General features: G+C 43.4%; 1 protein-coding gene and 1 pseudogene across 6 annotated transcripts; both read left to right on the forward strand.

Moving 5' to 3' along the window:
* The first annotated feature begins 253 nt into the window (after positions 1-253).
* Positions 254-121,357, forward strand: Depdc5 (DEP domain containing 5, GATOR1 subcomplex subunit). Of its 6 annotated transcripts, none has more exons than XM_059275664.1 (43): positions 254-346; positions 1,181-1,297; positions 4,939-5,026; positions 6,228-6,274; positions 11,710-11,795; positions 13,086-13,169; positions 14,466-14,515; positions 15,177-15,246; positions 21,826-21,904; positions 23,836-23,897; positions 28,841-28,910; positions 29,791-29,863; positions 32,050-32,153; positions 32,610-32,684; positions 34,366-34,500; positions 34,871-34,932; positions 35,056-35,129; positions 38,978-39,047; positions 39,509-39,545; positions 40,406-40,526; positions 44,382-44,602; positions 50,333-50,536; positions 53,158-53,293; positions 54,209-54,303; positions 63,702-63,767; positions 67,015-67,198; positions 67,795-67,955; positions 73,611-73,728; positions 74,134-74,301; positions 75,163-75,382; positions 77,149-77,282; positions 85,005-85,110; positions 88,291-88,356; positions 94,898-95,049; positions 98,447-98,524; positions 99,172-99,304; positions 101,992-102,100; positions 104,071-104,298; positions 107,935-108,104; positions 113,339-113,510; positions 116,785-116,845; positions 120,375-120,457; positions 120,616-121,357. In XM_059275664.1, exons 2-43 carry the CDS (start codon positions 1,240-1,242, stop codon positions 120,906-120,908), a joined length of 4,803 nt encoding a protein of 1,600 aa, XP_059131647.1. In that variant the 5' UTR covers positions 254-346; positions 1,181-1,239; the 3' UTR covers positions 120,909-121,357. The 6 variants fall into 6 exon arrangements, with proteins under 6 accessions (XP_059131647.1, XP_059131649.1, XP_059131650.1 ...); XM_059275666.1 differs by having other exon boundaries at positions 67,042-67,198; XM_059275667.1 differs by lacking the exon at positions 88,291-88,356.
* Positions 40,699-40,794, forward strand: LOC131921295 (U6 spliceosomal RNA; annotated as a pseudogene).
* Positions 121,358-129,482: the final 8,125 nt, after the last annotated feature.

Consider the following 129,482-nt stretch of genomic DNA (forward strand, 5'->3'; position numbering starts at 1 on the left):
AACACAAGGAAAAAAAAAAAAAACAGCTCAGCGAGATAGGAGTCGACTCTCCTGAGTTTCCCCTATTATGAGAGCACTGTCGGAAACGAAGGTCCTGGCTCTGTTTTCAAATTTCCTTTGCAAAGCAGGCAGCACTGTAGCCGGAGGCGGGAAACTCCAGCAGGAACTCAGAAGGTGAAGTCAGACTCGACGCCACGCCCCCCTCTCCCCCAAAGCCCCGGAGGAGGAAGTGGCGAGGCCACCGAGACGAAGGCGGAGGCTAGGCTAGAGCGGCCAGGGCCGGCTGAGCGGGGACCGGCAAGGGGCGGGGACTCGGGGCGGAGCCTCCGGAGCGGCGCGGGCTCAGGTGAGCGCTCCTCGGCGGTGCTGGCTGGCTGGCGCCTAGAGCTCTGGTGCGGAAGCTGCGCGAGCTGCGGGGGCCCGGGTGGGCTACCCTGAGGAGGTCCGGGATATCTAGCCAGGATCTGGCCTCGGGCCCGGCCTGAGGAGGGGAGGGGCTCTGGAACTGGGGGCGAGTCGAGCGCCCGCCTCGGGCTGAGACTTGAGGGGTTTGAAGGAGGGGGTTCTGAGCCAGGTTCGAGGACCGACTCTTCCCTCAGCCTTCGTGTGACCTTGGATAAGTCTTTCTCTCCCCGAGCTTCTGCTACCACAACGATGAAATGGAGGCAGGACGGTCCGCTGAGAGTTGGTACACACAAGAGGTTCGGCAAAAAAAACCCAAAAAAACAAAACCCAGCCTTCCTCTCTGCTCTCTTCCTCAGGACCTTGGTAGGGAAACGTGAATCGTGGGAGCACCTAAGAGTCTGAGTGACCTTGGGCGAGTCCCTTGTTTTGACGTTTCTCTACAGATGTGATGGACTAAGCAAATAGCCCTGTGCTATTTTGGTGTTACCAATGCAGACAGAAACAAGGCAATGTCCCTCTCGCTACAAGTCTCTTTTAGGTATGCGGTGGAGAGGCTGTCTTTTCAGAGGGTTGACTAGATCTCAGACCCAATTCCCATTAATTCCTACAGCAGACTTCTGTTTGTTTTCCTCCCTTGGTAATTGGAGGAGTGATTCAATGCAAGGGTTGGCACGCCACTCAGCTGAACAACAACCGGTATCTTCAAGGCCTAAAATTAAAAACCAATTTTAGGAAGCCTGACTTTCTGGTTGTTTTGTTTGTGTTTCAATGGCAGGAAGGCAAGATGACTTCCCTGCTCCAAGATTGGAACAGCTGAAGAAACCACAAGACAAAATGAGAACTACAAAGGTCTACAAACTTGTCATCCACAAGAAGGGCTTTGGGGGCAGTGGTCAGTATTGATTGGTCTTTGGGGGTGTGTAAATTGGCTGACGTGATGTGCCCAATACAATACCTTGCAAATTACGAATATCACTATTGAGGCTAGACAGATGAGTGAGTGAAGTCATAACAGCATCAGCAGAATGGTTGGATCTCAGTGCACAAGATCTCTCTGAAAAGCATTCACATTCGGATTTTGTTTGGTTGTATTTTGAATCTGGGTCTTGCTGGTTATCCCAGGCTCATCTGGAACTCACCTTGTCGCGCAAACTGGCCTTGAACCCATTGTCCTCCAGTCTGTGTATCTGGAAATGCTCTACCACATCTGACTTGATTTCCCTTTCTGTTTCCCCAGCTTCTGTGCCAGGAATTTAACCTAAGGCCTCATAGGTACTAGGAAAGCTCTACCACAGGACTGCGTCCAAGCCCTCCCTAATGTTTACTTCAGATACTAATTTACTTCAGAGATCAGAACTACTGACACAATGAGATAGTTTTGCTTTTGAGACAGAGTCTTATAGCCCATACTGGCTTTGAAATCAGTATGTACTAGAAGATGATCTTGAATTCCTAACCTTCCTTCCTAAATAACCAAGTGCTGGGATCTCAGGCTTGTGCTCCTACCTGGTTCTATGCCATTCTGGGCAAAGAACCCATACTTTGTGCATGCTAGCAAGCACTCTACCAAGGAGCAACACCCCCAGCCCTCAGTGAGTCTCTTTTACTTTACATTTCATTTAAGATTTGTTTATTTATGCACTTGTATCCGTGCACCTGTGTGTATGTGGATGCTTTTGCACGTGTGTGCATCTATGAATGATAGGTGCCGACTTTAGTATTTTGGTATTCTTCCTAAGGAGCCATTAGCTTTTTTTTTTTTTTTAATACGGGTCTCACTCTGTAGGCCTGACTAGACTAGTTTATTGTGCTGATCCTGCTGCCCTTGAAGTTACCGAGATACTTGATATCTCTGCCTACTAGCAGCTGGGATTAAAGGCATTTGCCATCATGCCTGGCCACCTTGTATTTTTATTCACTTACTTACTTTTCTTCACCTTGTATTTTGAGACAGTTTTCTCTTTGGGACCTGGGGCTTGCCAATTAGGCTAGACTAGCTGGCCTGTGAAACTGAGTGATGACATGTGGACGCTCTGCCAGATACCTTGGATTCATTATGTGTTGATTTGGATTTAATTCAGTTCTTGCATGTTTAGAAACCTTTAGTTGTCAAATTATTGCAATCCTCACATTTAGTTGTATCAATCCCATATGAGGTTGCAACATACTTTATGAAACTGGCCTAAACATTTATAAAGAATAGATAGCTATAAGTAAGAGATGCCTTCAGCAGAGGAAATAACAAGAATACAATGTATATGGTATATATAATGTTTATAGATCTGTTTTTTTTTGTTGTTTTTTACTTTTGGTTTGTATATTTGTATGTGTGTACAAGACAGGTGTAGCTTGGTGATATACCTAGGAATACAAATAAAATTCTAACCAGTTTGCCTATCAAGCATAAAGATTATAAATATGGCAAAATCTCTTGTCCCCCAAGTAGTTCTTAACTGTATGAAATAATTAGCTGTAGTGGCTCATGCCTGTGACACAGAACTTTCTGAGGTTGAGACAGGAGGATTGCTAAAAGTGTGAAGTCAACCTGCTGTGGAGTGAAACTGACTGTTTCAAAGGAAATAAAGAGGAGCTAGATGTGGTGGCGTACGCTTTTAATCCCAGCACACAGGAGGCAAGGGCAGTCAGATCTCTCTGTGAGTTTGAGTTCTATGTGGTGTGCTCTAGGCCAGCTCGAGCTACACAGTGAGACTGTCTCAAAACAAACAAAAACAAACAAACAAACAGCAAAAAAGAAAGAAAAAAGGAGAGATGGAGAGAAGGAAGGAAGAGAGAAAAATGAAACAAACAAAAATGTGCTCAAGGAGCTTAATTTAGACAGTGGAAGTTCATTCATCATAAGGACTACACAGAGATTGAATCTAAAATTGTTAATGGAACATTCTAAATAAAAACTGAGATCAATCCAATAAGACCTTTACTAGGCTGAACTTTTGAAGTATGTTGAAAAGTCTACCTTTATTTTGGGGTGGATGGATTATTTATTTATTTATTTATTGGTTCTGGGGATTGGGATATGCTAAGCATTTACTCTATTGAGCTATGCCATTACCCCAACCCCTATAGTTTAAAGATTGTTTTGAACCCCAATTGTACTAACATTTGAAGTCTAGACTATTTGACTCAAGTTTTATAACACGTAAGAGGTGTTGAGCCTAATTTAGACAGAAGGAACTCTGTGCTAGTAATGAACTCTGGCTGTACTTTTACTGGCTGTCTACCTTTAGACAAGTCAGTTTGTCTCCCAGGTTTTTTCCTGCTCTTGTTAGCTCTAAAGATTTATTGTGAGAGTTTAATTAAGACAGTGTTTTTAAGGGAATTCTTTGAATATTATATAAATATAAGGGTGCTGTATTTGGGACCTAGGCTGTTTCCATCACGTGTATGCCACATTCACAAGTATTTTAGAGAGTAAAATGATATTCGAGAGGTGTAATTCACTGAACCATGGGCTACTTTTTCCATGGGAGCAGTAAGATAGTAGACATGTCCTTGGAGATAGGTCCCTGAGCCCTGTCCAACTCAGCCATTTACCATGGTGGCCCTAGATAACTTTGCAAAAAATTTTTTAACTTATTGTTTTCTTCTGAGCTGAGGATGGAAACCAGGCTTTCAAGGATGCTAGGAAAGTACTTTGCTTCTGAGTTACATCCCCAGACCTGTGCAAATCCTTTGGTTGTTTTAAAATTAGATTCAGGGGCTCGAGAGATGGCTCAGAGGTTAAGAGCACCGACTGCTCTTGCAGAGGTCCTGAGTTCAATTCCCAGCACCCACATGGTGGCTTACAACCATCTGTAATGAGATCTGGCACTTGCTTCTATATACATAATAAATAAATACATCTTAAAAAAATAAAAATAAAATAAAATTAGATTCAAAATGGACGCTCAGGGAAAAGGCAGAACATTTGCTTACCTATTCGTTAGCCTTAGGTTAAGTAACATCCTTAGCACCTTATAAAATAGGCAAACAAATGGGGGCTGGTGAGATGGCTCAATGGGTAAGGACACTTGCTGCCAAATCCATTGACCTGAGTTCGGTCCCTGGGCCCCATATGGTAAAGGGAAAGAACCGATATCTGCAGGTTGTCCTCTGACCTACATGAACACACACTTAAAAAAACAAACAAAAAACCCAGAAAGTAAAAACCCAAATGGAACCTCAATATAACAACAAAAATAAAAATAAACGTTGAGCATGGTACAGCCTGCCCTGTGGTCCCAGCAGTCTGGAGATGGAGACAGGAAGGTGAAACAGTTCAAAACCACCTTATATAGTGAGTTTGATGCCATCCTGAGACACCTGTCAGTCAAAAGAGTAAAATTAGTGCCAGAGTTGTTCTTCCAGATCCAGTAGTAATACCAACATGATGGGGGTGCCCTGTGTTTTCTCTCTGGTGCTTTTATTTTTCAGAGGGTATGTGCTAGAGATTCAACCCAGCACCTTAAGACATGCTAAGCCTATGGTCAACTACTAAGCCCATTTGCTTTTTAAAGTCACTGAATTGTTTTTCAGATGATGAGCTAGTCGTGAACCCTAAAGTGTTTCCTCACATCAAACTTGGAGACATTGTGGAGATTGCTCACCCCAATGATGAATACAGGTGAGCAATTCAAGGATTAAGGGAACTAGACACCCAGGTGTTTTCAAGTACTATTTCAGACTAGTCGGGGCTAAATTGTAAGATCCTATCTCAAAACAAAATAAAAAATGCTCTTGTTGCTTGATGATGGTGGCATACACTTTTAATCCCAGCATTTGGAGGCAGAGGCAGGCAGATCTCTGTGAGTTCAAGGACAGGAAGGGCTGTTACCCAGAGAAACCCTGTCTTGAAAAAACAAAACCAAAATGATCATGTCTGGGGCTGAAGAAATGGCTCAGCAGTTAAGAACACTGGCTGCTTTTCTAGAGGACCTGAGTTTGATTCCAGTATGTGGCATGTCACACCCATCTGTAATTCCAGGCCCAGGGCATCTGATACCCTCTTCTGGCCTCCTAGGGCACCAGGCATTCATGTGGTGCACAGACATATATGCAGGGTAAAACACTCATATACATACAAATTTTTTTTAAGATTTTTTAAAAATTATGTTCAGGTGTGGTGGTACACGCTTTTAATTCCAGCACTCAGGAGGTAGAGGCAGGTGGATCTCTTGAGTTCATGGCCAGCCTGGTCTACAAAGTGAGTTCCAGGACAGCCAGGGCTACACAGACAAACCCTGTCTTGAAAAAATTTAAAAAAATTTTTTTTTTTAAATTTTAAATTACGTGTATGTCTGTGAGTATGAGTGCTAGTGCCCTCAGAGGGAGATTCCCTGGATCTGGGGTTATGGACAGTTGTGAGCCACTTGAGGTGGGAGCTGGGAATCAAACTTGGATCCTCTGGAAGAGCAGCTAGTGCTCTCAACTGCAGAGCCATGTCTTCAGCCTTACCAACAGGTTTTTTTTAAGTGGCCCTTTTTTTTTTTTTTTTTTTTTGGTTTTTCAAGACAGGGTTTCTCTGTGTAGCTTTGCGCCTTTCCTGGAACTCACTTGGTAGCCCAGGCTGGCCTCGAACTCACAGAGATCCGCCTGGCTCTGCCTCCCGAGTGCTGGGATTAAAGGCGTGCGCCACCAACTGGAAATTTTTGTTGCTTTTGTTCATTTCCTCTCAGGGCAAGTGTAGTGTCTTTGTTTCTAAGAAAGATTTATCTGGTTGTGGCAGAAGTTACAATGTGTACTACATTATTTGTTTGCGTTTTGATGGGAGGTGGAGAAAGCTTACCTCCTGCAGTCTTGCTCATCTTTGTTGCTTTCTTTTCCAGTCCTCTGCTTTTGCAAGTCAAGTCTCTTAAGGAAGATTTACAGAAAGGTAAATATTACCTCTCTCTTTGGGATTTTTATCTGAGAAACCAAAGAAACCTCTCTTGGGAATCTCAGGAAATAAGTACCTATCAGATTGAGTTTCCTCTAGCAAAAAAGAAGACAGATAAAGCTTTTGGGGGTCAGTGACTACATTTGCAGACCCTGCCCCAGGAGCAATAGTTGGTATGTTTACTGTCTTCTTTTACCTTTATAGCTAATTAAGCTGTAACCTCCCCCAGACGCCAAGTCAGTTATGAAAATTGCCAAAGAATCTCGTTTTGTAGCATGTTTCAGGCATTGAAGAAACTAAATTTAGAGACAGAGGAAAAGGTAATTTGAACATGGGGAGGTTTTTTTTTTTCAAGACAGGGTTTCTCTGTGTAGTTTTGGTGCCTGTCCTGGATTTCACTCTGTAGACCAGGTTGGCCTCGAACTCACAGAGATCCGCCTGGCTCTGCCTCCCGATTGCTGAGATTAAAGGCGAGCGCCACCACCAATGCCCGGTGGGTGGGAAGTTTTGTATTTAACTCCCCCCAAAATTGCTGAATTTTCTTAAGTTTTTCAGAAAATATTTAAGTGATGATTGTGTTGCTAGTGTTCTCTGTTTAGACTAGGTGTTTCTAAATTCTTCCTGTCGTATTTCAAAGAATCAAAGAGTTACATGCAAATTAAAAAGTAGCAAGGGCTTTTATTCAAAGAGAAAGTGAAGGTAGAGAGTAGATAAAGTTGCAAAAGCCTGAGCAAGCATGGGACTCCCAAGTACCTGGTTACTTCCCAGGGCTTGCTTTTGTGGATCTAGAAGAATCTGGGTAGTTTTCTGTCTTAAGTGTTAGGCTTAGGTTATGTAACTGCTCCTGTTTTTTGTATGATGCATCTGATTTTAATCATGTGTGTCTGCTCGTACATAGGCCATAGGGTGATAAATAGGGTATTTTCCCTAAAAGTTTACTCATAGAACAGTTTGCCCACTGTGCCTGCACTTTAGGGTACCAGACCCTGCCTCAAAAAAGGGGAGGGACTGAGGGATGTCGCTCATCTGTCAGCGTGCTCAATATACACTGAGCCCTGGGTTCCATCCATTCTCTGGGACTGTATAAAACAGGTGCGATGGTGCAAGCCTTGAATCTCTATCTCAAAAGAAAAAAAAAAGCCATGTGTGGTGTCAAAGGCCTTTAATTCCAATACTCTAGAGGCAGAGAGGCAGTTTGATCTCTGTGAGTTTAAGACCAGCCTGGTCTACAAAATGGTTTCCAGGACAACTAGGGTTGTTACACAGAGAAACCCTGTCTCAAAAAACAAAACGAAACAAAAAAACAAAACAAAACAAAAACAAACCAAACAAAAAACATTTGCAAATAAATAAGAATATCGCACACTAAAATTAAACAGATCCAAAATCTGTATAACTCAATGTACTTCTATACAGTTAGAATAGGCATTTGGAAGGGAAGCTGGGAAATGTCACATTAAATTTTGCATGTTTATTACCAAGTATAATTTATGTACTTAGCCATCACTAAAACAAAATTTGGCCAAACTAAACCTAGAAAAACAAGTAGCTTCCTATCCTCTTTCATAACCGTGTCTACTACCTGCATCCAGTCCTTCCTCAGCCCCTGGTATTCAGCCTTTCTTTCTTACTTCCTGGTTTATATACATACATACGCATTCCTAAATACTAATACAACCTGCTGTGTCTTTATAATGTTACCTGTGTGTACATGATCTCAGGATGAACACTTGGTATGGATAAGCAAATGGGACCCTGTGGAAGACCATTTCTCCTCCTCTTAGCATTCCACAGTTGCCTGTTGTTTTTTGTCTATGGTTGAGATCCCACAAACTTTCCCCTTCCATATTAGCATGTTCATTGGTGTGTCATTGTTCAGGTCTTGTTTAGGCATCCATGTTGATGAAACTTCATAGGGGAGCCTTTCTGACATTCCTAGGACACACAATCTGATAGCTAACTTGCTGTTCTCCTGGCTCTTACAATCTTTCTGATCACTTCTCCACAATGATGCCAGAGCCTTAGGTGCAGGAATTGTGATGTAGATGTATAAGTTGGGACTGGGCACCACACAGCCTCTTGTTCTCTGCATTTTGATCAATTGTGGGTTTCTGTAATGGTCTCTTTATCTGAAGGCATAGTAAGACCCTGTCTTAAAGAAAAAGTTTCTTTCTACATTTACTTATGTAAGTATGTGTGTGGACACACATATCGGGCAGGATGAATGTGTAGAAGTCAGAAGACAACTTCAGGGAATCAATTTTCTTATTCCACCATGTGGGTCCCAAGGATTGAACTCAGGTTGTCAGGTTTGGTAGCAAATGACTTTACCACCAAACCACTTTGCCAGCTCAAATAATGGGTCTAAGGACATATATATACATATATACACACACACATATATGAGTATATGTACACATATATATGTATACACACACACACATATAATGTATCTCTATCAGATATATTCCTTATTACCCTCTCTTGTCTCTCACATCTGATAATCTAGTCCTCTTCCAGAGTAGTTCCCCTGCTTTCAGGGCTTTGTGTGTGACCCAATGAGTTTTATTGGGATTTGTTTACAGGAGCATGGGGAGGATTTGTGTCCAGGAACATAGGTACCTTACCGTGGCTACACCCCTGGGGAAAATGTGTTTTCTTCCCTCATCAACCATTAACTGTGTATAAATCTGCAGAGATGGCTGGGGCCTCATGAGCTCCTCCTTTCATGACGGTGTTGACAGGCCTGATCTTGTGTAGGTAATCACAGCTACCGTGAGTTATATGGTGAAATTGTCACGTCATATCATATCCTGAAGTTAGCATCCCACACTGTTCTTCCCACTGCTCTGGCTCTTAAATTCTTTCTGCTTCTTCTTTTGTGTGGCATGTTCCCCTAGCCTTGTGGCTGGGCAGGCAGCAATCATTTATTCTCAGTACTTTGACCAGTTATGAACCTCTGTTGTCATTGTTGACCAATGCAGAAGGAAGCTTCTCTGGTCAAAGCTAATAGCAACACTACTCTATGGACATACACATAGTTATTCAGCCAGTTTCAATGCTGTGTGCCTTTAATTCCAACAGAGGCAGGTAGAGCCTTGTGAGTTAAGACCAGCCTGTGCTACAGAGTAAAGTTCTAAGGCAGTTTAGGACTACACAGTGAGACTGTGCCCTCAAAATCAAAATAATAATAACTAAAATAAAATGAAATAAAAACATAGTAATTTAGAAAGCAGTTTGAGTCTGTGGCCTTACTACAAATGTACTCTCTCATCAGATCTTAGCAGCTAAGCAGGATTAGGCCCCGGGTTAGTACTTGGATGAAAGAAGTCAGTTTGAAAGACACATTGTATTCATTTAGTAAAACTACAGCAATAGCTTCCACACTGCTGCCTATGAGCTCCTTAACCACAGGCTTTTGCCCAGGTTTACAGTAGCAGAAATGAATTCCCTCCTACTGTATTGTGTCAGATTGGCTCCCTAACTGACTTCTACTGTTGCACCATTAGACTCACCCTACCTGGCTGGTTCGTGTTGTTGCATATAGGATCCATAGCTGAGTGTGACAGTTGATGATACTTTCCACCACCTTGAGGGCTAGTTAGCAAGGAGAAAGCTTCCAGCTCAGTTCTAGCTGGATTTCTCTCTGTTCCTTGACCAAGGCCAGAGGTACCTTCAAAAATAAGGTCTTATTATCATCTAGTTTTGGGGAACAACCAACAGCAATTGTTGTGTTGTTTTGAGAATCTGTAGAGTCTTCCATGACTTTATAGTCTTTATAGGGAGGTAGCTCCTTCTGCCACTGGGATTTGAACTTTTCTTATGTTGTTCCTCCCACGCCCACCCAGGGCTCTAAACAAGTTCTGTGCACTGAGTTACATTCCCAGCCTCTAGATACAACTACTTTTTTTTCTCTCTTTCTTTTCCTTTTTCGAGATAGGGTCTCTCTAAGTAACCCTGGCTGTTCTTGAGTTTGCTGTGTAGACTAGGCTGAGATCTACCTGTCTGCCTCCCCAGGTGCTGGGATTAAAGGCATGTACCACCACACCTGGCTCAGTTTTTTTTTTTTAAATGCTTTTCATTTTTAAAATTTTTTTGTTTTTAGTGATAAGGTCTCATGATCCAGGCTGAACTTGCTGTGTGGTTAGGATGAGTTTGAATTTCTGGTCCCCCATCTTCCCCCTCCAGAGTGCTGGAGTCAAGGGCACTTACTACTCCTCATTTCTCCTCCTGTACCCCAGGCTGGCCTCAAACTCACTGTGTAATCCAGGCTGGTTTTCAGCTCCAAACAATCCTCATGTCTCAGTGTCCCAAGCACTAAATCTCTCTGTGTGTATGTGTGTTATATGTGTTGGTGGTGTGTGTACATGTACGTGTGCTTACCATGCTTGCACATACACAGGCTAGAGGTTGATGTTAGGTATCTTCTCTCTCCACCTTAATTTTATTTTTTTTTGACAGTATTTTTTGTTTGGTTTGTTTTTGAGACAGGATCTCACTGTGTGACATTTGCTATTCTGGAACTCACTATGTAAAACAGGCTAGCCTTGAACACAGAGATCCACCTGCCTCTGCCTCCTGAGTTCTGGGATTGCAGGCATACACCACCATGTCTGGCAAGACAGAGTCTTTTGATGAGCCCAGAGCTCTTTGTTTTGACTAGGCCAACTGGCCACAAGTCCAGGGATCACTTGTTTATGAACTCGGTTGCTAACATGCAGGTGTGTGCTGCCATACTTGGATTTTACACTGGTGCTGGAGATCAGGATTCGGGGTCTGATGCTCTTGGAGCAAGCACATTACTGACAATCACCTCTCTAGTCCCCAAGCGCAGGGTCTTAAATGTTTGCCTCTTTCTCCCTTATCTCTTCTCATTTCTGCACTCTGCTCTCCATTGTTCTCGTCCTTCTTCCCTCCACTAGCAACCTCAGGGACTCATACGTGCTGAGCATATTTGCAGCCATTCATCTTTCTCTTCTAACTTTGAGATTGATTTATGTTACTTTGTGTATGGATATTCTGCCTGTATGCATGGATGTGTACCATGTGTGCCTGTTGGATGCCGGAAACTGGGGCTACCAATGGTTGTGAGCTACCATAGCATGCTGGGAACCCAACCCAGGTCCACTGCAAGAATAACAGTTTCTCTTAACCGCAGAGCCATCTCTCCAGCTCCAGCTCTCTCTTTTGAGGCAAGGGCTGGTTCAGTAGCCTAAGTCAGGCTTTTCAGTCCTCCTGCATCAGTCTCCAGATGCTAGAATTATAGGGGGAAGCCATGACACCAGGTGCTGTTCATCCTGTAAGTGTTAGTTCTTCCGCTTATTTGACTCGTAAAGTAGAGAACTATTTAAGATTTCATCTCCTGGAAGGCAGAGGCCATAGCAAACGATCAAAATGTGTTAACTGAACTGATTTTTTTTTTTTAAATTCAGAAACTATCAGTGTGGACCAGACTGTGACTCAAGTATTCCGGCTAAGACCTTATCAAGATGTCTATGTGAATGTTGTAGACCCCAAGGCAAGTCTTTGTTGTGGGTTAGCACCTATCCTCAAAGGTTAGGTCACTATGGAAATGAGGTTCTTAAGTGTAGTGCTATATTGTTAAGTGGTCATATCTAGGTCATTTAAATATAAATGGTATGTAGGCTGCATTTAAGTCCTCACTTTTTAAAGCTTGTCTTAGTTCATATAAAAGGATGTATTTATAATTTGCTATTTAATTACTAATATTTTTATATATTCTATCCATTCTTTTTCTTTTTTAAATTGTTTTATTATTTTAAAAAATATTTTTTATCTTTATTTTATCTATTTGAGTGGTTGCCTGCATATATGTCTGTGTTCCATGTGTGTGCCTGGTGCCCAGAGAGGCCAGAAGAGGATGTTGGATTCTCCTGAAAATGGAGTTACAGATGTGAGCCACCATGTGGGTGCTGGCAGTTGAACCCGGGTCTTCTGGAAAAGCAGTCAGTGCTCTTACCACTGAGCCATCTCTCCAGCCCCTCATATTTATTTTCTTTAAATGATTTATTATTTTTTAGGCAGAGTCTGCTGTTTAGCTCAGCTGGCATGGGACTTATATAGCCCAGGCTAGCCTAGAACTGGCAGCAGTCCTCCCTCAGCTTCCTGGGATTAGAAGGTACATCACTGTACCTGGCTTTGCATTTCTTTCTCTCTTTTTGAGACTGGATCTCACAACGTAGCCCTGGCTGTCCTGGAATTCACAATGTAGACCAGGCTGGCCTTGAACTCACAGAGATCTGTCTGCCTCTGCCTCCATAGTGCTGGGATTAAAGGCATTCACCACCACATCCAAATTAGAATTTTTCTTTGTTAGTTGATGATTAATAGGCAAAAATAATTGTCCATAGGGCATTATGTGCATTCTATTGTGATATAAAGCTGATAGCTCAATGGTATCTTTCAAGACTAAAATAGAAGGGCATGGTTGCATGTATCTGTAGTTTCAGCTACCTATGCCAGGGCAGAGAGGATTGCTGGAGCTCCGAATGTGAGGGCAGCCTGGACAACAAAGCAGTAATACCCTTTGTCAGACATCCAAAGGACTGAAGCACAGCAGAGGGCCCTCTGGGGCTCCTTTGTCCTGGGATAGCTGCCATAGCATGTGCTGTAGAATTGCCGAGGGCACCGTAGAGTTGCCTTTGCTGTGGAGAATTCTGTCAGGTTCTGCTGTTGAGTGGTCTTCCAAAGGTTTTCTTTTTTTCACTCATTTTCATGGTGTGTGGACATCGTATCTTGACTATAAAGAGTGGTAAAACAATACAGAAGTGTGATTCTCCTCTTTCAGGATGTGACTCTTGACCTTGTGGAATTGACTTTTAAGGATCAGTACATTGGCCGTGGGGATATGTGGCGACTAAAGAAAAGTTTGGTAAGATATGATTATTTTAATGACACAGTATATTGTCTGTGACACGAATTGTCCTTGTTCATCATATAAATTCAGAGCCATCCAAATAACTTCTGATTCTAGCATCCACAAGTAGTTACTGTAAATATTTGGCTATATCCTTTTCTATTTTTTGTTTATTTATTTTATTTATTTTTATGTGTATGACTATGGCATGTTTACATTTATACTATGTGCCTGCTTAGTACTGTCACCATCCAGAAGAGGATATTGGATCCTCTAGAATAGGAGTTACAGACTGCGAAGCCATGTGAGTGCTGGGAACCAAACCTGGGTCCTCTGTAAGAGCAACAAGTGCTGAGCCATCTGGCAACCCCATCCCCACTCCTCATCCCATTTTTGACAAAGGTCTCAGTATGTGGATTTGGCTGGCCTGGAGCATGCCGTGTCAACCAGGCAGGCCTGAACTCCCAGAGATACACATCTGCCTCTGCCCCCTGAGTGTTGGGATTAAAGGCATGTACCATCAGACCCACCTATTTATTTATTTTTAATGAATCTTTTCCATGTAAAATGCCCACTTCATCAGAATTATGATCCTGTTCTGAAAACTCTTTGGTTTTGCATATTATGAAGGAACAAGTTATATGAAGAATTTCTACACAAAATATATTTTCTGGGGAGAAAAAAAATCAAACAACCAAAACCTTAATGGGCTGGAAACATAGTTCAGTGGTAGAACCTTTGCCCGGTATATGTGAGGTACTAGGTTCAATTCCCAGCACCAAAATAAGAATAAATAAATGAATGAAAATTAAGTTTTTGTTTTTTGTTTTTTGTTTTTTTTTTAATTGGGTGAAAGAGGTTTCTGTTTCTTTGAGCTCTCTCAGTGGTAGAGCACTCACCTTGAAGCCCTAGGTTTGACCTCTGGCACTGAAAAAAAACTTAGAAGTGGAAAGATAATTTGTACTACATTTAGTATATGAATGTAGAGACCTGTGTAAACATTTGTGAAGATCAATGTATTCCTCAGGCTGCACTTACCGTCTGCCTGTCTTCACTAATTGTACTTGCTCAAGTCTCAAGCTCCAACTGTACAGCCCTGGACTTCGATGTTGGAGGAGATTGACCAGGCTGGCCTGGAACTCACAGAGATCCACCTGCCTCTGCCTCCCATGTGCTAGGATTAAAGGTGTGAGCACCATGTCCAGCCTTTCGTTGTTGTTGTTGGGGGAGGAGATTTTAAAGCCAGGAGCTCTTGTGTGTGACTGTCCAGGGCCTGATGGGTTGAGTCCTTTTGTTTTCTCCTTCCCTTAGGTAAGCACTTGTGCCTATATCACTCAGAAAGTGGAATTTGCTGGCATCAGGTAGGTATCGTGGCATTCTGGACTTACTGGATGGGACATGGAAGTAGAGTTTAATGCAGGAAGTCAGCTGAATAAGATACTTGAGGCATGTGGATCTCCATACAGTAAAGTGCTCAGGAGTTTCAAATGCTAGACTGATGTGATATGAGTGAAAAGGTACCAAAGTACCTGACGGCAGTTTTAGGATTGTTTTATGAGTTTGCTTTTTGTAATTTTGGGATCTAGTCTCAAGTAGCCAGGCTGGCCTCAGTTTTACTGTGTTGCCCTGACTTTTCCAATGCTGCATGCCCCCATTCCTGGCTGCTTTCAGAATTACCGTAGGAGGTGGCAGAAGCTACTGTAGCAAGAGGTGCGAGTTACATATTTTAGAAGTGGAACTGTTTTATATGAACATGTCATCACACATTCTGAGGGTCTCCATTCTCTAAAGGCCCCAGTTTTCTAGACCTGTATGTTTTCTGTGGACTTCTGATGTGCGTATTCCGGACACCAGAAGCTGTTTATAGTAGATAACCTGCTCATGGAGTACAAATGAACTAGATGACAGATACAGGAGGCTAGCTTGGACCCCATAACAAGACTAGCGCAGAAGACAGACAGCAAGTGAGCGAGCCACCTGAAGAGAGCAATAATAGTAATTTGTATGTGTATCTCCTTTCAGGGCACAAGCTGGTGAGCTGTGGGTCAAGAATGAGAAGGTCATGTGTGGTTATATCAGTGAAGAGACCAGGGTAAGATTTACAAAGTGACTTTTTGGTTTTGTTTCCTTATACTGTATGTATGTCTGAGTACTGAATTCAAAGCAAAGAAATAAGCAAAAATCTTATGATTGGTGCCATCTGCCCAGCTAGAACTGGTCCTCTATTGCTCCTGTATTTTATAGTTGGATCTTGACAGGTTGGAATTGATCTTCATTTTCTTCTTCCATATGAGTCTATTTAATATATTAAATACAGGACTGGTTGCAGTGGCTCTTGCTTATAATCCCAGCACTGAGAAGGCTGAGGCAGGAGGATTACTGTGAGTTACAAGCCATTATGGGCTATATAATCAGTTCCAGTCTGGGCTACAGAATAAGACATGCTGAAGTTCTCTGGCACTGTTCCTACTCAAGTGTTTGTTCATTCAAATTCAATGAAAATTTTCCAATTGTAAGAATTTATAATCTGGTATAATAGGCATATTCCTGTATTCCAAACTACTTAAATTGAGGAGAAGCTGGACGTGGTGGCACATGCCTTTAATTCCACACAGACAGACAGATCTCTGAGTCCAGTCAGTCCAGCCGGATCTAGAGAGCTAGTTCTAGGACAGCCAGGGCTACACAGGGAGACTCTGATCTTGAAAAACCAGAAGGAAGAAGAGGAAGCTGAGGAGAGAGAGGACACCTTGGTCAAAAATAGGATAATCTGATTATAAGAACAACAACATAATTTTTTGTTAAGTCAGGGGCTATTGATTTGTAGTCCAGATTTGTCTTGAACTCTCAATCCTGTATCCATCTTGGGAGTGTTGAAATTATAGCTGTTACTACCATCCTAGCTTGGAGAACAAGATATCTGTGTATGAAAAGGAATTAGCACTATTGAGTTGGGATGAACCTTAGTGGTAGAGTGTTGCCTAGTGTGACAAGATCCTGGATTCAATCCCTAGTACCAAAAGGGAAAGAAAAGAAATTAGTATTATGAAATTTACTAGCTGGGGAATTGGCTCATTGGGTAGAAGCATTTGCTGTGTGTGCCTGATGATAGGAGTTCAGGTCCTGAAAACCCATGTGAAAGCCATATGCATCAGTATCCTTGTGTGCTCCTACAGGGGAGGTGGGAGGTGGAGAGGAGAATCTTCAGAAGCTCCTGGGCCAGTTCACCTGGCTTATGCATCACTGAAGAGACCCTACCTCAGCATGGAACAATGAGGACTGTATTCAAAGATTGACCTCTGACCTCCTCCTGAGTGCCAGTGTGTGTGCCTGTACCCATTTAAACTTGACTACACTCATACTCTCCTCCTTACCCACCTCTCTCTCTCTTTCTCTGTCTCTGTCTCTGTCTCTATCTCTCTCTCATACACACACACACACACACACACACACACACACACACACACACACAATTTAAGTTTAAGGCTTTCTTACCTTACATACTTGATATATGTATGTATTTTGTTCATTTCATTCTTTCAGTGCTGGAATCAAACCCATGGTAGCTTATTAGTCACACCACCAACCAGTCCTCTTACTTTAGGTAACTTCATAACTAGATCATTTGCCTGTTTTTCCATCTCATAAAATGTTGTAAGTGGTAAATTTGTTTTTTAATTTAATTTAAAAATGTTTTTTGTTGTGTTTTATTTTTTGTTTTTTCAAGACAGGGTTTCTCTGTGTAGTCCTGGCTGTCCTGGAACTTGCTATGTAGACTAGGCTGGCTTCAAACCCTGAGATCTGCCTGCCTGTACCTCCCAAGTGCTGGGATTAAAGGTATGTGCCACCATGAGTGGCACGTAAGTGGTAAAGTTTTAAAGGGAAACCTGACATAGTGATGCACTTTTGTTGTCGTATTTTGAGACAGGGTCCCACTACGTAGCTCTGGCTGGCCTGTGACTTACTAGGTAGGCCAGGTTGGCCTTGAGCTCACAGAGACATGCCTGCCTCTGCTTCCTGAGTGTTGGGATTAAAGGTGAGCACCTGGCTAGTGCACAATTTTAGTCTGAAAATTTGGGAGATGAAGGCAGAAGAATCAGTAGTTGAAGAACTGACCTACTTCTATCTTTAGAAGGAATCTTTTATTTTTATCTTTTATTTGCTATGCTGGTGAAAGCTTAGGGACTTGCACATGCTAAGAAAATGTTCACCACTCTGTGAGTTCGAGGCCAGCCTGGGCTACAGGAGCGAGATCCAGGACAGGCACCAAAACTACACAGAGAAACCCTGTCTTGAAAAAAACCAAAAAAAAAAAAAAAAAAAAAAAAAAAAAGTCACCACTGAACTATATCTCTAACCCCAAAAGGTGTCTTTTTTAAAAGTTTCCGTATAAAAACTATGAATGTTTTTTCTTCCTTTCCATAAAATATGTCATGATTTTAAAAATGGAAGCCAGGTATAATGGCACACACCTGTAATCTGAGCACTGGTGAAGAATTGAGCAGGATTACAGATTTAAGGCTGGGCTTGAATTACCGAGGCAACGTAGTGAGTTCATATCTGCAGAAAAGTTACCAAGTCTGACTGTGTAGCTCAGAGGTCTCACACTTGTTTGGCATACCTGAAGTCCTAGGTTGGATTCCCAATGCTGCTAAAAAGAAGCTGGACTTGGTGGTACCTGCAAGTTGAGCACTCAGGAGACTGAGAAAGGAAGATAGCAGTATCCAGATTAGTCTGGGCCTATTAGATTAGCTCAGATTAGTCTGAGACCCTGTCTCATTAACAAAGCAGAACAAACAGGGCTGTGGCACTGACCCAGTGGGTAACAGCATTTCCTGTGCCAACCTCAGAATCAGTTCAAATCCCTAGCACCCATGTTTTTTTTGGTTGTTTTTTTTTTTTTTTTTTTTTTTTTTTTTTAAAGCTGTGCATGATCACACATGCTTTTAACTGGAGCAGTATTGGGAGGGGAGAGCTAAAATGTAGTGGAGCTTGCTGGCCGACAACTAGGCTCCAAGTTTAACGATAGACCCTGTCTTAAGGGACTGAGGTAGACAGTGACAGAGCAGGACACTGACTTCCTCCTTTGGCCTCTCTGTATATTTATGACACACACACACACACACACTTAACATTCACACTCATTCTTACAGTCACACACACACCAGACTTACCATGTATAAAATCCTTCATACTGGTACCTAGAAATCACCAGATGAGCAAAGCTAACACTTTCAAAAGCATATTTTTTTCTAGACTTTATATTTCTGTATATTAGAAAAGGAGAATGGCTGGGCAGTGGTAGTGCATGCCTTTAATGCCAGCACTTGGGAGGCAGAGGCAGGCAGAGCTTTGTGAGTTTGAGGCCAGCCTGGTGTACAGAATGAGTTCCAGGACAGCCAAGGCTACACAGAGAAGCCCTGTCTCGAAAAACAAAACAAAACAAAAACAACAAAACAAAGGACAAAAAAACAAAACAAAACAAAAAAAGAAAGGAGAATGAATTTATCAGTACTTGCTATGTCTCAACAGCTATAGGAAGCCTCCAGAGTGAATAGTCTTTAAGAAGTAAGTCTAATGGACTAAATATGAATACTAAAAATGATAAGAGATGCGCATTCTGCTTTTTCACCAAACTTCTTCAGCAATAGAAGAGAATGACTGAATAGCATTAGTAATAAAGTACATATAGCCAAAAAAACCACTTTTGCTTAGAGCAATCTAGCAAATGAGATATAGGATACCAGTTATAATTTATTAACCTCTGCTGGGCAGTGGTGGTGGTACACACCTTTAATCCCAGCACTCAGGGAGGCAGAGGCAGGTAGATCTCAGAGTTCAAGGCCAACCTGGACTACAGAGTGAGTTCCAAGACAGCCAGGACTACACAGAGAAACCCTGTCTTGAAAAACCAAAAAAAAAAAAAAAAAAAGAAGAAGAAGAAAAAGAAAAGAAAAAAATGTATTAGACTCATTTGGCAAGTCTTGGTTAAAGTTCTGTCAGGTTTCTGTGACTTTCATGGGTACAGATGCTGCCCTTTCTACTATAATTCTTACGTGAATCTTCATACAACATTTGTAGGTATTACAGTACCTTGCAGGTCTTTCTCCAAGTGCTATAAAACTCCAAGAGGTCAGGAACCAGATCTTGCTACCTATGATACAAAGCCCAGAGTAAGATTTCAGAAACGTCTTTGTTTTTATAGATTATTTTTTATTTATTGTGTATGAGTGGTTTGCTTGCCACATAGATATGTGTGTACCATGTATATGCCCGGTGCCTATGGAGTCCAGAAGAGGTTGCTTCCCCTAGAACCGGAGTTAAAGATAGTTATGAGCCTTGATGTGGGTGCTGAGAACTTGATCTAGGTCATCTACATGAGCATCAAATGCTCTTAACTACTGAGCCATTTCTCCAGCCCCCACTTTTGGTTTTTTGAAGTAGAGTTTCATGTAGCTCATGCTGGCTATGTACCCAGGGGTCACCTTTGATTCCCAACCCTCCTGTCTCCACATTCCAAGTGTTGGGATTGTAAGCACATGCCACCACACTCAATCTTACCTAGTATTGGATAGTGGAACTTCATGAATGCTAGCCAGGCATTTTAACAACTGGGCTTTCTAGAAAGTAAGTGAAAGAACACATGGGTATAGCTTGCTTTTAGAAGTACCACGTCATAGTTAAGAGAATTCCTTCATCATTTAAAAAATTATTTTAGCTAAAATTACAGAATTTACTCTGAGTAAATGTTTTATTTGATTTTTGACACAGGATTTGCCATTTATAAGCCCATGTTGGCTTTGAACTGACTGTATTCTTGCCTCACTTTCCTGAGTTACAGAATTACAGGCATGAACCACCACATCAGAGTCTGCTCTATTATTATTTTTGTTAAAATTTTTTTTTTTTTTTTTTTTTTTTGGTTTTTTGAGACAAGGTTTCTCTATGTAGCTTTGCGCCTTTCCTGGGACTCACTTGGTAGTCCAGGCTGGCCTCGAACTCGCAGAGATCCACCTGGCTCTGCTTCCTGAGTGCTGGGATTAAAGGCGTGCGCCACCACCGCCCGGCTTATTTTTGTTAAAATTTTATATAATGTATTTTGTTGTGTTTCAAGATAGGGTTTCTCTGTGTAGCCCTGGCTGTCCTGGAACTCACTCTGTAGACCAGGCCGGCCTCCAATTCACAGAGATCCGCCTGCCTCTGCCCCCTAAGTGCTGGGATTAAAGGTGTGTGCCACCACTGCCGCGTTATATAATATATTTTGATCAATGAAAAAAATCAATAAGACAAAAAACGCCAAAGTAAAACTAAACAAAAAGCATCCACAAAAAACATGGAATTTGTTTTGTGTTGGTTAGCTACTACTGGGCATAGGGCCTGTCCTGTGTGGTTGATCTATCCAGTGATATTCCAGTGGAGAAAATTGATTTTCCCTTTGCCAGCAGCTATCAGTTTCAAGGAGCTTGTTGGTTAGGGGCAGGACCCTGTGTCCACTTTCACCTTTCAGTGCTGGGATTCTGTCTTGCTTGAGCCTGTGTAGACCTTTTACAGGTCGTATGTGTCCTGCCACAATCTCTGTGAATTCATATGTTCATTGGTCATGTTATATCTTTTTTTTTTCCAGAGCTGAGGACCACACCCAGGGCCTTGTGCTTGCTAGGCAAGCGCCCTACCACTGAGCTAAATCCCCAACCCCATGTTATATCTTAAAGACACTATTTCCTTGGAGTCATCCACCACCTCTGGCTCTTACAATCTTTCCACTTCTTACAAATAGATCCTGAGCTCTAAGGGGAGGGGGTTGATGAAGACATCCCATTTAAGACTGCTTCAAAGTCTCTCACTCTGCACATTGTCTAGTTGTAGGTCTCTGTTAATTCCTATCTACTGCAAGAAGAAGCATCTCTGATGAGGGTTGGTGAAGCTATTAACTGTGGATATAGCAGTGTGTCATCAAAAGTCATTTTATTCCCATGTTCTGTTAGTAGAATAATAATAGGTTTTGCCATAGGCCCATGACACATCTAGTCGCAGGTTCTTGGCCACTTTAGCAGTGTCAGGTATGGGTTCTGTCTCATAGAGTGGGCCTTAAATAAAAAACAAACAAAAAAGCCCCCCCCCAACAGTAGTTGGTTATTCCTGTAATATTGTGCCACTGTTGCACTAGTGTATTTTGTATACAGGTTGCTCTTACAGGTTACAGGGCTTGTGGATGTTAGCTCTTAAGCTTTCAATATGTGCGCATTTTGTTTGTTTGTTTTTCAGGACGAGGTTTCTCTGTGTAACAGCTCTGACTGTCCTGGAACTCACTCTGTAGACCAGGCTGATCTCGAACTCAGAGATCCACTTGCCTCTGCCTCCCAAGTGCTGGGATTAAAGGTGTGCACCACCACCTCCTGGCATGTGCACTATTCTTAAGTGTATAATTAAGTATGTTGGGCTGGTGAGATGGCTTAGTAAGTAAAGGTGCTTATCACCAAGCCTGATAACCTGAGTTTGAGTCCCTGGGACCCACATAGTGGATTTACATGTATTACTATTACTATTACTAATACATGTAATTACATGTATTACTATTGTGACAGACTTTGAGACCCTATTCATCCTGTAGAACTGAAATTGTATACAAATCATTTGCTTTTTAATGCAACTGTGTTTTTATTTGTTACAGGTGGTGTTCCGTTCTACGTCGGCTATGGTTTACATATTTATTCAGATGAGCTGTGAAATGTGGGATTTTGATATTTATGGTACTGTCCCCTAAGTACTGATTGTAACTGCCACTGGAGAGAATTTTCTGGTTTTCCCCAAGTTTGTATCATTTTATAGTAAGCGCTTGATACTCTCTAAAGATGTGTCCTGCTTTCTTGCCAAGCCTCTTCAGTTCTCTGTCTTTTACTATTAGTTTTTCATTCTTCTTTTTGTGACTGTTTTTTGAGATAAGATTTCATACAGGTGAGGATGGCCTTGAACTTCCCATTCTCCTACTTCTGTCTCCTAAGTGATGTGATTAAAGGCATTCATCTCTCTGCCCAGTTTACACTGTGCTGGAGATGGAACGCTGGGCTCTGTGCATGCTAAGCAAGCACTGTACCAAACAGAGATACAGGTCAGGGGTGGTGCACACCTTTAATCCCAGCACTCAGGAGGCATGTTGATTTCTGTGAGTTCAAGGCCAGCCTGGTCTACATAGCATGTTCCTGTCAGAGCTACATAGTGAGACTCTGTGTATAGCCAAGGGTGATCTTGAACTGATTCTCCTGCCTCTACCTCCCCAGTATTTTTAGACATTTTCGTTTATTAGTATTTTGTGAGTGTGTTCATGCATGCCCATGTGCCCATATGAAGGTCAGAGGACAACTTTACAGAGAGTCTGTTTTTTCTTGATTTTATGGATTCCAGGGTTCAAACTGCTGTCAGGCTTGAGCAGCAAATGCTTTTACCCATGAGCCCACCTTGCTAGTTCCTCTATTCTATTTATATAGACTGCATAGATACATGGAGAGACAGATGCAGAAGCAGAACATGAATTCCAGGAAATGCAGTAGATTATTAATGAAAAACCTGAATTCTCAGATCTTAAATTCTCTGCTTTCTGTCCTTTCACAGGCTCTTGCTCTATAACCCAGATTATTCTCAAATTCATAATCTTCCTGCCCAGCCTCCTGTGTGCAGGCATGTACTGTTACCCTCAACCTGATGTCTTTCCTTTAGTTTCCTCTCAATCACAGAAAAAACAAGTTTGCTTCAGCTTTATTGTATTTTATTATGATATAATGAGCAGAGGGCCTACTGAATCATTTTTTTTGAACTTCCATTGCTGAGAGAGAGAGAGAGAGAGAGAGAGAGAGAGAGAGAGAGAGAGAGAGAGAGAATGTGTGTGTGTTTGTAGAACTCAGGAGTCAGTTTTCTTCCTCCTGTGGTGGTTCTGGGGAATCAAACACTGGTCACTAGGTTTGTCAGCAAGCACCCTTACCCATTGAGCCACCCCCCATTATCTCCTAATACACTTTAAACATGACTATAAAAGTAATCATATTTGGAGTTTAGCTTGCTCTCTTACGTTGAATAGATACCACATTAACCAATCATCTACCTTTTTAAAAATTTGGGTTTTACCCTGAAGCTGAGACTTTGTAATTATGAGATTGGACTGTACTGTCTGTGCTAAGGAAGCACTGAACCTCCATAATTAAATTTGACTTGATAAAGTTGAGGATGTAGCCCAGTGGTGGAGTTTTGTCTCGTTTGTCTAGGCTATGCAAGTAGCCTCTCATTTTTTTTTTTCACTTTGTACTTTCTTTTCTTCCTTCCTTCCTTTTCCTTCCTCCTTTCCCTCCCTCCTTCCCTTCCCTCCCTCTCTCTTTCTTTCTTTTCTTTCTTTCAAGACAGGGTCTCAGTATGTAGCCCTGGGGCTGAAATTTGCTTTGTAGACCAGATTGGATTTGAACTCATAGAGATCCACCTGCCTCTGCCTCCAGTGCTGAAACTAAAGGTGTGCGCCACCACATCTAGTGACTTTGTACTCTATGTTTACTGTCTCTTACAAAAATTATAGCAGATTCCATTGTTTTCTATTTGGTCCAATTCCTTGAATGTATTTAGAAGAGACATTTCAAGCAAAAAAAGAAAAGAAAAGAAAAAAGGTGGTTCTTACTCTCTTCTCACCGTTTCTTTTCAGGGGATCTGTATTTTGAGAAAGCTGTGAATGGTTTCCTTGCTGATCTGTTTACTAAGTGGAAGGTATGTTTCTATATTCTAATCTTCTAAGTAAATATCACTCAGTAGATTTTTTAATTTTTCAGGGTGTTTTGTTTTATTTTATTTCTCCAGACAGGATTTCTCTGTGTCGCCCTGGCTGTTCTGGAACTCACTTTCTAGACGAGGCTGGCCTCGAAATCACAGAGATCCACCTGCCTCTGCCTCTTGAGTGCTAGGATTAAAGGTGTGCACCACCACTGCCCGACAATTTTTCAGTTATTAATAATTTTAATTATTTTAGTTTTTGAGACAGAGTTCTCATGTAGCCAAGGCTGACTCCCTGTGTAGCCAGTGGTAACCCTGAGCTTTCTGATCCTCCTGTCTTTATTTAACAAGTACTGGGATTATAGGCATGCTCTTCTTTTTTTTTTTTTTAAACATTTTGTGTCTCAACCTTGGGTGGTGTTCCTCAGGTGTTATCTACCTTGTTTTTGGATCTTATGTTTGTTTTTGTTTTTTGAGACAGAATTTCTTTTTGTAGCCCTGTCTGTCCTGAAACTCACTCTGTAGACCAGGCTGGCCTTGAACTTGCAGAGATGCACCTACCTCTGCCTCCTGAGTGGTGCTGGGATTAAAGGCATGTGCCACCACTGTCCAGTGTTTTTGGGATCTTCTTAAGAATGCTAGGTTGGCTGACCAGGGAGCGCCTGTCTCAGCTGCCCCAGCATTGAGGCTACGAACATGTGCTGCTACACCTGTTTTTTTTTTTTTTTTTTCTTAGAAAGGGCCTTATTATGTAGCTCTGGCTAGCCTGAAATCCACTATGTAGACCAGGCTGGTTTTGAACTCACAGAGATCTGCCTTCTACCTACTGAGTTCTGGGATTAAATTTGTGTGCCACTGTGACCTTTTAATGTAGATTGAATTCATGTCCTCATGCTTATGTGGCAAGCACTTTACAAATTGAGTTTTCTTCTAGCCCCTGAATGTGGGTTTCTAAATGCAATTTTTCTATTAATTTGCCTTCTCTTGAGCTACTTTAGCTGAAATGTGGACTTGAGATTTAAATTATGTTAATCACCTCAACATGATGAACAGCATTCATGAAAACACAGGGCTAGCTTCACAGATCATACTCAGTGGGGAAAGACTGAAAACTGTCCTGAGATCAGCACTAGGAATGCTTCCTTTGCCGCTGTAGACACCCACACATAAGTAAAAGTACAACAATTTAAGAAAATAGAGTAGAAGGCTAGAGACATGGCTAAGTGGTTAAAAGTACTGGCTGCTCTTCCAGAAGCCCTGAATTTGGGTCTCAGCACCTATGGGGGCTTACAAGTGAGTTCCAGGAGAGGCGCAAAGCTACACAGAGAAACCCTGTCTCGAAAAACCAAAAAAAAAGAAAAAAGAAAAAAAAAGAGCGAGTGGTGGTGGCACACGCCTTTAATCGCAGGACTTGGAAGGCAGGGACAGGTGCATCTCAGTGAGTAATTCCAGTTCCAGGGAAGCTGGGTCGGGGGCATGTGAAGTCCAGTAACTAGTCTGTAGTCTGCTTTTCTCCACCAGTGTTCTTTCTGTATTTTGACTTGTACTCAGAAATTTCTTTCTTCTTCTTCTTCTTTTTTTTCCCCCCAAGACAGGGTTTCTCTGTGTAACAGTCCTGGCTGTCCTGGAACTCACATTGTAGATCAGGCTGGTCTTGAACTCACTGAGATGCACCTGTCCCTGCCTTCCAAGTCCTGCGATTAAAGGCGTGTGCCACCACCACTCGCTCTTTTTTTTTCTTTTTTCTTTTTTTTTGGTTTTTCGAGACAGGGTTTCTCTGTGTAGCTTTGCGCCTCTCCTGGAACTCACTTGGTAGCCCAGGCTGGCCTCGAACTCACAGAAATCCGCCTGGCTCTGCCTCCCGAGTGCTGGGATTAAAGGCGTGCGCCACCACCGCCCGGCGCTCTTTTTTTTTTTTTAAGATTTATTTATTCATGTATTTTACATATACACCAAAAAAGGAATATGATCACATTACAGATGGTTGTGGCCTACCATGTGGTTGCTGGGAATTGAACTCAGAACCTCTGGAAGAGCAGTCAAATGCTCTTTACCACTGAGCCATCTCTCCAGCCCTGTACTCAGAAATTTTTATCCACTTGCAATATAACTATGGAAGAATGTAAGGTGACATGTGGTACATTAAGTTGTATTCTTTTATGTCAAATGCTGAATTATGTTAGTATGGTTAGGAGAGAGATGAGGTTGAGTCTGGCAGGAACTGAAACAAGCTTGTCGGCTCAGTAAACAAGCTACATTTCATGTCCACCAGTAAGCACCCTGTTCCCAGAATTTTTTTTTTTGTTTTTGAGGCAGGGTTTCTCTGTGTGGCTTTGGAGCCTTTCCTGGAACTCACTCTGTAGCCCAGGCTGGCCTCGAACTCACAGAGATCCTCCTGCCTCTGCCTCCCGAGTGCTGGGATTAAAGGCGTGCGCCACCACTGCCCAGCGTGTTCCCAGAATTTTGATCTCAAGACTTCATGGAAATGTTTGTTTTTATTAGCTCCCATCTGCATTTAAAAGGTAATTCATGATTTTGGCTTATATCCCTTCCTTTCCCAAAAGCTTCTGGGCCTCATCTTGTGTTATATAAGAATATCTTTGGTTCTTAAACCACCACTGTGGGCACTGTTCTTTTTCCTTAAACTGCAGTTCTAACACATTAAGATTGGATAGAGATATAATCAAGTTCTAACACTCAGTTGGTAATGTTTATGTCAGATCAAGAATTGGGTGGCAGGGACCCTTTCTTAGTTGTAGCTTTTCAAGGATTTTTGCACATCCTTGGAACTTTAAGTAACCTACCTAAGAAATCACACAGTGGTAAGCTTAAGAGCCAGAATTGAAAACAAATCTTTTGACAGGAAGTGTTCTGTCCCCTTCATAGTGCTCCCTACTGTTATGAATTACTGTGTGGGGGAGCCCCGAGGGTATCCCCGCATGCAGGGAAACATGTTGGGCAGATGCAGCGGCAGGCTGGGCAGACACATTCCATGCTGGCCTGGTGGTAGCAGTGACCAATAATTCACAACTCAGACACTGCTTCCATGTGGGGAGTTTATTATAATAGAGAGATGAAGAGAAAGATAGGAAAGAGAGAGACAGAGAGAACGAGAGAGAAGAAGAAGAAGAAGAAGAAGAAGAGAGAGAGAGAGAGAGAGAGAACGAGAGAGAGCACACTTAGTGGGAGGAAAAATCAGAAGAGAGAGAGAGAGGAAGGGGAGGAATTTTTCCTTAGAATGAGGCTTTTACCTCAGGACACAGGGCGGTGCCGAGGGGTGGGATTTCAAGGGGCGGATCAGAGTATTAACATTCCTCCATTTTGATTATTATAAAAGAGGTGAGTTATGGGAGCAAGTGGGGGAACAAGCTTGCTGAATTCTCAAGGCTATTTCAGGCTGACAAGGGGCGAAGTGGGGAGAGGGGAACTGGGAGTCATGCACAGTGGAAGATCTCAGGACGGTTCCTTGAGGGAGCTGAGGAGGCAGATTGCAGCAGTGATGTTCCAGGAGCTTGGGGGGAAATGGAATGCCAAATCAGGAGTACAGAAGCCATGGCATCTGCTATTTCTCTGGAGGTCAGGCGGGAACAATGAATCTTGACTTTGCAGTATGGGGTGGGGGACCATAGGCACATTTTTCCATAATGAGGTATAAGGCCTAGCGGGCTGGCCTCTGGAGTCCCAGAGGGTCAGTGAGGGCCAGTGATAATGGCGCAAGGTCATCACAAAGGCTATTGGCCGTGGAATTGAGAGGGCACAGGCCATCTCCATATGCCATTGCATAGGAACGGATGCTGAAGGGCTATGAGCTCAAAAGACACGTGGTACTAGCAAGTGAAATGAGATGAATCTGACCTCCAGTGTTCCCGAGAGTCAGCAAGGACTAATGAACAGCGCAAGATAGCCAATGGACTGTTGTAACAAAGGTTATGGTCCGTGGAATTGAATGGGCACAAGCCGTCTCCATATGCTGTCACATAGGCTGGGGGCCCAAAAGACACATGGTACTAGTGAGCGAAACAAGACAAATCCTCACTTGTGGGAAAATGGCCAGAAGGGAAGAGAGGAATCTTACTGATACTGTAGGATGAATAGTCCCCAGTGGTGCTCCAGCTTGAAAAATGGCGGGTGGTACAGGATCCCAGAGCTCCTCAGACTGCCAGCGGGCAGGAGAAAGCAGTGGGATTGCCTGACGACATTGGGCACCAATGTTATGAATTAGTGTGTGTGTGTGTGTGTGTGTGTGTGTGTGTGTGTGTGTGTCTCGGGGGACCCGAAGGTATACTGCACATGCAGAGAAACATGCTGGGCAGATGCAGTGGTGAGCTGGGCAGATGCACGCCATGCGGGCATGGCAGAGGCGGCCAGTAATTCACAACCCAGACACTGCATTCATGTGTGTGTGTGTGTGTGTGTGTGTGTGTGTGTGTGTTTGTTTGTTTGTTTGTTTTTGGTTTTTCGAGACAGTTTCTCTGTGCAGTTTTGTTGCCTGTCCTGGATCTTGCTCTATAGACCAGGCTGGCCTTGAACTCACAGAGATCAGCCTGGCTCTGCCTCCTGAGTGCTGGGATTAAAGGTGTGTGCCACCACTGCCCAGCTTGGAGAGTTTATTATAATAGAGAGATGAAGAGAAAGATAGGAGAGAGAGAGAGAGAGAGAGAGAGAGAGAGAGAGAGAGAGAGAGAGAGAGAGAGAGGTCAAGGGTGTGCACCTTGTGGGAGGAAAAGCAGAAGAGAGAGGAAGGGGAGGAGTTTTTCCTTAGAATGAGGTTTTTATGGCGCTGAGGGGTGGGATTTCAAGGGGTGGGTGGATCACAGTATTAACACATGAAGCTCTGTGTACAGCCTCTGAGCCTCTTAAGATTGCATATATCCATGGGTTGCTTCATAGTGAAGTAAATGAAATAAACTTGTACCTACTTTTTCTATGTTCATGCCTAGGAGAAGAACTGTAGTCATGAAGTGACTGTGGTCCTATTTTCCAGAACTTTTTATGATGCAAAATCTATTGGTGAGTAAATTTTTCTCATATATATATATTTTTGAGAATTTAAAAAATTTTGATATTTTTTTCATACAGTATATTCTGATTACACTTTAAAATTTTTACTTGTAGTTATTTATTTAGTTAGTTTTTGTTTTGTTGTTCCCTTCAAGACAGGGTCCCGCTATATTCCAACTGTTCTGGGACTCACTGTGTAACCAGGCTAGCCTCGAACTCACAGAGACCTTCCTGCATCTGCCTCCCAAGTGCTGGGAGGTGTGCACCGTTAAGCCCAGCTAAATTTTTAATTTTTGATAGACAGGGTCTTTTTTGACATTTTTTCAGGCTGGCCCTGAACTCCTGGCTCCTGGCTTCAAGCAAACTCTTGAAGTTCAAGCCGGAGTGTCAGCACACACCACCATACCCAACTTCTTTTGGTTTTCTCTGTTGGGTCCCTTACCTTCATCTCCAGCAGTTCATTTTCATCTTCTTTGCTTTTGCACTGTTTGTCTTTGCCCTTTGCTAGGGGCCCAAGTAAAATGGAAAATACTGCATCTTAATGTGTGTACGATGGCTGGGCTGGGACACCACTTAGAACCCACATAACAGATATACAATTAGCTTTACTTATTTATTTATTTACTTACTGGTTTTTGTTTTTTTTTTTTTGAGACAAAGTCTCATTATGTAGCTCTGGCTGTCCTGGAACTCACTGTTTAGTCAGGCTGTCCTCGAACTCAGATCTGCCTGCCTCTGCCTCCTGAGTGCTGAGATTAAAGGTATGTGCCACCACGCCTGGCTTCTTTTTGTGTGATACAGGTGGATCTTCAACTCAAAAGAGAAATTCAACAACACTGTAAAAATCTCTTTCCAATATGCTCTGTATACTGAATTTTCTGTATTTCAGATGAATTTCCTGAAATAAACCGAGCTTCAATTCAACAAGATCACAAAGGGAGATTCTATGAGGACTTTTACAAGTATGTTTTGGTGCTTTGCTGTGTCATTATTTATTGGTTGTTTCTTCCTAACTTAAAAAACTTTTTTTTTGATTTCACCAATTTTCCATTCTTGTACTTTTTAAATTATAGGATATAGGGTACTACATTGTGTTCAGAATTTTTGTTTTTGCTGTTTTGAACAGTCTCACTATTCAGCTTTGGTTAGTTGGAACTCACTGTATAGACCAGGCTAGATTTGAACTTATAGCATTCCTTGTTTCTGCCTACAAGGTGCTGGGGTTATTGGTGTGAACCATCACAGCTTCCAGATTTTTTTTTTTACTGTAAAGTATGTTAGCCTTCAAATGTAATACTAAGTGAGTGGTAATATAAGAACCCTGATGTCCAGTGTCTGAATTTGTAGCTAATATCTTGCCATATTTGCTTTCTCTACTTTTGGCTGGATTTTACTTTAAATTATAACTCTTATAATATTTTATTCCTATGCAAAATAAGATCATTTTATATAAAACCATGATGTCATTTAACAAAATTAGCAGTGACTGATATTATCCAGTTATCTGGTGCATTTCAGAGTTCCTTAATTAAGTGCTAAAATAACTATCTGTGGCCGAGGTGGTGGTGGCACACCTTTAATCCTAGCACTTAAGAGGTAGAGGGAGGTGGATCTCTCTGAGTTTGAGGCCAGCTTGGCCTACAGAGTGAGTTCTAGGACAGCCCAGATTACATATAAACTCAGTTGGGAAAAAAAATAGTGATGATGATGATGATGATGATGATGATGTAAAAAATAAAAATAAGGGGGAAGATGCTTGAGAAACATACCTGACCTTGATTTTTAGCCTCTTCAGGAGCATGTTCAGAAACTGCATGCACAGATGTGAACACAACACACACACATCACACACAGAATGATACTACAGAACAGAATAGGATAATAAAGCCTCTGTGTACCCACCATTCAACCCAACAGACAAAAGCCACCAACTAAGCATGAGAACCTGAGTCTGGGTTCCCAGCACTGATGGAAAAGCCAGACAATGGCTGTGTCTATCTGTAACCCCAGTGTTGAGGAACAACAGACAGGTGAATCCCTGAACTCATTGGCCAGCCACTCTAGCTCATTCAGCAAGCTCCAAGTTCAATGAAAGACCCTGTCTCAAAGAATAAGGTGGAAAGAAATCAAGGAAGACACCCTGTGTCAACTTCTGGACTCCACATGCACAGGAACACACACTCACACATATATATATAAACTCCCACATACATAGTTTGTTGCTGTTGTTTGTTTTTTTCGAGACAGGGTTTCTCTGTGTATCCCTGACTGTCCTGGAACTCACACTGTAGATCAGGTTGGACTAGAACTCACAGAAATCCACCTGCCTCTACCTCTTAAGTGCTAGGATTAAAGGCATGTGCCAATCATGGCTGGCTTTATTTTTATTTTTAAGATTATAAATATTATTTTATGTGCATTGGTGTTTTGCTTGCATGTCTGTCTGTGTGAGAGTGTCAGATCCCCTGGAACTGGAGTTGCAGACAGTTATGAGCTGCTATATAGGTGCTGGGAATTGAACCTGGGTCCTCTGGAAGATTAACCAGTGCTCTTAACCACTGAGCCATCTCTCCAGCCCTAATTTACTGATTTATTTATGGTATGTATGCATGTACTCAAGGGAACACTGCTTGTCAGAGGACAGCTTGTGAGTGTCTGTTCTCTCTTTCTACCTTGTGGTTCCCTGAGATGAACTCTCATATCAGGATCTGTGGCATGTGCCTTTAACCTGATGAGCCATCTTTGTTTATTTGTTTTTTGTTTTGAGACAGGGTCTTTCTCTGTAGCCCTGGCTGGCCTGGAATTCCCTATATAGACCAGCCTAGCCCAGAACTCACAGAGCTGCTTCTGCCTCTGCCTCCAGAGTGCTAAGATCAAAAGCTTGTGACACCACATCTAGCTTGTTGTTTTATTTTTGATCAAATAACCCTGGCTTGTCTGAAACTCACTATGTTCACCAGCCTAGTCTTGAACTTGTGGGTCTACCTTAGTCCTCAGTCCTTGAATTGTAGACATGTTTATCCCTTCATCCCCTGCTTATTACTTCTTATTAACCACATTTTCCTCCTTCCTTGAAACTTTGTAATGAACCTGATAACATGTATGTAGTAGGTGCTTGATTTCTCTTTCATGACAATATTCCTTTCAGAGTGGTGGCTCAGAATGAGAGAAGGGAAGAGTGGACGTCGCTCCTTGTGACCATTAAAAAACTCTTCATTCAATATCCAGTGTTGGTGCGACTGGAACAGGCAGGTACTGCATCCGTGTGTCACAGGTGGAGTGGGGAAGTGACGTGTGGAATGGAGGTTCCATTCCTTTGTATTGCTGTAGATAGTTCCTGCTTCCGGTCAGGTCTTTATTTTCTGTTGGATCCGGTTGTTCCTTGCATATGCTGCCAGTTCCTACAATGTCCCTAACACAGTGTGAGGGGATAGAATGGAGCCAGATGTCTTCCTGGTTTTTCTTTTTTGCATTTTTTTTGGGGGTGGAGGTCTATAGACATGGTTTTTCTGTGTAGCTCTGGCTGTCCTAGAATTTGCTCTGTAGACCAGGAGGCCTGGAACTCAGACATCCACTCACCTCTGCCTCCTGAGTCCTGGGATTAAAGGCATGCCCCACACCCACTCCCCAACCTGGCTCCTTCCTGTTAGTTTTTAAGAGTTCATTTTTCATGAAATGTTTTTCCTTGCCTTGTATCTTTTGCCTCAGGGGGCTTTCCTCAAGGAGACAATTCTACCTCAGCACAAGGAAACTACCTAGAGGCCATCAACTTGTCTTTCAATGGTGAGTGAGAACATGGTAAGCCGACATCTTGCTTCCCATGTGGCCATAGGCAGCTCATTGCTGATGTCCACAGCCCCAGACCTGGAAGTCTTCTTCCCATCTATACTTCAGATTAACTCAAAGTAGTGCATTCTAATTGGACGGTCATATTGACTGCTCTTTGGCTCATCGGCCTTCTGTTGGGGAATCAGCTTAGTTTTCTTGTTTGCCTCTTGTGGTAAGGAGCTGGCAGGACTCCTGCCTGGCTGCTTGTTTTACTACAAACTATGTTTTTATTTCTCACATTGCCCCTCAGCTGATTTTAGGTACATTTTTTTATTTTAGGTTCTGCTTTTTAAAAGAAAACACATATATTCTTGAGTGTGGTGCCTGAGGTAGAAGAATCATAAGCATGAGGGATATAGAGAAAGTGAGCTATTGGAGAGACCCTGTCTATCAGAAACAAAAAACAGGGTCAATGAAATGGTTTAGCGGGTAAAGGTGCCTGACACCAAGTTGAGGACCTGGTTTGGTCCCTGAGATCTTAGAACAAGACAAACAGCCCTGTCCTCTGATCTCTGCAGGCAGACAGTGGCACACACACACACATACACACACACACACACACACACACACACACACACTAAATAAAAAATTAAAAACAAAACCACAAAAAGTACTGTATTCTTAGAATTCAAGTGGAGAAGGGTATGCTAAGTAAAAACAAGGTACCTACCATCAGGCCTGTAGTAAGAAGAGCCAGTTACTGTGGTGTGATTTTTTTCCTAAGGCTTGTAGACATTTGATGGAAAGATTCAGGCAGCCCTTTTCAGGGAAGGTGGAGACCTTGGTGTCTCTGAGAAACACAGCGGTAGGAATTCCTGGAGCCATATTCCATCCCCAGTGACCCTGTCTCTGCTCTTTGTGGAATTCTACTTTGCAGTGGTAAAACTATGATCGGCCCAGCTCCAGGTAGCCATTGGCTGGCAGCGGAAGTGCTGGTGTTTGCACTTCACCCTATCGCTGTCCCGTCAGTCTGTATCCAGGTTCTAGGGAATTCTAGAATACAGAATTACTGCTCTTTTTATCATATTTGATTTTCAAGGATTTTTCATAGCAATGATTAGTTCAGGCATAACAATTAGTTAAATTTATAAGTCTTGAAAGGCTCTTGATCTATTTTCGTAAATGTTGTCTTAAATTGTTATTTGAGGGCTGGTGGACAAAGGTGCTTGTCTCTCACCCTGATGACCTCAGTTCAGTCCCTTGGACTCCACATGGTGGAAAGAGAGCAAACTCCCACAAGCTGCCCTCTGACGTCTACATGTGCACCGTGGCACTTGAGTGTACACACAATAATAAATAGGAAGTACCATACTTGATTCTTGGAGCTTCCAGTATAGACTCTTTGATGGATGATGTAAGTTTTTGACATAAAAATTGAGCACTTAAGGCTGTATGTGCAGCAATTGGGTACCAGTGAGGGTGATTTATAAAGAGTGAAGTGAATGTCTTGTTTCAAGACATTGCTAAAGCAGAAGGGAAAGACAAATGTGTATGACTTGGTAAAATTCAGTCAGAATGAGCCAGTTGGTATAATTGGAATGTGTTTGGAGTGCTCTGAAAGCAGAGATGCTTGCCTGTGGCTGGTTTCTGAAAAGCTGTGACATCATCACAGTGAGGATTTTTGCTTTCTTTAAAGTGTTTGACAAGCACTACATCAACCGCAACTTTGACCGAACTGGGCAGATGTCTGTGGTGATCACGCCTGGGGTGGGTGTCTTTGAAGTGGATCGTCTACTCATGATCTTGACCAAGCAGCGTATGATTGATAACGGTAACAGTCCTTGGTTTCCAACGTCTCCCTGTGTTAATACTCTCCCTTGTTCTAGAACTATGGAGTTTTCATTGCCGTCTTAGGTTATGAAGGGCTTTGCAAGGTGATCAGGGATGTCACTAGAATTGAGTAGTGGAGGCCTTGCTTCTGTTTTTATAGATCTCCTGGGTAATCAGTGTCCAACCTAAAGCACATTAGAGGAAACAGAAAATGCATGTGTTTCTTTCCTGTGTAGGTAGCAATGATTTTATAAACTGCGGCATAGCAAGTCAGCTTTGCCTCATCCCACGCTCAGTAATATTAACAGACTGGAGTACCTACCTCTGCTGTTGTCCTCCTGACCTGCCTTTCTCTGTCCTTCCCTTTTTAGGAATTGGTGTGGACTTAGTGTGCATGGGAGAGCAGCCTTTACATGCTGTGCCATTATTCAAGGTAATAGAATTTAGATTTCCTTCTGAAAGACCAGGTGAAGAATAATTAAAAGTAGAAAAATTGGAGCAGTTCATAGCCGGTTTGTTTTCTAGCTTATTTGTGCTCTGGCTTTTTTCCTTGCAGCTGCACAACCGGAGTGTTCCAAGGGATTCTCGGCTGGGCGATGATTATAATATTCCTCACTGGATAAACCACAGGTGAGTGTCATCGAAAGTGGAAGATGAATGTTTTGAATGGTTTCCTTGGTATTGGCTCTTTACATTGGTTGTTTTGTTTGTTTTGAGATGGTCTCTCTGTGTGGCCTGGCCTCAAACTCATGGCAGACCTGCCTCAGCCTCCTGAATGCTAGGATCATATTGTGAGCCACCCAAACCTGCCTTATTTACTTATTTATTTATTTCTTGGCTAGTTGGTTGTACTGGGAGTTGTGTACCAAGGGCTTGTTTTGTTTTGTTTTTTATTGTTGTTGTTGTTGCTTTAATACTTACTTTTATTTCTATTTATGCAATATGCCATTTGTATATGGGCGCACACAAAGGCCAGACAAAAGTGTTGGATCATCTGGAGCTAGAGTTACAGATAGTTGAGACCTGCCTGGTGTGGGTGCTGGGAACCAAACTAAGTCCTCTTAACCATTGAACTATCTCTTTAGCCTGCACCTAGGGCTTTGTGTATAGTAGGCAATTGTTCTGCATATCTCTGTCCTAGGCCTGAGAATCACATCTTTAAACCATTATTTTCTTCTTTCTTTTTATTTTTCATTTTATTCCTGAGTAACAAGATAGTTTTTATATTCTTAATTTGAGTCTCAAGTAAAGAAGGTATTAGTGTTCTTCTCTGCCATCACAGGGAAGGCGTGATATGCCAGAGTTCTTGGGATATGGAGACATGGTCTTTAACCCACTGCCCTATACGTGTTTGATCCGATTCTTCAAGAGAGCTTGACAAGGCCTAGTGTAGTTGGCTCCTGCAGCCTCCTCTCCTGCCGCTGTTTCCCTTTCTTGCTGTGGGTGGCAGACACTCTCAACTTACCTCAGGTTGGGCCTTTTTTTTTTTTTTTTTTTTAAGATAGAGGGCCTCTGCCTGTTTGCTTTTCCTTCAAGGCCCAGCTCCAGTCCCTCTCCTCTACTCCTTCTCAAAGGCCAGTAGATAATTTTTCTTTGGTGCTTTCTATTCTTTGTGTTGTTTGTCATGGGCTGGGCTCCGTGAGGGGCAGACTGCTTGGCTTATGGCTGTAGCTCAATAGACCCTTCTATAGCATATTTTTTAAAAAATGTATTATTATACTGATTTGTTTATTTTTCTGTGTGCATGTGTATATGTCTGCTCATTCGATGGCACACTTGTGGAGGTCAGAGAATTTGTAAGGTTTGGTTTTCTCCTTCCTCCCACCATGTAGTTCCTGGGGATCCAACCCAGATCATCAGGCTTGTTGCCAAGCACCTTTACCTAACACTGAGCAATCTTGCTGGTCCTGGCCTCTGCAGTATTCAAGCTGCAAATATACACCAGAGCTCAGCTTGGAAACTCATTACAAATACAGATGTTAGCCTTGTGTATGTCTCTTTATCTTTGTCATAAGCTGTGTTCCTACTGGTACAGGGATTGTTCCTGGTCACCTATATTCATAAGTGAAGAACTAGAAATCAGCAAGGATTGCTTGTTTAGCCATCTCTGTAAGGATAATGTGGTTCCATTGCAATTATCCTGTTCAATGAATGTCCCTTACTTCTCTCAGAACCCATGGTTTTTATGAAAATTATTAGCCATGCAGTGGTGGTACACGCCTTTAGTCCCAGTATAGGAGGCAGAGACAGGCAGATCTCTGTGAGTTCAAGGCCAGCCTGGTCTACAGAGTGAGTTCCAGGACTGTTACACAGAGAAACCCTGTCTCAAAAAAAAAAAAAAAAAAAAAGAAAAGAAAAAGAAAAATTGTGCTGGGTTTTTTTTTGTTGTTTTTTTTTGTTTTTGGTTTTTTTTGAGACAGAGTCTTGCTGTGTAGCCAAGCTAGTCTCAAACTGTTGGTAGTTCTGCCTCAGCAATGTTAATATTAAAGCTCTGAGCCATCACGTCCAGCACAGATATCATACTTCAAAACAAAACAAAACAAAAAAACTTTATTTATCTGGGTCTTTTGCCTGTGTGTATGTGCTTTACATGCTTGCCTTGTGTCCCCAGAAGTCAGAAAAGGGCATTGGGTCCCCTGAAACTGGAGTTACAGATTGTGAGCCATCATGGGGGAACTGGGAATCAAACCTGGGTTCTTTGGAAAAATAGCCAATACTGTTAATCCCTGAGCCATTTGCCCAGCCCCTGTTTTTGGCTCGGAGAGGAAAAGAAAAATAGAAAGCAGAAAAAGGTTGATTCAGTGTAGTAGCATTGGGAAAATGGACAAAGAGATTCAGCAGATCCCTGAACTGTGTTTTCAAGGTCTTGAAGTGAGATCAGAAGTTAAATAGAGGACCAAGGATATACACATCTAAGCAGTGCTAGTCAAGGTGTGGTTCTGCCCACCACTGACCCGCCATCATCTGGGCTTTCGTCTCATCCTGGAAGCTGGTTTGACAGATTGTCACAACTGTTTGAAATTTCTTTCCAGGGGACCAGTCCCACACTGGTTGGCAGCCTTTCCTTCTCCATCATGAAATTTTTGGAGAATTCTCATTTCTTTAAGGTCCATTGTTTCCAGAGTCTCATAGACTGAGAGACGCAAGTGTCTCTTTAGAATATCTTCATTTCTGCCAGTCCAGTTACAACAGCAACTTACAACCTTTAGCTGTTGAGCCGTCTCGCTGACCCCTGTGTTTGTAACTCTTCAGTACACATTTAAATACACTCATCAGTTAAAAATCACCACTAATTTACCATATCTCATGGTTTTGAGTTTAGTTCAGGAAATGTAAAAAGTAACTATAGAATATATAGAAATACATGAATTCCAGTTAAAGTTCTGCATTTTTCTCAAATTTTACTTTATAGTAACTTAGAAGATTCCCAAATTACCACTTTATTTTTTCATGCTACATTGGTTTTCTGGTGTCATTATGATGCAAGATGTGAAGGACTTTTAAATCTGAGAATTTGGAGGGACTGAGACCTGTTTTTCACATTTCATTGTGAACCTTGCTAATAAAAACCTGAAACCCCAATGAAGATTGTGATATAAGATTGCTTATGACCCTGAAAAATAGCAATTTCATGATTCAACTTCATAGAAATCCATTTTTTCTGTCTCACATTACTTTATAACTCATCTCTGTGGTGTGTTTGCATGTGTGTGTGTTTATATTAGTGCACATGTGTCAGTTTGAACACAATAATAGTCTCAGAATACCCAAAATGTGTCACTCTTGCATTAAAAAAGAAATTAAAAAGCACTTCCACTTGGCGTAATTTGACCAAGATTGAGCCCAGATTTGAATTCTCTACTTCTCTCCCTCCATCTGTTGTATGAGCCTGAATCTGTGCCTGCCTGAATGCTGTCTTGTGAATCTCATTGTGTATGTGATTCTTTGTGTCCCTAACAAAGGCCTTTTCTTTCCCTTTTATTGAACAGCACAGAACACATCACATGGAGAAGGAATGAGGGATTACTTTATAGAAATCTTAGCAGAATTTTATAAGGGAAGATTTGTGAACCTACAACAAAGCCAGGCATAGGCGAGCTGATCTTACTTGGGATTGCAGTTTGTCTTAAGGTTTAGAGTAAAGAAGCCAGGCGTAGTCGAGCACACCCTTAATTCCTGCACTTAGGAGGCAGAGGTAGGCAGATCTGAGTTTGAGGACAGCCAGAGCTACACAGAGAAACTGTGTCTTGAAACCCCCGCCCCCCAAATGTGTTACTATAGAGATGCCTCAGCAGTTAAGAATATTGGTTGCTCTTCCGGAGGACCTGGGTTCGGTTCTCAGCACCCACACAGCAACTCAACAACTGTATATAACTCCAGTTTCAGTGGATCCAACACCCTCTCACAGACATACATATAGGCCCAAATGCACATAAAAATAAATAAATTATAGATTAATGACTTTTTTTTTTTTACAGTTTCTACACGTCCAAAAGCCAGCTCTTTTGTAACAGTTTCACTCCCCGGATAAAACTGGCAGGAAAGAAGGTATGTTTCCCCAGTTTGAACAACTTTCAGGGGCTACTACACACAACTGTGCATTTATTCTGGTCTTGAAGTACTGTTATCTTCCTTTGCCCGTGTCTGGGGTCGTAAATAGAATTTAAACATTTTTGTGTTGAGACTTCATGGAGAAGCTGGGGCTGGCGCCTAGTGTAGGACACTTTCCTAAGCATGCACAAGATCCCCGATTCAGTCCCCAGCAGGAAGGAAGTGGTGTCCATGCCCCACCTGGATAAGGTTGTGAGAATAAGATACAAGGTGGAAATGAAAGACTTAGCAGGACTTGACACTGTGGTAGGCAGGTGTCGAGTGTTAGCACCCAGTTTTCATAAGTTACTAGATAACTAGGACATGGTCTTTGCCCTGGGGAGCAGTACATAACATACTGTGTTGTGTTAAGTTTGGTTCTGTCAGAGGAATGATAAAATATCTATTTAATTTTTCAGCCTGCTTCTGAGAAAACCAAAAATGGCCGCGATACATGTGAGTATTTTTGAGATGCTTTTTCATCACTTTTAGAAACAGCTAATTCATGGCAGGAAAATAATGGGAAGTATCATAAGAAGGTTCATATAAAGGTCAATACACCCACACGCCTGTGTCACCTTTGGAAGGGTCCTTAGCCACTTTGTAGTTGTACCTTGTCGGCTGCAGCGAATGGGTCAGGTGGAAAGTAGTAAAGCACTGAGGATGCTCAGATAGTATTTCAAGCAGGACTGCATGAGACTAAAGTGCTGAGCACTGCCTTTCTAAACGGCTATACTTGTTTGTCTTTGTATTTGTTTTTGCTTGGTTGGTTTTTTCAAAACAGGGTTTCTCTGTATAAGAACTCTGGCTGTCCTAGAATTCATTTTGTAGTCCAGGCTACCTTGAACTCAGAGATTTGCCTGTCTGTACTTCCCGAGTGCTGGATTAAAGGCATGTGCCTCCAAGCCCAGCTACTACTATACTATTTTAATGTCACTTTGACATACATGTCATTCAGTCTTAACCTATCTTTGTCTTGGTAGATGATCACCTGTGCCTTGCAGATTTTGATGACCCTCTATAAGTCATCTGTATAGGTATCTATTGGATACCTATAGGTATTTTTTTTTTAAAGATTTATTTATTTATTATGTATACAGTGCTCTGTTTGTGTGTATCCCTGCAGGCCCAAAGAGGGAACCAGATTTCATTACAGATGGTTTTCAGCCACCATGTGGTTGCTGGGAATTGAACTCAGGACCTTTGGAAGAACAGCCAGTGCTCTTAACCTCTGAGCCATTTCTCCAGCCCCTATAGGTATTTCTTATAGGCATCTGTTAGAAATGTGTTTTAATTGTATTATTTGTGTTTTACAGCTCTTGGGACTCCAAAGGAATCTGAGAACACCCTTCCCATCCAAGTAGATTATGATGCCTACGATGCTCAAGTGTTCAGGCTGCCTGGTCCATCCCGGGCTCAGCGCCTCGCCACCTGCAGGTTTTCTATCAGATTGCCCTGGGGGTGCATATGAAATTATTTAGGGGCTAGACATGTGGCACAGGTCTATAGCTTAGCACTCAGGAGGCAAAGGTAGAGGGAGTTCAAATTCAAAGTCAGCCTCAATTACGTAGTGAGATTATATATCAGGAAGACAAGATTGGTTAAGAAACCCTGAGAGGGGCTTGCTTCATCAGCACGTATACAGAGATTAGCATAGCCTCTGTGCAAGGATAACACACAGATTCATGAAGTGTTCCATATTGTTTTTAATTCCAACATTTGTTTGTATTAAAACAGACTATTATTATAAAATAAAAAGAAAACCTGAGGGACCTTTATGAGAGCAACCTTAAAAATGTTTAAATTGGGGTTGAAGGGATGACTTCAGTGGTTAAGAGCTATTGTTATTCTTTCAGAGGACCCAGGTTCAGTTTCTAGCATTTATACCATCTAGAACTCCAGGTTTTAGGAGCTCGAAAGCTTTCTTTGGACCTCCATGGGCACAAGGCAAACATGTGCACCTACACACATGCAGGTAGACTATTTACATACATAAAAAAATCTTATAAAAAATTAAATTAAAATTGGCCTCGTGAATGCTATGTTGTAGAGATCATTGGGGATTCCATTTGCAGGCTCTTGGGTCTACCTGTTTTGTTTCTAGTGAAGTATTGTCTCACAACACTAGAAGATTCTCAGATGTATTTTAAAAGCCAAGAACTGCACTTCACAAAGCACAGGCTATTATTCCAAGGACAGAGTTTTTCTTTTTTCTTTTTGTTTGTTTTTCGAGACAGGGTTTCTCCATGTAGTTTTGGTGCCTATCCTGGATCTCACTCTGTAGACCAGGCTGGCCTCAAACTCACAGAGATCTGCCTGGCTCTGCCTCCTGAGTGCTGGGATTAAAGGTGTGTACCACCATTGCCTGGCTGAGTTTTTCTTTCTTTAACTCCCACTCTGTAATTTTCTCTGTGTTGTTTTGACCAAATAATAGTTTCTAATTGTGATAGATTTAACAACCTGTTTGTTTTTGGGTCTTGTGTGGTTTTCTTGAAATGTATTTGGAGCTGGAGCGATGGCTGTGCAATTAAGAGTGCTTTCGGGTACCCAGGTTCAGTTTCCAGCACCCATGCCAGGAGACTCACAACCACTTTAACCTCAGCACTTGGGAGGCAGATCTTCTGAGCTTGAGGCCAGCCTGGTCTACATAGTGAGTTCCAGGATGGCCAAGGGTACATATTAGAGTGAGCCTGTTTCAAAAAAAAAAAATAAAAAAAATAAAATAATAAATATTTTTTAAAAATGAGCTACTCAAAGTTATATGGTCTTAAAACATTTATTTTTTATTTTTATGTGTATGAATGTTTTGCTTGCATGCAGGCCTGTGTACCAGATATGAGCCAGGTACTCAGGAACCCAGGCAACATCAGATCTCCTAGGATGGCATTATAGACAATTAATTATGAGCCACCAAATGGGTGCTGGGAATTGAACCCAGGTCCTCTAGAAAAACAGCTGGTGGTCTTAACCACTGAACCATTTTTCCAACCTCTATGTTTTATTTTATTATTAGTCTTGGATTGTTTTCCCCATATTAGGAATTGAACTTAGGGCTTCAAGCATGCTAAGCAAATATATTAGATCCCTTTTGTTTTGAGATGGAGTCTCAATGAGTTAGTTGCCCAGGCTTACTCTGAACTTACTATAGCTCAGTTTAGCCTTGAACTTGTAATTTTTGAGCCTCAGCCTTTGGAGTAGGTGGGATTATAAGCCTGTACCAACAAACTTGACGTATTTTGTATTTCTGAGACAGGCTCTTGCTCCATAGCTCACACTGCCCTAGACTGACACCTGGAACTACTTAGGGGACTCAGTCATAGCTATGCAGGGGCTTTTCTTACAGCTTTTTATTTGTTTCTGTTTCTTTTTTCAGATTTAATTTCTTATTTATGTATATTGTGTCAATATGTATATTTGTTTGCCACAATGTGAGCAGGTACCCACAGTGACCAGAAGACTGGATTGGATCTCCAGGATCTGGAGTTACGTTAGGTGGTTTTAAGCAGCCTGATGGATGCTGAGAAGCAAATCTAGGTCCTCTGGAAGAATAGCAAGTGCTCTTAACTCCTGAGCCATCTCTGACTTTTCTTTGGAGTTTTTATTTTATTTTTGAGATTGAATTTTGCTGTATTACTCAGGCTGATCTCAAATTACTGGACTCAGGTGGTACACCTTCCTTAGATGCCTAAATTGTGGGTCTGCAAATGCTCCCCACTATGCCTGGCTATACAGACTATGCATTTTAATAGGTCCTCCTGCCCTTGTACATGACTAAGCGTACTCTGATGCTCAGATAGTTACTGTTGAAGTAATGGATATGTGATCAGGCCTTGAGATCTATTTTCAGGCTACCTTGAAGCTCTTGACTTAACACGAAAGTCTTTTAGGAGGTTGGAAACAGCCCTGATGCTAGAAGGGCACCCTGTTGTTGGGCTAATTCTTCTATTCCGAGGTTGTCTCTTCACTGAGCTTTCTCCTTTTGATCTTTCTTCCTAGTGCTCCTTGAGATTTTCCCCTTAGAGAGTTTCATGTTTTGGTTTAACTTTATTTTTGTGTGTGGATGTTCGAGTATGTGTCTGTACACTATCTGCATGAAGTGCTTTTGAATACCAGAAGAGAGTGTTGGATCCTCTGTGACTGAAATTATAGTTTTGAGCCATCATGAAGATGCTGAAAATTGAACTTGGGTTCCTTAAAGAGCAGCCCTAACCATTGAAACATCTTTCTAGTCCAAAGTTTCATGTTTTTAGTTTTGTTTTTGTTTTTGTTGTTGTTGTTGTTTATTTATTTTTGTTTACAGTATTCTGTCTGCATGCATACCCGCATGCCAAAAGAGGGCATCAGATCTCATTATAGATGGTTGTGAGCCACTGTGTGGTTGCTGGGAATTGAACTCAGGACCTCTGGAAAAATAGCCCATGCTCTTAACCTCTGAGTCATCTTTCCAGCTCAAGTTTCATGTTTTAATGAGTATATTATTACAAAAAATTCTCTTAAGGAAACAGTAGAACTTGATCAGAGAGTAAATATACTAGTTATTTTCTCACTTTTAAATATGTTTTAAATATTGGCTGGAATGTTTCAAAGCAAAAGTTAGGTATCCTTTTCTTTTCATTTGTACATATTTCAGAATACATTTAAAGAATCAATTTATTTTAATTTTTATGTATGGGTGTTTTGCCTTCATCTGTGTCTGCACATGCAGTACCTGATGAGGTCAGAAGAGGTCATTGGATGTCCTGAAACTTTAGTTACAGACTGTTGTGAGCCAGCTAATATGGCTGATAGGAACAGAACTTTGGTCCTCTGCAAGAGAAGCCAGTGTTCTTAACCATTGGTTCATCTCTTCAGCCCAACTTGAGTATACATTTTTAACAAATAATTTTTTGGAGAGCCTTAAGAGATGGTTTATCAGTTGAGAGCACATACTGTTCTCCCAGAGGACCTGAGTTCAGTTCCCAGCCACAACATTGGCCCTCTCACAATTTCCTGTAACTTCAGCTCTAGGGGGATCTGATTGGGGCACCTACAGTCACATGCACATACCCTGTTGAACTCATGGTGATCCTCCTGCCTCAGCCTTTCAGTAGCCAGGATTACGTATAAACCACCATGCCTTTTTTTTCCCTCTTGAGATGAAATCTTACTTTGTTGTTCAGACTGGCATTATTTCCCACATTGAAAGTTTTAATATTGGTTTCCTGAATATATATAGTTAATGGTCATCGTTGATATTTTAACTTAAAGTTGAAATGTTCTTTTCATGGTGGTAATTTGTCTCTTGCATGTCAGGTCTGTGAGAGAACAGGAGAATCATAATCGCAAAAGTGCCAGCTCCTGTGATGTCTCGTCCAGCCCTTCCCTACCAAGCCGTGCACTGCCCACTGAGGAAGTGAGGAGCCAAGCTTCTGATGATAGCTCCTTGGGCAAGAGTACCAACATCCTGATGATCCCTCACCCCCACCTGCACCAGTATGAAGTCAGCAGCTCGCTGGGCTACACCAGCACCCGAGGTCAGAGTGCTGAAGCGCAGACAGAGCTGGGAAGGGCTAGGGACAGTTCCTTTGCAGTGTGGGGCATGGACGTGACAGGGATTGATTGGAGTGGGGTAGAAGTCTTATATTGTAGTTATTTCCATGCCAGTGAGTGGGTACATTCATATTAGGTGTTGCATGTGTATTAGACTATTTTTGTCTCTAACCTTTTGTACATCATCTACAGGGTCTTTTTAGGCCTAAGGTTAAAGGGGTTTGTTCTTTTCTCATCTCAATTTGTGCCATATTTAAAATAATGTGTCCTCTTTAGTTGGCTTTGCATATTTATGCCTTTTTCTTTGCAGTAATGGAGGTTAAACTCAAGCCAAGTACCATACCACTGAGTTATATCCCAGCTCTTTTTGCATTTTTTAAATTTTGAGACAGGGTCTCACTAAGTTGCCCAGGCTGGATTTGAACTTTCCCTATAGCCTAGATAGTCCTTGATCCTGCCATCCTCCTGCCTCAGCCTTCAGAGTTAGTTGCAGTTATAGACCTTGTCACCAGGTCCAGTTTATATTAAATCCACAGATTTGTGTATCCATACATTAAATGAACGGTGGATTAAAAGAAATACATATTTTTAAAAAATATTTGTACTGGGAGCTGGAGAGTTGGCTCATCAGTTAAGAGCATTTGCTGCTCTTGGAAAGGACCTAGATTTGATATCCAGCACCCTCATGATGGCTCACAACCTCATCTATAACCCCAGTTCCAGGGGGATTCAGTGCCCTCTTCTGATCTCTGAAGGCACTCATCATGTATGTGGTACCTAGACATACATGCAGGCAAAACACCTATGTATACACACAGAAAGTTTATACTGAACATAATCATACTTTTTATTCTTATTATTTCTTAAATAATATAGTATAGCAAATACTTACATGGTATTTACATTGTATTAGTTGTTATAAGTATTCAAGAATTATTTGAAGTATATGTGTAGGTTATATGCAAATACTATCCTTCTCTATAAAGGATTTAATATCCACAGTGGGACAGATGGAAAGACTCTTAGAATCAGTCTCTCACAAACACCCAAACATAAGATATATTCTCTCTCCCTCTCTGATTTTATTATGCTTAATTTTTATTCTATTTTTTTTTTTTTAGCCTTTTAAATGAATTGGTTTAGCTAGGAGTGATAGTACACACCTTTAGTCCCATCACTGGGGTTGTGGATTTCTGTGAGTTCAAGGCCAGCATGGTCTACTTAGTGAGTTCCAGGTCACTTGAAGCTACACAGTGATACACTGTGAGAACCTATTTAAAAAAAAAAGAAAGAAAGAAAAAAGAAGGTTGGCTTATTTCAGGGTCATAGGGACTTCAGAGTACAACAGAGAAGAAACAGCAGGCTCTGGCTGGACTCAGACTGGGTTCACTTTACATTCACAGTTCAGCCAGGCAGTGGTGGTGGTGGTGGTGGTGGTGGTAGTGGCAGTGTACTCCACCCGGCAATCAGGAGGCAGAGGCAAGGCAGAGGCAGGTGGATCTCTAAGTTCAAGGCCAACCTGATCTACAGACCGAGTTCCAGGACAGCCAGGGCCACACAGAAAAACCAAACCAAAAAGACACAGGATGGTTCTGTAACCAGGCCTGGTGACACAGGTCCATAATCCCAGCTACTGGGAAGGGTAAGGCAGGAGGTTCACAAGTTCAGTGCCTGCCTGGCTGCGTGGTGGTTCAAGGCCAGCCTGAGTAATGATATAGCACTCTCTCAAAATTAAAAGTAAAAACCAAAATGTTTGTGTTTGGGAATACCGTTCAGTAGTAGAGCATTTGCCCAGCATGCAGAGATCTGAGTTCTATCCCCAGTACAGCAACAGAATACAGAGAGCCTCCCTCGGGCCACCCTTTAAAGCCATGTCCTCCTCTAATCATTGTCCTCCATAATTTCATTACTTAAGAATATGTAGATGGGGGCAGGAGCCATGGCTCAGTGATTAAGAGCACGGGCTGCTCTTCCAGAGGACCTGAGTTCAATTCAACCACATGGTGGTACACAACCATCTGTAATGAGATCTTGCAGGCATACATGCAGGCAAAACACTGTATACATAATAAATAAATCTTAAAAAAAAAAAAAAAGAATGTGTAGATGGGAAGCATACCCAACCTGATTTGTGTTTATAGCCTTAGGAATGTGGATATACACAGTTGTCCTCTCTTGGCCTAGAAGGAGCCCTTATAGGAAGGGCAGTTTTTCCAGGACCCAGTATGCTAATGGGCAGCTTTCAGCTCCTGGGACCCAAGCACTTGGCAACAGGACAAATTCGTCAATTAGGAACTATGATGCTATGCTTAGGGCCTATGAATATTGTTGATGGTTAGATTTCTTTTTCTTTTCTTTTTTCTTTTTTTTTTTTTAAACTGGCTGAATGCTTGAAATTTCCAAGGAGAAAGAAGCAGGTATTTATTTATGTGACTAGAGAGTATAACCTATGCCACCTACATTAACTTAAAGTTACATTTTCTTTACAAAGAATGCTGTTTTAAAATGTTCTTTCTTGCTTTTTTGAGACAAGGTCTCATATAGCCCAGGCTGGCTTCAAATTCACTTGTAGTCCTTCTACCAGATGTGCCTTCGAGATCAGACTCAGACTTAGTGGCAAGTACCTTCACCTGCTGAGCCATCTTTCCGGCTCCTTTTTGAGACCGTCATGTTTCACTATTCCCTGGGTTAGCCTTGAACTTAACAGCAATCTCCTGCCTTAACCGCCTCAGTGCTGGGGTTATAGATGTGCACCATCTTACCCAGCTGAGTTTCTTCTTTCACTTCCATAGTAATTAATTAGGCCATATTCTTTCTTACTTGATAAATCAAAGCACCAGTTCATTAGTTTACAGTGTATTCTCTGTGGTTCAGAGAATGATCTGTAACAACTGTACTTTCAGTTTTGAATGAATGAGTTTATTAGATGAGCAACAAAAGTAAAGGAGTAAATAAATAATGAGTAGATAGAAGCACCAGACAACAGGAAATATTTTCAAATCAGTTTACAACATTCAGCAAACCACTGGAGTAACCTGATTTTTTTAAATCTATTTATGTATATGAGTGCTTTGTTTGCATGTTCCTCTGCTGGCCAGAAGAGGGCACGGGATCCCATTAGAGATGGTTGTGAGCCACCACGTGGGTGCTGGGAATTGAACTCAGGACCTCTGGAAGAGCAGCCAGTGCTTTCAACTGCTGAGCCATCTCTCCAGCCCCCTGGAGTAACCTGATTAAGAGAGCAAACAAAGGTATCATCATTAAAGGTTTACATACATCTAGCAGAAATCCACTGGGGGTAAAGTGAATAGAAAATTTCTTAATTAAAAAAAAAAGAAAGAAAGAAATCCACTGGGGAAGTTGAGGCAGTCAGTTGGAATTCCCAATTCTGTCCATAGATGAGCCTTTGGTTTCATGTTCCCACCACAGTTTTTTTTTTTTTTTTTTTAATTTTTTTGAGACAGAGTTCTCTGTGTAGCCCTGGCTGTCCTGGAACTCACTCTGTAGACCAGGTTTGCCTCAAACTCAGAAGAGATCTGCCTGCCTCTGCCTCCCGAGTGCTGGGATTAAAGGTGTGCGCCACCACCACCTGGCTCAGACTGGTGTTTTAATTGGCTGTTTTCCTGCCTACTACACCTTCTGATGTTGGAATTACAGGCATACATCACTATGTCTAGTTACAGGATTTTTGTGGTGATTTGACTACTCTATAATTGTATACAAAATACAAATCAGATTCAAAGGTGAAATATTACAATGATGTAGGAGATTTCATGCTAGATATTAGATGATGATTGAAACATTTATTTAAAAATTATATGTGAATGAGTGTATATGTTTAGTGGACAACTTTGTGGGTACATGCAAGTTCACATGTGGAGGTCAGAAGACAACCTTGGATTTTGTTCTTCAGGTACCTTCCACTTTTTGTTTGAAACTTGTGTTTGGGGTCTGGCAAGATGGCTCAGCTAGTAAAGGAATTTCCTGTATAAGCCTGATGTCCTGAGTTCTGTTTCTAGAACTCAAAGATGAAAGGAGAGAACCAACTCCACAGAATTTGTCTTTGGGTCTCCATGTGTGTACTTTGACACTCATGCCCCCACACACTGTAATAATAAATAAAATTTAAAAGCAGCATGGCTTTTGATTAGCCTGAACTTTGCCAAGTAAGCTAGGCTAGTTGGCCAGTAGCTCCAGGTATCTGTCTCCACTTCCCATTTCTCCATTGCTAGGATTACAGGCATGTACCACTGAATCTGTTGGTCATAGAGATCCAAACTCAAATCTGATACTTAAAGGGCAAGCACTGAGCCATCTTCCTAGGAATCTTTTGTTATTGTTCTCATCCTTTTAAAGACAGGGTCATACTGTAGCCTAGGCTGGCCTCAAACTCATGATGATCCTTTTGCTTCAGCCTACCAAGTGCTGAGATTACAAATGGAAGTCACCATGTCTGGTTAAAACATTCCTTGATGCCACTTTTTTTAAAAAAATGTTTATCCTATGCACATTGGTGTTTTTCCTGCATGCATGTCTATGTGAGTGTGTCAGATCCCCTGGAACTGGAGTTACAGACAGTTGTGAGCTGCTATTTGGGTGCTGGGAATTGAACCCTGGTCCCATGGAAGAATAGACAGTGCTCTTAATTGCCAAGCCATCTCTCCAGCCCCACTTAATGACACTCTTTAATCAGCCTAGTTGTTTCCTGGACATGGGATGCACAAAAAAGGACTTGGTTCCCCTGGGTTTCTGTTCTTAGATCTTTAGATCAGGCTATATAGCTTGCTGCTTCCATCTCTGTTATAGGCCATTGCACAGGACAGGTTGAATCTAAATATAACATTTCCTTGCCTGGCCAGGCGTGAACACATTCTTTATCCTTTTTCCTTAAGAACATTAATTTAACACAATGACATGTGATTGCTTACACCTCTCTCATTACAATCATTGAGGAACTCAGGATTCCTTTTATCCTATGATGCCATCATCTTGATCGTTGATTTCCAAAGTTGCCATGGAAGAGAAAAAGATATGGAGATGATGCTTGTACATAGCTGTGCATGAATGGACTAGATGTGTTCTTTTGGCTGGAACTTATGTCATTTGGTTTCAATGCAAATGGACAGGGATTCCAACCTTGTGTGCTCAAAATTAAATGGGTTTAGTGAGCTAGTCTGTTCACCAAACATAGCTTTCATTTAGTTTGTTTGTTTATTGAGGCAGTGTCTTACTATGCAGTCTTGGCCAGCCTCTAACTTACTATATAGATCAGTCTGGCCTTGAACTCAGATCTTCCTGTCTCTGCCTCCCAAGTGCTGTGACTAAAGGTGTGTACTGTCAGAGCTGGCTCAACATCAATTTTTTATTGTTTTGTCCACATACAGAATATAATGACCCCATTCCCAAGGGAGATAACTCAAGTCCTATCATTACTCATTGCATCCAGCTTAGTGTTCCCGGTCACCCCCGCAAAATATAGGAATCCATTAATTAGATTTGTGTGTCTTCACTGGGTCAGGTCTTCAAAATATTTGAAAAATAAATCTAAGCATGTTTTATTTCTTTATAGTTTCACAATTTTACTTATTTCTCTTACTTCTTGGTATTTATGATGTCCTAGATTTTTGCTGATCTTGACTCATCGATCGACTTAATTCTGATTTCATTGTGGATTTGGGTTTTGTCTTTGTGTTCTACCCTATTATTGAGAGCAGATGTCCTGGAGAACATGATAGAACCACCACAGCGGGACTCTAGTGCACCAGGAAGGTTCCATGTGGGCAGTGCAGAGTCCATGCTCCATGTTCGACCTGGTGGATACACACCTCAGAGAGCACTGATTAACCCCTTTGCCCCCTCAAGAATGCCCATGAAGCTCACATCCAACAGAAGGCGCTGGATGCACACTTTTCCTGTAGGTAAGTTGGCTGCTCAGGAAAGAGCCTTGGACTGTGAGTTCCTAGCTCTGGTCCATGCGTCAAGTGCCTTGATGTCTGTGAACCTCTTGGTTCCGCCAGTGAGGTGGACATGCCTCCTGGGCTTTTCACAGGGTCCTTGGGAGGATCTTGAAGACACACTTGAGAACAAGTTCTGTAACTGCCCAGCTGTGTTAACCTCTTTGAGTGTGTGTTTGCTTGAAAGGGACGGTGCTTCACATCAGCTTTCCGTCCCTCGTTTTCACACACTGCTCCTCTAAGCTGCATTTATGCTACTTTGTCACTTCTCAGGGATCTCTGAGGGGTGAAGAGGAAACAATTCTTTTTACTTCACTATTTTTCTAGCCCATCCTTTTACTCTGTTTTGGCCTTAAGAAGATGACAGTAAGAATTTATAAAGCTGTACTTTAAATTAAACTTCAACTTAATGGGTTCTTGCTGGGCCAGGGAGGAATAGATGTATTAGGCTCCATTATGTGTTGTTTGTTTGTTTGTTTGTTTTATTTTGTTTTTAAATAGGAATGATCCTGCTGAATGATTAGAAATATCTGGTTATTTTCTTTTACATTTGATTTTACTGTTTAAAGGTAAATACAAAATGTGGAGTAAATCTGGTTTATTTATTTGGCTGTAGTTGGAGGCCATTCCAAACCTCTCTTGTCCCTTGTCTCTGCTAGAATCACACAAGTTGTTTCTTTCTGGTTTTGCTCCCCTCCCCCTTTTTTTGTTATTCCTACCAGATTTATTTTGAGGTGTCTCTGTTTCTCACTTTTGTATTTGCTCTTGCTTTTTATTTATTTTTGAAACAGGGTCTCATATAGCTCAGACTAGCATTGAACCAGCCATGTAAGGAGGATGACCTTGAACTTATGATCACCACAACCATGGCCTGTTCATGCGATGGTGGGGATCAAACCCAGAGCTTCCTGCTTCGTACATACTAGGCGAGAACTGTCTCAGTTTGAGTTACATCTCCAGCCCCAGGCTGAAATCTCTCTCTCCTCCCTCTCTCTCTCTCTCTCTCTCTCTCTCTCTCTGCATGTGTGTTTGTGTGTGTGTGTGTGTGTCTGTGTTTGTGTGTGTGTGTGTATGCATGTGCACATGCTTTCACACACTCATGCTCTTGCATGTGGAGGCCAAAGTGTCTTCTGTTCCTCCTAGTTTTGGAGACAGGCTCAGTTACTGAACCTAGAGCTCACTGATAGGCTAGACTGCTTCCCAACAAGTGCCAAGAATTCTCCTGCTCTATCTCCTCAGCACTGGGGTTATAGGTACATAATGTCATGACTACTTCATGGATGCTGGGGATCTGAACTCAGGTCCTCATGCTTGCTTGGCAAGCATGTTACTGATTGAGCCATCTCCCCAGCCCCTAGGCTAAAAACTCTTTTTTCTAAAAAAAATATTTTATTATTATTTATTTATGTGTATGTCTGTATATGTGCGTGTATCTGAAGTTAGGGCCATCCCCTGGAGCTAGAGTTACAAGCAGTTGTAAGCTGCCTGATGTGGGTACTGGGAATTGAACTTGGGTCCTCTGCAAGAACAATATATGCTCTTAACCTCTGAGCTATCTCTCCAGCCCGGCTAAAAACTCTTAAGAGAACTTTCTGCTACGACCTTCAGCTCTTTGTGATTTTCCTACCCCACCCTTCATGTCCACATCGCTAAAAACAACAGCTAGTCTCCAGACACTGTTTACTTTGCTTATTCTCTTGAACACCTGACCTTCTAATAACTAAGACCCTTCTTCACCCGGCAGCCTGGCCTTCTGGCTCCTCATTCCCACCCTCAGAGGCTCTTTCCCTTCTTACCCAGTCTCTACACACTTTTACCTCTTTCACATTTGAGATTCATAGGTATTTCTTCTACCCAGATAAATTTTTCCTTTAACCCTTGGTAACCTTGGTTAGCCCTCTAATTTGTATGTTTCCAGGAACTGCCTTTTAGTAGACATGACCAACTCCAACCTCTCCTCTTCTGTCTTTTTAGTGCTTAAGCATCCTAGATTCCTACTGCTATTTTCTGATTTTTTTTTTTTTTGAGACACGGTTTCTCTGGGTAGTCCTGACTGTCCTGGAGCTCACTCTGTAGCCTTTAGCTCAGAGATCGCCTGCCTCTGCCTCCCAAGTGCTGGGACTAAAGGTGTGCACCACCATGCCTAGCTTGTTATTCTTTTTTTTTTTTTTTTTTTCTTTGTGCAACCTTGGCTGTCCTCGAACTAGCTCTGTAGACCAGGCTGGCCTCGAACCCACAGAGATCCACCTGCCTCTGCCTCCTGGGTGCTGGGATTAAAGGCGTGTACCACCACTATCTGGCTTATTATTTCATTGTTATTTTCCTTCCCTTTGCATCTTTTTATCCTCTTATACTTGTCTGTTTCTGTATGGCATCTCAATAGTATTCATGAAACCGAGAGTCCCAGCATATAGTACCAGTATAGTGTGGGCAGAATCCTCTGTGGGAGCCTGCAAGTCCCTTGCTATGCTCTTTGTCAGATCTCTCCAGTGACCTAGCAGTTGGAGAGAAGGAAGAGTTATGTTTTCGTGTGCAGCGTGAGCGGTCAGGTGGGAATGACATTCAGTGATTCTTTGTCTGGGTAGGACCATCCGGAGAGGCCATCCAGATCCATCATCAAACCCGGCAGAACATGGCAGAGCTGCAGGGCAGCAGGCAGAGGGACCCCACCCACTCCTCTGCAGAGCTGTTGGAGTTGGCATATCATGAAGCTGCCGGAAGGTGAGGATTTGCACAGTACTCTGGAAGGTAGCCCAGGACAGTGCTGAGCAGACTGCTGATGAAATGACACATTTGTGACTTAGAACACATTGGTCAGGTCCTCCTTTGTCACCCAGCATCATTACCATCCCTGGGCAAAGGGTAAAGGCAAACAGCCTGATATTTTCCCTGTAATATTACCAAGGCCCTGCTTTAGGGTTGTTTTGAGCTTACATTTTGTAAATTTAATTTTCTTCCAAACCTTGGTCCAGGATGAAAATGAGATATCTCTTTTATCTTAGGGTTTGCCTATGGCATGCTGGGGCAGGTGATCCATGCTGTTCTCTTAGACAGCTTCCCTGTGACTTGGCATATTGGTTTTTGAACAAAAGCTCTGAGTATCTTACAAAGTATCTGAAGAGTCAGTATAGGAAGAAAGTCATTTAAGCCTTGATGAGCAGGACCCTAGTTTAAACCTGGTCCTAAATTGCTTTAGGAAGCACTTGATGAAAAGCAGCCTTGGCCCCTTCTTTGGACACTGGACATCCTCTCTGCTGGGGGATGTTCATGTGGAGGTCTGGACTGTACATTGCCCTTTTTACTAGGTTAACTCTGGTACATCCGTTCAAGCATTTTATATCCTTCCTTTGTTATTAAGGGGGAGGCATAGGACAGAAAGGGGAAGTGGTACAGCATGGTGGTAGGTGAGCAGCCAGGGTTGCAGGGCTGACACACAAATAATACTAACACATGATGGTTTGAGGTCTGGATCCTAAGGATTGCCAGCCTATGCAACTGAATGTTCAGGCCTGTTTTTCATGGGTCCTCCTCTCTCCACTTACCCTCTCCCCTACACACTAGGGTACAGGGTACGCAGGGAAAAAACATGATGATCTACATTAATTAAGCCAGGTGGCCTGGCTTTGTTCTCTGCAGGCACAGCACTTCCCGCCAGCCTGGTGACAGCATGTCCTTGAACTTCAGTGGAACAGAAGAGCTTTCTGTCAGCCTGCTTAGCAACAGTGGAGCAGGTAACTCATCCAAGAAATAATAGAGTTGGGATGCTCAGAGCAGGCTCACATCTAGAAGTGACATAAAGGCCAGAAAAGCAGACCAGGTCTATTTTTGGGATCATTTCAGCCACAATCTGGGGTGACCTATTTAGAAGCAATACTGTATAATGCATGGAATTATAAATGGGCTGCACATTACATTTTTAGCTGAGAACATGTTGGTCAAGACATATTTATCATCATTTCATCAGAGAGTCCTGACTGAGAGCTGTGAGGTGTTGAGGGTAGCACCACAGACCAACTAGGAGTAGTCTGTTTTACAGGCACTTCGGACTGCTAGGCCTGGGGAACAAATGCACCTTCATATAGAAACAATCCGTAGGGAAGTGTTGTGATTTCTGTCACAGCATCACAAAAGAGAAAGATGCCTGTAGGTAGTGGCATATACCTTTAACCCCAGCACTCTAGAGGCAGAGCCACGCAGAGCCCTCTGAGTTTGAGGCCAGCCTGGTCTACATAGTGGGTTCTAGGCCAGCCAAAGCTATATAATAAGATACTGTCCAAAAAAGAGAGAGGGTAGAGAGAGGTTATGTAGTTATGTTGAAGAGTGTCTCAGGCTTAAAGGGATAGAAATTTGTTGGACGGAAAGTTAGAAGCTACAGATTCCAAGTGCAGGTGATGGGTGGAGTACCATCTTGGTTTTTACTCTTTCTAGAAACACTTGTATAATTTAGTAATCCCGGGAAGGCATATATTACTAGACACAGATTACATGGTCAATTGAAAGCCTAGAGATACAGAGATACCAGTTTCTCACAGCAGTGCAGACATCCTCATTTGAGCACTCTACTCAGGGTGCCTTTTAAGGATGTTAAGGGAACGTGCGTTTAGATAGGTACTTTTTCTGCAAAGCAAGTATTTTACAAGATGAGTGTGGAAAGATTGAAACAACAAAATAGTACTACTTCATCATGTCTATGTCCTATAAATTGACTTGCATTTCTAGAACTCGGCTTAAGATTTTTGAAAGTAAAGCTGTGTAAAGGGGTTTAATAAGGGCTGGAGAGATGGCTCAGCAGTACTCAGAGTACTGACTGCCCTTCCAGAGGACCTGGGTTCAATTTCTAGCACCCACATGGTGGCTCACAACTGTCTGTAACTCTGGTTCCAGGGGACCCAAAACCCTTGACAAAACACCGATGCACATAACAAAAGAAAAAAAGGGGGGTGGTTAATGATACTGTTCCTTGGTTACTGGTAGAGTGATCTGACTGAATTCCTAGAGCCCATGGAGAAGTGATTAAACTTGAGGAGTGAGTTGGCAATAGAATCCCCAAATCATTTCAGTCTCATTCGATTCATTCATTTTAAATGAGAAACAAGTAAAAGTTTGGGGCTCTGGAGGTATTTTTATGTCATATAGTCAGGGTGCTTAAATGTTACATGGCTGCAAGATTTCCTAAAGTGCCTGCGGAATATTACAAAGGCAACATTTCTATCACTTTGCTAAACTAGGAAGCTTGTTTTTGGAACCAAAATTTGAGTTTTCCTGGCCTTGGGGTGTAGAAGGTTACTGAGGAAGGCTGTTCTGGTTTTCCATGGACTGTTCCTTGAGCTAGCTTGACCAGTGACCAGAAGCAGGAAGATTTAATTGAACCCAGATCCTGCAGCCAGCACCAGGATCTACCTAGAAGAGTCTTGATTTGAGGATGTGTGTGGAAGATCTTTAGGTGACATTGTCATATCCTCTTAGCTGAGAGTTTCCTGGCACACATGTGCACACAGACAGGCAGGCATTGGGAAAGCATTTGCTTGCAGCCTGGCTCTCTGGCTCACCTTTTCCTCTTGGGCTCCTAAGTTGTCAGTCTGCCTAACGGATGGACTACTCTGCTTGGGTGGCAGATGCCTCATCGTGGATGTGGTATCGTCTGCCTACCCTTCCTTCTCTTCTGCCCTTTTGTTCTGAGGCTGGCTCCTCAACACTCTACTTGAGGCTTTTGTACAGGCCTTTGTTGTCTCTGTTCAGGATCATCACAGTAGCTCTTCCTGCCCTGTTCCTTTCTCCTTCAGGGAACTACCATGCTGTCACCAATGAGGTATTTCAATTTGCAGATCTGACCAGCTTTTTCTTCTCACATGCACAGCCATCAGTGGCTCTTTATGGCTCTTAACACCAATCATCACCTCTCTCCTGTGTCCCATCGTGTCTTCACTTGACTCCACTTTAACGAGGTGTTGAGTATAGAAAGATTACAAGTTCTAGAATCTTAAGACATGAGACTTGTTCCACCTCTAATGAGTAGTGAGTCCTTTGGGCCAGTTACTAACTTCTTACAACTCAGTTTCTTCATTGTGAAGGGAATTTTATGAAAATGTTAACAAAAACTAAAAATAAATGTGACAACTGTATGAATGCTTAGAACAGTGCCTAGCAGACATGAGTGGTCAACAGATAGGGGGTGTTGTTAATAATACATGGGTTTTTCTTATATCCCAGCTATGGTCTTCATATTTCTCTGTGTCATCTCATCATCCCAATGTAGAATAAGCTCCTTTCCTGTCTGCAAGCCCTTTCTACCTGAAAACATCCCTTTTCCGTGATGGTTCAGCTCCAAATGTGCCTCCTTGTTTGAAGCTTTTCCTTGAGGTTTCCTTTCCATCTCATGCTTTCCTGAGAGATGTTAGACATGCTTCCACACAGATCCTGACCTGATCCCAGTTACACAACTTGGTACATGGTGACCCCATTGCTTTCATATCTATCTCTCCACAGACTTAAGGTGTTTACTGTTATTTGTCTCTTTATAGTGTTTGGCATGTTTATTGACAAATGAAGTTTTATTTCAAAGACTACGCTGTCATGTAAGAAGCTTTAGAATGACTTACAAAATTATTGTTTAATTTGTACTTCATAATTTTTATTCCCATAATACAATAATAACAGTTAGTATCCAGTTTCTCTTAGGGTTATATCTAGAAACTTTTCTTTGTTGTTCTAGCCTAGCCTAAGGTGTTGTCTTTCACTTGGGTGTAGTAGTCTGTTAGCTTTCTTTTTTGCTCTTTCCTTCTGCTTATTTTCTTTCTTAAAGATGTGTTTATTTATTTGTGTTTGTGTGTATGTGTCTGTGCAGTATATAAGCATATATTGGGGGAGATGTACACAATTGTGTACATGCAGAGGCAGGTAAGGGCATCAGATGTCCTCTTCTATTACTCTTCATCCATATATTTGTGGCTGGATCCATAAACAGAAGTTTCTGTCCCGCCAGCAACTCCCAAATACCCAGCAGCTGCTTCCCAAATAATTGACTCTGAGACTTAATATTACTTATAAATGTTTGGCTGGTAGCTCAGGCTTATTATTAACTAGCTCTTAAACTTAAATTAACCCATAGTTCTTATCTATGTTTAGCCACATGGTTGGTGGTTGTTACTTCAGTTTTTACATGTCTTGCTTCCTTGGCATCTGGCTGGCATCTGCCCAACTCTGCCCTTCTCCCTATATCTCTGTTTTGCTTTCCCACCCAGCCTTATTTTAATTGCCTGGCTATTGGCCCAAACAGCTTTATTTATTAACCAATGAGAGTAACACACATTCACAGTGTACAGAAAGACCATCCCACAGCATGGATTTGTCCTTGAACCTAGGACTCATACCTTCTCAGCTAGTTTAGAAGCCAGGGGTCCTTTTTCTTCACCCCTCTTGGAGCTGGGGTTACAGGACTAGGAAGTGAGTGTGATCAGCGTACATGGTGTGAAATTCCCAAAGAATCAATAAATTATATTGGGGGTGGGGGGAAGCTAACTGGTACAACACTGGCTTAGCATGTAACATACACAAAGCTCTGGCTCTGATCCTCAGCACTGCAGATGAAAACAAAATACACCCATCTAACATATATTTTTCAAGTATGTACTCTGTGCCAGAACTACCTTAAGCTCTGGAGATACAGCATGAGCAAAACAAAAATGTTTGTTCTAACAGAGCTTATAACAAACATAAGAAGTAAAAAAGACTTAGATGTCAGGTGGTGCTATAGAGAATTTTCAGGTAGAAGTGTGTGCAGAGCCAGGGTACAGCGCAACTCAGTGAGGGCCTGAAAGAGAGCTGGGTACAGCTTAGTGGCAGAGTACCTACCTGGCTAGAAAATGCAAAGTTCTGAATAATGACAAACCAACCATGAAAGAAGTGAGAGAGCAAGCTGTGGGTAGGGTAGAAGGGTGATCACAAAATTGATCATCCAATTCAGGGCACTTTTGAGAGTGAAAGAGGACAGCACATTAATTATACAGGTTAACAAGTTCAAACAAGACTTTCTGGCAAATTAAGACATATAGATTTTAGCTCTAAGGCTCACTGGGGCAAGAACACAGCAGAGGGGAGAGCAAGAGAAATGACTGAGATTCTGAATGTGCCTGAGCCATCAAGGGAACCACTAGAGAGAAACATGAGGGTAAGCAGATGAGATCTGAAGCTAACCAGGGAAACATGCAATGCCATAGCTATTAAATGTTAGTTGAGAAGCCCTTAGAGGGCTTTGTATAAATAAGTTTCATGATCTGACTTCTACTTTAGGATATTTACTCTGAATCAATCTGTTTTTGTTATATAAACAATAGAATGGGCTGGAGAGATGGCTCAGCCCTTAAGAACACTGTTCTGCAATCATGAGTGCTGGAGTTCAGATTCCAGCACCCAAATCAAGACAGGCACTCTTCCCTGATGCATCAGGGATATGGGTGTAGCTCAACAATAGACCACTTGCATAGCATGCACAAAGTCTTGGTGTTGATCCCTAACAGTGCAAAAACAAAATAAAAAACAACCCAAAACCTTAAAGTAGACAAAAACAAGAACAAACAAACAACCCTTAAAAATAAAGCAACCTGGGTCTGTGGTTGCATAGTTCAGTGAACATTTCTGAAAGGGATAACAGCTTCATGAATTAAGAAAGCAAACCAGGCCGGGCAGTGGTGGCACACGCCTTTAATCCCAGCATGCGGGAGGCAGAGCCAGGCGGATCTCTGTGAGTTCGAGGCCAGCCTGGGCTACCAAGTGAGTTCCAGGAAAAGGCACAAAGCTACACAGAGAAACCCTGTCTCAAAAAACCAAAAAAAAAAAAAAAAAAAAAAAAAGAAGGAAAAAAGAAAGCAAACCAGGCCTGGGGGAAGGCACATCTGAGTCAGCAGATGCCAAGGAGAAGAGTATCAGGTGTGGACCGTGACATGAAGATGTACCACCAGCTAGCTAGGGCCAGGTGCAGCTCTCTACCTCCTGCAGTTCCTTACCTCCTGGGGGCGCCCACAGCCACCACTACTGCAGTGGTTGTCAAAGATCATGCCAGTCAAGAACACCATTAGCATGGGGAGAAAGAAGATGCCTTAGCCAGTGCCATGTGCCACAGCTCTCTCTCTGCATTGCCATAATCATTGAACATTTCATAACATTTCTTCCTGCCTGGCAGAAATCTAGCAAGATAGTCATACCTCAGGAGTTGCAAAGTATTACCAGAAAACTAGAAGATGCTGCATCAGAGTTTGTATCTGAGTTTTGCAGAACTTCTGCCTTAGGTTCTACTAACAGGCTAAATTAAAATAGACTTTTGCAAACAGCAAGAATATATGGAGCTTCTAAAGAAATTATATGATCACAGGCACTTCATCAATTTGATGTAATATGACATTTTGTTTCCTGTTAAAATATGACATGAAACAAAACAAAACCTACCAACCTGGATTAGTGTCCCCACAGCATCAGGGTCAACAGTAGTTTGGTCTTGTTAAGAATAAAACTTAGAATCCTTGTTTTGGAGCTGGGCATCATTTTGCACACCTTTAGTCCCAGCAATCGGGCAGAGACAGGCAGATCTCTGAGTTCGAGGCCAGCCTGGTTTACAAATCAAGTTCTAGGACAGCCAAGACTGTTACACAGAGAAGCCCTGTCTCAAAAACAAAAACAAAAACAAAAAAAAAACCCAAAAATTATCCTTGTTTTGGTACAAGATAGAGTTGAAATACATAGCTAAGAAACATTTCACTTACTAAAAACAACAGAAAAGGCAAGAAAACCACTTCTGTGGCCCTCCTCTACCTCCCTTGGCTTGGAGTTTCTGCCATCTGCAGGTACCCAAGTGTGACTCAGACTTCCTGTGATTGGGCCTGATTCACACATGAGTCATGCTTCTCAGGAATAATGTCTCTGTGGGCTTCCCTCCGGCTCGGCAGGATTTTGTTTGAAGCACAGTTGTAATACCTTGTCGCTGCATTGTTCACTTCTCTCTGTGCTGTCTAGCAGTGTCACAGCAGTTAGGGGACCTTGGCAGATCACCTTTTCATCCTTCTGCCTTTTTACTTTTTGTACTGGAGACTGAAGCTAGCACTTTGTGTCTACTAAGCACATATCTACCTGAATTGTGTATCGATAACCTATTTAAACAGTAAATGGGATTGCAGTGTAGCTCAGTTGGTAAGAGTGCTGGGTCCTGGGTCCCATCCCTAGCACTGCTTGAAAAACTGGGCTTAGCAGTAGTAGATAGCCAACAGTCAGATAGAAAACTAACTCAGTGGCGTCTTTGGAGGCTCTGTATCTTAAAATGTCATGTCAGGGCTTTTTAAAAAAATTATCTTATTTTTATATTATTTTATTATATATAATAAATATATTTATTTCTATATGAATAATTCTATATAAATATCTAAATAAATATATGTATATCCCTCTTTTTACCCTATAGGTCCTTTGCATATATATTGTTACTTCCAGTTTAGTGTTTTCATTGAGATTCCTGATGGTGAATGAGTGGGTCTCAGCATCTATGTCTGTTTATTATGCCTTTTCTTGGGCTCTCTTCTGTTTGTTTTATCCTGTTCTGATGTGTTAGTTTTTATTTTATCTTATCATATTATATTTTAATATTATTCCTTAGAAGCATGTTTGCTTTCTAATGAGAGACAAAAAGGGGATGGATCCAGATGGTAGGGAGGTGGGAAGGAACTGGGAGGACTAGAGGGAGGGGAAACCATAATCAAGGTTTAGTATGTGAGGGAGGAAAAAAAAAAATCTGTTTTTTTTCCCCCTTGGTGGGGGGTGGGGGTGGGGGAGGTGTTCTCTTTTTGTCTTTGTAGACCAGGTTAGCCTTGAACTCAGAGATCCACCTGCCTCTGTTACCCAAGTGCTAAGATTGAAAACATGCACCACCATGCCTGGCTTTTATTTTCAATAAAAGGAAAAAAAAAAAAAACAAGCGGGAGAAAAAAAAAAGAAAGAAGAAAACCTGGGCTTGGTGACTAGAGTTGGCTTAGCAGTTAGGAGCACTTGTTACTTTTCTAGAGGACTTGGGTACTCACATGGTGGCTCGTAACCATCTGTAACTCAAGTTGCAGGGGATCTTATGCCTTCTTCTGACTTCTGTGGGCACCAGGCACAGACATACATGTAGGCAAAACATTTATAAAATTGAGTAAGTAAACAAGCAAACAAACAAATTGGCTTTGGTGGTACAGGCCTTTAATTTCGTTCGGCACTGGGGTAGAGGAAGGAGGAACAGAAGTCCAAGATCATCCTCCCCTACAGAGCAAGTTTGAGACCAGCATGGGATACGAGAGACCGTGTCTTGAAATGGTAAACAAACAAAAACCAGTGTAGAGGCATTTCACTCTTTAATTCACTGTTTCCTGAATGAATACTGGTGTGGAATCTATTTTTATGTCCTCACTTGCCTTCTGTGTATGGTGTTTAAAGTGTCCATTCACATAATTTTGTTCACTTATTTATTGGATTGTTAATTTTCTTCCTCTTGATTTTTGAGAGAACTCTCCATATTCCAGATTATCTGATTTTCAAGTGTTTAGTCAGTCATTGCTTTTTTTTTTCCCAAAGATTTCACAAGGAATTTATAAATATTTGTTATCCTTAAAAGAGATTCAAGTGACACAGAATATATATGGAACAAAAGGTACAATTTCTGGGGCTAGAGAGATACCTCAGCAGTTAGGAGCATGTGCTGCTCTTGCGGAGGACCTGGGTTCCATTCCCTGGATCCACATGACAGCTCACAGATGTCTGTGAGGATCTGATGTCCTCTTCTGTCCTCTTCTGTCCTCCATGTGCGTCAGGCACAACCAAGATACACATATGTATGAGTAGGCACTCATACACATAAAATAAAGAAAGCTTTAAAAAAGACGCCAGGCGGTGGTGGCGCACACCTTTAATCCCAGCACTCGGGAGGTAGAGGCAGGCGGATCTCTGTGAGTTCGAGGCCAGCCTGGGCTACAGAGTGAGTTCGAGGAAAGGTGCAAAGCTACACAGAGAAACCCTGTCTCGAAAAACAAAAAACAAAACAAAACAAAACAAAAAACAGAATTCTGTTCTTCACCTATCTCCTCCCTTAGCTTTCCATTTAGAGAGAGTTAATGTTGGTTGGTTTTGAGACTCTTTTCAATCCTTTTTTATAGTATGATTTTCTAATAAATAGGTATGTTTTCTAAGTGATGTTTAGTTATGTATGTTTTTCAGTTAGCTCTGTCATTTCATATTAAAGTATCATTTTAAATCCTTTTCAGACTGATTATATCTAAAGTAGATTCTTTGTTATTCTGTTAAACATAGGAAATTTTGATGTCTTATGTTATATTCCTTTTTTTTTTTTTTTTTTTTTTTTTTTTTTTTTTTTTTTAACCCAAGACAGGTTTTCTCTGTTACACAGCTCTGGCTGTCTGGGAACTCGCTTTGTAGACCAAGCTGGCTGCTGCCTCCCGAGTGTGGGATCAAAGGCGTGCACCACTACCCCCCCTCCCCAACTTTATATTCTTGTTTTTAAAAAAATTTATGTGCATTGTTTTGCCTGCATGTATGTCTGTGTGAGGGTGTCAGATCATGGAATTACAGACAGTTGTGAGCTGCCATGTGGGTGCTGGGAATTGAACCTGGGTGCTCTTAGCCACTGAGCCATCTCTCCAGCCCTTTATGTTAAATTCCTAAAAACTATGATTTGGGAAAGAATTCTAGAAGGTAAGGTTAAACAATAACTGTACAAAATGTAATTAGGTTATTTTATGTTTGCTAAAAATTAACTAGTTGAAATGATTTTAAAATGTGTCAGTTTTCTTAAAATAAGTAGCAATTTTGTTTGAAAAAAAACTTAGCAGACAAAAAGGATGGTATTGATAACATTGACGTTCTGATTCTTTCCCAAATTTTAGGTTGTTCATATTTTTCTTTGGTTTTTTTCTTTTGTGCTGTTTGAAATACCCAGTTCAGAATTGGCCCTTGGTGTGTGTGTGTGTGTGTGTGTGTGTGTGTGTGTGTGTGTGTGTTCTTTTTAGCTTTATTTTTGAGCTTTTTCAACCATAACTGTCAAAACATTTTTGTAGGGTAACTTTTGATTCAGACAATCTGCTTTTTTTTTCTCTAGGTATGAATCCTAGGACCCAGAATAAGGATTCTCCAGAGGATGGTGTTTCTACCTCTCCAGACCCAAGTAAGAGGGCACAATTGACTAGTAGGAAGCAGGCTATAGGGATTATGGCATAGAGAGAGCACTAGGAAGCCCTGTGGGAAGAGAATAGTCCAGAAATCCACGTGTGTTGTGGTATAGAAATGTGATGTGAGGGACTCTTGAGTCTGTCTGATGCCAGTTGAGAGAAGTATGGTTGGATGACCTGCTCCATAATGTGTGATTCAGGACATATGGGAAAGGGTCGACTTCTCCCAAAAACCCTTGTGCCAGGCAGAAGCCAGTCTTAGCTCTTAGGCCTAATACTGGCTCTGGAAAAAAAGCGGAAAGAAATAATGGGCTGTTACTAGAACCCATAGTGAAAATATTTGACTAGTTAAGGTTTGTTTTCATCACCTTTGTCTGTTTAAATAGCTAAACAGTTAAAGAGCACCTATACCAGCACAGTAGCAGGGGAACAATCCTACCACTGCACACACTTTATGTGGCTGTGGATGTGTAATGCTGATGATTAACTTAATCCTTTTACTGGTTTTCATGTCCCTATTGCTCTTTTTTTTTTTTTAAATAATTTATTTTAATTTTATATGCATTGGTGTGAGAGTATCAGATCCCCTGGAACTGGGAGTTACAGACAGTTGTGAGCTGTTGTGTGGGTGCCGGGAATTGAACCCGGATCCTCTGGAAGAGCAACCAGTGCTCTTAACTGCTGAGCCATCTCTCCAGCCCCTCCATTATTAAAAGTTTAAAAAAAAAAAAAGCTAGAAAAATAAATAAATTAATTAATTTTAAAAAATAAAAACAAACAAAAAACGTGTTTGTGTGATGGCATACATATGCCGTAGCACATGTACGTGGATGCCAAAGGACAACCCATAGGAGCTGACTCTGTCCTTCTACTGGGTGGATCCAGGGCTCAAATGCAAGTTACCAGGCTTGGTGGCAAGTGCCTTTTCCTACTGAGGCATCGTGCCAGCCCAAAAAGTTTGTTTTTCTTTTCTTTTCTCTCTTTTTTAAAGTTTTATTAAGCTGAGTATGGTAGCACACAGCTTTAATCCCAACACTTGGGAAGCCTGGTATAAGTAGAAGTTCCAGGCCAGCCAGAGCTACATAGTGAGACACTGTCTCAAACAAACAAACAAACAAACAAACACAACAGAAAATGTCTGAAGTTATTTTTAATCATATCATCAAACATATGACTATATCTGGGGTTTTAGTAATCATTTTTACTAATGACCATTTGGATAGTTTCCAGATTTTTCGGGGCTTGGGGGTGGAGGGGGGAAGAGGGTTGTTTTGTTTGTTTGTTTTTAAGACAGGGTTTCTCTATGTAACCTGGCTAGTTGTGAACTTGTAGCAATCCTCCTGTCTCTGCTTCCCCAGTGCTGGGACTACAGACATATGCTATTATGTGCAGCAGAAATCACTGATGTAAGAGTCAGAGAGGTAGTGAGGTCTGGCATGATCTAAGACAATATAGAGAGGTGGCTGGCTTCCATTTCTGACTTCCTCATAGTGGCTTTGATTAGGTCTCTTCTACTTCTGGTTTTATCCAGGAAGTAGGGGCAAGCACAGCTTCTTATCTCCCATATAGGAAGTTGGGGTGCAACTTCAGCTGTTTGGGGATATGTTTTGAATTCCTGAGGTATTGATGACTGTGTAAGACCTGCATAGAGATGGCGTTAGGCCTCTGTCCAGTTATGGTTTTCCCCAAGTCAGTGGTGCTGCGGGAAGCACTCTGTCCCCATATTTAGCACATAAGACTTTTTCACCCACGTGAGGGTGATATAAGGCTGACAAAGCCACAGGGGATACATTGTGTTGTAACCTTGTTACTGCTCACACACATGCATTTACAATATATAGTGTGTAAGTATCCCACTCAGTACTCAAAGGCCAAGGTATGGAGTGGTTTTTGTTGTTATTTTCTCTTACAGAGATTTAAAAAAGATAGTCTTCACTTCAAAGATCTTATAGATTAGAGTAAGTTTTACTTAAGAGAGCTAGCTATCTGTTTACATGGAATACCTGAGGGGGATAGGTTATAAAGAAAATTAGTTTAGAGCTCAGTGTATAGTGCACATTGTAATCCTAGCCTTCTGGAAGCTAAGGGAGAAGGATTACAAACTCAAGGCTAACCTGGGATTCATAGCAAGACTAAGAGAGAAGAGGAGGGAGGAGGGAGAGAAGGAGGAGGAGAGAGAGGGAGAGAGAGAGAGGGAGAGGGAGAGAGAGAGGGAAATATTGTGGTGCTGGCTCTGCATCACATGGTGGTGAATGGCATCGTGATTAGAAAGAGTGAATCAGAGAGATCACATGCAGAAAAATGGAAGGAAGCTAGGGCGCAGGCTGGGGAAGAGCTACCAAGAACTGCCTCAAGTTCCAGAACAACGCTGACGTTCCTGAGGACACACCTCCAGGGACCTCCCTCTAGGCTCCATATTTCTCGTATTTGCACACTCGGGAATGAGTCTAGTGAAACAAACAGCATCCCGACCATAGTGCTGCCTTAGCACTTTTAGGTTAGTGGGAAGGACACGCACCCAAGTGGACACTGCAATGTCTGTTTTCACAGTAGAGTGCACCCTTGGCATCTTGTGAGGAGAGTCCAGTGTTGCTCCTCAGAATCTCTGTGTGCCCAGCACAGCCCTCTATAATGTCTTGCCTAATCCAAAATGTCAGGCGTTAGTGACCAGTATTGAAAGTCTGCTTTACCCAAGGAGCAGACGTCAAACTCAAGTCTCCAAACTCCCAGCCTTGTAACTGTCCCAGACATCCTCCTTTGGTTTTCCCTCCTGTGCTTTTGAATCTATTACTTGTGATTCTGAAGTGTTCCTGTTTCTGCTGCTATATGCTATTTTGCTCCCAGTTAGGCTGAGCTTTCTTCCTTTCCTACCCAGACACTCTGCGGTCCTTGAAAGGAGAAGCTCTGGCCTGAGCCTCTCTTCCGCCCTCAGAATATTAATTTGCTTTGATATGTAACCCTGCCTGCCCTGCAGTAACCTCACTGGCATTTCAGCTGTAGCTCATGATCAGCAGAAAATGAAAAATAGCAGCTGTGAATCCCATTTGCATGATGGGATTGGATAAGCATGTGTTGCATTATCTAACAAACTCTGTTTCTCTCTCTTTCTCCCTCCCCCACCCCCTTCCCTCTGCTCCTCTATTCTGGCAATTTCTATCACCTTTTACCATGAACTCCTCCCCACTCCATATCCCAAACCTGCCATGGTGACCACATATACCTTTTCCCCGTTATGCGAGGCAGTTCTGACACTGTCTGCTCCCCCTGTAGTGCCAGGCTTCTGTTGCACAGTTGGAGTGGATTGGAAGTCTCTTACTACTCCTGCATGCCTTCCCCTCACCACTGACTACTTCCCGGACCGTCAGGGCCTGCAGAATGACTACACAGAGGGCTGCTATGATCTCCTCCCAGAAGCAGACATGGACAGGTCAGTGCCTGAGAGAAAAGCAGTCAGTTTTGTTTGTGAGGGTTATGGGTATATTAGAACACATGTGTAGAAGCACATTGAACTTTTAAACCTTTCATGTCCTCCTTAAGTATTTGGGAAATTTGATGACCCAAGAACTGTTACTTGGGCTGGAGAGATGGCTCAGCGGTTAAAAGCACTGACTGCTCTTCCAGAGATCCTGAGTTCAATTCCCAGCAACCACATGGTGGCTCACAACCACCTGTAATGAGATCTAGTGTCCTCTTCTGGTCTGCAGGGACACATGTAGGCAGAATACTGTATACATAATAAACCTTTTTTTTTTTTAAAGAAGAAATGTTACTTTTAAGTTTTGTTGACATTAACGTTTGTCTCCATTGATAACATATTTGCTAATGCAAGTATTTTCTAAGGTTATTTTTTTTCTGCCTTGTTAAACTGATCATTTCTTCTGAAGCTGGCATACAGATTATGGATTTTATGAGCTGCTGTAGAATGATAATCTGGGATGAACCAAAGGAGAAGAGACACAATGACTGTTAAGTGTCACTGCCCAAGGTCAAGCATATCCACATGCTCAGTCATTTCTCTTCCAGGAGGGATGAGGAGGGGGTTCAAATGACAGCCCAGCAAGTTTTTGAAGAGTTCATTTGCCAGCGTCTCATGCAGGGCTACCAGATCATAGTGCAGCCAAAGGTTCAGAAACCCAACACCACAGTTCCACCCCCACTGAGCAGCAGCCCACTCTATAGCAGAGGTAAGTGATTCTTCTTAAAATTATGTTTCTTCTTTGAGACAAGGTTTCTCTGTGTAACAGCCCCAGCTGTCCTGGAACTTGTTTTGTAGACCAGACTGGCCTAAAACTCCTAGAGATCCTACTGCCTCTGCCTTCCAAGTGTGGGGATTAAAGGCCCGGCCTATGTTTCTTCTTTTCTAATAAATCTGTGAGAGTAGATTTTCTTCTGTTATGTTGTTGTTTAGTTAGAGTTAACTATTGCTGTAATGAAACACTATGATAAAGCAACTCGGGGGGTGGGGGGAAAGGGTTTATTTGGCTAACACTTCCACATCATTGTTCATAACTGAAGGAAGTCAGAACAGGAATTGACAGAAGGCAGGATCCTGGAGACAGGAGCTGGCTGATGCAGAGGCCATGGAAGAGTGCTGCTTACTGGCTTGCTTGCTCTTCATGGCTCGTTCAGCCTGCTTTCTTTAGAACCCAGGACCACCAGCCCAAAGGTAGCACACTCACATTGTGCTGGGCCCTCCCATATTAATCACTAATTAAGAAAATGCTTGTGGCTGGAGAGAGGCTCAGCATTTAAGAGCACTGACTGCTCTTCCGGAGGACCTGAGTTCAAATACCTGCACCCACATGGCAGCTCACAACTATCTGTAACTCTATTTCCAGGTGACCTAACACCCATGGCCAAAGGAAAAAGAAAGTGCTTAATAGGCTTGCTTACAGCCAGGTCTTATGGAGGCATTTTCTCACTTGAGGTTCTTCCTCTCTGCCAAGGGCACTGGTTAAGGACACTGGTTAAGGGCACTGGCTGGTCTTGCAGAGGACCCTGGTCTGGTTCTTAGCACTCAGATGGTGGCTCACTCCCAGTGGTTAATCTCACTGAACGAGAGTAACTATTACCCAGATTCTTTGATCAAATTAAGCAAGCTTTATTTTCTGTCAGACAGGGCTGTCTCCCTAAATCGGAGTTTGAAAAAATAGCATCACAGGAGGAGGTAGGGTTTATATAGTCTAAAAAACTGCAAGACTCGTGGGGGCTCAAGGGTTGGGGGATTGCCAGAGGAATTTTGGTTACATAGGAACTTGGCTGCACATTTCAAAAATGATTTGGCAGAACATCTTCTGGGGTATATTCAAGGTATGAGTCAACTCCATAGGGTAGGAGCGTGTCACATTCCAGAAACAGGTTAAAGCACTTTGGTCAACTGGAATTTTGCAGCCAACAGAAATGAACTTGTTCTGACCTTATAACAAAATAGCTTCCATCCTTAACATGGAGTCAGGCTGGTCCATCAATACATTCAAGCAAACACTCATACAATAAAAATAAAATAATTTTTAAAACCTTAGTCTTCTTTTTGTTGTTGTTGTTGTTGTTGTTTGTTTTGTTTTTCAAGACAGGGTTTGTCTGTATAGCCTTGGCTGTTCTAGAATTCACTCTGTAGACCAGGCTATTTTTGAACTCACAGGGCTCTGCCTTTCTCTTCCTCCTGAGTGCTGGGATTAAAGTGGTAAGCCACCACTGCCTGGCCAAAACATTGCTCTTCTTAACCAGTCAACCTCCCCCAACCCCTCTCTCCTTTTTAAGACAGGGTCTTACTATGTACCTCCGGCTGGCCTGTAATTCACTCTACAGACCATGCTAATCTCAGACTCAAAGATCCACTTGCCTCTCCTTCTGAAGTGCTGGGGTTTAAGGTATGCACCCAAATGCCTGGTTGTACAAGAGTAGTACCCGGGCAGTGGTGATGCACACCTTTGATCCCAGTACTTGGGAGGCAGAGACAGGAGGATCTCTGTGAGTATGAGAGGACAACTAGGAATACACAGAGAAACTGTCTCAAAAAAGGGAAGAGAGTGTGATTAATTTTAGGGATGATGTCGTTTGGTTTAGACAACTAGGAGCAACAGGCAGCCAATACTGAGTTGTCAAGTGTATAGTGAATGCTCTAAACCTAGAAGTGGGTATTTAGTTGTTTCTAGTGTTATACCTCCCTGTTATACAGCAGGTTCTCAGGTGGTGCATCTAAGTTTACAGTTCGTTTGTTTTTGAATGTGTATGGGGAGTGACAGAGTCCACAACTGCCAGAGAGGGGTGTAAAAAATCTCCCAGAGCCAGAGTTAGAAGCAGTTGTGAAAAGCCCAGCTTGAGTGCTGGGAACCAAATCTGGGTCTTCTAGAAGAGCAATATGTGGTTGTTTGTTTGTTTGTTTTTGAGACAGGGTTTCTCTGTATAGCCCTGGCCATCCTGGAACTCACTCTGTAGACCAGGCTAGCCTCAAACTCAGGTATCTACCTGCCTCTGCCTCTCGAGTGCTGGGATTAAAGACCTGTGTGTGCCACCACAACCCAGCCAAGTTTACATTTTTTTTATGTGTGTCTTTTTGTCTTTTTTCTTTTTTGGCACTGGGAATCAAACCCAGCACCACATTCCTGGTAGACAAGCGCTTTACTACTGAGCTACACCTCAGTTCATACATTTGTTCTTTTTCCCTTGGTCTGTGTTCATCTTTCTCCTTAATCACTGAAGTTTAGTGACCTAATTCAAGAATGAGTCACCCATTAGTGGCAGAGACTAATAAGTGACACTAATTGAGGAAGAGCCAAGTTGTAGAGAACTCTTCTAAAATAAGTGTGACAGAGGGAATTAAGTGTGGGTGCCTGGAACTGGAAAGCAATAATCATTCCCTGAAGTAATCCGTGAGCTGTCTTGGTCTCTTTGCTTCTTCACTGTTGCTAACGAAGCCTCCACTTCCCTCTTCGGCTGCTGTAAAACTTCAGATCGTTGTTGGTTCTGGTAAAGCTCCTCTGGCCAGAGAATTTAAAGAAGTGTGGATCTGCTGTGTGGCTTAGTTGTCAGCCGGTCCAGACCTCGTAGATGAAGCTGTGGGTCTCTTGTGTGTTTTCTTAGGAAGCTCCTCCTGACGTTTGTTGCCTTCTCTTCATATTTTACGTTCTTTTCGTTTTGTTTTTTTTTTTTTTTTTTTTTTGAGACAGGGTCTCGAACTGTCAGGTTGGCCTTGAACTCTTGATCTTCCTGCTTCACCTCCTAACCCCTGGGGTTCCAGATCTGTACTGTCATACCTTCCTTAGTCTGTATTTGCCTTTTGGGGTGCCAAGACCTTTTGGAAGATTGCTATGGTCACCACTGTACCACCAATTCACTTTAACCAGGACTATTTTGGATTCATCTTTTTTACCTCCACAGTGGAAACTATAGTGCCTGGGAATATAACAGATATTAAATAAATATATGTGCTCTTTCACTCATTCATTCAACATTTTTGACACTTCTAGTCTAAAGAAGGAATTTATAGCTCAATAAAGAGAAAATAGCATTTGTCAGACTATGAAAAATGGATCTGCTGAGATAAAGACTGGGAGGGAAAAGTTAGTTAAAGGCCCATGACACTTCTTTAATTTGGAGCTTGATCTGGTTTGGAGGATCAGGTGTGGCTTCCTGAGGCGGTGATGTTTGACCTTAGACCTGAAATAAGTAGAAGTCATTAGGAAAAGGAGGGGGCAGGTTAAAGGGAAGAGCATGCAGGCAGAGGGATTGGTGTGAGCAAAAGCCTTTAGCAGGAGACACTATGATAACTTTTGCATACCAAAAAGAAAGCTAGTGGTATGGAGCACAGAATGAGATGTGGCCAGAGACGTTAGGTCTCACAAGGCTGCAGGAAGGCTGCAGGAAGAATTTAGTTCTTTAATCCAGGGAGCAGTAATGAATTTGCCTTTAGATGGCACTGGCCACATCTCGCCTGCCCAGTCTCTGCTCTTGAATGGGGTGAATGTCCCTTGTGAGTCTGTAATTCTAGTGTCGAGTGCTGGTCCTGACTGATTCATGAGCCTTATTCTTCATGGTTAGTTGTCAGAGGGACACTCATGTCCCTGGTAATAAAAACTTTTACTATCGTTATTGGGAAAGTTGCTTTCATAGCCAAGCTCATGCTGCTCCCTTGTTTCAGGTTTATTGATTGCAAAGGTAAGGTAGGACTTGTTCCAACAAACTCTTGGAGTTTACTGTCCACTGGGAGAGGCACACATTAACTTAACCACAGATACATGTTTGATCCCTGGGGTACAACTAGTTTAGAATGATATGCTAGGGAACTGAGTTGTTCCTGCCCCCTGACCCTCTTCCTGAAAGCAGGCAGGGTGCTTATAGCAAAATGAAGGAGTGCCTCATGGGGCATGCCCCTGTCTATTTGCAGAAAGCAAGACCTGAAGAGACTTGCTGCTAGAGACCATACCCTGGCAGGTAAAGAGGTTTAGGTTGAATGCGGGGTCCCAAGCTGAAACCTCTTGTATATGCTGCAGTCCTGCCTTGGGAGATTGTCACATTCACACTGAAGATTCTCTCAGACTCTACTTGTCCTCTCTTCTGAGCACTTCCAGGCCACCTGCCACCGTGTGACCGTCTCTCTGACCTGAGCACTTGGTTTGCCGGTCATGAGGATCTTGCCTAGTCTTTGTTATTTTTTATGGCACAATTTTTACTCTTTAGAGAATCTTCCTGATTCTCGTTATTTTCATTTTTGCTGTGTTTAATTTAGTTAAATTAAGTTTTTGAACACCTACTCTGGGTATGGCACTTTTATCAGAAGCTAATTGAAAATATAAAGATAAACAATATTTAGCTCTGGCCTCTTGGAATTTTATTTTAAATTTTAATTTAATTTGGTTTTGAGGCAAGGATTCACTATGTTTCCCAGTCTGGCATCAGACTTAAAGACTCCATCAATCTGCCTGTCTTAGTGTCTTGTGTGGCTGGAGCCATAGATATGCACTGCTGTGCCTGAATCCTTGAAACTTTTTTATAAGAGTTTATATTTGGAGAGACACATACCTAAGGAGCTACATATAAGATGTTCATACGACTAATGGTGTCTGACAGCTTTCCTGAGGAAGTTACTTTGGTGGTGATATTAAGTAATCTAAAAATGGGCTGGAGAGGTTGCTCACCTGGTAAGTGCACTTACTGCCATGGCTGGTGACCTGAATTTGACCCCTAGAGTCCACGTATAGAAGGAGAAGACCTGATCCTGCATATTGTCCTCCGACCTCCACACATGTGTGCTCTAATGTGCATGTTACTTGTGCTTGTGCACATACACAAAGTAAATAAGTGTAAACATTTTTTAATCTGCAAGATTTCAATTAGTGGCTCAGGAAGAGAAGGCAGAAGCAGTGTCACAAGCAGGGGTGTAGGGCAAAACCCACATAGAACAGACCAGTGGTCCTTTCAGACTGAAGCTCGAAGAAGCTGTGGGGAGGAGTTGGAGCACAGGCCAGGAGGCGGTGTTGGCTGCCAGCCCGGGGCGAGGACCTAGATGGGCTTGGGTAGAGTGGAGTTTCATTTTAATCACACACATACTCCCAGACCTGTTAACATTTACTCCAGAGGACTGGGCATCAGGGTTGGAGTGTAGCATCCAGGTGCTGCCAACACCTGCTCTCATTTCCTATTAGTTGGTTTAATAAGAAAAAATTAAGACAGTTTCTGGGATTTTATTTTTTAACCAAGAATAATGCTTCTGTGAGCAGCCTCTCAAAACACTGTTTCTTCTTCTTTCCCTCCTTATCTGTATCTTTGTGGATAAGCAAGACTGTGGTGAAAATGAGCCTTTACGAAATAAATGAAATCACTGGTTTTTTCTCTACTAGGCCTTGTGTCCAGAAACCGCCCTGAGGAGGAAGGCCAGTATTGGCTGAGTATGGGCAGAACCTTCCATAAGGTGACACTCAAGGACAAGATGATCACAGTAACACGATACCTTCCCAAGTGAGTCCTTGGATGTTTATAGTCTTTGGTGGCCATCTTGAATTTTGTCTATACACTAAATTATCTGTATAATACAATGTGTATATAAGAAGTTGAATGATTCCCTTTAGACTTTGCTTTAAAGTAACTTTAGGTTTATAGCTTACTACTTCCCAAAGGGAATTGATTCAGTTTATAAAGCTTGGCATGATTCACATCAAGCATATTAAAAATCAAAGGATAAATGTAGAAAAGAATGAAAAGTTTAAGAAGATCTGAGAAATTTCCATTATAGTCTCCTAGGAAGAGCTAATTACTGTAGCTGGGGACTGAGCCCAGGATAGTGCCAAATATTCTGAAGCAGAAAAAGGGTGGTGGTGGGTACAGATTGCTTTTAAATATCCAGGCGTCTCCTTTGTTTTTTAGGTACCCTTATGAATCTGCCCAGATCCGTTATACCTACAGCCTCTGCCCCTCCCACTCGGACTCAGAATTTGTCTCCTGTTGGGTGGAATTCTGCCATGAACGGCTAGAGGAGTACAAGTGGAATTACCTAGATCAGTATATTTGTTCTGCTGGCTCTGAAGATTTCAGGTTAGAGAGAGGCTTTAACTTCCCATCCGTGCTACCTTGGATGTATGCATCATCTTTTAACACATCTGTCCTCTTGTCTGGTGTTTGTTTTATTTTCTCTAAAATTGGAAGAACAGAGCACGCCTGCATGACTTAAAACTCTGGCTAGAGGTGGTGGTTATGTAACAGTGTGAGTGTACTCAGTACCATTGACACACACACACACACACACACACACACACACACACACACTTAAAATGGGTTAGAGTGATTGTGTATTTTATGGAAGTTGGAAAGACAAAGCAGAGCACGGGCACAGTGTGCCTTTTGGTGCAAGTGTCAGCACTGAGCATGAGCTCGGTGGAGGAACTTAGGCTCGTAGAAGTTGCATAGAGTTCCCGTTGTGCCTGAGACTACCAGCTAATATGGAGCACATCTGTGATTCAGTATTGTTTTATTTAAATTAATAAGTAGTAGAATTTCCTTTCTTTGTGTGTGTGTGTTCACATGTGTGATTGTATACAGGTCTATATGTTTTAACAAATAGAGGATTCGTGTTAACATGTGCTTCCAGCATTCTATTCTTGCTGTTTAGTAGCCTTGTGGTCGTGGTGTCTCATTTATGTTTTAGCCTTTCTGTCTGCTTTGTAATTGGTGGTGGACAGCTGCCTTACTGGGTCTGGGTTCACAGAGGTATTGTCATGGTGCTGGGATTAAAGCAGAAGCCACCTGTGGTCTTTGAGTTTTGTGTCCTGTCTTAAGCAAAGCCATTCGGGGCAGCAGAACAGGACGTCTCACGTCCGCTTCAGAGAGAGCTCTCCAGGAAGGCTTTTATTATCTACTTTTTCTCACCGCCGCTCTGATATCCTTGGCTCTCTACAGTTTAATTGAGTCTCTGAAGTTCTGGAGAACCCGGTTCCTCCTACTGCCAGCCTGTGTCACTGCCACCAAGCGCATCACAGAAGGGGAGGTGCACTGTGACATCTATGGGGACAGACCCCGTGCAGATGAAGATGAGTGGCAGCTCTTAGATGGCTTTATTCGCTTTGTAGAGGGCTTAAACCGCATCCGCAGGCGCCATCGCTCAGACCGCATGATTCGGGTAAGGCATCAGTTCTCAAGCTGTGGGTCGGGACCGCTGGAAAAATGTTTTCCAATGGTCTTAGGAACTGAGACACTGCTGCTCTATAAAATTACAGTTATGAAGTAGCAACAAAAATAATCTTGTGGTTGGGTCACCACCACCTGAGGAACTGTATTAAAGGGTTGCAGCATTCGGAGGGTTGAGAACCAGTAGGGTAAGGGTTCTTAGAACTCCTGGGGACTGTACCTAGCCTGGGAGGCAGGCTCTACCTCCTGCTCTCTCAGGCTTCTCATCAACCAGATGGTTTATCCCATGACTACTCAACATGTGTCTGAAGTTCTAGTCAGTGTGTTCTTGCCTGTTGTAGGATGAGGGAGAGGGCATTGGTGCCAGCAGTGACTGGACTTGGCCTCATGGCTTGAGCTGCTCCTTCTAGCTGAGGACATAGCACCTGTTGTGTACTCTCCAAGTGGCACCCGGTACCATCGGGCACAGCTGCTGTGTTTTGTGGCACCGAATTTTAAGTAAAAGCTCTAAGAGGTTGACAGCAGCAGGCCTTCCTTTTAGAGTTTTCACCACTTTAATTTTGGTCATACACTGCCACTCGGTGAAGAAACTGAGGCTTCTATAGCAGGTTATAGGATATAGCTGAAGCTACCCAGGCAATAAGGGGCAGATGTGTGACTCAGCATTGTTTTGCTTAAATTAACGTTAAGTGTAATTGACTCTCTAAATCTCTGTGTGCTTGTATACAGGTATATACAGAATACAGGGATTTCTTACCAGCCACCACCATCAAATGGTTCCTCAGTGGTAGATCACCTGCATAGCATTCGAGAGACTTTGAGTTTGATCCCCAGAACTAAAAGGAAAAACACAAAAGCATCGTGCTCCCCTTGGCAGTCACACTCTTCCCTTCTCTATATTCTAGCAGCCACTAGTCTTTTCCAGGTGTTTTATTTATTTATTTATTTTTTATTTTTTTTTTTTTTCCCCGAGACAGGGTTTCTCTGTGTAGCTTTGTGCCTTTCCTGGATCTCGCTCTGTAGACCAGGCTGGCCTCGAACTCACAAAGATCCTCCTGGCTCTGCCTCCCGAGTGCTGGGATTAAAGGCGTGCACCACCACCGCCTGGCTTTTTTTTTTTTTTTTAAAGATTTATTTATTATGTACACGGAAGAGGGTGCCAGATCTCATTACAAATGGTTGTGAGCCACCATATGGGTGCTGGGAATTGAACTCAGGACCTCTGGAAGAGCAGTCAGTGCTCTTAACCTCTGAGCCATCTCTCCAGCACCCGGGTGTTTTAAAATGCTATCATATGATAGAAAACCACTTGAGACTTGCTTCTTCCACATAGCTTGAATGATTAGGACTCATTCAAGCTTTTGTATTAGTAGTTCATTATTTTTAATCTCCTGATAGTGTTCCTTCATCAGCCCTGTTGTTAACCTTAGGTTCCTTTTCTCACACCAGCTGCCTTCTATGTTCAAGATCACTTGTGATTAGAACATTTAGAATGCTTGTGTGAAAGGAGCTTTAAGCTTTGAAAAGAGCTAACGTTAGTTTGAATTCCAGCTCCAGGGGATTTGGAGTTCCTTGGTTAACCAACTTCTCTGAGTCTTAGTTTCTTCTATTGTTTGCTAAACACAGAGAACCTGTGTTCCTCTGCTCAATTGATTGGGTTCCCAGGGCCCAAAGATGCAGCAGTGTGAGCTGAGATGTGAGTGACATCTCAGAGCCTACCTGGACTAACGACCAAACTGTCTCCTCTCCATGCTTTAGAAAGGGACTGCCATGAAAGGCTTGCAGATGACTGGGCCCATCGCTGCACACTCCCTCGAGTCAACAGGCCCCCCAGTTGGGAAGAAAGGAACCTCAGCTCTGTCTGCACTGCTGGAGATGGAGGCTAGTCAGAAGTAAGTGCCTGGCTGCAAAGGCCTCTCCCCACCCAGTAGGCTTTGAGGAGTTTCAGTGCCTCATTCACCTGAACAAGGTGAAATATAATTTCTGAATGTAATTAAGAAGCTATTACGGGGCTGGAGAGATGGCTCAGAGGTTAAGAGCACTGACTGCTCTTCCAGAGGTCCTGAGTTCAATTCTCACCCAGCAACCACATGGTGGCTCACAACCTTCTATAATGAGGTCTGATGCCCTCTTCTGGTCATACATGCTGTATACATAATAAATAAAATAAATCTTAAAAAAAAAAAGAAAAGAAAACTAAGTCAACCTTTAAAAAATAAAAAGAAGCCGGGCGGTGGTGGCGCACGCCTTTAATCCCAGCACTCGGGAGGCAGAGCCAGGCGGATCTCTGTGAGTTCGAGGCCAGCCTGGGCTACCAAGTGAGTTCCAGGAAAGGCGCAAAGCTACACAGAGAAACCCTGTCTCGAAAAACCAAAAAAAAAAAAAAAATAAAATAAATAAATAAAAATAAAAAGAAGCTATTACAGGGCTGGAGACAACTCAGTAGTTAAGAGCAGTGCTCATGGTGTCACCCAGCTGTCTGTAATTCCAGTTCCAAGGGTTCCAGCTGCTTCTTGTTACCTCTGTGGACACTGCACACACGGTGTACAGACTTACATGCAGGCAAACAGGTATACACATTAAATAAAACTAAACCTTTTTTTTTTAAGAAGACGTTTACATGACAAGTATGTGAAGCTAACACCTGGTGACTGTCACATAACAAAATAGTCCTGCAATTAGAAATTTGTAGTCTGGCTGGGCCTTTAATCCCAGCAATAAGGAGAGAGAGGCAGGCAGATTGAATTCAAGGCCGGCCTGGTCTACAGAGCTAGTTCTAGGACAGCCAGGGACACACAGAAAAATCCTGTCTCAAAAAAGAAAAAAAAAAGTAAAGTTGAGTGGGCAAGAAAGCATGAGGTATGTGGGTAAATACATTTGGAGACAGTGTGGAGCGCTGGAAGCCAGGCCACCCTTACATGGTCTCCTAGGGGAGGAATCGCCTGGTAGTCATTTGGTTTGGTTTTATTATAATGAAAAGTTTCGAACAGAAGACAAAGCATGGACTGACTAGACTACAGTCATCTAGTTTTCAGTGATCATCTGTTCTTGGCCACTCGTGTCTGATTTATATTCCACGGGTATTTATCTTTTATTTCTCAAACCCCAGACATTATACTCTTTTTATCTGTAATACTTCATAATGTGTCTCTGAAAATTTAGTCTTCTTTTTAAAATATACATACCAAACCAGGCTGGCAAAGTGGCTCCGTGTGTGAAAGTATTTGCCACCAAGACTGACAACCTGAGTTTGATCCCTGGGATCCACGTTGTGGCAGAAGAGAATTGACCCATGCAAGTTGTCCTCTGACTTCTACACTTGCGCTATGGCATGTGTGCTCCCCGATAAAAAGTGTAATTTAAAAAAAATTTAATCATAATACTGTAGTTTACCATAAAAATTACAATTTCTTAATATCATGAAATATATTTTTAGTGTCTTTGGTGAAAATGTGTATCTTAGGGTTACTATTGCTGTGATAAAACACCACGATAGAAAGCAACTTGGGGAGATTTATTTGGCTTATTCTTCCACATCACTGTTGATCATTAAAAGAAGTCAGGACAGAAACTCAAGCAGTGCAAGAGCTGATGCAGAGGCTATGGAGGGGTCCTGCTTACTGGCTTGCTCATCATGGCTTGCTCAGCCTGCTTTCTTACAGAACTCAAGACCACCAGCCCATGGATGGTACTACTCATAATGGGTTAGGCCCTCCTTCATCAGTCACTAATTAGGAAAATGCCCTACAGACTTGCCTACAGCCCTGTCTTATGGAGGCATTTTCTCAGTTGAGGTTCCTTCCTCTCAGATGACTCCAGTGTGTGTCAAGTTGGCATAAAACTATGCAGCACGATGTATTTTCAGAGATGAGTCCCATGCCTAGAATGGCTTGGTAGGTGAGTGCCAGGAGGTGGAGTCTGGGTGGGAAGGAAGGACTATGACAGAGCTGCAAACAAACAGCAGGTACCTGGGGTCTGCAGCTGGGAAGAGGAAAGGGGGCCAGTTGAGCTCTCCTGAGAGGGCGGGGTTCTTGTAGAGAAGTCCTCCCTGACTGCAGAAAAGAACGAGCAACATATGTTTCTGGGAGTGGTGTGAAGATGGGGGTAAAAAGATCTTATTTTAATTTGTCAGTGAGTCACTGTTTAGTATGCACCAATGAGCCTCTTTCTGCTCAGACTGGGAAAAGCAAGCCCTCTTGTGCTTGTAGCCTTCCCCAGTATGAACGATGAGACTTTCAGCTAACCCTGTGACAAGAGCCATGTCAGGGACCCAAGGCCTGTCTTTGCCCCAGATGACTGTTCCTGGCTGATGTGCTAGGTTTTTGGGAGGCAGAAGGTAGGTTGTAAGAGGTTACAGGAGCTAGACTTTTATATAATGTATATAAATATTACACAGAGCTTTTCGTTTGCTTTCCTTTTTTTCTTTGTTTGTTTTTCGAGACAGGGTTTCTTTGTATAGTCTTAGCTGTCCTGGAATTAGCTCTGTAAACTAGGCTGGCCTCAAACTCACAGAGATCCACCTGCCTCTGCCTTCCAAGTGCTGAGATTATAGGTGTGTGTAGATGAATTTCAATTGTAGACGAATTTCTAAATGGCCTTAGTAAATAAAAAAAAAAAAACCACGGAGCCAAATATAGGGGTGAGAAAGCCTTACAGAGATCAGGGAAATAGGGAAAGCTACCAGCCAACCTTACCTTACCAACTCTGCAGCTTCTAAAGAGAGTGATTTCCTGTCTATCCACATCTAATTGCCTTGCTGTTCTGCCATCTGATTTGCTCTCTGTCTAGCTACATCACTTCCACTTCCTGGCCAGCTCTGTCATTTCAGGTCTGTACAGGCCTCCAGACCACTATGGTTGGTACTGGGATTAAAGGCGTGTGTCAGCACACTTGGCTCTGTTCCCTAGTGTGGTCTTGAACACACAGAGCTCCTGCCTGCTAAGTGATAGGATTAAGGGTGTGTACTACCGCTGCCTGACTTCTTTGTTTACTTAAAATGGCTTGCTATTTCCTCTGCTCTCCAGGCAAACTTTATTTATTAAAGCACAAATAAAATATCACCACAGTTCAGCACAAATATCACCATAGGCGTGCACCACGACTGCCCAGCTTGTTTGCTTTATTTTTTCTTTCTACAGTACTAAGCAGATGCAGTTGTGTTTGTTGTGAAAACCAATGTTACAACAAGATGAGAAAGGGCTTTAGGGTTTTTGTCTTGCCATCTTCCTGTACTATTTCCTCCAGTTCCCTGCTAGTCTTTATCTATAGGCACATACCCTTGATCAGGCTCTTGTGCTGACGAACAGCTGTGGATTAGCCTGGGCAGCAGACGTTGATCTGCAGGCTTTTCTGCTTTTATTAGATTAGGATAACCCAATGTATCCAAATTGGAGTAAAAGCAGACAGACAGATGTTCTCATGTCCTTTGCAGGATGGCTCCATGCTAAAAGCAGGCTAACAGTGTGATAGTGCCCCATCCTACAAATATGTGAAAAGATGTTTGCCTACTTGTGTCTTGCTGTTAATGTAAGCTGACTTCTTCCTCCTGCCCTCCCTTTAAGGCCCACCAATCACCTATGGCGCAGCTTTTGTGTAGGATTGGCTGCTTCCCTCCTTTCTCAGGATACAGTGTGCCCTGAATATGTTCTCACATCTACATGTATTTGTTGTAGAAGGTTCTGAGCTATTAGACAGGAGCAGTCTCACCCAGATGCGAATACCTGTTCTTGATGTGGGATCTAGTGTCCACCTAGAAGGCAGTTCAGTAAATGTGGATGGTTATGTGCATATGAGGTAACTGACTCTTTCTTTCACCCACTGCCAGGGCCCTTTGCTGCAGCCATCAAGACATACATGCCAAAGAAAGTCCTATTGTATGTTTGTGGCTGTAACTCAGAAGAGAACTGAATGTAGAATGTATTGTAGTGTGGTAAGAGAAAGACGGTTTGATATTGGTGGACAAAGAAGAAAAGCTTTTCCTCTATAAATTATACCTTAGAATGTCCAAGTAGTTGGAGATTTTTTTCTTTCTAAAATATTCTTGCTAATAAATAACGGAAGGAGTGATAGTATATCTCTGTGTAGTCACTAAAGAATTAAAGGAGCTAGGAGTCATCAGCTGCAGCTAATAATATCAGCATGGACCCCCCAGATAGCAGTACACAGCACCACAGAAGAAGAATCCTTACCCCCAGTTGAACTTAAATCCAACTAAACTTTTAAGTGGTATTGCTTACAGTTCTTAGGAAGTACAGAACACGGAGAAGAAAACATGGAATAGTAAAGGAGTGGACTCAGCACATCTAGATTATGTACATTTGCGGGACAGATGAGCTACAAGGATAGGGAGAGAGAAGGAGTTTAGACCTTAAGAGGCACTTAAGAGATTACTTAGAACAAAACAGAGGCCTTCGTAGAATCTTGTTTTGGACACACAAATATTTTTTAAACAGTTGTAGAAATATTTGGTTGTGCTTATGTTTCTTTAAAAGTTATTTTCAGCCAAGCAGTAGTGGCACACGCCTTTAATCCTGCACTTGGGAGACAGAGGCAGGCAGATTTCTGAGTTCGAGGCCAGCCTGGTCTGCAGAGCGAGTTCCAGGACAGCCAGGGCTACACAGAAAAACTGTCTCGGGGAAGAAAAAAAAAAGTTATTTTCTTTTAGAGATACTGCTGTTACAGATAAAATGATACGTGAGTTTTGTTTCAAAGTAATTGGTGTGTGTGGACAGGGAGCTAGAGGAAACAAAATTGTCTCTGAGTGTGTCTTTTTGTTTTGTTTTTCAAGACAGGGTTTCTCTGTTTAGTCCTTTCTGTCCTGGAACTCATTTTGTAGACCAGGCTGGCCTTGAACTCTGCCTGCCTCTGCCTCCTGACTGCTAGGATTAAAGGCATGCATCACCACTGCCCGGCCTGAGTATGTAATTTTAGTGGCTGAATATGCAGGGGTCTCTGCATATTAATATAAATTGAACTCTTTGTTTTTGTGTATCTTTTATTTATATTTGATTATCTCACAGTCGGGTGACAAAAGTGGTAGAGCACTTGCTATAGTGGACGTGAGAGCATGGGTTTGATCTCTGCACACACACACACACACACACACACACACACACCACACACACACACACACACACACATACACACACACACACCACATACACACACACACACACACCACACACACACACACACATACACACACACACACACACACACACACACACACCACACAGTCAGAATATGAGAAATGTTACAGATTAGGTTACCAGGGAAACAGAACAAGATAGAATTTCATATATAAACTGTTTAAGGAGAGTTCTTGGGCTCAACATCTGTGGGAGGAAGTACTGTCACCTACCCAGTGACAGTCTCGGGCCCCACATGAGCACCGGAGCTAGATGGGACAGACCATTCACTGACTGTGGCTGTTCATCTTAGTCCAACCTGCTCTGCAGTTGGAGCTGTTCTCCCTGTAAATAGTGCTCCCAGCTGCTGAAGAAAATAGGCCAGAGCTAAGGATCTAGCTTTGAAGTATCCAGCAGCATCAATATAATTGGTCCTCCTTGTCTGTGGGTGATGTATTTGTGGATTCACCACCCACTGATCTAAAATTGAATCTAAGGCTGGCAAGATGGCTCAGTGGGTAAAGGCTCTTGCTGCCAAGCCTGATGACCTGCATTCCCCAGAGAACCAACTCTTGTAAGTTGTCCTCTAACTTTGATTTCTGTGGATGTTGAGCATAACACACCCAGCCCCAATAAATAAATGTAAAAAATTTTCTTTTAAATAAAGTCTGTACTAAATATATAGACTTTTCCTCATACCCCAAACAGTGCTGTGTAGTATTGTATCTCTGTTATAATAGAAGGATGGTTTGTTACAACAGTGATGAAGCACTTAAGACTGTAAGGGTCTTTTGAAACTTACCAAGTAATCCAGTGAGATCTGAAAGCAGTGCACAAGAGTTTACAGTGTATTTTTAGGGGAAAGAGGTATTGGAGAGTGACCACATGGCCTCGCACGTGCTCAGCAGGAATTTCACTACTGAACTTATTTCTAGCCCTTGCTTTTTGCTTTGGATATATATCTTAGGCTGGACTTGAACTCATGATCCTCCTGGCTTCCCTCATCTCTGGGATTATAGGTGTGTGCTACTATGACCCAATTTTTTTATCTTCCATATACTTTAAACCATCTTTATATTACTTATGATACACTAATTTTAGTTGGGGAAAAATTAGAAAATGAACACATAGCTGTGCATTAATATACATCGGAACTGAGATAAGATGACATAAGAAAATCTTGTCTTACTTTATGACTTGGGAAAGGAGGAAGTATAATTATGTTAGAAAAACTAACATAAATCTCTTTAAAGTATGTAGAACTAATACATATCCTTTTAGTTGATACTGCATGTTACTGCAGTGCTGATTTTCAGAATGTATTTTTGTGAGGTCTCACCCTGTTACCTAGACTGTCCTGAAGCTTCCTTGGCTCAAATGATCGTCTTGGTCAGTTTTTAAAAGAGCTAGGGCTGCAGGCACATGCCAGCCCACAATAATTTTTTTTGAATGTGTATGGGTGTTTTGCCTGCATGTATGTCTGTGTACCTCACGCATGCCTGGTACTCAAGGAGGCCAGAAGAGGGCTCTGGATCCCCTGGAACTGAAGTTAAGTCACCATGTGAGTGCTAGGAATCAAACCCACATCCTCTGGAAGAGCAGCCAGTACTCTTAATCACTGAGTCACCTCTCCAGCTGCTTAAACTAAGTTTTGGGTTTTTTCCATTTTAAGTTTTAGGGATTCAACCAAGGCCTTTTGCATGCTAAGCAAGTTAAAAAAAAATGGTTTAAAAAAGTCATGGGTTTTGTTATGAAATATTCATACATGTATCATCATATTCCCACCCCCTGCCCTGCACTCCTCCTTCCTCCCTCCCTCTTCCTCCCTAATTGTGGTCTTTATGCTTCTATGCCATGTACATATATGTATTTAAATCTGGATTCTACATATGCGTGGAAACATGGGATTTTGTTTTTCTTGAATGCTTGTTTTTTTATTTTTTGGTCTTTTTGAGGCAGGATGTCTAATATGCAGCTCTGGCTGTCCTGGATCTCTCTGTGTAGACCAGGCTGTCCTCAAACTCACAGAGATCCTCCTGGGATTAAAGGTGTGTGACACTACACCCTGCTTCTTGGAATGCTTTTTATTTTCTGTCACATTTATTTTGTAGAGGGGATGCACACATGGTACAGTGTGTGGGGAAGTCAGAGGTCAACTTACACAAGTTGGTTCTTTTCTTCCACTGTGTGTGTTCAGTGATCAAACTCAGGTTGTAGGTGTGGTGGCCAGCACCTTTACCCAGTGAGCCATCTCACCAGCCCTAGGATGTTCTTTGATTGGGCTGTTTTCTGATATACTATGGGAGACAAATGGCTGTTTAGGATGATTTAATAGTGTTAAGGGGGCCATGTAGGGCCTGAAGGAAAAGCAAGGCAGAAGCATATGTTTTGAAGGTGGAAACAGCTGTGCTGTCTTCATGTAGACTAACTTGGCTCTTCTCTAGACATCTTCCAGCAAGCTGCAGTCATGTATTTTCCTTCCTTCAGGTGCCTAGGCGAGCAGCAGGCAGCTGTGCATGGAAAAAGTTCCTCTCAGGCAGCTGAGAACAGCAGTGTTGCTATGACGCCCACCTATGTGGACAGCCCACGAAAGGTAAAGGTGGTTCACCAGCAGGGGACTGTTGCTGTGTGCTCTCAGGAGCCCAAATGAAGGCATGACATAGAGCCATGAATATAGAATCAATTGTGCCGAAGCTGCAGATAAATTCTATCACAAACCCTCGTAAAGTTCTCTCATCCCCTTCTTCCCCCCATGAAGGAGCCTTCCCCTTGATGGTAGTGGGTGGATTTCTCCTCAGGCGCAGCATGTCAATCACCCCCACACAACTCTCTTGGTCCAGGCTGAGATCTGAGCTGAGCTGTGGCATTTGCCATCTAGCTTCCCTTCTAGGTCACCACCACTCTGCCAGAGGGGAGTTGGAGTTCCTGAAGCACCACCCACACAAGCCTCCTGTTTGGGTTTGGTTTTGTTTTGTTTTTAAGACTCCTGAGAAATATTGGGAAAGAAAAATGCAAACAAAACTTTGAGACTTTAGGCCTCTCTACAGCATAACAAGTGTGACAGAATGGAAAAAAAAAATCCAAGTTAGGCTTTTTTGTCTCCTGGGAAGTTCAGACTCATCATTTTGTGTGGCAGGAGAAAGAGTCGGAGCACTTACTTTTCGTAGTTTTGGCATATTTTATATCTAACTTAGTATTTGTTAATTTTACTCGTAAAGTTTTCCATGTCATGTTTTAAAAATTTGTGGGGTTTTGTTTTTGTTTTGTTTTGTTTTTTTCCATTTTAAGTTTTAGGGATTCAACCAAGGCCTTTTGCATGCTAAGCAAGTACTCTACAACTGAACTAAACTCTCAATCCCTAAAACACGATGTTTAATGTAGCTGTGGGGGGCTGGAGAGATGGCTTAGTGGTTAGGAGCACTGACTACTCTTCCAGAGACCTGGGTTCAATTCCCAGCCCCAACATGGCAGCTCACAACTGTGTAACTCCAAGATCTGACACCCTCACATAGACATACATGCAGGCAAAACACCAATGTACATAAAATAAGAATAAATATAATGGGGGGTGGGAGGAGGGAGGACAGGGGAATCCGTGGTTGATATGTAAAACGAATAGAAAAATCTCTTAATTAAAAAAAAAAAGAGAAAAAAGAAAGTAGCTACGGGCTGGGGTTCTGGCTCAGAAGTGGAGTGTTCAGTTTACATACTCAAGGCCTTGGGTTTGATTCCCAATACTACATCGACACAGAAAGCTTGCTTAAAATGTAAATGGTTTCTCATTTTTAAGATAAATTTTAGCTGAGTGTTATAGGGCACGCCTTTAATGCCAGCACTCAGGAAACAGAGGCAAGCAGATCTCTGTGAGTTAGAGACCAGCCTGGAACAGAGTGAGTTCCAGGACAGCCAGGGCTACATAGAGACAGCTGTCTTGGGAGGAAAAAAATTTGCCAATTATATAGAATTTAATCTATAGCATGTAAAATTATAAATTATGCTAATGAGTTTCCTTATGGCAGTATTTGACTACAGGTCTGATTAATTACCTTGGTATAAATTACTAGAATTACATGCTAGGGATTAAAATATGAGAAAGGTACCAACCAAAGCTGTAGGAGACTGTGGACCAGAGATCAGCAACCCTGTGTGTGGATTTCAGGCTTCATGGACAAAATAAAGGTCCTGCATAAGTACTTCTATAACCATTTAAAATTATAAATTATAAAGCTATGGTTTGCTCATAGCCTGTGAGGATCAGGTGAGTGGCCAGATGTATTCTACAAGCTGTAGTTTGCTGACCTATGCTCAAAGGAATAGCTTTAGGTCCCAAGGAGAGTCTGTGTACAAAGGCTATATACAAAAAAAAAGTTCTTTTGCAGGGTTGATCTTGTTTCTGTGACATAGATCTCTCAGTATCATCAGTGCCTCAGCAGTCATATTCTGGGATGGACTAATGCCTTCCAGCCTTTTCCAACCTTTATACATTGTCATTTCTCAGGATTAGAGACGGTGCCAGCGACAAGGTGGACAGGTAGAGGACCGTAGAAGGTCGAGATGCACTAGAGGCCACACACTAGACTGCTGTCGGGATGCTCACTGTACTCTGACTTCTGAAAGCCATCGTGCTGGGTGTGCACTCCAGGGTTAGAGAGTTGGAAGCCAAAAGCCACGAGTTGTCCTGCTGGCACATCTGGAGGCAGTGCCTCTTAAGGAGTATGTGATGCATCTACACCTTCAGTCATGCCTCTCCAGGGTGTGCTCCTTGAGTTTACAGTGGCTGCTGGGAGGTACTGGCAATGGTGATACAATGAACACCCAAATATTTCCACTGTTGTACTTGTGGAACTGAAGGAGAGCAGAGACCTTGATCTGTTGCCACTCCTGCATTTCAGGGACAGCTGAAATTGAATTTGCTCTGAGATGTCTTGGTGTTCAGAGCAGCAGAGGGGAATGGGGGAGATTCATGTAAGAGCACGCTCCTGCATTGCAGCAATAATCATTCATGCACAGTAAAAAGGCTCTGAAGGATCAGAAGCTCTTTGAAATGTCCTATTGGTCATTTTTGCTTCAAATATATGGGCATTTATATCCAGCCATAAGTAGAGCGGGGTGATGGCTTCAGGAAGCCCACTGCATTAGTACTTATGGACCTGACTTTATATGTGTCTTAGTTTCTTGATTGTGTTCCCAAGCAGTAGAGGAGCAAGCACTGCTGCCTCTGCACCCTCCCCCCCATGCACATAGGATTAAGCAAGACTTTCTTTTCATTGATTCTTTGCTGCCACATTTAGTAACTAACAAACAGAAGAAATCTTAGGCTTCAGTGTCTCTCTCCCAGAGAGCTGTTGGTTACCCAGCCAAACTGAAGGACAAGATGTCACTGCTGCCTTTACCCTGCTGTTCCCAGCACTGCTCTGGGGCTGTTCCCTCTTCCTTGCCATAGGTCTGAAGGAAGTTAAAAGCATCCAAGCCATAGGTACACACAAGGAGCTTGGTGGTACCTTTCACCCACATAGATAGTATTCTGCTAATGGAGGTGTGATTTCTTGCTCGTGCTTTGCATTTGGATATTGTCTTTCTGGGATCCCTGTTCCACCCCCACCCCATTCCCTCATGTCCTGATTTTCTCCTTGCCTCTTTGTTTTCATTTATTTATTTACTTCTTTTTCGTCCCCCTCTCATCATTTTCTCATACACAATCCATTTCTTGGCTACCTTCACCTGCTGCTGCTGCTGCTGCTGCTGCTGCTGCTTCCTCCTCTTCTGACTTCAGGATGGGGCCTTCTTTATGGAGTTTGTCCGCAGCCCACGCACAGCATCATCTGCCTTCTACCCTCAGGTTAGTCCAAACCCCAGCCTCTGCATGCCCATCCCATTGGCACAAGCTGGCCTTCTGTTTACCTCTGAGCAGACGAAATTGGACTGAATCTGAGTTTGAGGGACAGCTGAAATTGAATTTGGCTCTGAGATGTCTTGGTGTTCAGAGCAGCAGAGGGGAATGGGGGAGATTCGTGTAAGAGCACAGCCTACCACACCAGTGCTGAGCCAGATGCTTTCCATTGCTACTTGTGTGGTTCACCTGATTGCTGTGAATCTCATTGTCACCAGCATTTGCCCTTTTAAATTTTATAAGCGTCATGAAATGTGTATATTTAAGGACTGAACACTTATTTTTCTCCTCCTGGTACAGCCAAGATAAATTTATAATAGTATGGCAGGAAGTGGTGGGGGAAAAAAAACAGCCAGCATTTATAAATAGGCCTGAGTTATGTCGTAGGCTAATGGTGTGTGGCCCTGGGCAGCTCACTTGCTTTCTGGACTTCACTTATTTGTCAAATGAAAGGTTTGGATGAGGTCATTGAGGGCCTTCCAGGCCATAAAATTCTTTACTTACCACATGCCTAACACATCATGTATTATCTCATTTCACCTTACAGCATAACCTATCAGTTAAATAAAAGTTTTATTCCAGTTTTGTAAGTGGAGAAATAAAGGACAAAGAAGTTGCTTTCTACAGCACAGAGTAGAACTGGGATTTACATTCATGACCCACAAGGCTTGACTCAAAACCCACTCTGTAATTAGCATTAGTAATTACTGTTTTGACTGGTCTTTGAAGGCAAATAGGGCTCCCTGCTGTTTATGGAGGTGTCTAAGTATTATATGAAATTGACTGTAGAGAACTAGTTACAGAGATCTGAGTGAACAAGGGTTATACAGAGTGGGTCTAGCTAAGGAGGATGGGCCTTGTGAGGTGGGAGAAGTTAAGAGTCCTTATTTAGTGGAAGTCAGAAAAGCAGCTCATCAAGCTCCCACTTTGCCAGTGTTCCATAAACATCATCTTTATAACAACCTATGAAGTATTATACCCATCTTCCAGATGAGAAAAATGAGACTTAAAGACACATTGGTGGCAAAAGGACACTATACTAATGAGTGGCTGACCCCCTATAATGTCTTCTGAACAGTACTGGGAGACTTAAGGTTTAGTTTACATTGGAGCCTTGGTTTTCTAAGAATGGACATTGCTACAACTGTCTGCAAACCTTACCTGTGAATCAAATAGCCATATGCAATCCCTTTTGGGACCTGAGTTCTCGACCAGGCATCTCTCATCTGAGTGTAGGAGGCATACTATATTTTGAATTAAAGCAGACTCAGGCTAATTTCTTTAGCCTTTTACTTTCTTTTTTCTTTTAAATATTTTTTTAGATTTATGTATTTTATTATTTTATGTGTATGAGTGTTTTGACTGAGTGTATATCTGTTCACCACATGCATGCCTGGAAGGAGGGCATTGGGCCCCCTGGAACTGGAGTTGTAGATGGTTGTAAGCCACCATGTGAATGCTGGCTTTAACCACTGAGCCAAATCTCCAGCCCGTGTGTTTTGTTTTTTTTTTTTTTTTTAACTTTTAATTTTATTTTATGTCTATGGGTGTTTTGCTTGTGTGTATGTCTGTGTACTACATGTGTGCCTGGTAGTCTTGAAGGCCAGAATCCCTCCCCTAGAACTAGAGTTACAGACAGTTGCGAACTGCATGTAGGAGATGGGAATAGAACCCAGATCCTTAGGAAGGACAGCAGGTGCTCTTAACCACTGAGCCATCTCTCCAGTCCCAAAGTCTTTTACCTGGGAATAAGAGACTCTTTATTGATGTTTTAGACTTATAATTTAATATAAGAAAAGTCAGCAGAGTTGAAATAGAGATCAATGGTCTATTTTGTGTGGTGGAATTTACCTATAAAACAAAGGTGGACAAGTTCCTACAACTGGAAACAGTAAACAGGGCAGTTCCATCGAGAGTTGCATATGAATGAATGTTTGTCTCTCCTGGTGTTGTAAAATTTTTGTATTAAGCCAGGTATGGCGTCTTACACGTGAAGCAGAGGCAGATGGATCTCCTGTGAGTTTGAGGCAGCCTGGTCTATAGAGCGAGTTCTAGAGTAGCCAGAGTTATATAGTGAGACCCTGTCTCAAAAAACAAGCAACAACAAAAAAGACATATAAGTTAAAAATTCAACTCTTGGGCTGGAAAGATGGCTCAGTGGTTAAGAGCACTAACTGCTCTTCCAGAAGACCCAGGTTCAATTCCCAGCACCCACATGGCAACTCACACCTGTCTGTAACTCTAGTTTCAGAGGATCCAGCACCTCTCACACATACACCAATGAATATAAAATAAAAATAAATTATATATTTTTTAAAAATTCAACTCTTACTGGAGGCACTAAGGGATCTTTCTGTATGTATACACAATTAAATTGCATACCCTTGTTATAAAATTAATGTAAAACACATTTTACGTTAATTTTCTAACGTACAGTGGAGAGAGGTCTACTTTCAGATCTTGGCTTCAGTGCTATACCAAGGAGGTGTTTTAGTACTGACTATGCTTTAGAACCTAGTTCTTCGTTATATGAGGAACTAGCAATTTAATTTAATAGTTATTTAAAATGGTGTTATTTTGAATATATTATTTAAATAATAAATGTTTTCAACAAATTATAAGGGAAAGAAATAATGAACACATTTCTGATTATAGTGCAAGCAGGTTTTTTGTCAGTCATTAAAAACAATAGAAATTACCTATACGTTTAGAAATTAACACACTTCTAATCTTGCATATGTAAACGAACAGCATGATGCTGGGTAAGTGGTCAGTATATGGTCAGCATCAGCCATTATTAGAATTAGTATAATTGACCCTCTACGTCCACCCACAATCAATCAACTATGGATCAAAAATATTGGGGATAAAAAATTATGTCTATCCTGAACGTATACAGACCTTTTTCCTTCAGCTAATTCTTTACAGAGTAGTGTAACAGTTGCTCTCATAGCTGTTCTGTGTATTAGGTATTATAAGTCATTTGGAGGTTATTTAAACTCATGCACTTGTGTCCAGCCTGCAGCCTGTGGGCTGCATGTGCTGCAGGACAGCTGTGAATACAAAACCAATACAAAATCATAAACCTGAAACACTAGGAGATTTTTAAATTTTTTAAATTCTGTGCTTTGTTTTGTAGCTAGACTATGTGATTCTAGAGTGTGACTTTGAGAATGACAGTGTTGTGTTGAAAGTCAGAAAGTTCAGAATGTGAACTATGGAGGATGATGTGCATAGGCTATATGCAAATACTGTGCCATTTAAAAGACTTGATCATCCATGGGATTTGTTTGGTTTAGTTTTGGTTTTGGTTTTTCAAAACAAGGTTTCTCTGTGTAGCCCTGGCTGACTTTGAACTCACTCTGTAGACCAGGCTGGCTTCAAACTCAGAGATCCTCCTGTCTCTGCCTTCCAAGTGTTGGGATTAAAGGTATGTGCCACCACTGCCCAGCTATTCATGAGATTTTATTTTTTGGGGGTAATGGTATCTTGGCACCAAAGAGTAACTGTTAGTATTGAAGCTGAATTATATCAATTTAGTGCATATTTGTTTAATACTCTTTGGTAATTTCATATATGAATATAGTATATTTAGATCATAGCCATTTGCCCTCCCCTTCCTCCTAAATCTCCCTTACAACATGTCAAAGTCTTTTTTTTTAAATAAACCACCAACCCCAATTAGTGCTTCCTCCCTGCCCACATAAAATGTGCCTAGATGAGGGAAATTAAAGAAAAGAAAAGGCAACATAGGGTAAGACCCTGTAAAGCAGGTAAAACTTTGTACTAAATTCAGCTTTAAGCTTCCGGTAGCCAAAGAAGTATGGGAAACATTTTTCTAAGACTCAGAGTGGTTGAACAAAAATGGCAGATAAAGTTTTCAGGAAAACATGCTTTTTCTGGTATTACAATCTGAGCAAAATGTGCATCTGTGAAAGATAGACTATATGTAATACAGAACAAGAGTCAGGCAACCATGTGGCAAACCTGGCCCACCATTTTGCTTTTGTAAATAAAGTTTTATTGGGAAAGAGCTATGCCTCCTCCTACCCTTCCCTCTTCCTTTTTCTTTTCTTTTTTTAAACTTTCTTTTATTTTTTATTTTTTAAGACATGGTCTGACATAGCCTACCTAGTCTGGTCTGGAACTTACCATGTAGCTGATGATGGTATTGACCCGCTGTCTCTTCCTCCTGAGTGATGGGATTATATGTGTTCACCACCATGCCCAGCTCTTTTTGTTTCTTTGTTTTCTAAGGTTGGTTGGTTGGTTTTAGTTTTTTGTTCACATATGTCTGCTTCAGTATTCTTGTGAAGGGTTGAATAGTTGAAACAGAGATGTAGCTCACAAAACCCAATGTGCTTAATATCTGGAAGATGTTTGTGAACTCCTGATTTAGGGATGACTCTTTAGCCACACCTCTGCTCCCCAAATCATATAAATTTGTAGCAGCATCCCTCAGGCTGGGGAGTGATTTTCAGGGTACTTACGTGAGAAACAACCCTACTAAAGGGACCTAGAAAGCAGGCCCTGTGAGCTACTCTTGTGTGTTAAGTGCTGAGCCCAATTTCCCTTAATTAACTTGCTCTGATTTAATGTTAGAGCATGGTACCTATTCCTAAGCCTTAGTGGTTGTGCACAGATTATTGCAGGCTACCTCTTGCTGTACTTCCTCTGGGTGTTTATGTTGCCCATGGAAGCCTATATGGTTGGCTTTTTCTTGTGTTGTTTTTGTTTTGCCTTGCTTTTTAAATCATTGAGCCTTGCAGTGGGAAAGCACAGTGGTTCTTCTAGAGCCAGGGCATATTTTTTTTTTTTTATCTCCTGGGACAGCTGGTAATATCTAGAAACATTTTGACACATCTGTGGCTAGTATTACCGGCATCTAACATGGGAGTGGGGCTGCTGCTCACCATCCTACAGTGCACAGGCCACACTATGACAAAGACTCATTTGATCCCAAGTGACAGTAGTGCTGAGATGACAAGCCCTATTTTAGAAATAGCAATATTTACATCATCTAACATTATCTGATAAGAGAAGCCTCTGTCTGGAGGAAGTATTCAAGAACTGTAAGTTAAGGCTTTTATTCTTTTTTAGAAGTACTCTGAAAGGTGCAGTCATTCTCTGTAAACATTTGGTCTGGGATGTAACCTTTACTGGCTGCTGCAGGGATTTTAGGTGAGCGGGCATAGTCCTGCACTTGAGGACCCTTAGAGGAAATGAGACAGGTAAACTACTTTCGTGAGCAGTTTCCTTAGCAGGCTCAGTGAAGTCTGCCACTTGGGGGCTGGTGTGGGGCTAATCGGGAAACAGTGAGGAATCAGCATTTCAAGGTGAAGTAACCATTGAGGTGGTGGATTTTAGCCAGTGAGGTAAGGAACCACGGGACAACAGAACTCAGTACTATGCAAATAAGATTGTTTGATTGGAAGGGTAGACTTGGTGAATGGTTGGTGTTGTCACATATGTCTGTCACAAGTCAGACATATGTTCTGTAGCGTTCACAGTGTAGTGGCACACAGAGCGATAGGGTAGCAAGGTTGGAGCTTTTCTTTAGAAAGATGCAAATGGGAATGGCTCACAGGTGGTTTTCAGGAGAAGGGCTGCATTTGCAGGGCCACTCTGGACCCTGTCCGGCCTCCTCAGATGGAGGGGAACATGACCTAATGCATGTGAATTTCCCGAGGGAGGCCAGAGGACTAGGCCTCTCAGGATGAAGCTAGAGGAGAGAACTTGCAGGTGCCTCTGAGGTTTGAACCTGGGCTGTCAGAAAGCTGAATGTGCCACTGACAGATATAGGAACGGAGGACTGGGGTGGGAAGGCTGAGTCGTGGTAGATGGGACGTCCCTCCTGGGATGCCAACCCATTTGTGTTTCCCAGATGTCTTTCTTCCTTCTCTCAGTCTCCTCGGGGATGATTTTGACTTCAGTGTTTGGCTTTTCTTTTCTTTTTTTTTTTTTTTTTTTTTTTTTAGACAGGATCTCACTGTATAGTTTTGGCTGACCAGGAACTATCTTATGTAGACTAGGCAGGCCTCAAACTCACAGAGATCCACCTGCCTCCAAATGCTGGGATTAAAGGGGTACACTACTTTGCCCAGCCTTCTGTGCTCTTTTTATGGGAATTTCCTCTGATGTCAGCCCTGTGGTTTGAGTCTAGTACTGAAGTGATTGCTTTGGTTTTAGGATTATTGTGATTGCCTGGCCTCTGTCTGCCTTGGTTTAGAGGATGTAAGTCCTTAATTTCTGTGACAAGGTAGTGCACCCAGGACTGAGTGTGGTCTCTAGACTCCTTTGGCTCTTCCAGCAGGGACCAATGGGGACTAAGAATGGGAGGAATGGAACGAACCATATGTGTAAGTAGCTTTAATGTATGTGCATGAATATCTATATAATGCCTGTTGACTTAATAAACCAGGATAGTTTATTTACTCTTTCCTTTTGGTTCATTTTGGATCCATGTACTAATTTTTTTACCCTTTTGCAGGCATCTATGGACCAAACAGCTGCTCTGGTGCTGGATGGTGCCAGTTTGGGGATCAGCACATGCCAGTCCATGGATAGAGGTAGCAACCAGACCTTTGGGAACTCCCAGAACATAGGAGAACAGGCCTTTCCCGCTGCAAACTCTGACTGCAGGTGAGCTTCAGAATGACTAAGCTGATGCTCCTGTTGGGTGGGGAAAGTTCAACCAAGGGCATAGTACTTGGGAGTCCAAAGCTCTGGGTCACGTTCTAACTACTACACATCACATGTGGGACCCTGAGGGAGTCAGTCCTCATAGCCAAGTGACAAGGTGGAGGATCTATGTTCTCTCAGAGATGTATCACACGTGATGTCAGTCCTGGTCATGGTGGTGCCCATGGCATTATGCTTTGCACAAGGTGATATGCAGTCAGTAAGGAAATGCAGTAACAGTGGATGAGTCACACACTGCGGGTAAATGAGGCCTTTCTTTTCCTATTCCTAAGAATCCAAAGGAGAAGGGTACTGCCTATGCCTCAGTTGCTTAGTAAGTGTCCCAGCTTTTTTGTTTGTTTTAAGTCAGGGTCTCTTTATTATAACTTAAAACAGTTCTAGGACAGCCAGAGCTGTTCTAGAACTCACTATGTAGACCAGGCTGGCCTAAAACTCACAAAAGATCTACCTGCCTCTGTCTCCAAAGAGCCGCTGGAACTAAAGGCATATGCCACAGTGCCTAGCTGTGTCCCAGCTTTTTTTTTTTTTTTTTGGTTTTTCAAGACAGGGTTTCTCTGTATAGTTTTGGTGCCTGTCCTGGATCTCGCTCTGTAGACCACACTGGCTTCGAACTCACAGAGATCCGCCTGGCTCTGCCTCCCGAGTGCTGGGATTAAAGGCGTGCGACATGACCGCGCAGCTTTGTATCCCAGCTTTTTAAAAGCATAAGGTAGAGTTGATGAGATGGCCAGTGTATAAAGAGACTTGCCATGCAAGCCTGACGACTTAAACTTGATCCTGGAACCCATGCCAGGAAAGTACTCCACAAAATTGCCCCCTGACCTACACACACACACACTGATAGTTTTTAAAGGTAAAAGTATTTTTTTAATTTTTAATCAGGATCCAGGCATGGTGTGCACACCTTCAGTCTCAGCACTTAAAAGGCAGAGGCATGTGGATCTCTGAGTTCAAAGGCCACCTAGTCTACAGAGTGAGTTTCAGGACAGCCTGGGCTACACAGAGAAACTCTTATCTCGAAACGCTCTCCCACCCCCCAAATTTTTTCTTCAGTCAGGGTTTAGGGATGTACCTCATTTGGTAGAGTACTTGCCTAGCACACAGGAAGCTCTGAGTTCCAGCCCTTATGCTTTCTTATACACGTAGCTGTAACCCCTGTGCTTGTCAGATAAAAACAGGAGGAGCAGAGGTTCAAGATCATTCTTGGCTACATAGTGCATTTGAGGTCAGCATGGGATGTATGAGACTTGTCTCAAGAGAAAAAACGACCCCCATAATTGTACGTGTTTATGGGGTATGTGCCCTGGGTTTTGATGCCATTGTCAGTTTTGAGAATCTTTCTTTCTTGGCTATGGATGGCAGTTCTACTTAACCTGTTCTTCCTGCCTCACTGTATTGACTGAGCAGACTTAGCTATGTGCTCTGAGAAACATGACATGTACACCCCTTTCCCTGGGAGCAGCTGGTGCTCTTGGCTCCTCACTAGCTGGTCCCTGTCGGCAGTCCCTGACGTTCCTTATGCCATAAGCTCTGTACTGGTTTTGCCTCCACTGCATCCACCACTGAGTGTTCATTTGGACTAGTAGAGGCGATGCTTGTTCAGTGCTAACTTTTCTGCTCTGACTTCTCTCAGGCCCAAGTCCTCACCATACCTGGCTGGCTTTTGGTCCTAGCCGTGGAGGAGAGTGGGGGGCTGCTCAGTGTTTAAGAGGAAAGTACATCCATGTGCTTCCTCATTGCTCAGGAGGGTAGAGAGGCAGGGTTTTTTTGTTGTTGTTGTTGTTTTTTGTTTTTCTGCTTTTGGAAGAAAGAGGAACTGGAATGTAGGCTAGAGGTAAGAAGACCAAAAATGCTGTAGTAAGCCAAAGCAGGACGCCTGACTGACAGTGACGCAATGTGCATCCCATTTCACGATAGGGAACTTAGTAGCTAGCAGTGGGTACAGCTGCACTGGGAAAAGCCGAGTCCTCTGCCTTTGAAGGTGTTAGCTTAGGCCTTCTCTTGACTACACACTTGAGCTCAGATTCAGGATTAGAAAGAAATTCTCTCCAAAGGTTTTGAAGGCTCTTTCCTACCCTGAGATTCTGGTTTTAGGTTTTTGTGCTAGGGATTAACACAGGGCTTGAGATTCTGAAATGATGCATTGAGACCTGAAACCCCTCCCAAAATAGGCACTCAGAGGACTGTGGGATAGAAGAAAGGGAAAAGTTTGAGGAGTTTCTGATTGAGACCCAGAACTAAGTAGTTTGGTGTTGGGGAAGAGGGGCCCTCAGCTGCTGAGCAGACTCTTTTTCTTCTAGATCTCCCCACCCCCATCTATGAAATAGGTCTTTCCATGTAGCCTAAGTTGATCTCAAACTCATGATCCTCCCAACTCAGCCTCTGGAGTGCTGGGATTATAGCCAAGTGCCACCACAGCTGACTTAAGCCTGTTTTAAGCACTGTCACACCTTCAAGGCAGAACTTGGGCAGCAGATGGTAGGAAGAGCGGGACTTTGGAATGTGACTCCCTTGATTGAAATCTGGATTCCGATGCTTCCCAGCTCTTGCACCTTCACCAGTTCATTTAGCTTTAGTGTTGGCTGCCATTGTAGGCACCACGTGTATCAGTCTCGTGCCTTGGTTAACCCCCAACTATCCTGAAAGACATGAACAACACTGTTCCTGTTTTCAGATAAAGAAATAAAGACCAAGAAAATCTAGGTGTCCTACAGCTGGTTAGTGATGATTCCAGGGTTCTTTCCTGTAAGCTCTCACCTAAATTATCACACAGCACTCTTTGATTGGCCAAGGTTAAGTAACGTGTGAGAGGCCATCAGGCAAAATCAGAGCAGCTAAGTCTTCTAGGAAACATAATTATTAATGGTGCTAGAGATGTGTCTCTGTCATGCTCTTCAGAGAACGTTAGCTGAGTCCCAGCACCCACATTGTGTGCCTCACAACTGCCAGTTTCAGGGAATCCAAAGCCTTCCTCTGACTGTCACAGGAAGAATATAAATAAAAGAATAAAAATGAAAGAGAAATGTGATTGAGAAGGAGATGCTTTTTAAGGGTGCTGTGTTTAGATACAAAATCACTTTGCCTTTAAAAATGTGTATACATACTTTGGAAATAGGAATACATTGTGAACTAGCCTCAGGATGTAACTGTCCAGAATTTTCCTGACTATCTTCAGTTTCAATATTGTCCTGGTGTCTGGCTCCAGAAGAAGCAGAGATTATGTGGTCTGGTGTCGCTTAGAGGAGGAACACTTGTTCACCACGCATGAGGTCTTGGTTTCAGCCCACAGCACTGAAACAAAAACCTACTCTTGGCTGTGTTATACTTTGTATTACAGCTCTCAGCAGCATGTAGCAAGCTCTCTGACATCATCCTCTACCCTGGTGGAGATTCTGGAAGCCATGAAGCATCCCTCGTAAGTGACTAGGCACATTTATGAAGCAAAAGCAGACTATCCCTGAGGGAAGGCTTGCCATGGTGGTGTGGGTGGGTAGATTTATACCTTACTCTGCTGCTTACCAGCTGTGAGATGTGGGCAAGTTACCTGACCTCCCTGAGCCTCTGCCACCTCGTTTATACAATGAGATTTTTAAATTATGTTTTATGTACTGACTCGTGGGGAGCTAGAGAGCATGCATGTGTCTGGGCTGTTGTACACAGTTATAGATGGAAGTCAGAGGACAGCTTGCAGGAGTTGATCCTCTCCTTCCAAATGAATTTAATCCTCTAGAAATTGAATTTAAGTCGTCAGGTTTGGTGGCAGGCACCTTTATGTACTGAGCATCTTTCGAGTCCTTACCATGTGTTTCTACACACATGGTAATGAAATGATTAAATTCTTTTGTGAAGTATCTGGTATAATGCCTGACAGATAATGTATTTTCTAAATGTCCCTTCTTCTCTCAGTTCTTTTTTTCCTGTCATCGGGATTTCCCTCAGGAGTTATGTGGAGAATCCTCCCTTCAGACAGTACATGCTCTGGTGGAGAACCCTCACTTCTCATCTTTTCTTTTTCCTTATTGCCACTGGACACATGTTTCCTGCTCGCTCATTGGAATTCAGGACAGGAGTCCAGCTGCTCTCTGAACAGAAGGGCCTGTCACCGTGCTGCTTCATCAGTGCTGAGGTGGTACACTGGCTGATGAACAATGTGGAGGGGGTCCAGACACAGGCGATGGCCATTGACATCATGCAGGTGAGACAGCAAGGAGGGCTCGTCTGCTCAGGTCGTTGTGATCAGGGTCTGTCACAGAAGTAGTCACCCGTGACAGTAAAGAGATTTGCAAGTTGGGGTGAGGACCTGTTTTTAACTGATGGGAGGTCTATCGGGAACTGATGAAAGGACAGGTCTTCCTTTGAAAGATACTTTGAAGACCTTAGGGTTAGAAGTGGTCACACAAGCCCCCAACAGCACTGAGGAAGTGGCGGCAGGAGGATGATAAGTTAGAAGCCATCCTATTCTACATAGAGAGACCTTGTCTTAGAAATGCATAAAGAGGCTGTGCGTGCGTGCGTGCGTGCGGTGTGGTGTGTGCCACAAGTATGCAGATGCCAGAAGAGGGCATCACGTCACCTGGAATTAGGATTGCAGGTGGTTGTGAACTGCCATGTGGGTTCTGGAATTCAAACCCAGGTCTTCTGCAAGAGCAGCCTTTACCGCTGAGCCATCTCTCCAGAACCATTATCTGTTTTTCTTTATACTTGTTTTTTTTTTCCTGAAGATTTATTTTGTATTTGTGTGTGTGTGTCTGTCTGTCTGTCTTTCTGCCTGTCTGTAGGCAGATGTATGCAGGTACTCACAGAGGCCTGAAGAAGGTATCAGATCACCTGGAGCTAGAGTTGTAACACATGGTTGTAAGCAACCTGACATGGGTGCTGAGGCGGAATGTGGGTCTCTGCGAGGGCTCTTAAGCACCGAGCCTTCTCTTCAGCCCATTGCCTCCACCTCCCCAAACACTGGATTGCAGGGGTGTGCACCACACCTAGTCATAAAGACTGCCTTCTGAATGGGGCAAGGTAGTCTCTATATATAGTTTTTGGTTTTTTTTTTTTTTTTTTGGTTTTTCGAGACAGGGTTTCTCTGTGTAGCTTTGCGCCTTTCCTGGAACTCACTTGGTAGCCCAGGCTGGCCTCGAACTCACAGAGATCCACCTGGCTCTGCCTCCCGAGTGCTGGGATTAAAGGCATGCGCCACCACCGCCCGGCTTTTGTTTTTTTAATATAAAATATTTTATATGTATGTTTGTGTACTACATGTGCACCTAGTGTCTACAGACCAGAAGAGGAAGTCAGATCTCCTGCAACTGGACCAGGCTGGCCTCAGACTCACAGAGATCCACCTGCCTCTGCCTCTTGAGTGCTGGGATTAAAGTTGTGTGCCACCACCGCCCGGCTCACTTAACCATTCTTAACCACTGAGCCATCTGTCTCTCCAGCCCCTCCCTTTGTAGATTTAATTCATATTTCTCTAAATATTTTTTTACCTTTATTGCCCATTTGCATTTCATTTTTTGAGAATTCTCTGTTTTATTAGTCCATTTATTGATGGGGTTGTTTATTATTTGTTGTGGTCTATTTTTATTTTTTGTCTTTTGTTCTTTTCAAAGTGTAGACATTAATTCTCAGTCAGATGTGTAACTAGCAAAGGTTTTCTTCCATCTGTGCAGGCTGTCTCTTCACTAACTGCCCCTCTGCTGTGCAGAAGCTTTCTTGTTTACTTTGTCGTTTCAGGAAATCCTCACCTATACCTAGATCTTAGGTATTTTCCCTGCCCTTTCCTCTAGAGGTTCAGAATTCCAAGTCTTATATTAAAGTTCTTGATCCATTAGGAGTTGAGTTTTGTGCAGTGTGAGATAGGAATCTAGTTTCATTCTTCTACATGAGGAGATACAATTTTCCTAGCACTATTGTTGAAGACTGTCTTCAGTGAGGGTTTTTGTTTTTGTTTTTCCATCTTTGCAAAAATCAGGGGGGCTATAACTGCTTGCGTTTATATCTGGCCCCTTTATTGTATTCTACTGATATGTTTGGGGTTTTGTTTCTTTGTTTTTGTTTTTGATTTTTGTGCCAGCGAGGTATTGTAGTATAACTTGAAGGTATGGTGATCTCTCCAGCATTATTCTTTTTTGTTTGTTTGTTTTGTTTTGTTTGTTTTGTTTTGCTTTGCTTTGTTTTCCGAGACAAGGTTTCCCTGTGTAGCTTTGCGCCTTTCCTGGAACTCACTCTGTAGCCCAGGCTGGCCTCGAACTCACAGAGATCCGCCTGGCTCTGCCTCCCAAGTGCTGGAATTAAAGGCGTGTGCCACCACCGCCCCGCCATATTAATTCTTATAATCCATAAGCATAGGATTAAAATCCATAAAAAGAATTTGGTTACACCTTTCCTTTTCTGTTTCATGGAATAGTTTAAGAAGCACTGGTGGGGGGTGAAAAGCAGCAGCAGCATTGGTATTAATTCTTCAAAGGTCTGGTAGATCATCAGTGAACCAAGATGACCTTGAAGCCCTCATTCTCCTGTCTCCACCTTCCCAGTGGGATTACAGGGCTGTGTGCCACAACTAGTTTACCTTACGGGATTTTGGGAGACATTACCTCAAATGAAGAGAATTATACTGCCTAACCGATTGTTATATTTATTGAAGTTAGATGGTTTTCTACTTGGGAGTTTTTCTTTACTTTCTATATGTTTGAAATGTTAGATGAACTACATATACTTTATAACTTAGAACAGGTTCATTTTCACATAGCACATTCTAATGGGGGCCAAAGGTATGATCTCAGTTCTTACTGAGATCACTAACTACCTTGACTGCTACGCACAAGTAAGAGATGCCTCTTTGAGATGTCACCTGCAGTAATTTCAAGTTTTCGTTGTCTCTCCTAGAAAATGCTGGAAGAGCAGCTCATAACACATGCATCTGGTGAAGCCTGGCGGACCTTCATCTATGGCTTCTATTTCTACAAGATAGTAATGGACAAAGAGCCCGATCGAGGTCAGAGCCAAAGCACATGCAGTCACCACAGGGGCGAGTACTTTTCCTAATCTTTCACATCACAGTGCATCTTGAGCTCCATGTTTGGCTTTGTTTTCTAAGTTGACACTCTGTTAACTTTTTTTTGCATTTGTACATTTTTAAGTATAACTGAATGACAATGTTGTTTTTTTAAAAGATTTATTTAGCTATTTTTAAGAGAGAGAGAGAGTGAGTGCACGCGCATGTGACCAGAGGTGTTGGATCTTCCTGGAGCTGGAGTTATAGACAGTTATAAGGCATCTGATTTGGGTGCTGGAAAGCAAACTGGAGTCTTCTGCGAGAGCAGCATAGCATGCACTCTTAACCACACAACCACCTCTCTAGTCCAGACAATGTCCTTTTCAGCTACTGTGTTTTTATTGAGGACAGTGTTGGTGGAAGATAAACCAGAACAAGGCCAAGGTACCTGGTTCAGAATTTTCTATGGGTCATATTTTGGTGCCTTAACTCCCACTCTGCCTCCATCCTGCTTAGTTGGTTCTGATGATAATGTGATGGGCTCCAATAGTACTTTATACTTACTGGGTTTTCAGGTCCCACATACTCCTTCAAGACGACTACCAAGTTTTCCAAGACATGTTTTAAATAAAGTCACTCTTTGGTATCAGAGGAGGATTAGCTCAAGGAACCCATCTCCTCTGAGATACAAAAACAAAAACAAAAACAAACAAACAAAACCCACAATATTTAAGGCCTATACATAAAATGGCATGGTTTCACATATAACCTGTTTACACTCTCTTGTATTATTTTTAATGATTTATTTTTCTCTGTGTGTGTGTGTGTGTGTGTGTGTGTGTGTGTGTGTGTTTATGTGTGTACCCCATGTGTGTGTAGGTGCCAGCAGAGACCAAAAGATGGTGTTGGATCTCCTGGAGCTAGAGTTATAGACAGTTGTGAGCCACCATGTGGTTGCTAGGAACTGAACCCAGGTCCTCTGCAAGAACAGCCAGTGCTCTTAACCACTAAGCCATCTCTCTAGCCCCTTCCCTTACATTCTTTAAGTCATCCCTAAATTATTTATAATAACTGATAATAAAGTACTGCTGTATTGTACTATATTGTTCAAGAAACAAGAAAATTTTTGATCATATTCAGTATAAATACTCTCCTGCCCCCCTGACCCAAATATTTTCATCTATGTGATCAAATCTGTAGATGTATATATAGCTCATGAATTCAGGGAGCTAACTGCCTGTGTTTGTCTGTTTATTGTGGTTCTGAAATGGAACAACCCAAGGCTTGTGCACATTAGACAAACACTCTGCTACTTAGCAACACTTTAAGCCCACCCCTTTTTTATGAAAAAAGGGAATTCATTGGGAAACAATTTATAACATAATTTCTGGCTTGTGTAGCTCTGGAGGCACCAGGTAGTCAGACCAGCTTCCATAGTGTATGAATTTCAGATGTGTGGGGACTGGTTGGAAGTGACTCCCACATTGTGTAAATCACTTCTTCACCTCTGGGTCCATATGTGATATGGTATAGTTGGTGCCATTCACTGTGTGCTGTTGTTAATATAGTATCTATTTTACCTTCTAATAGAAAACAGGAAAAACGCGTAACATTTTATGTCCTGTAATTATTATAAAACTGATAAGATTTTTAAAATTGAATTAAAGCTTATATAACATAAAATTAGCCTACATAACAAAAGCCATTCACAGTATTGTGCAACCACCACCTCTTTCTTTCTTGTTAGCTTTACTGCCCAACTCCTCCCTTTCTAAACACTCCCTATACAAGCACTTGTAGGCTTTGTGTTTCTAAAACTGTCTTGTGTGGAGATATGTAATCCATAGGCTTTTACACTGGGCTCCTTTCACTTAGCATAATGTTTATGGTCTATCTGTATTGTACCATTCATCAGTCAGAAAAGCAACATTGTGACAAGGGATCCTTTACTTCCCCCTGCTTTTTACCAGTGCCTATGCAGCAGCCCACTGCCCCCTGGCACACAGCAGGAGTGGATGACTTTGCCAGCTTCCAGCGCAAGTGGTTTGAGGTGGCCTTTGTGGCAGAAGAGCTTGTGCACTCTGAGATTCCTGCCTTCCTCCTGCCCTGGCTACCCAGCCGGCCAGCCTCTTATGCAAGCAGGCACAGCTCCTTCAGCCGAAGTTTTGGAGGACGGAGCCAGGCAGCTGCACTGTTAGGTAAGCTCTTGACCTAGTTGGAGTCTCGGAATAGCAGGTGGCTGGGGAAGGGTGGTCACTAGCCTTCTAGCGTGTATAAGGCCCTACTTAGAACCACAAGAAAATTGTTTGTTTGTTTGAGAGAGGGTCTTACTGTGTGGTCCTGGCTGGCCTGCAGTAAACAAAGTCCACTTGTCTCTGCTTGATTTAAAACAGAGGCTCTTAACCTGTGGGCCTTGACCCCTTTCACGGGGGTCACCTAAGACCACTGGAAAATGCAGATATTTACATTACGATTCATAACAGTAGCAGCATCACGGTTATGAAGTAAGAACAAAAATAATTTATGGGGGGGGGGAGGTCACCACAACATGAAAGACTATATTAAAGGCTCTCGGCATTAGGAAGGTTGAGGACCACTGGTTTAAAGCCATGCACCACCATGCCTAGCAAGAAAAAAATGTTTCTAAGTAAAAACGAGTAAGATACCTTATGACTGGGTGTAGTGGGCTCCATTTTAATCCTAGGACTTGGGAAGCAGAGGCAGGAGGATCTCTGTGAGTTCAAGGATAGCCAGGATTACATAGAGAGACCCTATCTCAAAACACCAAAAAGAGAAAAAAAGATAATCTCTTTCTGGCCAGATGTGGTTGGTGGTACAGATCAGTAATTCTAGCACTTGAGAGGCAGAAGCAGAGCAGGGATTGTGTGTTTGAGGCCAATCCAGGCTGCATTGTAAGGCCCTGTCTCAAAAAACTAACCAATTTATTTCCTAAATAAATAAACAGGAAAAAAGACCTAAGATGACTTACAGAAGAGAAAGACCTGAGTTTCACTACTGCCTGTGATTCAGTTGGGTGTTTGTTTGTTTGTTTTACTGTTGTTTGGGGTGGCTTTTTGTTCGCTTGTTCCTTTTTTAAAACCCGTGAGTCTCATTTGGAAGTAGTGGCAGAAAGCTGTTTTGAATGCCTAATGTTGATATATGGACCTTTGGCTTGGCCTGTGGTGGCTCCCACTTCCCCACCCTTATCCTATGTCACTGAGCTGGGATGCTACAGAGGCATCTTAGAGTCTTGCAGAAACAGTACCACATGCCTTCCACGCATGCTTATGCACATTCTTCTGAGGCTTACCCTGACAGTCTGTTAGATCTTGGAGTCAGGAGAGACTGTTGCATTCTTCTATCCAAACCGACCCCTAAACTTTTTCCAAAGCATTCCTGATGAATATGGAGCCAGCTTCTTTTTAAAAACTTCCTTCAATGTGGCACTCACTGTTGAGACTTGCTCCATTGTGAGGCAGCTCTAGTTGTGAGGGCTGGGCTTCAGTGTTCTTTCTTCTCTTGTGATTCTGACCTGCCCCCTAAAGTGCTGACTTTGTTTCTCTTCTGGGCTGTGCACATTGATTAGACTTCCCATGTAGTGGGCTGTACCTTTGTCCATACTGAAAGCCTGCTAGAAGCATCTGATTTGTCAAATCTTACCCTGGAAGCACAAATCCAGTGATATAGTAATTACCACTTGGGTGCCCCCTAGACTCACCTATTCTGCGCTTAACAGACCTGATAATAGAAGAGAGATGTTCAGAGTCACTGCTGATGTTTATCACTTGCCTTTGGTTTTATGACTGAGGCTCTTTTACCTGGAGGAATAAATACATGGTGTGCAAGCCCAGAGAACACAGCCTTCTTTGATGTGGACTGTTGAATAAAGGGCTCCTGAGAGTGTCATAAATCAGGAACATGAAGCCCAGACAGAATCTAGCTTCAGTGAACATTTTAGTATCAGAGTGACCAAGTAACGGTACCAAATGTGCCTCGAGTGTTCATCAAGCTTTGAACATTAGTGAGTCTCATGTCATGGAAGGAAGGCTTAATGGGAACAGAGAAAATAGGAGACACAAAGTAGCCAGAGGAGAAGGCAAGTGAGAGAGTCTATAAACATTTCTCAGCCATGTATTTCTTAGCTGGGCTGCCCTATCAGTTTGCAGACAAGGAAGCAAGGTTTTCAGAGCCATGTGTGTGGCTGGAATCTCAGGAGCTTGGCTCTTCCAGCTCCAGATTAAGAACTTTTCCCATTCTGCATGTTCTAGTATTGGGAGAGAGTCATTCAGGGCCTGAGCTAATGCTCTCCTGCCTTCCAACAGAAGCTCACTAAATTTGTTGACTTAGGAGCCACTCAGAGCTTCTACGTGGAGAATCCAGAACCTGACTGACTCTTTCAGAGAAAGAAAAACTGTGAGGAGTAGGGAAATGAGAGCAGATCCTGATTTATGGAAAACCTAGGTGTGCTGAGTGTGGTAAGTGTCCATGGAGGTCAAAGCCCTGTGATAGGATAGGGTTCATTAGAACTTCCATTTCCTGGGAAAATATTGTAGAACTAATACCTTTCTGGGATGAAACCAGAAAAGTAATACTTCCTCCTCACTATGGTCTAGGCTGTTTTTCCTTTTATCTGTTGGTGGGTCATTGAATCCTGAAGATCTTGGGTACAACCTGGTTGAGTTTCTGACTCTATGATTCTGGTTAAGAGAACATCTCTCCCTCATAAAAGAAGGGAATGGATTGACTAAGGAGTCAAACTGCAGCATAATTGGCTAAATCTAGCTTATGATTAGCTTATAACTGACCCTCCTACACTTTTTTAGATTTGCCTGTATTTGTGTGTGTGCATACATGGAGGCCACAAGAGGACATTGGGTATCCTTCTGTATCATTCTGTGACTCTTCAGTCTTTGAGGCAGGATCTTTCCCTGGGGCTTTGTGTTTTCTCAGCTAATCTGGAAGCCAGCAAGCCTCAGTGATCCTCCTGTCTCTGTCTCCTTTGGAGCTGGTTGCAAGTGTGTAGGGGATACTTGGCTTGTTATGTAGGTACTGGGGTCTGAACTCTGGACTCCATTGATTATGCAACAAGTACTCTTAAGTGATAAGCCATTTCTCCAGCCCCCAGATTTCGTTTTTTTGAGACGGGGTCTGACTATATAGCAAAGATGTCCTCTAACTTATATTTCGCCTTCCTTCCGAATGCTAGTATTATAGGTTTAAGCTACCATGTGTGGCTATAATCACTAATTTTCTTAAAAGGAATTTTAATTCTTCAGCCCAGTTGAGCAAAGACTTCCCATAGATCCCCTGCTCCTCTCACACCCAGCCTCCTTCACTGTCAACTCTCACCAGAATGACATTTGTTCTGATCCACAAACCAACATGGATGCACTATCATCACCCAAAATCCACAATTTATATTAGGGCTTTCCTCTTGGTATTGAACATTCTGTGGGTTTGTATAAATTTACAGTGGTGTAACATACAGAGTAGCTTATTACCCAAAAATTTCATCTGTTTTTATAAAGTTTTATTGAAACATAGCTGAACCCATTTTTTTTTTTTTTACATAATGTCTGTGGAGCTTTTGCCCTACAGTAGCACAGCTGCTTACAGACAGCTCATAAAGCATACAATATTTATACCTAATGGCAAGCAGAACAAGTATTTTGTAGACCCCTGAACTGTTGACTGGTGATTTTCAGAGATAGGAACCTCTGTTGGGCATTTCTGCAATTTCACATTTATGGTGCTTAGCTGTTCATTCTTCTGCATTATCCCACTCCTGTGCCTCTCTCTCTCTCTGTCCCCACCCCTGCTGTGTGCTGACACAGCTGCCACTGTCCCAGAGCAGAGGACTGTGACCCTGGATGTTGATGTGAACAACCGAACGGACCGCCTGGAGTGGTGCAGCTGTTACTACCATGGAAACTTCTCTCTCAATGCAGCCTTTGAGATCAAGCTACACTGGATGGCGGTGACTGCCACAGTACTCTTTGAGATGGTGAGACCATCACCTCACTTTATGGCAAGGGGGTGCTTTGTGGTTCCTGTCACTTCCACATAATCTTTGACCTGTTAGGATAGCCTTAGAACATTAAACATAGAGGGAGTTCAGAGTGTCAGTGTTTCTTCGCCTCGGCATTACTGAATTGGGGCCAGATGATTATCTGTTGTGAGTGACTGTCGTGCCCGTTTGTAGGTTGTTGAACAACATTCTGGCCTCTACCTATTGAATACCGGTAGCACACCACTAGCTATGCTAATTCAACATTTTCCAAAACTTGGAGCCACTGGTCCAGAGTGAAAAGCAAATGTCCATCTCTCCCTTGTGTCCTGGGACTTCCATCTAAAAGCAGCCATCACTATCGCCATGTTTAGAACACAGGGTTCTGTGTATATATACAAAACGGGGATGGTAGGCTGGCCGTGGTGGCTCACACCTAAAAACAAAAAGTCTCAGCACTTGGAATGCTAGGTAAAAGATCACCACAAGTTCAAGGCCACTTAGCTACATACACACATTCCAGATCAGCCTAGAATTCAGAGTGAGAATGCACTTAAGCATACATGCTAGATACGTATTATTTACATTGTGTCTTTCTGTTTCCTGTGTATTTTCCATACCAACATGAATAAGTCTGCTTTGTGTTTTACTTGTTGGATTTCTTTTTTTTTTTTTTTTTGCCTCATTGTTTCCAATGGCTACAGAATATTTTAGTATTTGTTTATTCCATAGTTTACCTCACCAATTCCCAGTTGGTGAATTGGTTTGTCCAGTTGACAAAACCAGTTGTCACTGGTTTTAACTTGCGGTTCCTCAAACAAGGGTGAGTTTATCTTCTGGGGGCCTTTGGCAGTATCTACAGGTATCTTTGTCAACCCCACAACAGGAGGAGGGTTGGATGTATTATTAGCATTTAGTGGACAGCAACCAGAGTTCTCAGTGTTAATGATCAGGTCTCTCAAAGAAGTAACTGGCCCTCAGTTTCACACGTGTTAACTGGCCTTGCCTGTCTTTCTTTCTGCTAGTCTGTCTGGCCTCCCTGTGTGTCCTGTGCTGTGAAGCCAACCCCCAAACCACTGCCCATCCCCGCCAAGGCACTAAAGCACTCCTTAGCTGCCCGTGTCTTCTCAGAGCCCTCCTTAGCCATTACTACAGTCATCTTCTCCTCCTTTTATGCTCACAAGTTCAGCCCCCCAAAATATTTTCATGTATCACTTGAGTCCCACTCCCCTCTAACACCAGCCCAAACACTTCATCACATAGCTGAGAACAGCTGGAAAGTGAAAACAATTATTTAGCGAATGGTGGGAGAGCTCTTGAGAGAAATAAGTGCAGCACAGGATAGCAAGGTAGTTTTCAAGATTTGTAAGCCTGATTTGGTCTTACAAAACATGAAATATTGGGGCTATTTCTCTTGGTCTGTTTCTGTTTGGCATTAGTATCTTCAAGGACTCCTCCCTTGGGAAGGTACTTATCCAAGGAGCATCTGTAAGATCCGAGTTAAGGGAAGACGGCGGTATCCAGGGAGATGGCTCGCTGGGTAAAGTCCTTAATTGTGCAAGATTGAGGACCTATGTTCAGATCCCAGCACTCCCATAAAAGCCAAATACAACAGCAAGTGTCTCTAACACTAGGGCTGGGGGGGGGGGGCGGGAACGGCACAAACAGGTGGAACTCAGGGGCTTAGTGGCCAAGCCAGCTTAGCCAAAATGACAGACTTCAAATTCAGTGAGAGACCCTATCTCAGAATATTTGCTTGCTGCCAAGCCTGGCAACCTGGGCCCTACATGGTGAAGAGAGAATCGACTGACTCTCATAAGTCCTACACACACTCTACCTCTCTTTCTTTCTCAAGTAAATAAGGTGGAGGAACTGGGGAGATAGCTCAGTGGATAAGGCACAACCATGAGGACCTGAGTTTGAATCCCCAGAACCCATGTAAAGTCAGGCATGGAAGCACCTGTCTGTATCCCTACCTTCTAGGGAGAAGGTAGCCTGGCATACACAGCTGTGAAAAGAGACCCTGTCTCAAGCACGGTGGAAGGTGAAGAGCAACATCCAGTGTTGCGCCCTGACCTCCACACATGCATTGTGGTGTGTGTGCACACATGCAAACACACTTGTATCATGTACACACAAAATAAGGTGGAGAGTGGTAGAGGAAAACACCCAACCTTGACTTGTCTCACATGCACACACCAAAGACCCAAGTCAAAAAGGATACCAGCCACTAGACATGGAGGCATGCATCTGTAATCCCAGATGTGAGGTGAAAGTGAAAGGTTCCAAGTTCTAGACCAGCATAGGCTACAAAGCAAGACTGTGGCTCAAAAACACAAAACAAAGCAGGAAAGAAAGACTGTTTCAGGTGCTCAGCTAGCTCAGTTCACCTTGTGGAGGACATCAGCCCTTCTCCAACAGACTGACAGTGGGATGACTGTGTCTCAGAACAACATGCAGCATGTCTGCAACACTCACATACACCTATGGAGTTACAAGCAGGCAGGTAGAGAAGTGTCATTTCTGCCAAGGAATTTAACAACTCTCTTTAAAAAGTTCAGTTTCCACACCTATTCATTTAAGCCCCACTGAAATCAGCTAATACATTTATCATAGTGGTTTTTTTGGTGTGGGATTTGTGTGTGTGTGTGTGTGTGTGTGTGTGTGTGTGTGTGTGTGTGTGTGTTTTGGTTTGTTTTTGGTTTTTCGAGACAGGGTTTCTCTCTGCACTCTGTAGCCCTGGCTGTCTTTGAACTTCTGGCTGTCTGTAGACCAGGCTGGCTTGGAACTCACAGAGATCCACCTGCCTCTGCCTCCCTAGTACTAGGATCAAAGGTGTGCGCCACACTACTGCCCAGCAAGTTTTATGTTTATTGAGCTGTAATGTAGATGACTTCTTTTAAGGTAGTGCCCATGTTTGCTACAAGCAGATCTCCCCCTCCCCCTGCCCCCCACTTCACCCCGAGACAGGGTCTCTTTGTATAGCCTTTGCTGTCTTGGAACTCTGTAGACCAGGTTAGCCTCAAACTTACAGAGATCCACCTGCCTCTGTGTCCTGAGGGTTGGGATTAAAGGAGTGTACTGCCACCACCTGGCTTACAAACCAGATTTTATGAGGATAAATATTACCTCAAATAAAAAAATTATTAACAAAGCTCTAGAAATTACATCAGTCAAACTAGAGATCTGGCTTTACGTTTGTGTTTTGTTTTGTCTTTTAATTTTTTGAATTTCACTTTGTTATTTTGTGTGTGTGAGTGTATTGCCTGCATGTCTGTCTCTGCACCATGTAGTGCTCCCAGAGGCCAGAAGAGGATGTTGGATCCCTGAAACTGCAGTGCAGGTCCTCTGCAAGAGCAGCTAGTGCTTTTACCCGCTGAGCATCTCTCCAGCTCCCACTCTTGTGTTTGTATTTGTGTCTCTGAAGGAACTAAGAGTAGTTGTCCTCTGTTTTTGTTTTTGTATGTATGTAGCATTTGTGTACGATGTATGTCTGGGTGTTTTCAGGTGCACGCATGCCTGTGCAACAACCTCATGCAGGAGCACAGGGTTACAGACCATGCTTCCATGCCAGCCTTTGTAAAAGTGGGTTCCAGGGCCTGCAGAGATGGCTCAGAGGTCAGCACTGGCTGCTCTTCCAGAGGTCCGGGCTTCATTCCTAGCACCCACGTGGCAGATCAGAACTGCCTGTAACTCCAGTTCCACACATACACATACACAGAAAAAGAAATAATCTTTGATGTGTGCTCAGGGCATTTGAAATCAGATCCTCATGCTTCTATATCAAATACTTTACTACTGACCCATCAACACAGCACCTTCAAGTTTTTAAAGAATCGTACTTAAACAAGTCAAGCTATGGCTGAACTATAAGGATGGGAGTCTTGATACACTACCCAGCCCTGTTTAGAAACCCTGGCACAAGTGGTCGTCCTGCCTTAGCCACCCACGTCAAGTAATTGGGACTATGAATATGTGCCACCATCCTCAGCCTGTATCTTTTAATGCTTGACTGAAGCAGAGGAGCCCAGAGTTCAGACAAGCCTGGGCAACATTCTGACACCCTATCTGGGAAAAAAAATGGATGTGATTCTCATCAGATCTCACCTCTATGACAGAGCCCCATCCATGAGCTTCTTATTTCTTTTGTTTATGGGGTGGGGTGAGTGTTCTCCAAATGGAAATCAGGACCTCACCCTGGACAAGCTGTCCATCACTAGCATATAACTTTAGCCTGGGGTTTTTGTCTTCAGACTTGGGGTAGGGGGAGTTTTTTGGGTTTGTTTTTGGTTTTGGTTTGTTTGTTTGTTTGTTTGTTTGTTTGAGACAGGGTTTCTCTGTAGCTTTTGGAACTCACTTTGTAGACCAGGCTAACCTCGAATGCTGGGATTAAAGGCGTGCACCACCACGGCACGGCCTGTTTTGTTTGTTTGTTTTTACTTTACCTGTATGTATGTGGACCAAGGTCTGGATGTGGAGGTCAGGGGATAAGTCAAGGGAGTTGGTTCTCGCCTTCCACTATGTGGGCCCCAAGGAGATAAAACTTAGGTCACCAGCATTGATGGCTAGTGCCTTTACCAAACACTGAGCCATCTCAGCCAGCCCACCAGTTTGGTTGTTTGTTTGTTTTGAATATCTATTTCATGTTTTTTAAAATGTATTTCAAAAAATCTTACATAGTCCCCCTGAGGGAGCTTCGATTGTTGGAGTTACTTATAGGAACTCTGGCTTTCAGGAAGGTAGCTTTGGAGTTTCCCCAGAGTGTACCGTCTTGTGTGCAAGAGCTGGTCACTTTGGCAAGAAGCCGCTGCAGTCATCTCCCACCCTACATCAGATAACAGTGGGTTGTTTTCTTATTTGATACACTGGACTTGCTACACAACAAAGCTAGAAAGATTCAGCCTTTGTCCTGTGGCCTTGCTTCTGACATTCCACAGAATAAGAAGGGTCTCAGCTCTCACCAGTTAGTTCCTTGCAAAAGAAACTGAAGGTCAGAAGCTTGGGCTATAAAGAGGAGCTGTGTGCTCAAATCACAGTTTTTCTAGCATTCATCAGGAAGCAAAATTGCTTTTGTTCCTGAGCAGGACTGGTTAGAGCCAGAGAACGTGGATAATTGAACTTGCCTATCGATATGTATGCTGCCACTCTGGTAGGTCTGCTTTTTGGAAGCAGAGCTATTTTCTCTGATCTAAAAGACCTGGAGATGATGTGGTTTCTGTGTTTTCTTCCAGGTCCAAGGTTGGCATCGAAAAGCTACCTCCTGCGGCTTCTTATTAGTCCCGGTTTTGGAGGGTCCTTTTGCACTGCCCAGTTACCTGTATGGCGATCCTCTGCGGGCCCAGCTCTTCATCCCACTCAACCTCAGCTGCCTGCTCAAGGATGGCAGCGAGCACCTGTTCGACAGTAAGAGCTGCTCCCTCCTAAGGGTCTGTCTCACCGAGTCAGACACCGTTCCTAGACCAGCCCCATGCTCTCTCATAAGTAGACTCTTGGTGGAAGATGAAGCCATCAGTAAAACAGAAAGCAGGAGGAGGCTGACCATTCAGAGAGAGAAAAGGGGCAAGTGGGAAGTGGGATGGAGAGGGGAATGAGGACACTTGGATGAAATGTCATAATGAAACCCATCGCTATCCAGTGAACATATGCCTAAAAAACCAAACCACTACAACTACAGGCTAGTTAAGAGAGCCGGTCTACAAGGAGCAAAATAATCTGGTTTTTTGCCCTGGATTTTTTTTTTTAATTTTTCAATTTTATTTTATTTCATGTGTATGAATGTTTTGCCTGTATTTATGTCTGTGCCCCGCATGTGCCCACAGAGGCCAGAAGAGGGAGTCGAATCTCCTAGAACTGGAGTTCTGGATAGTTGTGAGCTACCCCGAGGGTTCTGGGAACCAAACTTAAGTCTTGTGCAAGAGCAGCCAAGACTCTTAACCACTGAGCTGTCTCTCCAGATCAGTGACTGGGTCATCTGGGACAAGTCACTTAGTGCTCCTGAGCTTCGAGTTCTCCTCGGGTGGGATGGCTAGAGCCGATTTGCCAGCTCTGGAAGGCCAGAGTGAAGCAAGCAATGGGAGAGCGCTTCGTGCAGTGTCCATGTCTACACCATGTTCTGCCATGTCCTGTGTGCTCTCAGCCACCCCATCACCTGTCATGGTTGTCTGAATTTGAGGAGAGCCTTTTGCATGATAGTCCATGCAAAAAGGCCCCACAGAGGCCATCAAAAGCAAATCAGAGCTGGGCGGCGGTGGTGGTAGCGGTGGTGGTGGTGGTGGTGGTGGTGGCGGTGGCGGCGGCGGCGGCGGCGGCGGCGGCGGCGGCGGACGCCTTTAATCCCAGCACTCGGGAGGCAGCGGCAGGCGAATCTCTGTGAGTTCCAGGCCAGCCTGGTCTACAAAGCGAGTTCCAGGAAAGGCGCAAAGCCACACAGAGAAACCCTGTCTCGGGGAAAAAAAAAAAAAAAAAAAAGCAAAACAAAGTATTGTCCTGCTGTGCAAAGCTGGGAGAAGCTTTGTAAGTCCCAGGCTCCCTGAGTGTTCTCCAGTGCTGCATCTTGAAGACCCTTCCTTCTGCAGAAAGGGAGCACAGGAGACCACCCTGACATGCCCTTTACCCACTCGGATGTTGAGCTCTATCCCTATCCACACCTCCCATTGCTGTCACAGAGCACTCACTGCAGATGAACGGATAAATAGCTCCTAAAAAGGCGTGAGTTCAAGATGACATTTTCAAAAGCAAAAGGCTGGAGTTGATGCTAATGTGTCAGGAGCTATTTGATAGAAAGATTATGAATGTGAAAGACACGGCTTTGGTGTAAGAGAAATGTTTTCTTCCCACTCCTGTGTAAGTTTGTGTTACGCTCAATGGCAGAAGCTGAGGGGGGCCTGTCAGGTAGGGCAGGCTAAAAGTAGTGATCCTGTGGTTTTATGACAGGCTGCCCTGCTAGTTCCAATAGTCTGTACTCTCCGCTTACAACGGAGAAGGCATTTTTGTACCTGAGCCCTGCAGAGTCCTGCATCAGCGGCCAAAGATTCTGAGCTGCACAGAGCTTACGAAGTCCCTTTGCACACATACACATTCCTGTTTACCTCACAACATGGCCGAAGGAGGACCGTTTATGCAGTCCCGAAATGTGAATGATTATGCTCCTTCCCGAGTTTTAAGCCAGCAGCTCACTGTAGTATTGTCAATATCTTTAGGGGTACAGTTACCTTAAAAGGTCTAGAGATGCTCTGCTCATTGTGAGAGGATTGCTTGCAGGGCTGGCATAGAGCTGATGGTTTCCCTGCCAGTTCTGACCTGCTCTTCTAAACCATCTTCAGTTGGTCGCCATGGTTACAGAGAAAAGTCCTAGTTTAAAGGAATAAGGACACAAATCTAAAATTCAATTTTCTAGATTCTGTGTCTCTTTTCTTCTTACCTCCACATCTTCTAACAGTGAATCTGAATCTTAAAACTGGCACAGATGTGGGGTGTGTGTGTGTGTGTCTATGGATATGTTTCTGTGTTTGTATGTGTAGGTGTGGGTGTATCTGGGTGTGTGTATGTGTGTGTGTGTGTGTGTCTGTCTGTCTGTCTGTCTGTATGTGGGTGGGTGTGTATGCCTGTGTGTGTCTGTAGTTGTGTGTGTCTATATGTTTCCAACTTATTTTAAAGAAAGTTCTAATTATGGACAGAGTAACAAAGCCACTGCATCCCTAGTCTTTGGGTTGTCTATCCTGTTGTTGGGACCCTCAAAACCTCCATCCAGAGAGCATTCCAGCTCTGCTTCTTATTGCTATGTGACAGTTCCTGACCTTCCCACCTCCTTTCTGCTGTTGGTCCTCAGCAGCTGCCTTGTGGAAGAGGGAGGCTGGAGCCATTCAGTCGGTGATGGAGGATCAAATTCTGCTCTGTTCTCCTCCCTCTGCAGCTAATGACTTCTCAAGAATTCCTTTTTTATTTCCTTGCTTCAATTTCCTTACCCCTAAAATGGAGCTTGTAATATTGTCTTTCTGTACAGGGAAATGGAAGATTAGTGATAATAGAAACATGGGTGGGTGTTGTTTTCAGAAGTAGCTAATGTACACTTCAGGTTTATGTTTTAATATACTTTCACAACCGGGTCTAGTGGTGCTATGTGTAAGTAGAGGTAGGAGGATCGAGAGTTCAGAGTCATCTCTGGCTCCCTAGAGTTTGAGACCAGCCTGGGCTATGTGAGACTCTGTCTCAGAAACAAGTAAAAATTAATGGACGCTTTTCAGTTTTAGTTTTGTTTGTTTGTTTGTTTGTTTTTTGAGACGAGGGTTTTTTGTGTTACAGCTCTAGCTGTCCTTGAACTCGCTTTGTAGACTAGGCTGGCCTTAAACTCACAGAGATCCACCTGCCTCTGCCTCCCGAGTGCTGGGATTAAAGGCATGCGCCACCACCGCCCAGCTTCTTTTCAGCTTTAGAATAAGACATTATATAAGCCTCGTTCTGATGCTCACACTAGCTCCTGAGGACTACACCTTTCTTGACTGTGGTGGAACTTGGGGAGGGATTATGGGATACACAGCTGTCCTTCCTTCTAACTTTGGGTGGGAATTAAAAGTTCAGATACAAGAGACAAGAATTGTCAAGAGCAATGAGGAGAACAGTGTGAGTTTATTACAGACCTTGTGATCACAGCTCAGTATTTATTCCTTATTCCTTTCAGGCTTTGAACCAGAAACATACTGGGATCGAATGCACCTTTTCCAGGAAGCCATTGCACACAGGTTTGTCCATTAGCAAGAAGGAACAGTGACCAAATCAGTATCTTTTTTCCAATAGCAGTTACCAAAATGAAACCCAGTTCATTCTGTTCCTGAGGAAAAGGATCTGTCCTTCTAGTGACAGACTCACTGCCTACCTCCACTCAGACTCAGAGATAAATGCTGTCCTGCCAGTCCTTTGACTATTGCCTTACAGACCTCATTACTTTGTTACCCTGTGAAGGGAGAGTGTAGAGCTTTGTAAGTAGCCTACAAGAGCCCAGTTATGTTCTGGAGGAGACAGGTGAAGTGAAAATTGTAAAATTTGTCAGTAAACCTTCCCCACATGTTAGAAAGACAATGGATTGTTTAAAAGCAATGATTGAGTAGATATTACTTGGCATTGGATCTGTGCACCAGGAGAAGTCTTTCCCGGGTTGTCTGATTAGCTGTCTCCTCTACCAGCGCAGCAAACCACATTGTTTCCAAGCATCACTCAGCTGCTGTCCACTTGCTACTTCATGTTCCTCACGTGAAACAAGGCCCTGTTGTTGTTTCAGTGACTCTCTGCTTGATGGCCTTTTTTGCTGTTGCTCATACATTTTTATCTGCTACCGCCTGCACCCAAATATACCCCCAACACTCACCATTTATTCACAAGGTCTCTGACCTCTCCCACCTTAGACCCTACCCTAAGATCTGGACCTTATGTATGTGCTCAGTAAAGGGTACAGTATGAATGAGGTAGTGACTCACTTCCTCCTACTCTGAAAGGGTGTAGATTTGAGCAGAGTGAAGGGAAGGAGGGACACAGTAGTCCCTGGAAAAGGCCTCACTGGAGGAAGTAGACAGGTCTGGTCCACCCCCACCTCCACTCACAGCCGTGGAACCGTAGACGTCCCATGGCAAGTCTTAGAGCTTAGTCTTGCTTTTCTCACCCCTCTAGGGGTTTCTGGGCTCAGCTGGTAAATCTGCAAGAGACAGTAGTTTTAGGATGCCCCAGCTAACCACAGCTGGTAAGCAGCTCCTTGCCTAGTCACTACACTTCTTGACTAGGTGTCTCCTGGATATGACCTTTCGTTGCCAAGTCTGCTTTTGTCTTCACAGTGTCCTGTTCTCCTAATCCTCCTCAACCCAGGACCTGGTCGTATTTTCTCTAACCTGCTGCCCTTTCCTCTTCAGCCTCTTTTCTAACCTCTGACTTCCTTACACGTCTTCAAAGCTGTCCCGTGTGTGACCCTTTGCCTAAGCCCCGCCTCCTCTGCCTTGTCAGTGTCTCTCTCCACCAGGGACTCTCAGGTCCCTTTATTTTGAATTCCTCTCTCTCTTTCTCACTTTTTTTTCTCTAGTAGGGCTGATATTGTATAGCCTAGGCTGGCCTTGAACTCACAATCTCCTGTCTCTACCCCTGGAGTGTTGAGATTACAGGCTATACCAGTACAACAGGTTTAAATTCCTCTCTCCTTTTCTTTGTAAAAACTGTAGAATAGACTGCTTTGTAGGCCCTTGGAGGGCAGAAGTGTAATTTTCCCATGCTTGTTCCCATCATAGTGCCAGCAGAGTGCCTTTTCCTGAGTAGTTGTGCTGCCCATAGCTTCTGGTGCAGTGTGGACTGAGCCCAGAGCCTTGTGGGTGCGAGGCCAGCAGTCATCCACTAAGCCGCACCCCTGGTCCTCCTGTGCTTGTGCATGGGGTGGAATTCCAGGTGGAAATGTGGCTCTGAAATGACAGTCCACCCAAAGGTCTGTCTCTAAAACAGCTGGAAATGCCCTCATTCCCCCCATTTTCCTTTGTGGGGACTCCTAGTTCTTCCTTCTACGTATTCTGGATAGTTGGGGTGAGATAGCACAGCATCTCTGGGGTGGATGCCCAGTGCCTTCACTGCACTCTCGGCTTACCCCAAGTGGAAAATCATTGGTCTGAATTATAGGTTCTCTGAGGATTTTTAGGGGGTTCAGGTTTGTTTGATTGAGTTTTTTTATTGTTTGTTTTAAGTTTTGAGAGGACAGGATCTCACTGTGTAGTCCTGGCTGGCCTGGAACTCATTTTTGTAAACCACACTGGCCTTGAGATCTGCCTGTCTGTCTTCTAAGTGCTGGGGGTAAAGGCATGACCCACCATGCCTGGCTAAATTGTGTATTTAAAGTTAAATATCTTGAAGATGGAGACATGGCTCAGATCTGAGAGTGATTGCTGCTCCTTGTAGAGGACTCAGATTTGTTTCCAGCACCCACACTGGGCTGCTCACAACTGCCTATGACTCCAGCTCCAGAGGATCCAACACCCTCTTCTGGCCTCCAAAGGCACTTGTACTCATGTGCACATACAGACAAGCAACCACACACACACACAGATAATAACAATTTTTAAATTAAAAAAAAAAAACTGTTTTAGGCTGAGTATAAGGATCAGTTGGTAGAATGCTTACCTAGTGTGCACCAATCACCACGTGAACCTAGGCACAGTAGTACACAACTGTAATCTAGCACTCAAGAGGTAGCGACAGGAAGATCAGTGGTGGAAAGTTATCCTCAGCTAAATTATGATTTTGAGGCCAGCCTTGTCTCAAAAGTAAATACTATAGAATAAAAAGGGTCTTTACTGGTGTCCTAAGGAAGAAATGAGGCAAGAAGCCTCTGGTCCAGATGATCATGCTAAGGAAAGCAGTTGGCTTGGTTGGAAAGTAAGGAGGAAATCCAGAAGTGTCCTGTGGACACTGTCCCTTGAGTTTGCATACTTGGTGTGTATGTAGGGGATGCTAGCATAGAGCTGGCAGCTTGGAGGATCCAGCACAGCACTTCCCCAGCGAGCTCGGTCCAGGAAAGAAGACACATTTTACCTCCTACATCACTGCCTTCATTACATAAACCCCTCAGACACAGAGGGCAGAATCTGGGCACATCTGTTAGCACGTCCTTTACAGCTCTTAGCAGGTGGGGCTAGAATAAATGTGCTTTATGGAAATAGAAAAACCAGGAATAGAACAAGCTATAGATAAGAAGTGGAACAGGACAAGTCACAGATGAGAAATGGCGTCTGCTCATTTCCCATTTCTAGAGCACAGCAAGGCAAAGAGCCTTGGATTGCTGACCCTCACCTCTAAGGAAAGAGTTTTAATTAATGCTTCATTCCATTTCAGTGAAGGCCTTTATTGAGAACCTTCTTAATGCTTAGCATGACAGCAGTGGAGACAGATGTGGCTAAGGAAACAGAGGACAAGGGGCAGATGGCAGGACAGGAAAGTGAAGGTGTGGAGTGGAGGTGCATGCAGGGAGGGGATGTGGAGAAGGAAGGTGCTCAGCGGGGTGGAGCCTGGGTAGAGTGCTGCAGTCATCATGCAGGAGCATAGTGGATGTGAGCAGGAGAGCCTCGGAGCCTCAGAGTTGGGAGGCAGGTGTTGAGAAGCGCCGAGGAAAAAAATAAGTAGCCCGCATGTTTCACACAGGAGGCCTTTCCATATCCCAGCCTCTTGGGCTGTCGGAATCTTAGCTACACACTGCCCTGTTTCTCTAGCTAATGAGACCGTGTGCGTGTGTTTCTGTCGTTACTATAGGTTTGGATTTGTACAAGATAAGTATTCTGCCTCTGCTTTTAACTTCCCTGCTGAGAACAAGCCACAGTATATCCATGTTACAGGTGAGGAACTGCGGGCAAAAATTGGTGGGTGCCCGAGCACCTGCCACAGGCACATGAACCCTGCCTGAGCCCTGCCTGCGCCTGCCGTGGCAGGACCACCGGAGCCAACTGCGGGCGCTCACCAGTGGTGTTCACTCAGGCCTGCTCTCTCCCTTCAGGAACAGTGTTTCTTCAGCTGCCTTACTCCAAACGCAAGTTTTCTGGGCAGCAGCGCCGGCGGCGGAACTCCACCAGCTCCACCAACCAGAACATGTTCTGTGAGGAGCGAGTTGGCTACAACTGGGCCTATAACACCATGCTGACCAAGACATGGCGCTCTAGTGCTACAGGGGACGAGAAGTTTGCTGATCGGCTGCTGAAGGACTTCACAGACTTCTGCATCAACCGTGACAACCGACTAGTCATGTTCTGGACAAATTGCCTGGAGAAGATGCATGCCAGTGCCCCATGAAGCCAGGCCGCTCGACTGAAGAGGTTGTGGGCATTCTGGGGCTGGCCTTCCAGTTAGGCTCTGGGCATCAGGCTGCTACTGTCAGTGCGTGGGGCCACTGCTGCTTTTGGCCTTTGCACAAGTTTGAGCGAGGAGAAAGACTGGAAGCAGCTGCTGCCGCTACCACCACCCAGAGCTTGCCATCATGTGCCCATGGCAGGGGGAGGCACAGATTGTCTGTGGGAGGGAGTCAGTGTCTGGGAATAGGGTAGGCAGCTTCCATTAGGGTCCTTTTCTTTCACCAGCAGTGGGATATTCAGAACAGAACCTCCCGATTCCTGCCCAGGAACGTGCGTGTATAGCATAATTCTGTGACATAGTGTACCATTGGCTCACACCAGGTGTACATATGTGTACATAACAGAAGTAAATAAAGTCCCCCATACAGTGTCTGTTCCCAGCCTTGTTTCTAGTAGCAGTCTCACCCTGGCTGGACAGCCAGGCCAGTGAGGTCTCCTCAGGTGGCAAGAGGGCTTCAGAACACACTGGTCTCGAGTCTGGCTATGAGTCGACTTGATAGGTTTCTTTTCAAAAGCCCTTGGGCAGGAGCGAGTATCCTTCTGGACAGGACTGGTGAGCAGGCAGTAAGTATAATATAGCTCTAGGCTGGTGCTGTCAGAAACATGCCTTGCTAAGTGGTCGCACTGACAGCCCTCGTGGTGTCTCAGACATGTAGAGGAGAGCTGCTGCTGCCTTTAGCCTCAGGGAGGGCAAAGACTGCAGAGCAAGGGGAGGATCTGGTAGCCATGGCTGCTACCCTGTTGACTCACCTTCTTATCAGCTTTCGAACCCTTCACCTCTCCTGGGCCCTGTGCTACAACTCCAGGTCCAGCCCTCCTTGTCTTTCTTACGTACATCCCTAGGAAACCTAACTTGTCTTGGTCCATCCTACTGTTCTCTACCGAGAAGCTGGGTGGGGTTTTGTTATTTGTTTTTTAAAACTTCTCCAAGCAGATATTTCAGAGACTGAGGCAGAAGGATCATGGAGTTCCAGGCCAAGTTGGCCTCTGCAGTGTGTGCTGAGCAAAGCTGAGCTGTGTAGCGAGACTGTCTCAGAAGTCAAATGGGGCTGAAAAGATGGTTCAGTTAAGAGACTTAACTGGTCTTACAAAGGACCTGAGTTCTGTGCCCGGCAGCCATGTGGCCACTCATAACCATCTGTAGTTTGAGTTCCAGGGGATCCCACATCCTCTTCTGACCTCTTTTGGCACCAGGTACACATTGGTACACACAGGCACCTGGAGGCACTCAAGTGACCAGGCCCTGCCCCTCAGGACCTCCAGCTGCCAGGTTCCACCCACAGAACACTAACTGCCCTAACGGCTGGACCCAGCCCCCACCCTGCAGAGTAAAAAGCCCAGGACTTGAAATCCCACCAATCCCCACCCTGAAAATCTCCACCCCGGAAAGCTCCCCACCCCAACCCCCCAGGAAACCCTATATAAACCCTGCCTTCTGCTCAGTTCTCCGCTGCTTCTCACCCGAGCAGAGGAGCCACCCTCCTGGGTTCTTTCCTCCCAATAAATCTCCTGTGAGGTTTGATGTGCTGTGTGACTTTGTAGAATTCCTTGGTTCCTAACTGCCAGGATACCTTTCCCCTCAGCTGTAACATTTACACACGTATGTACATACAAGCAAACCCTCATACACATCGAATAAAAATAAATAAGTCTTAAAAACAAACAGGAAATTCCACTCCAGTTGTAATTGCCACTTAGAATTCTCTTGACGTCTTGGACTCCAGAAACCTTAGGTGTGGTGTTGGAGATGTAGCTCAGAGAGCTGACGTAGTAGGCACCAGGCTCTAGGTTCATAGCACCACAAAATCAAAACATTGTCTTGCCCGGTGGGTTGTTTGCACAGCTACCTTGGTAGTGGTACAGTCCCTGGAACCAGACTCTTAACCAACTAAGTCTTCTGCACAACGCTCTTCCAAACTGCCTCGTCTGGAACCTCTAATCACAGCTATTAATCCTACATGCACAGCTTTTGGTTTTTAAGATTCATTTTTTGTGTGTGTTTTGCCTATGTGCGTGCGTACATCATCATGTATGCTTGGTGCCCCGGTCAAAAGAGCATCAGATTCCCTGGAACTAGAGTTCAGATGGTTATGAGCTGCCACGTGGGTGCTGGACACTGAACCTGGGTCCTTTGGAAGAGCAACAAGTGCTCTTAATGGCTGAGCCACTTCTCCAGCTCCTGCATGTGAAGCTTTTGAAAGAGTAGGCTATTATGTGAAAGTGTAGTGATTCATCCCTGTCATGGAGCAAGCCTAAAAAAAGTACTCCCCCCCCCCCACTTTTTCAGTCTTCCTGTCTGTGGGAGCTGTCCTAGAGTAGATGGAGGAGTGAGGCAGGTATAGCTGGACTTCGTGGAGTGTACCTGTAATCCCAGCACTTGATAGACCGAGGGGGAGGAGGAAGATTGTTAGGAGTTTGAGGCCGCTCCAGGATACATAGTAAAACACACTCTCAAACACACACACACACACACACACACACACACACACACACACACACACACGAGCAAAAAAGGCAGCTTTATGTGAGAGAACTTACTGAAAAGATAGTACATCTCTCAGGTTCTCACGTTTCCTAGCTGGGCATCTTCACTGAGTTCCATGCCAGCCTCCTCAGTGTCAGTGCTGGTCACGGCAGCTGTCGGCCTGGTCAGACTGCGTGATCTCGTGTGGTCCTGTTATCCATCATGTGAAATCACCACTTACCCCTCGCACACATGCAGTTTCTGTAATATTCCAAAGATGACTCGGAAGCCCCGAGGATGAAGTGGCGGAAGGGCAACTGATGAGTTAGAACACTGGGTCACTTGCCGGTCAGCTGGTCCTGAGACACTCCTGCCTTTGAACCTCAGCTCCTGCAGCCTCCAGCTTTCCAGATTCGAATGCAGTGTTCTCCTCCATCAGCACCTAGTGAGCCAGCCAGTCTCCCTGAGATCTGGCTGTCTCCCTCCATCGCTGGTGCCCAACTGCAGAGCTTTGCCTCAGGAGTGACGGTCTGGAATGTGTCCCCACTAAAAGTTCATGTATTCGAAACAACCCTAAGCCAGGTGTGGTGGCACATGTTTTTTGTTGTTGTTTTTTGTTTTTCTGGACAGTTTCTCTGTGTTACAGCTCTGGCTGTCCTGGAACTCACTCTGTAGCCCAGGCTGGCCTCTAACTCACAGAGATCCACCTGGCTCTGCCTCCCGAGTGCTGGGGTCAAAGACGTGTGCCACTGTGCCCAGCTGGCACATGACTTTTAATCCCAGCATAGAGACAGGTGGATCTCTGTGAGTTAAGGCCTGCCTGGTCTACAGAGTGAGTTCCAGGACAGTAGAAGAGCACATACCAAAAGTGTGTACATCCCTGGATTCCATCCCCAGCTCTGATACATTTGAAAATAAACTCGGCATTAAAAGGAATAAGGGGCCAGCAAGACAGCTCAGTAGCTAAAGATGCTTGCCTTTGAATATGATGACTTAAGTTCAGTTCCCCAGACCCATATGGTTGAAGGAAAGAACCATCCCCAGAAAGTTCCCTGACCTCCACACACACACGTTGTGGTACTCAAGTATCCACATATATACATACATGTGCAAATAAATTTAATTAAAAAATTTAAAATAACCCCTGTGCAAGGATGATGTGCAAATTCATGAAGCATTCTATATTAAAAATTTTTGAAATAAAATACATTGAAATCTGTGAGGGTTTGCTAAAGTGGATAGAAAATAGCAGGAGAGAAGCAGAGTACAAACTAGTTTACAGCTCTCTTCAGTTACCAACTCGCCCACTTCCTGAGTGCTTGCCACGTGCCTGAGAAGAGGTGAAAGGCCTCTGGACGTGGAGCCCAGGCCACACAGCTGAAAGGAGCCTGGGCTGGGTGGGGATAGCGTGACTGATCCTGCACTGTGTCGTCCCTTTCACCTTGTACTGCAGGGGCAGTACATGCAACATGCCACCTGCTGCTGGGATCAGGCGGGAGTCCCTCCACAGGTGACTGTATTTCATGTGTGGGGCAGCCCTGCAGACACACAGGCATCTTGTAACGGCCTAGCTTCCCACACAGAATCTGACAGGCAGTGGACAGTGACTGCCCTGTCCCCCAGGACTCTGTAGCTGCTGGTTTCAGCCTGCATGTGCTTCAGGCAGCTCTTTGCCCAGGAGTGCTCTCCAAGTGTGGCTTTTGCTTGTTGAAGAGCATGTGCCAAGAGCCAGGTCCTACAGCCTTCAGATTTGCCCTCGATCTACTAATCTGGTGACAGCTAATCATCTGTTACCGGTGAATCGGCTCACATTTCTTCCAAGAAGAAAATCTCAACCCGTGAGAGCAGGACATGGGGAGGGTCTGTGTGATTCCTTGCAAACTCTTTTTCCTCTGAGCTCTGGAATTCTGGGACCTCACCTGGCTGTGAATCTGGAGAAATCTCGGGACCATGAGACTGCAGACCTCTCCCTTCTGACTAAGCTGTCTGTAGAGTTAACCCTTTGGCTCCCCAGGAACCTGAAGCGGTTGCCACTGGAACCTGGACTCAGCACTGTGCTTCCTGAATTATACCAAATTGCTGACCCAAACTCAGTTCCTCCCGTCCAATATTCCTCAAATGTCTTCAATGAGACAAAACAATTTATTTTTAAATCCATGGCATCCTGAGAGAAAAATTTCCTAACACCATTTGATGCCTGTCCAACCCTACTGGTTCTTCTTGGTCTACACCCTTTCCCTCCCTGCAGTCTAGAATTGGATAGTGGGGTGGGTGCTGTCTTGGAAAACAGTCTCTTTTCAAGACAAAATGTCCTGTCCCAATCTGTATCCTCGGTCCCCAAGGACAGAGTAACAAAGTGGCAAAGGTCCAGATAGACATGAGCAAGCTGGGCACAGTGGAGTGAGGCTACAATCCCAGCTACTTAGGAGGTTAAAGCAGGAGGATGACTTTGAGCCCAAAATTCAAGGCCAGCCTGGGCTACATCCCGGGGATCTTGTCAGAGAAGAGAGTGGGTTTGGGGGAGAGAGGAGGAGGAGGAGGAGGAAGAATCAAGCATCTTGATCTGATTTGAAAAAAGAAAAAGAAAAAAGAAAAGGTCCACACAAGTGGGCCTTCCCCCACAGAAGAAGAGAAACCCGCTCCTGGCCTCTGGATGTGAAGACCTGAGTGCTCCCTTGATGGCAGTCCTAACCCCACACCTCACTTGCAAAGCCAGAGTGACTGAGCCCATGCAAGCCACAAAGCAAGGTGCAGGCAGGGCCAGTGTAGACTCCTGCTGGTGTTCATTGCTCACATGCTTTTCTTGCAAGTTCTTTGTGTTTTTCTTGCATATTCCTGGTCTCTCCAGAGCTACTGGAAGGCAAAGAACACACCTTGTTCATCCTTGTATCCTCCACTGGAAGGACTTCATGAATTAGGAGCTTTCACGGTTGGCCGGACTCACACTGGGAAGGAGTACAGAGACCCAGCAGCCACTGTGGAGGAGTCTGTCTGCACTGGGTAAAGTGCCACAGGAACACAGGAGGAAAGGAGAAACGGGCATTTGGGCGATATAAGAGTTTTCAAAAAGAACCTCTTTTAGTAGGAAAAGGGGAAGGCAAAGGGAAGCGGGATAGAATGGTCTGGTACCAGATTAGTGAACTAAAAAACTAAAATCAGAGAAAAGGTTTGTGGGGGTTCCTAGGCTGCCCTGCCCAGCCTGCACTTTCAATGATTGATTTCGTGGAGGGCAGGGGGCAGTAGTTTTCAAGTGCCAGGCTACAACCTGGAATGACAAGTGGCCCATTGTCTGGGAACCCTGAGCCAACCTGTCTCTGGGGTTACACCAGGTGGGGCTTCACTCCTTCTCTCTCAGGCTTTGCTATTCCTAGCCTCAGATGGGATCCCGATTGGACGATGTCAGCCATGGACCGTCAGGGGAATTGCCTTCTTTCCTGAGCCTTCCCCATTTTTCCTCAGGCAGCCAGAATCCCTGCTCCCAGGGGATTCTGCTTCCTCACGGTGTGATCCTGTGCTGGTCCTCCTCCATCCATCTGATCTGCATCTGTTTCCATGGTGACAAAATGGGAATAATCAAATCTTCACGGTATCACTCAGGGATAACTGGTGAGAGAACCTAGGAGACAAGAGCCGTGAGAAATGAACCACTGCACAGACTGTTTTTGTTATTGTTTGTTGAATCAGTGTCCTTCTATAGCCTAGGATTGCCTCAAACCCATAATCCTCTTGCCTCTGTCTCTAGAGTGCTGAAATTCCAGATGTGTGGCACCACACCCTGCTCACATCACTGCTGTTCTCCTCGATGTTCCTGCCAGGTACCTGTGTGATCCTGGGCAGTCTGTTCACCGGGGGATGGGTCAAGTCTGGAGCGGGGTCCTGTGTCTCAGGCCTCCTTCAAAGAGGCCGTGGAGGCCATAGTGAGGATCCTTGAAGTTAGCCTTGTATAGTTGTCTGGGTGGTGCAGAGTGCTCAGGGAATATTATTTTATATAGGGTTGATATTCAAACCCGGGGCCTCACACATGTTAAGCAAATACCCTACCACTGAGTTGTGCCCCTGACCTAAGCCCAGAAATTTAAATTTTAAGGAGGTGCTGTGCATATGCCCTGCATGGAAGCCAAATGTTCCATTTTTAATGTGCCTGGCAAGGTCACAAAGAACCTCAAATGCCACCAGCCAGCCTGAAGCTTGGGAAAGGACAGAAGAAAAAGAATACAGAAGAAAGAAGAGCATGCGTGGGTATTGAACCCCAGAGAAGTGGAGGTCTGAGTCCTGCTAGAGCCAGAGGACAGCACTGCGGGAGGCAGCAGGGTGATAGGAGCCTCACCCCCCAGGGGAAACTGAGTCTCCAGCAATGAAAGGAATTTTCTGGGGCAACTGAGCACACACACACACACACACACACACACACACACACACACACACACACGGCAGAAAAGAGCAGAAAAGATTCCCCTCACTAGGAAGGGGGAGAGCCAGGCATCAGAGAAGCAGCAGCCCTGGGGAAGTGGTCATGGCCAGCAGCCTCCTGGGGAGGAGGGAATGGCAGAGCTCGGGGCCTGGGCCTCTTGTCCTGTGGTTAGAGCCATGTCTCCAGTCCTTCCTATTCTTGGGTACCACACAGACTGTTGTGGGTGGTTGGCACTGAGAGGATGGGGGACCCCTGCGTGGCTTGACGTGCAGGACATGTCTCACCTCAAAGCAGAAGTGAAATAGGGAACCATTCTTAGGAGACAAGAGGAGTCTGTTCACCTCCTCAATATCTGCCTTCTGCAGGAACCAGGAGGGTGGTTGCCACCACTGGGAGCCAGCCTGGTTTGGGGGACCATGGCTGCTGGAGGCTGGGTATGTGCATCCTCCAAACATATTTTGGGATCTCTCTGAGTCCGAATCCTTTTGAAGCACCCCAATAACTGACTTTTTAAAATCAGTTTTTATGATTTAGACTCTGAGAGAAATGGCTCTTACTACAAGCCCCTGTCTCCTAGGAGATTCAAAGCCAACCTCTCTCTGCAGGGAGAGATCTGTATATCGTTTCTTGGCTCACTCACTGTCCACACATTTGATGGCCATCCTCTCATTAATACATGCATCCCAACAGCCTTCTGTAGCACACACAGAGAGAGATCCTTGTGCCATAGTTCTTGATTGCTAGTGTGACTGACAGAGGAGCCGTCACAGTGTCTAGTCACTGACATCTTCAATTGAAAGAGGAAGGTAGCTTCATATTCCTTGCAGCCGCTTCCGGGGGCCCCACCCTTAGCTTTCAGATTGAAGGATAAGATGGTGAGAGAGCACTGTGAGTCAGAAGAGGACCTGGGACAAGACTCTGCAGGCAGCTTGGGCCACTGATGCCACCCAGAACCCTGTGGGTATGTGTTCTGTCCTGCAGGAATCCTGCTGTGACTGCACAAGTTTTCCCCTGCTACAGGAGCCTCTCCTATAGGCTGTTTCTCTCCTGAGACCTTCACCAACCAGATCCAGGCAGCTTTGTGGGAGCCCTGTCTCCCAGTGGTGACTGATCCTAGGGCTGACCACTAGCCTCTTTGAGGGTATCTAACATCACCCTGCCTCCCATTGCTCTCTACAACAGCAAGGAGACACAGCTCATCAGTGGTTCCCAGAAAAGCGCCATTTGTAAAACATCTCAGGGAGGCGATGTCTGACCTCTAGTTTACAGAGAAACCGAAGGGACTGGAAGGGAAGAACAGCCCAGTACTGAAAAGGGTGTGAGTAAGAAAGGATTTCAGGGCCTCTCCTGGACCACTGTTCGACAGGACTCTACTGGCTCCTTAGTTCACTGCTGCTCGGTCCGAGCAGCTAAGGGTCTGCAGGTGAGCAGGCATTCTCTGTGCTGACCCAGGAGTTCCCTGCTGAAGTCTGGGACATTCACCCAGCTACTGAAACTGTGGTTCCCACAGAAAGGCCACTGCATGGATAGCAGCAACCGTTTGGCAATCTTAAGGTTTCCTTTTGCACACACAGGCAAAACGGGAAGATTGGTTAAAACAAACAAACAAACAAACCAAAAAAAAAACAACACCATTTTCT

The sequence above is a fragment of the Peromyscus eremicus genome, chromosome 10 (assembly GCF_949786415.1).
Source record: "Peromyscus eremicus chromosome 10, PerEre_H2_v1, whole genome shotgun sequence".
In the NCBI taxonomy this organism is placed as follows: domain Eukaryota; kingdom Metazoa; phylum Chordata; class Mammalia; order Rodentia; family Cricetidae; genus Peromyscus; species Peromyscus eremicus.

What these genes read in the sequence shown, in the direction of transcription:
- Depdc5 (XM_059275664.1), top strand. Translation starts at nt 1,240, where the DNA reads ATGAGAACTACAAAGGTCTACAAACTTGTCATCCACAAGAAGGGCTTT. An exon ending in ATATCAGTGAAGAGACCAGG is followed by an intron (nt 15,247 to 21,825) that starts GTAAGATTTACA and finishes TATTTGTTACAG; the next exon opens with GTGGTGTTCCGTTCTACGTC. An exon ending in TTCTATGAGGACTTTTACAA is followed by an intron (nt 29,864 to 32,049) that starts GTATGTTTTGGT and finishes TATTCCTTTCAG; the next exon opens with AGTGGTGGCTCAGAATGAGA.